The sequence below is a fragment of the Centroberyx affinis genome, unplaced genomic scaffold (genome assembly GCF_046629955.1).
Source record: "Centroberyx affinis isolate AG114_WGS23_722 - 3 ecotype Tasmania unplaced genomic scaffold, CSIRO-AGI_Caff_v1 ptg000715l_1, whole genome shotgun sequence".
NCBI classification, from domain to species: Eukaryota; Metazoa; Chordata; class Actinopteri; order Beryciformes; family Berycidae; genus Centroberyx; species Centroberyx affinis.
Window position 1 is genome coordinate 160174 of NW_027279332.1, and position 127327 is coordinate 287500.

The window sequence follows — 127327 nt, forward strand, 5'->3', positions numbered from 1 at the left end:
CGATCGGCTGTATACACCATTATCAGATATGACTCAGGAACCAAACATGTAGCCGTCTGAGAGTGTATTGCTATCACACCGTGTGCTGATATGGCTGTCAGCTATGCTACCACCTCCATATGCTGAGAGGGATGGGAGCGCTTGTTTTCCATTCCACTTTCAGCAGTTAAGCATTATCGCATTCCAACGTACAGCAGAGCTTTCAAAACGGTGATTTCATTAAGCCTTCAGCTGACATGAAACCAGCAGGTTTGAATGAAATGTATTTATTTTTAGATGTTAATGTGGTGTGTGTGTGGGGGGGCAGAGGGTGGGGGTGGGGGGGGGGGTTAGTCACAGACACATTTCAACTGACTGGGTCAATAAATGAAGAATGTCTGTAATGAAGGGGATTCATCTTTGGCCTGTTCTCTCTCTCAAAGTCTGTGTTGAAGATGTGAGGTGTGGTGGATCAGCTGAAGACAGGAAAGCCCCTCATCATTTACTGCTGCTAAGCTGTCCCGGGGGATGTCAGTAGAAAAGGCATGTATCCCCCACTCCACTCCAGAGTAACGTCCCATGTAGAGGCACTGCCCCCTTGTGTCTAAAAGAGCGTGCAATCTGCTTGTGAGGAGACGATGACAACCTGGATGGAACCTCATCAACATTGAAAAACTGCTGCAAACGTTGTCCGTTTAGTTTACGCTTTTATGTTTATTCACACAGTGATAAAACATAGAAGCAGTGTAATAAAAAAACAGTTATATGAGTGATAAATGATGAAAAACATAGAAAGAAAGAAGGGACACAATCAATAACCTGTGCATATGTGCCCTTTAAATGCAAACTTCAAACAAATTAATATTTTAATATCACAAAAAATTTACATTTGGGATTAGATTGTCAAAAGACATACATACAGACATTCCTTTCCATCCCTTTAATGGTGGGATTTCACATCAGATGATCCTCGACAGAGCAAGATCTTGTTTGAGATCCTCAGCTTATAGAAGATTCTGTATGAGGGAAATGCTGTTAACAGCCAAAGTTTCTGCCTTCATTACTGGGAACGCCTCACTGATCCCAGGCTCCAGCAGTGGTGAAAGAACTGAATTCAGTTGACACATGTTGTACTGTCAGGCGCTCCCAAACTACTTCTTATCAGGGACTCTCACATAGATATGCTTTAGACCACCGACCCCCATTTGATTCAAGATTTTGTCCCGTGAACATTTTTTTTGTCTGTCTGTACTGGGAAATAACATCAGACAGTGAAACTTATGACCATAATAGTTATACTGCAATTTAAATATGAAGCACATAAAAGTAAGCCGAGATTGAATTGAGTCCATCAGTTATTTATTCCCATAAACAAAGGACCTGCAGGGCAGATAATATCAGACATTCATCAGCAGAGGCTTGCCATTTTACAAATTAAAAAAAAATCACCCCACCTTCAAAGTCATAGGCAACTATTTCACAATATTTACATTGCTAAAAATTTCAGATCACACCCATACACAACATCTTTCTAATGCAGAAACCATCCCAACATGAAACACAGAGAGCAGTAGGTGCTCATGAAAGTGAAACACTAGCTAAACAAGGACATAAAACTACTAGACAGACCCCTCTCACATCTGCTCCTCATGGCCATATCTAATGGGATTACAGTTAACACACATGTAACATCTCAGCGATCTTTGAGTCCCATAAATGGTCCTTGCCGTTGGTTTTGGTGCTCAAGACACCTTTCACAAAACATTACTTTATTTCTCAAAGTTTTTTCCCCCCCCCGTTAAACATTTATCACATGTTCACTGTTCTTATCCTCGCTACACCAGGTCAACATTGCACAACCCTAACCAACACAGCTCCATAAACCATCTCACAAACCCCTTAATACACTGTAAAAGGCCATCTGAAGCAGACACAGATGACAAGAGAAAGCTCATCACATCTCAAAGGAACAATGCATTGGCTCTGAATGGGTGAACCAATGTATTTATATCCCAACCTGCAGCAACAAATCCAAACTGTTAACATCTTTGTGTCTCGTTCAAGAAGACCAGAATAAAGTCCCTAGGTTAAATCTCTTAGTGGCTGAGTCTGTGAGAAAAAAGGTGATATATGGAATTGCATTTATAATGCTCTGTGGGGACTGGAGATGAACATTAACAAATCTAATTATTATTGTGCAGAACCTTGCATAACAATGTTTCCGTTATACTGTGTTAAGGTGACTTTTCCTAAATGCTCTTTACACACTGACTGGCTGAACACGACAGTACACATGGCTAACCAATGAATATGTAAACTCTGGAACAGCAAAGGAACTGCTACATGATTATGAACAGAAAACCCCCCCAAAACAAACAGAAAAAACAAAAAAATTGTTGGCTCAGGATATCGACAACACTAAGAGATATGCTCATTAAAAATAAATATTTTTTTTTACAATAATACAATGAAAAACAAATATAGGAGATATTCTTCATTGACATCATGCTTTAGTATACTGAACCTTTTGAACATGTCTGACTATATGGCTAAGGTTGTACAGTCAGGGCAGGGAGGAGGCAGCTATGAACAAACTGTATATGTATGTGTTGGCATACACGTGCATAAACACACATATAAACCTGTGTTAGAGGATGCATAGGTGGCTGAGGAGAATCTGAGGTAAACCCATAAAAGGTTGTGAATGGAAACTAATAGTAAAAAGCACACAGCATATAGAACAAAGCTGCGTGCACTGGGCTGTCCCAGGCATCCACATCCAATTGATACTCACATCTCAACAGACACCTGCATGTACTAGTAGGAATAGAAATGTTATAATATCAGTTATTGGTTGACTACGTTTCTCTCAACTATGCACCTCTCTGGATACAATCAGAGGCAAAGGGCATGAATAAGGCAGGTTATAAAACATAACAAAAACACTTACTGCTCCAGACAATCAACAAATCTTCAACAGTATGGGTCAACACAAATTTCTTTCAGGACACAATAATTTAAAACACATATAAACAATAGGAATCACTTGGCTTCTTTTAAAACCCACCTGTCTCTCTGACAAAACAAAATGTTTATAGAAATTATAATATATAAACTCTCAACCCATCGGACGCGTAACAACAAAGAAATCAATATGAAGTCTCTTCTCTTTAAATGTCAAATCAAAAAAGGTAATGCTGAAAACCTATATATACACACAAGTATGTACAAGTATTGAAATAAAAGAGTGATATTATATATTTACATACACACATCAGTCCCTGATCGATTAAGGCCAAAGTGCTGTAGATGTGCAGCTCATCCACATCACATGTAGGCTGCTGTTGCATTTAAGTGTTCCTCAGCTTGCAAAATGCAAAACAAAAAAAAGCAATTATACAGTAATACTCAAGGCCCTTGCAGTAGCGCCATTTTGTCCCTCAAACGTATAAAACTAAGCAACTTCAGCATCAAGAAATAAAACTAGCCCAAACCTAGCCTTTTTCAGCGGTCCATGGTTTCCTTTTTACAAAAGCGAAATACTGTATATACATAGCACTCGAATTCATCTGAGCACGTCCCAATTCCAGCACAGCCTTCTGGGACTTCCTGTAACGCCCTCTCATCCTGAAAGAGAATCATGGTGATTCTCTGAGAGATGCCCACTGTTCGGTGCGGATGAAGGTGCCACAGGGGAACCGGGGCACTGGAGCGGGCAGTGCTGCTCTCCCCTTGTGTGAGTGGAACCACAGTGCCAGCGGTGGGAGTCTCAGAGCATGCCGAAGCCCTCACTGCCCTCACTGATGGCCAGCTTCAGCATCTTGTGCAGCTCCTCGTAGGAGTCGTAGGTAGGGAGGCACAGCTGGTTAAAACTAGAGAGATCAGAGACCACAGAGTCAGCCGATGCGGATCTAGATCTTGATAAAGCATTCCTATAAGAGGATCTATGCATAACGTTCAAACCACATATGTCTGTATGCGTTTCCGTACTCACCAGGTGTGTGCAGTGGGCAAGGTGCTGTGTGTGGGGGCAGCAATGATCTGGAAGGAGGGGCAGAGGGTGTTGAAGCCCCCAGGAGGGAGCTGGGAGGAGCCTGTGGTGAACTGCAACAGACGAGCCAACTCCTCCTGGGTGAAGCTGGACACCACCGCCCAGAACCACTTCATCACCTGCGACAACAGAAAAGCAACATGCGTTTCCATCAATGCCCCGTAGGTAGAAGAAAACTGAAAGAGGGATTTTCCATGATGATGTCTCTTACCTTCTCTCTGAAGTGCCACGATCCTCCGACAATCACGGCGTGGGCCTTGAAGTCCTGCACGTTGATATCCCCAGTGCCACACATCAACAGCTAGAGAGAGATTACACAATTAATAATATTACAATCATCCTGTAGGGTTTTGATCAATGTCAAAAGGATTATATTTTAAATGTCAGACATACCTCCAACTCATTCTCATCAAATATGGCTAGCAGGTTTTCTGGAACCAGTTCATTCAAACCTGCAATTGAGCAAGATGTTATTCTGGTTGTGTGCTCATTCCCACAGATCTCACTGGGTAAAATGTGACATTCCAGCTGTGGTACAGTTTCCTTACCTTTCAGGAAGTGTTCCACCTCATCTCTCACCTGGCTGGCCAGCCTGTACTGGGCCAGCAGGTTGAGATAATGCATCTTGTTTTCATTGGTGACAGCAATCTGGGCACCACCTGATATCAGCTCCACCACCTGGAAGAGAACGTGGCTCAGCATATGAATGACAAAAAGTAATAATGAAATAATCAACAAGTATTAAACATACATTAGTTGTATATAACTCAATAATATATATGTAATGGCTAATATCAGCAAGATGACAGAAGCATTTTCATTCTCTCTGAGAGGCTGCATACTGTATATTGTACTGTATATTTACATACAGTATATTCTTATAATAATAATAATACATTCTTGAAGAGTTTGACTTCTACATGGAAGATAATGTTTCTGAAACTTTTTTGACCCATTATAAATAAAACTACAGGTCAGTTTAACTCTAGTCTATACAAACATTATTAGTGTAAAACCATTTAGTCTCAAAATACATGTAAGACTTGCGTTTAACTGCCACACACTTCAGTCTTTGTATCAAAAACTCAGGCAATTAATGTAAAAGTGATAAAAATATCTTGAATGCATTTCTATGTATAAAGAGCTTATAGTGGGGCAACTGTGTTTCAACATGGGGCGCCATACTACAGTTGTGGTTGTGGATTTTAATAATTGAGCTAGAACGTTTGTATAGGACTGTGGCCTCCAAATTCTACCTTCATATAAACTCAACACTCCACCTCTCTAAGATTAATGAGTTGCTTGCCAAACAAGCAATATGGTTTCTTTGGTTTGGTTTGTTGCTCCATGTCCAGTGAAATTACATCGGAGATAAAAGGGGGAGGTCCTTTCCAAAGTGTTGCCTCACCTTCTCCAGCTGTCCCGACTTGCTGTACTTCTCCTCGGCAAACACCAGGTCCATTTCACTCACGTCATTGTTTAGGATGAAGCAGACCTTAGTTTTGTAGAACTCCTGGTCATCCGTCTCAAAGTACTGCCCGTGGAAAATGAAATGAAAACACAGGAAAATGACGTTTTTAAATAAACATGGCATTTCATCTTCTCAGCGGTAGGATAAAAAGATGATTGAGGCGGCTTTAGAGCTCAGCTTTGAAATTTTAGTAAGTTGGATAAACAGCAAAACACACTGGCAAGTTCTTCATGAAATAAATAATGCCAAGAAACAAATCAGGTTTCTTGGCATTGTGAGGAACGCTACAGTGATGATACAGACCAGCTGACACCAGAAGGTAAACAATGAAGGAGAGGCCTTCAATTCAACTTCCTAGGGGAAAGTCTTCTCCATGGGAATGTACTGTATTCCATACCTTGTAGTTCATCCTGAGGCCAATGATCTGGGCCAGGAAGGAACGTGTAAAGCGAGCCCGGACCAGCTGTTTGTAGGCTCCACCCAGAGCAGACTCATACAGGCACTTCCCTACGACACGGCCCGCAAACTCGTACATCTTCAGACGCAGGTGGGGTGGCCGGTCAGCATTTGGGTGCACCTGGAAAGTGGAGGTCAATTTTCATGTCTTTGTTAAACTATAAGAAAGGTGCTGCAGTGAAGTGGACACTTAGTATGCATTAACAAGTTGTTTTGATGCTGGTGGTGGTTAAGAGGACTAACTTACAAGGCCCTGGTTGTTGTCGCTGAAGCGTGTGAATAGCTGGTTGGAGGTGTCAAACAGGGTCTTACAAATCAGCTCAAACCACTCCCTGCGAGGCCCTCCCCAGTCCAGAGCTACGAAGTGATGACAGGTTTTAGCCGTTAACTTCAGTTCTTTAGTCATCATGAGCAATCAATACTAGAGAATGTCTGCAAGATTCATCAAGTTGCCAGTTAGCATGAATCGTAAGACTAATTTCGCAACTGCAATAAAAGTGAAAATGAAAACAACTATAGACCTATACAAATGCAGGCCGGCGTGACATAGCTGATTCCTCACCAGAAATTCAACACAACAGGAAATTGCAACATTTTTAAGATCCAGATCCTGCAGACACCCTGGTGCTAAGTCAGCACTACTGAGATGTTTACCAACCTTCCTCATCCTGAAACACCACCTCAAAGTTCTTACTCCAGTCTGACACTGAGAAGTTCCTTGTAGCCTTGAGGGACTGAGCAAGAACAAGAGGGAATGACAAAGAGAGAGAGAAGGGGGAAGCTGATCAGTGGGGCAAGATGATTACATGACCATTTCATAATGCACAGCAGGAACAGCTTCACTATAAGGAAGCAGCACTGTTGTGTTCAGAATGGAAAACACTCACTGAGTCTAGAATGGAGAGGCGTGTGATTTTTAGGCAGGTCTTGGTGCGAGGTCTCTTGGAGTGGATGTGCCTGAGTTCACGTTGGAAGAAGCTCACCTTGTCTTGGAACGTTTCAGAACCACCTATGGACAACACCACCAAATTACTGTTAGAATCTCCACTAAACTAAAGCAATGTTTACTAGGCACTGCTGAAGGCAATTATAATGACATTAGAATCAAACAAACCAATGTTCTTGTGCAGGAAGCGAATGAAGGTGGCAGCCATGATGTTCCTGTCTTTGCAGCTGAGCTCCACAGGAGGCTGTATCCCATCATCCACCACTAGGGTCAGGTACTTGTGAATGGGGTCAGGACCATGGTAGGTGAACTATCAGGAGAGCAGAAAAATTGAGGCCAGCCCCATCAAACCTAATGAACATTACAGCAGGCCCATTCCACATGGCTCTGCTTACCTTGGTCCCTGGACATACTCGAAAGGTGAAAAGGCGCCACGGAATAATTTTCAGGTAGAACTCCTTCACGGATAGTTGCTGTATGACAGAAAAGTACGAGTCAACATCACCTTAAATTAACCCATGTTGAGTGGTATTTTCTTTTTTCAAATACTGATCTCTGGTTGTCCTCAATACAGGGAAAAACATCATATCTTAATAATGAAACCCACCCATTATATGCTGTCCACCTACCTTTGGCGATATGTAACAGTAGACCTTTTTTGGTTTCTTGACCTTCTCAGGCTGTCCCTCCACGGGAGAGTCGTGCTCTTCCTCCTCGTCTCCCATGGAGGGCCTCCTCTGGGGTGCCAGCAGGGACGAGGCTGGCAGTTGCCAGGAGCTGCTGTAGTTCCCACTGCTGTAGAGGTAAGCCTCAAAGTAGATGCTGATGCCTGGAGTGGACACGTTCTTCTCCACACAGTTTTTCTCATTCTCTGCAAGCAAGGGTATACAAGTATTAGGTGGGATAAATGTAGCAGTAGGTTTGATGAAAGCACTTTAAAGGAAAATCCAAAAAAACAGCTATTGGTGATGTATACTTTGCATTCCGGGGACAATTTTACATGTTTGGTGATGTATTTTTCTTCCCATGGATATCTTGCCAAACATAGACAATGTGATGTCTCTTCGAGATATTTCCAGCACAGCTACAATGGAATTTAATAGCAGAAAAAATGTCAGCTATCTAAAACATCGACTGTAACGTCAGGTTTTGGTGTCAGCCCCTCAGAATCAAAGAGCATAGGCTTCTTTCTAGAGCCGCCATTTTGCACCGACATTCAGCAATCATACAGGGAGAAATCCATCATAATAGAGGAAGAGATACCAATTTCTCCATCAACAGTAGCCTTAATAGACTGTAATACAATGCAACCACAAGACATGTTGCGTTTTGAGTAAGGGGCAAGACTCGCTTTTTCTTGACTGGAAAAACTTGCTCCCTTACTGTTACTATGCTATCGCTATCACTACCGCTATTGCTTTCTCAACCTTACTGAACGCAAAACAAGTTCAGGCACATTCTGTGGGGGTTGTCATTCTGGGAAATATAGGAAATAACTAACTGAAGTAGAAGTAGATGAGGCAAGGTGTTACCTCACCTTGCCTCATCTACTTCTACTTCAGTTAGTGGGTATACAAAAAACAAAAAAACAAACAAAAAAGTAAGTTGGAACCCAACATCAACAAATAACTCAATGAACGGATCACAGATTTATGATATACTGTATAACAGTGTAAGAACATCTGAGGATGAAATTTTCCTTTAAGACCAAGGCTGCACTGACCAGAAAAATATGCATGTGCATTAAATGATGAACTTTTATATTAATCCAACTCCAAACTATTGGCCCCTATCTGAACTCCTGTATGTATAGGCTGCTCACCACTGAGAACGATAATGTCAAATTCCCCGTTGCTGAGCGGCTGGTCCTTGTAGGAGATGCGGGCCCTGAAACAGCCCTTCTTCCTCAGGGTCAGTCTCAGCAGAACCTGGCACTGCTGCTTGTTGGATGAAACTGACTTACTGTAGTACTCCTCCAGGCTGTCATCATCCACTGTGCCCAGCTGTAAAAACAGGAGAACACACAATGAATCCCAGCTTATAATTTGGAAACTGCTGCTGAGAAACTGTGCTGCTATAAAGGAAGTGATTGTGCAATTGGAAAGAGAAGGGTGAAAATGGATGCTGTCTTCCACTATTACAGTCAATCAGAAAACCAAAGTTCAAATCCAAGTATGATGGATAGAATAAGGTTTATTCCCTTACAGAATGTACGTGGACGCTGTAGTTGGCCTCGTCTATGAGAGAGGTGGAATTACTAGTGGGGTTTCCATACTCGTCCCTGGGCTCAATCTGCAGAGTGTGCTGCTGGCCATTGGTTAGGACCAAGGTAGAAAAGTGGTAGGCTATCTTGGTTTTGGATGGGACCACTGTACCTAAAATGAACAAAATAACAGAAAACATTTAGTCAACATTGGTAAGGAATAAGATCTTGTTTTGACAATGTAATTTGGCTGAAATTTTTTTGCAAATCAGATACAAATGAAGAGAAATCAGTAATAGAAAATTGCTTTATAGATCGCTTTGACACAAAGTGAGCATTTCAAAACACATGAAGTTCAACTAATCAAAACTGTGATAGAAATCATAAAAATACAACTGAATAACAATAAACACAGCCCAAGATTGGTAGTGTGTTGACTGACATTTTGTCAACAAATGACTAGTGTAATTCTATAAACATTCACAATCAGGATCTTTCCTCAAGCAATGGGCAAACACTGAAAATCACCATCAATCGAGAGCAAACTTCAACTATTATGGGTGGAAAAACAACAAGATAACAAACCTACAAATGTTAATGAAAATAACTGGCAAATCAGTCATTACACATTGCAAGACATGGCTTGGATCTAAAATGCATACAACAGTTAGTCATACCTGGCTGGAATATCTTGTAATAGGGGCTGTAGGCCACATTGAGGCCGCCCAGTTTGACGGCTACCTCATAGCGTCCGGCCTTGCGTACTGTGAAGGCCACTTTGACTACATTGGACTCCGGCTCTTGTAGGACCTCCTGTGTAACAGGGATGTCAAGTGCCAGCTCGATGTGGGTGATGTTGACCCTTAACCCCACAGGCCGATGAGCTGGGAAAGGTTGGCCATTCTTATAGAACAGCTGAGAAGACAGAGGTAAAACAGTTGGATGTAATACAGCATAATTTAACATTGAAGTCATGCACCAATCGATTTCCAATTTCTGAACATATTTTTGCCAACCAACTATCCTTGACACTGCCATACCAACTTTGTAGGTGGGGTTAATTAAACTAGAAACTAGAGGTACATATTTAGCTAGGACTTATTAGGAAAGATGATCACCTGTACTCTGAAGCTCATAGTCTGGCCCACTTCCTGTGGGTCCTTCCAATCCCACGACACCTTGCAGGAACGTGGGTCCAGGTAGTTGCCCCGGACATAGTCATAGATGCTGCGGTCACCGCGTCGCCCTGGGTCCTCATTCTGCAGGAAGCTGACCACTCTCGCTGCAAGCTCACAGAGGAACTTGATGGTAAAGACAAACGCTATGATGGAAACAGTAATTCCACCTGCGACAGGGAGGGAGAGACAGTGAGAGAGAGATGAAACTAGACAAGTGGATTCAGTGATTAGTTAAGAGAAAATGTTTAAACAGAGAAAAACAATGACCAAAGTCTTTGGGACAAATTTTGGGACAGATTCTTGTTGAACAAATACTCAATTTAAGCAAGTGGTTAATGTAGATACTTGCAGGAATGTAGATGCTTGCATTTGGAATTCCAGACCCAGCCCTAACTGCCCAACCCCAAATCCAAACAGATACCAGAAGACTCACCAATCACGTAAAACATGAGGTCCCTTATCAAGAAGCACAGCGCCACAGTACAGCCAAATATGAGCGCTCCCGCTGAAAGACAGTCGGACATCATACAAATGAATGATTTGAATAAAGACTATATACAGTTCCTGTTCTGAGCCTGCAGGTTAACCTTTGTCTGATGTATTTACTTTGGATTTCTAAATATTTAAAATATGATGACACACCCAAGCTGGACATTGTCACCAGGAAATTAACTTCCACTCTGTCATGCCAAATGGATCCATGACAAGACTGTTGGTATGAGCTCTATTACATCACCAACGATTCGTAAATATTGACGGGCCAATTTCAAAATTTGGCATGCAAGTTGCACATTAAAACAGATCTTGATCTTGTCCAACAGGAAATCGGAGACCACAAGAAATGGATACCTGCATAACTTTTCAGCTAAAAGTGTAAGGTGAGGAAAACCTGTGACTATTTAATGCGTGCTTCCTGCTTTGTGCAAGAATACCAGTGTAAAGAGTATACGGTTGTGCTCTACAGGAATGCTGTAATGCAACATCATACAGTGAATAGGCTGACTATATTTTGTATTTACCCTAAATGGAAGAGAATACTGTGTTTGTGTTACAGAAAAAGACAGACAAACACACAGAAGCTAGGTTATACAAGGAAATAAAGCAACACTTCTCCATTACAACACTGAGCTACTTCTTAACAACAATTGTGACAACACTGAGCAACATTTGTGATTGTGATCCAGCTTAGGTCTTACATCTTACAATAGATGCCCCTTGATTCTAAGCGGCCTTGTCAACTGACCCAATCTAAGACCAGATCTAAGATCAAAAGGACAGAAAATGCCACTCACCAACTGACCACTTCTCATTCAGACGCCTCTCAGCAAGGCTGTGGACCAGCCGGATCTCGTAGTCCTGGTCACGACTCCCCCTGGAGGTCTGGAGGACCTTGACACCAGTAGACAACTTTATGTAGTCTTCGTAGTAGTAGCCCCAGGCAGCCAGAGACAGCTGCAGTTGACTGTCAAACTGGGCTAGATCATCCAGATTCATACAACCCAAGGTCTTCAGTCTGCATTTGGATATTCAGTGGGAAAAAAAATTCAAGTATAGAGTTTACATAAATAGAGTAGCCTAAATAGTACAGTGTAACCACCATACAACCCTACCATGAGGCCTGTGAGATATTACTCCACACGACTACTGAGCAGGACTGCCTGCTTTAACTGCACGCAATGGACTGTCCCACACACAAAGCAAACAGTTTTCACCCAACTCTGCACGGCAGTAACCTCGATGTTATCAGCTTAACTCTGAAGTTATGTCAACAGTAAGGACAGTGAGATGGTGTGGCATGTTGCATTTGGCCCCATCAAACGACTAAGTCTGTGTTCCCCAGGACAGCTGTATTACATAGTTAGGTCTAGGTAATTTATTAGCAGAGGAAAATGCTGTGGGGGGTAAACAGTTGTAACCATTAAAAACCAAAACTTAACCTACCATTGTAACACTGCTCATGTTAACACTACCTCTCTGTACTACAGTCCAATATTAGTAAAGGATAAAACATAGCCAGAGGTTTTTACTATTCTGAGAAGTAATGAGAGGGTTATGTGAGCTTTTTCTGGCTAAAATATAGACTTGTTTCACCTCATCATTGTCAAACACTGGCAGCATAAATAAGCATTTTTTTTGTCATCAAAATACATGCAAAATTAATGTTGTCAGACAGTTAGCTGTTGTACTGAAAGCTCAGTAAATAATTTGTGAGTAAAAAGGGCTTACAGTCTAGTGAATCATGACAGAAACAACAGAAACACAGAAACACTCGTGACCTTTACATATGTGAGATTGTGTCCCTCTAGAGATCTTGGACAGTTTTCTTAAAAAAACATGACTCTTTTATTTGTTTGTTTGAGCAGCAGTTAGCTACACCACAGAAACAACTCTGACCTCTGAAAACATCACAATTGACTTTACTCAAACAGATAGAGAGTGAACAGGCATTTTGGCAAGAGGGATTACCATCATCATAGGCAACTCTGACTGCATCAACAGACAGCACCCCCCTCCTCCCACACACACACACACACACACACACACACACACACATATGCAGTATTGCAGGGTCTCACACTACCTTGCCTGTGTCAGTCTCTAAAGAATACTTAATACTGCAGTGACCCTCTGAAACACTGCAGCCTCCACATCTCAATGTCAGCAAGCTCAGCCAGCCATGAATAGAAAGGCCGCCCCCAAGTGGACAGAAGTAGAAAAGGTGTGTTTTTCCAACATAAGCCATGGCCATAACCAAAACAAGACAGCAACTAAATTCGGTCAAAAAAATATACATGTAGGCTTCCCACTCACACTGAGCTGGGGAAATGTAAGATATGCCAATATGTAATTGTTTATGAACAAGGAAAGCTGCACATGATTGTATGCTGGATTACTGTAAATGCTAAAGTTAAGACTGTTCATTGCTTACGTATGGTAGTAGTGCTCCAGGCTCTGGGAGCAAAGCCACTCCTGGAAGGCAAAGTCTCTGAGCAGCTGGATGTGGGCCTCTGCGATTTCCCTCCAGCGCTGCTGTTCCTTCACCACCTCTTCCAGACGACTGAGAACACTCAGACTCAGTTCCTCCAGTGTCTGCACATCTGGAGGAAACACATGAACAAGACATGCAGAATCCCACGCACACACACGCACCAACACATCAACATCAGTAATGCCACAATAACAGGCTTATATACTCATTATAATAGGCTGACTGCCCACGCACGCCACATACTTCTACTGTCTAAGGCTGAATGTTCAGGGCTTTAAATTCAATTCTGGGGAACATTCAATGCAAATGATATCAACAGCTTCAAGGGCCACAACAACAAAAAATACCTCTCTGATAAACAAAGCAAAAATCTATTTAATGATGACAAAGCTAGGCTTTCATCCCTCCATGTCTGATTGGTATTTTTGCAAAAACTCTGGGAGATGCTGGACAATTACAACAGATCCTAATGGTTAGAAAGAAGGATGGAAGGTGTCAGGTTCAATCCAAGCAATAGCCATGTTTCCATCCATGTGTCATATAGAAGTGTCCTTAAGGACTAAAATGTAATAGTCATGTAAATCTCAAATGAAGACAAATCTCACCCACTGACCTTCAAATAAGTGCCTGTATTCGGAGAGGCTATGTCCTTGGAGCCATTCCTCGATCTGACTTTCTTTGCCTTTCTTCCAGCGCACTTCCCAGAAGAAGATCCACGATACTGAGCAGAAGAGAAAGGTCAACAAGAAGCGGCGGTCCATCAGACCATCTTCAGCCTTCACTCAGACCCCTCCGTGCTCACAGGGAAACTCTGCCATTCACCAAGGGCTAGGCAAGTCTCCTAGAACCCCACAAGGGAAGACAAAACTGCCCGTGCTCTATAGAAGAAGAACAGCTAGACCAAAATACAGAAGACACAGATTAAGTTTTCTATAAATGGAATATAAATAATCAGTGAGGAAATTCAAAGATGTGACAAAGTAACTGGAATTAACACTGTTCTAGGAACAGCTCAAAATGTTAACTGCTATGCCAAGAAAGCATGAATATTTAAGTGTCACCTTGGAGAAGTGTTGGCTGATGGGAGCATAACATTACATGTTGTCCACAACACTAAAATATGCATGAACAACTTGGCTAAAGGGTCCTAAAAAGTCTCACCAGCCGCTGTTCACGAAAGGTGAACTATCAAAAGTCAGCGGTATCACACTACATTGCAGCCTACATTACACACTAAATGACAACAAAAAACAACGGTCCATATGATGGTGGTGGTACTGACAATGATGAACTGCCTATACTGGCTAGCTCAGCTAATAAACGTTTCCAAACATCATCTGCTGTCACACACATACACAACCAGATAACTAACATAACCCAACAGTCAGCTTTGGTAAAGTTCACTGGGTAGCTGCTAGTTGATTGACTTTTGAAAAGGCAGAGAACACTGAGAGCACAAGACAAACAAACTAGCTGTATTGCTATCTGTAGTGCTAGGTACAGCTGGAAGCTAATGGTAACATCATATCGGCAAAATGCTATAGTAGCCTTAGCGCTAGCATTATGCTAAAAGCTAACCAACTAACTGTTAGCTATCAATGTCAGCGTAATTTAAGAAAACTCGTGCACGAGACATAGCAGTTATTTAGAGGCAAATCACAAAACCTTCGTCAGATACAATTACTAATATCACAAATACATAGAACAACACCATATAAATATTAACTAAATACATTTTTTATCAATGCTATGAAAACACTGCATCTACCTTCGCCTGCTAGCCATTAGCGTAGCAACCGGAAAATACGCAGAAATGGTGTCGATTTTTGATGACATCACTAGTACTCGCACCGAGTTGCACGAGGGGCTGGGGCGAAAGGTACACTCAGCTGATGATATCTGTGGTTGTTGAAGTTTTAACATGGTAAGTAATTTCTAACTGTATAACATACATATTGCAGTTGTTGTGATATTTGATAACTTTGTTATTGTGTATATTACTAACGCGGAAGTGAAGGTTTTGCCCCGTTGCCAACCTAGCCCCGAGCTAACCCAACCTAGCTAACGTTGAGCTAGCTAGCTAACGTTAAGGGGACTTTTTAACATAACACACTTTAACATACTTTACTTTACTCCCATTACACCCCCCCTCCCTACACACACACACAAACTCTGCTGCTACAAAAATACACACATATATACTGTAGGTTATGACTTTAGCAGTGTAATAATGTAGTGTATTATTATTATTATTATTATTATTATTAATAACAACAATAATAATGTAATTATTCTTATTATTATTACATTATATGTAATTTATGTGTTATAGGGGAAGCAGAAGACAAAGAAGTTTGCTGCGATGAAGAGAATGATCAGTCTAAAAGATCAGAGATTGTGAGTTCCAGTTTTTTGTAATAATTGTTTTCTGTTTTTTTAACCAATTTTATCCCTTTAACCAGCTCATTCATTAGCTCTATTGAGCCTCAATTAGCCCAGTTAAATGGTACTGTGATATTAATGTAACAGAACAAAAAATATCCCCTTATACGGGGATCTTAAAGACAAGTGTGCAAGCATTTTGTTCCCAAAGCCCTATAAGCTTCTTGTTTGTTTTGTAGAAAAGAGAAAGACCGTGCTAAAGGAAAACAAAAAAAGAAGAAAGATCCCTCACAACTCAAGCAGACAGAAGTGTAAGTTGGCCAGAAAAGAGCTTGAATTGGGTCATGAATAGTGGCTGCTGGCTCGTTGACTGATGTTTTTTTGTTTTTTTAAATTCCTTGTGCAGGACAAAGCACCCTTCATGTCTGTTCTTCCAGTACAACACTCAGCTTGGCCCACCATACCACATTCTAGTTGATACCAATTTCATCAACTTTTCCATCAAGGCCAAACTGGACATTGTTCAGTCTATGATGGATTGCCTGTACGCCAAATGTGAGTACTTATAAATATTGCCCAGTGGTGAATAATATGAAGACTATAAACTTTTTGAAATTGTTTCACAATTTGTCTGCAATCTTTTCCCATCCAGGTATCCCATGTATCACAGACTGTGTTATGGCTGAGATTGAAAAACTTGGAATGAAGTACAGAGTTGCACTCAGGTAAAAGCTGCTGGAATTAACATTATTTGTGTCTTTTTTTTTTTTTTTTTTTTAGAATTGTTTAAGTTGATGGAATAACACAATTCATGTTTTTTTTGCAGGATAGCTAAGGATCCTCGGTTTGAGCGCCTGCCATGCACACACAAAGGAACATATGCTGATGACTGTTTAGTCCAGAGGGTAACACAGGTAATATACTTTAATGTATGGATGTAGATATGGAAGAAAAAAACAGTAAAACTTGACAGTGTACATGCAAATATAATGGAACTATTCAAACTAGGTTTAGAAAATTGGAATAATGAACAAAATCTCTTGCAAAATTCTATTCTTTCAAAGGAATTTTAAATGCAATTTCCTCTGCCCAGGGCATTCTGGGATGTGTGTGAATGCACCTTTCATGTTTTGAATCTCTTGTCTGCTATTTCAATATCATTAAATTTAGCAGTCATCCAAACTGCTGTTATTGCCAAAGCTCATTATTAGGACATGTTTACAGCTAGAGTAAGTCGGATGCATATAGAAATGTGTCCAGAAATATGCACAGACTCGTATAATATGCAGAGAATGTACTGAATGTCCAAGGTGATGTTTAGATTAGTGTGCAGGTGTAGGAATGTGAAACAGTAGTTGGGGATAGTTTGTATGGATGGTGCAGTGCAGGTGCTCTGCTTCAGATCCCTCCTAGTTGATCACTGTCACCTAAACTCGATAGTGGGAAAGTGTTTTGTCATAAGACATTGTGTAGTTTCTTGGCACTGAAGGGCAGATATGAATAACATATAAAAACAAATCTTGTACAGCACAAGTGTTATATCCTGGCCACTGTGGACAGAGACCTAAAGAGAAGGGTGAGGAAGATTCCAGGAGTGCCCATCATGTACATCTCCAACCACAGGTAAAGATGCACACTTCCAACATTTTCTGTACCAAAGTATTTGAAAAAACTTATGTGGGAAATTCTATTCTGTAGTCAGTACTCTGCTTATTAAAAATACAGTTATTGACATCTCTGTGTTTTTTTTTAATACAGGTACAATATTGAACGGATGCCTGATGACTATGGTGCTCCAAGATTCTAAAGTGTCTTCAACTGAACTGGACCTGTAAATAGACTTTGGCTTCCTGTCATTTTCCTTTATGTACATACACATTTTTGGAGGTTTTGAAGTTTTATTTGGAGAGGATTTTGGATGTAATTGAACTGCAAATTACTGCAGGTTTTGTTTTTCTAAATATAAAAAAAACCAAAAACTTTTCTTTTTGTATTTGCCAACGTGCTCCAGCTTTGAACTGAATAAATGAATTACTGCAGTGGAGTTGTCTTGACGTTTTTCCAACAGACATACACACCAAATGTGTGTATAGGCCTATGCTTATTTGCTGTGCATGCAAAGATGCAACACTATGCTGCAAAAATAATTTGACAATTGTGGGTTAATCCTTAAACAGCTGTCAAATAAGCTTCTAATTATCTCATGTTTATGTCATTGGTGTAATTGAGGTGGAGACGTAACATTTTGTGTGTTATTTAGCTTAGTACAACAATATAACATGCAACTCGCATAATAGGATGTTTTATATGTTATTTGTTAATTTAATCATGAAGTCAGATTGACCTTTACATGCAGAACAACTGAGAAATAGATTTGGTATGACTCCGGACTTTAATATGAAATTTACCCAAAAGACACAAATCCTTGACTGCTGAACAGAAACGGGACCATGTCTATTAATGTTCATCAACTTATAACTCATGAAAATGCGGAATTTTGTCTCCACCCCAAAAGCGGCTGTGTAAGACCTTGAGAAATACTGTAGAAGTGAAAAACATTCAGTTTCAACTGATAAGTCCCTATATATAGGAATGTGATACCATAGCAGATAAAATAGACTAAACTAAACTCACTATCGTGTACCACAGACGCACTATACATCACAATAGGCACATTTTCGATTAGCAAGACCACAAAAAGAACACTGGTTTGGATTTATGCTCAAAACTCAAAAAGCTTGTTAGAAGGATAATAACTACACAGTATTTCCATGTGAACTTCTTTTGCCTCACTAGGGACCAAAATGGGTTAGTCCAGATGTTTTCAAAAGCTGTCGTTGGAAAACACATTTTCCATAACAGAAGGTGGGAACTTTCTATGAGAATCTCAGTTTTATAATATTTTGGCCCGAGGAACCCCACCTGTCAAGATGTTCTGAGTTATTATTGCACAACTGCCTTTATTATACTAAAATCAGCCATTCTTAGACAGTCTCTCACTGTGATGATGATAATAATTAAATGAAACTATTCCTCATGTTGCTGGTGGACTCTCTCAAGGACCCCACTTTAATTGGGAGCCACGGGGTCTAGATTCCTGCCTTCAAGTGCTGTTGGAAATACTGTAATTACGAGTCGAGCTCACATGAACGAGACAATAAAAAATACCACTGGGGAAATCGGAATTTTCAATAAGACCCGAGTTGCCGAGATGTGACGTTTACGGTGGAGAGCATGTAAGAATGTAAATGACTGATAGAAACAAGGATGCAATTTAGTACTACTGTATGTTATTGTTTGGTATCCATGTAAATAGTGTTGGTGGATGTTTCTATTTTCACACTTTGTTTAACTTTTAGTTGTTATGCATGTTTGCTTCTTATAAAGGCATCTAATAAAGGCGTCTAAGGCATCAGTTACATGCCTGGCATGATTTTTCTCATTCTGCCATTTTAACACAATCAAGCTGTGTGCCGATTCCTAATTTAAACACTATCCACTAAAAAATACTTTTGCTATGGGGAGATTTTTTGTTATTTCCAATCAGAGGCACTCGAATGCATGACAAGTCTGTGTTGGAAAAAGGAGCTTTACGAGGAGAACTTGAAGGCAGCATTAGTCACGGCTGAGGTCATCCGCTAGCGAAGAGCATGCGCAGTAGGTGGAGGTCTGGGAGTGTCTGAGCGGCTCTTTAGACATGAATCCAACCCGCAGTCACTGAAGCCAAGAGCATCTGCATGAACAATGAACTGTCCGACTTGAAGAATATGATTCGGAGAAATGGAGCTGAACTGAGTGAGTTCACCGAATGAGGAGAGTCGGGGAAATGGGATTGTATCGCGACATCACTGATTTGCTGGATATCTACAGTGTGAATGACCTCTGGGATAACGGTACTGGGAATTAGTGATCTCTAATACTTTGTCATTTGCAGAGTCAATCCTCTTATAGAGTCAGATAGCCTAACGTTATATCCTAGGGGATAGTTGTGTTTAGATATTGCACTTACACATTCACAATATCTACATTAGAATAGGCTGCACATCTCAAGGCTTAGTTGAAATCACCTTATTGTCTTAGTTTATTTTTTACTTGAATAGCCTATTGCTATATAGCCTATAATACAGTTCACATTATAGTGTTCTTCCGAAGTGCCACACAAGATCTGCAAAATTACCTTACCTTCTTATTGCTATTTTTGTAGCTCAGACCAATTTACTGAAATCATTAGAGAGCATTTTCAGCTGAGATCCACTGTTGCTTCAACTACCAAAAGAGAAGTGGATTTTCATTACAGTGTCATCTTTTCCTTAAACACACCACTGCATTTGACTTTCAAGGCTTTGCAAAGCCACTGGCGGCATATGCTGTCGGATGTCATGAGCTGGTCATCTGCTGTGGGAGCCTTCTTAAACCCGCAAGCAGATTAGCAGTGAAAGGGCAAGGCGTCTGTCAGGACATTTCTGTGCCAGGACTCTGTTGGCTGCCTTGTGGAGGAGGGATGCTGAGGGCCACCGCCGGCTCAGTGGAGGAGAGGGACGAGGAGCAGGAAGATGAAGGCGAAGAAGAGCTGAGGGATGGAGGGGTGCCCTTCTTCGTGAACAGGGGAGGCCTGCCGGTGGATGAGGAGACTTGGGAGAGGATGTGGCGCCATGTGGCCCGAATTCACCCCAACGGTGAAGCTCTGGGGAAGGAGATCCGGGGTGCCACTGACCTGCCCAAGGTGAGGCGTTGTCCTTTCAATGCACCAAACACCATGTATCAGTATGCCATGTGTGCACAGTATCAGGCAACAGAACTCCAATAATCATGTTACATTTCTGCCTTTATATAAATTGTTACATAATTGATTGATTATCCGTGGCAAGAGTGGTTGGCTCAGTACCTTCACTTCGCACTATCCATGTGAAACTTACACATACTGGAGAAGCAATTCACACCCTTGTGTTATGGGTGAAAGTTGTTACACACAGTGCTATTGTGCGATCCCACATGATTGTCAGAAATACAGGAGGCCATGTGCGTCTCATGATATCTACCTAAATGCACTGTAAACTATTTTTCCAGTGACTTTGTCTATTCCGCTGACTGCATTAGTAGAACATGATGAATGGTCAGTCCTCAGCCTCCTCCTACTGCGATGAAGCGATATGAGCCAATCTGCAGCTTTGTCAAATCACACATTTGCATGCTGCAGGATCCTGTTGTGTTAGATGCAGGAGAAAACGGTGCTTATGTTCTCCTCACAAGGAACGGTATCATACGTTCAATTAATGCGATTCTCGTGAGACCGGCTGCAGAACAATTAAGATACTCTTGCCGTCAGTTGTACTGAATGGAGAGGAGCCTGGAGGTCGAACAAGGGGACATTCTCCAGCTGCAGTGAATATAGGGATTGTATGACGCTAATGCAGTTGTTTGTGTCCTCTGTCCCACAGATTCCAATACCGAGTGTGCCTACATACCAACCTACCACCGCTATCCCACAGCGCCTGGAAGCCATACAGAAATACATCAGGGATTTGCAGTATCCTTTGACTGACATGGTACAACCAGCTTGTTAGCGGGTGATGCCAATGACTAGCTGACCATTAAATGTACTTGAGGGAGTCTATTTAGACGTCTGGGAAGGTAAATCCTTGCTAATTGTTGGAAATACATTTTTTAAACGCTGTATGATTTGTTTGCCGTTCACTGTAACATGTGCTACTGCCTCAAGCACCATGGATAATTCATAACTGATCTCACACAAATTTGAAACACATAGCAGTGCAAGAGAAATAGCCAGTATAATACTTTCAGACTGCCTTTTACTCACCTGACCGAGGGTTTTGGCACAGATTGATAAATATGGGCCAAACATCAGAAAGTAGGCCAGTCTAGATGCTATATTCTATATAAAGCATAAACATTATTTCCAGTCAGGCCAGGAACTCATCCATAATTAACCAACAACCTATGAATATCACAAAGCACTCTAAGTAGTTGTCTCCTCTCCTCACTGCATGCAGCAGAGCATTCTGCAAAGCTCCAAAACAGTCTCACATTGCTCCACCTTCTCTGTATCATGTGATGAACTTAACAGCATCGTGCAGGTACAATCACACCGGAACACAGTTTTTTGAGATTAAGAAGAGCCGGCCTCTTACTGCGTAAGAAACCTTTCTTTTTGATCCCAGCCTGACTGTCAGCCTTTGTTCTTGGTTTGTTCTTTGATGTTTCTCGGTGGATGGTCTGTGTTTGAAACAGTAAAAGTCACGTAAATGTCACAGAATAAGATTGAGAGACTCAGAGGGCTGTGTGGCAGCAGACACAGGACATCAATAAGAGTGTTTGTTGATTTCCTCCGGTCCGGCCTGTGCTGCTGATGTCTGATGGGAACCGTATATGTAGATCAGTTATATTTCTGGTGCACACGAGGGCTTTGTGAGTAAGAACTAATGTCGAGGCTTAACAGGATCTGTCTTGCCAGCAGACGCCTGGAACGCACTTTTACTGACCTCACTTTATTAGATTTAGTAGCAGAGATTTTATTTCGATGGCTCATGGAAAATCTTCGTTTTGCTTGTCTGCATGAAATCAGTAACAGTGTGTTCGTGTCATTTCTGTTGCACTCTGTAATGTATTAATGTCTTCTAACAAAAATATTAAAAGTTGTACTCTCATTCAAATGTTCTGTGCAGGTTGATGGACATTGCTAAGGAGATGACACGGGAGGCTCTACCAATCAAATGTCTGGAGGCCGTGATCCTGGGGATGTATCTTTTTATTTACACGCTGTGATGATTTGAATTGGTAATGTGATGTGTTTTGCGTCATTATCACTCGTCATTTCATTGCAATGATTGTAAACACTCTGGCAGCTTTTTTACAATGCTTTACTTTCGAAGAGTTGTGTTTATCCCACAGAAGTGGTTGGCTAATGGGATGATAGTGTGCTTTTTGGCAGAGTTATTGGATACTGTCTTTCCAAATTTTTCTCAAGACATTGCCTAATCTAGCAGAACAAAATAGCCTAGGATGCTCCAAGTGGTGTGGCAACATTGGCATGACAGGGGCAGCCAAGCCTTCATTGATTAGATTGGACTTTCTTGCCAACAACACAGTCTTCCAAACATTGTCAGTTGTATCACTGTGGCATTAGAGTACATTGGTCTGTTGTTTGTTTTTGTTTTTGTTTATGTTATGACCTTCTGGGTATGTTGCATTTAGGATTATACGACCAGAGTAGAATGACATCAAGACTTAAGAGCGAGGGATCGTATGTCCGTTTCCTTGACCCAGCATGCGGCAGTTACCTCACCAACAACATGCCAGGTGTGGAGCGCTTCCCCCTCAGCTTTAAGACTCAGTTCTCAGGGAACCACTTCCACCACATCGTGCTGGGAGTTCACAGCGGGGGGCGCTTCGGCGCGCTGGGCATCAGCCGCAGGGAGGACCTCATGTTCAAGCCCCTGGAGTTCCGAACGCTGATGGACCTGGTGCAGGAATTTGACGGGGCGTACCGGGGCTACTGGCACACCCTGCGCAAGGTCAAGATCGGCCAGTATGTGTCCCACGACCCTCACAGCGTGGAGCAGATAGAATGGAAACACTCCATACTGGATGTAGATAAACTGTCCAAGGAGGAACTTCGGAGGGAGCTGGAAAGACACACTCGAGACATGAGGCTGAAGGTACAGTATGGCAGCTCGGACAAAGAGTGCAAGCAATCAGGAAGGATGCGCTGACAGGGAGTTTCATAACCACTCAGTATGGATACTCTCCAGTCACTGAAGTAGAATTCCTATCCTGGTATTTAAAGCTACAGTATGCGACTTTTCACCTTGAGGGTGGAAGTGTATTGTTAGTCCCACCCTCCTCACCCTCAGCTGTCTACCTTGAAATGGCATCTGGAAAACCACCACAGGCGTTAAAGAAGCAGACGGTGAATGCAGGCAATCTATAATAAAATGAATGCTAATGTTCACCATGTTTTTAAATGGGTTCTTGTTTGCTGCATGTTTAGCTTTACTGTTCTTTCCTTTCTACCATTGTTGTTGTTGCTATGACTTTCCTGTGCTGTAGCTGCTAGCCTCATCTTGATAGCCACAACCCAACTCACTGCTGGCCGTACCCATACGACACACCCAGAGCAAATGGTTTATGCCCCAAAACGTCCGAACATCATTGAAAAGCCAATCTCAGGCAAACGGGAAGATTTAGGCTTGTACATACCTGGTCACAGACACAGACTGATAATGTATAATATATCTAATTTATTTATTGTCATTTTAACGTGAAAACAGTTGCATATTGTAGCTTTAAGTTCCACACTATGCAGCCAACAACAGTAGGCTACACATTTCTGAAATCTTAGTGGTGTAAAATTAAATTGGGATGCATCTGATCTTTATTTTAGAAATAATGGGGAAAAAAATGTGATAACTATGATTGTCCTCAGCAGATGGAATGTCCTTCTTAATAACTTTAGATTTGTACTTTACTTCTACTGTTCCTTCATGCACGGTGACATGGAGTTGACCCGCTGTTTGAGGAGCTGTTGTTCTCAAATGATGATCTCTCATCACCTCTCATTCCTAACAGTAATGAAAGCAGCCTTGATGCTGCGCTCTGTGTATAATAAAACTAATGTGATGGCTTAGCTCTGCTCTGCTGTGCTTCATGCATGGCTGGCTCTCTCCATCAATGGCTGATCTTTTACACAGAGCGCTCTCCGCTGTTGGCCGGACACACAATCACATTAAAGACGTGGACAGATTCCACCATTAACACTCTGCCTCCTCCTGTACAGCGAGGCCGTGAGCAGTTAAACTCACCACTGTGATGCTTTTAAGTAATTGAAAATGGGATTACGTTTTTTGTGTGTTTATCCATCCCCGTCCTGACAAAATGCCCTTGGGTGTTCAGTTTGCCACAACTGTTTAGCCAAAGAGATTCCACTTAGAAGTAATGTGAACTGTTTTTCTTGCAGATTGGAAAGCCTGCACCTCCCTCTCCCACCAAAGACAGGAGAAACAGCATGGGTTCACCCCTCAGAGGCCCAGGCAGCCCCATACGCAGGATCAGCCGCATTGAGAGACGGTATGATTTATTATTTATTTATTCTCTGTGAAATCTTTGAGCTCATTGGAAAATCCCATGATGTGAGGCAAAGAGGAACTGGTTAAACTAGTCACAATTTCCTTCATGGGGGAGTTATTCTGTATGTCTCATATTTGTGTGTTTGTTTGTTACAGTCCCTCTGGAGAGAAGAAGGTTTTGGAACAGAAACCGTCCGGAGACCTGAACGGATATCAGATTCGAGTCTGAAGAGGTTTTTCAGTTTGCCTGTGAAGTTACGAGACTTGTTAACAAGGGTACCAGACACTTGTGTCGTGTGCCCATTGATTTATTGTATGTTTCAGGCCTAATCCATTGTACAGATTGACCTGTTCAGAGGCTCTGTTGTTGAATAGGTCACCAGCAACTTTTTCCACCCAAGACAAACGGATCATTCAGCTGCTCTGTTTCTATATTGTTACAAAGCTTTTCTGGAGCGGAGTGTGGAAAGTGATTGGTGCTCGCAATATTTCCAAATTCTGAAAGGGGTCAAAAACCTACTAATTTGTAAACATTTTTAAATAATAATGCAGAGTTTTGCTAACGATATACAATGTGAAATATGACTCTTCTCCAAAGCTGAGCAAGACAACCACTTAATGTAAATGTGCTACTGGACATATCATAGGTTTCCATGGTGTCATGATGTTCTCCAAAAGAACCGTGTTGAGGCTTGTGTGCAATTTGTATTGTCATGTTGTACTGTAAGTGCGAAAAATACATGTAATGTAATTTTAAACCTTAGGCTCTGCTGGGCAGCAACTGCTTATGTAGTGACTAGTTTGCAAACCACTACCCTTGTGCCTTGTATGAAGACTCAAAGAGAAGAAAAAAAAGACTAGCTGCAGAAATAGCTGGAGTTTTATTTCCAATTAATTATTCCCATTGCCTAACTAAACATACAGCAGTGCAATCTCTGCTCTCCCAAATAGCCATGAAATAAACAGTAGGCCTATGTATGACACATTTTTGTTATCTAATACACAGCGGTTAGCATGTTTAGCATGCTATTTACTGTATTTAGATGATGGTTGAATATGGGGTAATATACAATATACATAAGTATATTTTATGAGCATGAAAGTGTATCTGATGAGAGACTTTATGAGAAACAGGACACTGAGTTACTCCGGCTACTGAACAGGAAAACTTTCACTTTCAAAACTTTCAACTGAGACGGTTGTCAAGGTGATTAATGGCGATGCAGCTGTCTGACCTCTGCATTTTCTGTACAAGTCCCTCTGCCTTGTAGGGAGATACTGACAAGTCAGTTTTTATATATAACTGCTTTATATATGACATTGTTTCTTACTTTTATTTGTAGCAGTTATTCACTAGCCTTAAGTGGTATCCTAGCAACTGATTTCCATTTTAGCCAAGATGTCAAGAAATTTGTTTACAGCACTTTTGTATTTTTTAATTGGAGATTGTCATTTTATACCTCCAGTGTTGATGATCACCAGTAGACCACTTAATATTTACCATGCACTGTTCTCAATATGTTGCCACAGTCAACAGTTTTGCGTGTAGATGTTGTCCGTTTTCATTTCAGTGTTCTAAAACACAATTTTTTGTACCAAAAGATTGTTGATCTCCAGTATCACAATAAAGACTCACTATGGATGTGGCAATAAGATGTTCTTTTCTTCTCCTGCGATCAAATATCATGATGGTAAAGAGATGAGTTAATGAGTTCATGGTTATGGATTTGATTACCTTGAGCATATTTGAGTAGCCTACTTCCTCTTAAGAGATCCGTAAAACAAAATGGACACAATGGTAATGTGAGATCAATAGATACAGTGTAGTCAAATGATGCTGTGGGGTCAGCTGGGGCACAGGACCGGTCCTCCTGCCAACCAAGAACTCAAACTGAACCCAGGGTGCTGTCAGCTGAGGGGCCGCCTCTGGCACCGAGACAGACCACGAAGAGAGCGGACCAAGGAGATCTCCAAACACTATCCCTGCTAAGTGTACACAAAGAAAACTTGACGCCAGCAACACTATAAAAGGCATTAAGGCTCGGTGTGCTGCTGGGACTCGCAGTAAAACAGTGAACAAAAACATCTCGTCAAACCAAGTGGGACAGTTCCATCTAGTTTGGCATAAATCACACCGATTCCTCCTTTTCAGAACAATATGTAAGGGGGAAATGTAATGTAAAATACATGTAAAGCTTTATGACATTTGAAATCAATGTTGAAAATAAATGCCGCTGACAGTGTGTGCCTGTATTATTCCATTCATCATATATAATAGTTCTTTGGGGGTTTGCCAGGTTTTGCTGCAGTGTTATAGATCATACTAGTCAGTTGTGCTATGCTGGCTGTGTCTGTGCTGATGACCAGGGATCCTCTACACACAATTAAGTCCAGTGGATCCCTCACTGGATGGTATTTCACAGCACAGCAATCTGCTAATGAGGCTTCACTACCGATAAGTCTGCCAACATGACAGCCTTCATATTCTCAGTGAAGGCTGGGCTGCAGTGGCTGCTGCGTTCCCTGAAAACCAGTCAGCAATAAACATGGAGAAACATTAGGTTGATGATGCAGCTCTGGAACTGCTGCTTCATGAACATGAGTCTTGGTTAGTACTATAAAATAACCTTAGTATGTATTATTGTAAAGAAATGAGTTGAGAGTGGGGTGATTTAAGTGAAGGGTCTTAAAATGAGGGTTGGTCTGTATTGTCTGGGTAAGAGATGGGAGCTGGAAGAAGCCATGAGGAAGATAAACAATTCCTCATCTTCCACTCTGCTGGATTCCACATCAGAAACACACCTTCTTCTGCACAGTTTATATGATATAGAAACAGAAGGCATAGTGGCCTATTTCGAAAAAACCTACTGACCCATTTCCTTTGCCTGTGTGGGTTTGATGCCACGGGGGGAATACAGCTGCACACGACCCGATTCCTCCGTACATGAACTTTTACAACTCACTAGTAATGGGTAAATATGGCAAAATACTGGCATCGGTTTTGGAATGGGGAGGAAAACAGTTTTACACAGCATACTCAAGAGCCCATTGAAAAGAGTGAGAGTGAAATAAGGAGTCTTACTGATGACAAACGCCTCAGCTGACACTCCACTCTATAGTGTACACATACTCAAAGCCCCCCGACTGAGACCCATCATGCATGAACACTCTCCACTATCTAAATTAATTATTCATTCATGCATCACCCACTCACACGCATGCACAGACCCACACACACACAGACATCTTCTCCCTGACAAACTGAGTGCCACAGTGGAGTGGGATGGGACGAGTAGTGCCAACATTTAGGTCACAGTCTCCACACTGGGCCAAGCAGGATAAACAAAGAGCTAGACATGAACTGGAGGATTAAAAAGGTATTTGAGGCATATCACTTGCTAAATCAGAAATCCAGGAAATGACAACAAATGAGGTTGTCGTTTCAAACCTGAGGCATGCTTTTTTCCTCCATGCAGTATTGTGGAACAGTGGGAACAAAGGCATGAAGGAGTCACAAATTAAATCAAAATATTTACTCAATATTTCTACCATCTGAAAAAATAGAACTGACCCATAAACAGAGAACTCGTAATTCTCATGATCACAAAATTAAGTTTAAAATAAATTAAAATATGATACAGCAATCAGTTGTCAACGGCAAAGTAAACAGGTCAGTGCATTATCACATCAATAAAAAGTAAGCAATCGCTACATTCTTTTCTCGGTATGAACCATTACAGCACCAATCACAAAATTTTAAGTCCTATCGCAGCATTTATCTAATAAAAACCACTTGGAACAGGACTGAATATTGGCATGTTTTTTCTTTTTTTTGGCACTTTTGAACAAAAATATTAAGCTGACCTCCCATTCAGTTTGAAATTTGGGATGATCCGTTTCCAGGATGGAGCTCCAAGTAACGGTATCCATACTAACAAAAAAAACAACAAAAAACAAACAAATAACAACGAAAAAAGCATCATGCAACACTCAGGTCCAGCTGGAATTTAGCCAGAAGACTGAGATGGTCAGAGGGGAATATGTGATTGGGCAATCCGTTCATTGACCAAAGGTCCGCCTCTGATAGGAGGGAGAGACGACCAATCAGCTTCAGACCTCCACTCACCAGGTGGCCAGCTGAAAAAAACATAAAATAAAAAAAGTCATTATGACAGAAGCAAATTCATAGTTCTGTTCGATTCCTAGTGGGCAGTAACATCGGCCAACTTCATTACAAGTCCCCATACCTTTATGATCAGAGGTGGAGTCGTGTTTCGGGGAGTAGAAGATGTAGTCGACTGTAGCTCCCACTTCAGAGTGCAGGGTCGTGACCTCCGAGTGGCCAGAGCCTGGGAGAATGTGTGTGTAGGCCGACTGCAGGTCCAACCCATGACTGACGGTGTGTCTGAACCTGTAACACAAAATTAACTACTATCAGATTACCATTTCTATTTCCATTTCATTTACACTTTTTACTTTCCATTTCCATCTTATTTAAGCCATTATTCCACCTCACCGAGTGTGTTCTTTTTTTGTCCATGTTCATATGTGACATGAGACAAGGTCAGGTGAATGTACGGGGGGTCAATACTGCATTTATTCTTCTTTATTAAATCAGCTTTTAGTATAGCGTCATGTTCTTTATTATGTCTCAATTATGTTGCTGCTGTGACAACTGAATTTCCATCTGGATAAATAAAGTACCTATTTGCCTATCTATCTATCTATCCATCAATCTATCTATTTATGTATGTGGAGGCAATACAGTACATTATATCTAACAGTAAGAAGCAGTAAGAGTTGACAATATGCCTGTTTAACAGGAATATGGGACATAAAAAATTAGCTGAACTGACCTTTGAACCTTTGGCTGATTTTCCCTGGAAGCCTCTGTAGAAAGAAAAAACAGAGATTTCTGAACCATCGTGACAAGTTGGGTTTTTGTAAGTGGCAGAGCAACTCAATCTAAGTTACACTGTGGTTTCTGCAGTATGTTCCAGTTGAGTGACCTCACCTGGTGTGATGTCAGTGACGCCCGGGATCAGCTCCATGTCCAGGGGACGGACGCATGCGGCCGGACAGAAGCGCAGCCGCCGCAGGAAGTCATGGTTGTACTGACGCTTCCCTACGCAGGAAGGACAGATATAAGACGGGAAGTGGAGTGTTAAATCATCACACTACAGCGGGAAACGGTGTGAGGAGGAAACGTTATTTCCCAAAGAGAAGAGACGAAACACAATAGACTGAATTTCAGTAAATGAACCTAAAATGAACTTTACAAAAATAAATACTGGTACATACCCAACACTGGGAACAAAACACAGTGACACTTCAATCGCTGACCTGATTGCTGCCTCTGGCTCTCAAACGTCTCCTTGCCAGCGGTGTACTGGCAGTTGTCTGTGATTCCCAGAGAGCTGGGCCACAGGGGGGCAAACAGTCTGTGATAGGCTTTGTGTGACAGATCCTCTTGACCTGATATCTGACGCACATAGAGAACACACACACGGTTACAGGCGTAACTACTGCAAACATCACGGCATAACAACTAGATAGTTTCCGGTCAGTATGCCAAGCATTGATTGTGGACAGTGAAGTGTTGGACTTCTCACCATCCAGGCTCCTAGACCGCGGTAGACCAACTGGCCGGTGGTGATCAGCTGGTACAGAGGCATGTTCGGGACGGAGTTGAAGTCCCCACACAAGACGACGTTGCAGCGTTCCCCTCTGGCCTCGCAGGACTTCATCACGCTGTCGATCTCAGCTAGCACTATGGCTAACTGAGCCAGCTTCACATCGCCCCTCCTGGGGTTGAAGAGCAGGTGGGTGTTGGCCACACAGAGGGGCGGGCCCTTCGCCTTGACCTCTGACCCCTGGGTGACGACCGGCTGAAGCAGCAGGACGACGCCCACGTTGTCCCGGTCCAGCAGCTCCGTCTCGGGCCTGAAGAACTCCAGCAGGCTGACCGACCGCTCGGAGAAGCGGTCGCCGCGGTAACAGGTCACGCAGCCGTCTGTCTTGGTCCCTGTTCGCCGTTTGTACACACAGGTGTAGCCTGGCGTCAAGGCGCAAGAGTGAAACGTCAATATACAGAATGTTTTTGTCATATTGTCCCCCCCAAGTGATACCAACATTTTACATGCCTGTTCCACTATATTTTCATATGCCCTCCTCCCCCTGTTTTGAACTCTTCTTTTCTTGTGTAACCTTGTTTATGTGTCTTTATCTTGATTTTAGAAAAGTGCTACACAAATTATGTTACCAATATTATTATTATTATTATTATTATTATTATTACAACATTAAACACTGCCAAGATATCAGCAGTGACAGTACAGACTTTGGCCTACCCATCTCAAGCAGGACTGGATGCAGGTGTTCATTGTAGTGGTTCTCCTGGACTTCCTGAAGACACAGAATCTACACATGGGATACAAACACAACTCTTTACTTTCTTTACTGGACACCTAAAGATGAGCATGAAAACAACTGTACTTGCAATAGCTAGTTTAAATGTCTGAAAAAGATGAATGTATACTCCATTTGAAAACAATTGGCTTTTGGCTCACATCTGGTGCCCATTTCAGGATTTCCTCCAAGATGAGGGGGCAGCGGTAGCTCCACTCCAACACTTCCTGGGAGCAGTGTGTGTAAAGCCCCTGGTTGGCCTCCAGGAGGTCCTGGGCTAGGATGTTGTAGGACATGACGGTAAAGTCGAAAAAGGCCGTTTTGTCCGGGCAGAAGCTCTGGAAAGGCTCCGCTGCAGTGGAGCTCTCACCCCCCTCCTCCCACACTCTCCACATCACTGGGAGGAAGACAAGCACAAGTCTGAGCAAATGAAGTGCTGGGAAAAGTGTAAACAAACATACAATCTCACTAGAGAGGAAACGCTGTAGTACAAAATAACTGACTGAGCGGATATATGAAAATGAATTGGGAATCAAATCGAAACACTGATGGTGATTACATATTTCCATGGCAGTTAATGCATTACATACAGGGTTCCCACACCTTTTCACTGATGAAATTCCAAAACTTTTCCATGACTTCTCCATGACCCCTTTTCAGTTTTCCATGACCAAATTTTACTGAGACTGGAATAAAAAAGTAACCAACAACTACACTAACTTTGAGAATTAGTTTGTTTTTCACTTTAAAATCAAGGATTATAATAATAGTTTAACAAATCAACAAAGCACACAGCAACCAACAATAAAATACAATTTCATGACTTTTCCAAAGCTTTTCTCCAGTCCACATTTTTCACAACTTCTCCACGACTGGAAAATACAATTTTAAATTTTCAAGAGTTTTCCATGTTTTCCAGGAGTGTGGAAATCCTGCCTGTACATATTAAAAAATCTCAAATATCCCACTAAAGTGATTCTCACCTTCGAAGGCCAGTGTTGGCTGTAATGGGTTGTAGTAGCTGACGGGAGGGAACTGCCACAGTGGGCACTGCACTACGTCCGCCAGGCCGGGGCCTGCAGGGAAGTGCCAGCCAGCTTGTGAAGACTGTACCAGGCTGTCTTCAGAATGAGGGTCCGACAGAAGGGAGACCAGATCCAGCTTAGGGCCGCTTGCCCCAGCAAGCATTTCATCAGTATCAGCAATTATGTATTCATCCCAGCTCTCAGTTGCTGAAGCTGCTGCTTGATCTGGAGTTACTGACTCTTCCATGCTGGGTATGTATCTTTCTCCCTCCATTGGACAGGTGGTTTCTGCTATGCCGTCTTCAACTGACAGACACTGTAGTTGTTTACATAGATCTTGTGCTGGACTGATCTTCTCAGTAGGTGCAATAGTTCCATCCTCCATGTTTTGCTTCATATGCAACTCCTCTAGTTGGATAGTTATTTCCTGGTCTTCTTCCTTAGGAGCTTCCACTTTGTCTTTTTGCTTTCCATCACTCATCTCTGCTTCTTTCTCCTCCACTGCACCCTGCACCTCACTCTTCTTTAATATTGGCTCGTTCTTAGTTTCCTCATGCGGGAGGACGGCCTTCAGCTGTTGTTTATCCATGTCAGGCCTTGTATCGGCTTCCTTTCCTGGGCCAGCTTGCTCCTTCATCCCTTCTCCGGTTTGTCCTCTCGGCCCGCTGCTTGAGCTGAGCCGGTGGTCCAGCAGGGTTGTCTGAGACTGGGTGAACCTCCTGGCTGGGACACCACCACCATCCCACACTGCCTTGCCATTAACCACTGCAGAAGGGAGACCCTTCTTTGAGGCCTCTGCGTGAGAGAAGACAGTTGTGCATTAATTCATTCGTCAAGTTAAAACACTACTTCCTTTCGTCTCTGAGATACTGAGACATTTTACCTACATTATGATAACCACTGTAAAGTGCCACATGTTTATCAGTCCGACTAACCAAAAACTACACAACAAAACATTCACACGTGGTGACGTTCTGACGTCATGAGGAGCGTCTAAACTTGATAGCTGAGGAGTTGACCACATGTCATGTGCAAGCTAAATACAATATTGTCAATGCGTTACCACAGAAATATTAGCTCATATTGTGCAACCAGAAGCAATATCTTACATTGGGCATAAAGACAAGCTGAAATCACCCACCAAACACTCGCTCTACAAATGCCAAGCCAATCTGAACTGCTCGGTCAGCAGCTAATATTAGCTAGCGTTAGCTACTGACTTCTGGACAGCTGTTCAGAGGAATTGCGCACATAGAAATAAGTTAACCGAACGTTTCTCAACCGACTCTGACACCTTGCGACTCTGTCACGTTTGCAATGGGGAAGTGAAATTTACCTGAAGATCGATTTGTGAAGTACCGAGATAATGGGTAAAGCCCATAAAAGAGCAGGCTGCCAATCATGTTTCTTCTGCTGGACTTTGCGCATGCGCGTTTTGGGGGGAAATTGGTGGGGTGGGGGTTATAAGGGTCCCTCTCCTTATTTTAGGATTTGTTTTCTATTTTCTTTTATCTGAGATGAAACTATGAAAACAGAAGTGGACTATATCATATGTTAACATATCCTATATTATAGTTCTAACCCTAACTCTGTCCCATACTGTACAATACTGTACTCCAAACCCTACCATATAACATACTGTAACATGCTATACTTTGCTTGGGATGCTAAACACACAGTTTTAACCATAGTGATGTATAAATTATTCATGTCACTACTACCTCAAGGGTAGAATTACCTGCTGGACAGCACAGGCCTATTTGATTTCACTGCACAGGCTCTTACAGACCACAGGTTGGATGGAGAGAATAAAGAATTAAACTATCCTATCTAGGAAGTGTCTTCAAACAGGACATAGGCCCTCCTCTGAAGTCAATCTTGTGAGTGCAGACAGAGAGCGATGTCGACACTGTCTCTTGAGTCCCTCAACTTAAAAGAGGATGATTGCCCATCCCCTACACAAAACCCAGGCTTGGAGGATGAGTTCGACACAGACTTGGAGGCTGATGGTATGTATATTCAATTTCACCCAAGAATCTTTAGATACTAAGCACGTTATTCTGCTCTCAGTCACTATAAAGGTAACTTCCGTTTGGCCATGTTATAATGAGTTAAACACACTTAATGTACAAAAACATACCAATTGTATGAAGTATTTTTGCAAAGTGTTGCTTTGAATTTCTGTTCATTATATATGCAGTACTGGTCTTGATAGAGTCTCTCTTGCTCATTGCCAGAAAGCGAGGAGAGCGACAAGGACCCATCTACTGCTGAAGTGTACCTGCAGGCCTGCAGGATGGTGGGAGTGGTGCCGGTCTCTTACTTCATACGGAACCTAGGCACTCCCACCATGAGCCTCAACCATCATGGACTAGGACCTTTGGGGGGCAAGGCACTCGCTATTGCTTTGGTGGTAAGTTTGAAATGAATGGCTGGTTATTGATTCTGTTTTTTTTTGTAATATATAAAAAACACTGATAAGCTCTTTGTATTTAGACTGACATGCACATCAACACTCTGGAACTAGCAGACAATTACCTCCAAGCTGATGGAGCCAAATACCTTGTGGAGATGCTGAAGGCTAATTTCACCATTCAGCACCTGGTGTGTAATAACCTTCCACTAGAGGGCAGAAGTGCTTTGCAGGTCATAGCTTTACTGTGACTGTTGCAGTAGTGTCTGCTGCATAACAGCAACTATTTTTTCTTCTAGGATTTGTCCAACAACCATTTGCAGTCTGCGGGGGCTGAATATATTGCTAAAATGTTGCTGGACAACATTTCAATAAAGTCTATGAAACTTTCAGGTAATTTGCACCGAAGAACCGGGGTTCAAGCCCCCTTGTTGGCAAGCATCCACCCTGCTGAAGTGTCCTTGAGCAACACCCAACTATCTCCATGGGTGCTTTTCTGTAGCTGACCTTGGGATCTGGGAAGGGGGGGGGGGAGATGAAAAGTGATAATGATTCCCTGTGGGGATCAATAAACTATCACATCATTATTATTATTATTATTATTATTATTATTATTATTATTATTATTATTATTACTAGTAGTAGTAGTAGTATAGTTCTTGTGCATATTTTGTACATTAAAACAGATTATACAATATTTTTTTTGTCAATAGGAAATAGATTTACTGAGGACGATGCTAAATTCTTTGCAGATGCCTTGGCGGTAAGCGGTTAATGATTATCCTAATCATTGCTCTTTACATTTTCCATTGTGACTGTCAGGTTATTTTGCTAATTGTTATTTTGCTAATATTTTCTCCCTTAGACAAATTACAGAATAAAGGAGCTGGACTTGAGCCATAATGAGTTCTGTGGAAGAGGAGGGGATCATCTGGGACAGATGTTGGGTAAACTTCACTGATCCTAATGTCTTTCCTAGCACTGTTTTCCTTCAGCAGTGTAATGATATACCAAGCATCAGTAGTCACAGTAATGGACAGAAGGTATTTATATCTCTCAATTCTACAGCAAACAATGAAGGCCTGGAGGTGCTGGACTTAAGTTGGAATCATCTTAGAATGAAAGGGGCTGTGGCTTTTTGTGCTGGGCTCAAGGTATGGATATATAAACAATTCTTCTGATCTTTGATTTGAAACACAGCATAGTCATTTGATCACATTTGCATATATTCTTCATGTTTAGGTGAATATGACGTTGAAACACCTGGACTTGTCATGGAATGGTTTTGGGAACGAGGGAGCCCTGGCCCTTGGAGAGGCCCTGAAATTTAACAACACTCTAGTGCACCTCGACCTCAACAACAACCGCATCACCAATGAGGGTGTGGGCATGATGTGCAGGGGCTTAGAGGCCAACGACACGCTCCGAGTCCTGCTGGTGGGTGGAGGAGGTGGTATTCAGCCAATAAGGTGGCATTCAGTACAGCAGCAATATGACTGACTGCAGCTAGTCATATTGTGAGGTGTAAAACTACCATGTTTTGTCCTATACTCCTTCAGCTGGCATACAACTCTTTAACAGTAGAGGGAGCACTGGCCCTGGTTAATGTGGTGAGGAACGCACCTAAAACTGCCTTGGAGGAGATCAACATATGTGTGAGTGACTGGTGTGGCTTTCTCCCATCCTGATCTGATCATGCTGTAACATCTAGTCTAGTCTAGTTTATTTATACAGCCCATTTTCACAGTCTCAAAGGGATTTACATACCATCATATACAGTACATGTCATATACCATACTACATCATACATAGGCTATACATACTACATTATATACATGCTTCATATAAAGATCAACAACATCAATGCTCAAGTAAACTGATAATCATAACTCTTAACAGCTGTTTCAGTGCAATTTTGTGTGCCTGTAATCAAGAAAAGATAGTAGCACTTCATATTCTTCATATCTCAAAAATGACATGAAACACAATGAGTAGAGCCCTGTATATCCTGTATACTATCTTGTCTATGCCATTAAGATTACTATACTTTGGTCACTGCAGGATATACCTTCACTGTGATGTTTATGTATTTTTTTTATGTTTGTCCGAGCAGAACGTGCTGGTGAATGAGAACTTTGTGCAGCTGTTGGAGCTGACATGTCAGGAGCATCCCAGTCTGGATGTTCAGTACGGAGGGGTAGGAGGCTTCATCGCTAAGAAACCGCCAAAACGCCTCGATCCAATGAAAGTCATCCAGGTCTGTTTGGTCAGCTATAATGAAGACGCACAAGCCTTACAATTTGAAATGAAGGGTTGCACTTATACTTGCATTATGAAAAAACATTTTAATCTCATATTCATGTCATATTTCAAAGATACATGTTTTCCCTTTGTCAAAAATGTTTCACAGGCAAAGTCTTCAAATATCTAATTACTTAAATCTATTATTCCATAAAGCATTTTACTTGCAAATCATTTAATAAGACTAGGGGAACTGAAACATCTAATCATTGCCTTTGTTTGTTGTATATTTTGTATGGAAGGAAAATATTACACAGTGGTCAAAAAGCCCTCTCACAATCTTTTTGAAGGATTATCTGGATGAACGCAAGCTGCGCCTGTGGGATTTCTTTCGGAACATTGATAAAGACGGCACCATGCGAGTCCCCGTCGCTGACTTCAGGAAGGCGGTGCAGGTTTCCAACTCAATGTTGATTTATCGACCTGCCCAGAGCCCGTGGCATTTGCAGGGACTGCTGGACTGATGAATTTCCAATGGCACAGAATAATATGAAATTGCCCTCTGAAGTCACTGATGATGGGCTTTCTTCTAGTCACAATCACAAATGTTTCCTGATCCTGATGATAGGCTGAAATATAGAAAATGGTTTAAAACATACTGCAAGGGAGAGTAGCGAATCACTAAAGCATTGCATGTGTAACTGTGTAGCTTCTTGATTCTATGTTTTATCAGGTAAAACTCACTGCCCCCCCGTCTCCCCTTTTGTTTTGGGAAACCATGATAGCAATCCAGCATTCCCTTGGATCGATACCAGATTGAGGAGCTGATTCAGAGACTTGATCGTGACAGGACAGGAATGGTAGACTACAGGTGAGCAGGTCCCATTCTGTTTGATTATAGTCACACGTCAGCCCATCTAATTGCTGCACAAAGTAAGCCTATTATGTGTTGAGGTTTATACGGCCCTACAAAGCTAAAGGGCAGTAACTGCGTAAGACCAACACTGAGAAAAACAACTTCATTATCTTCATTTTTATAATCCTCCATCCTGACAAAAGTATTCTTGGTACAGAAGTGGATAAAATACAGTATATTGTTTAGGATCACTTATGGGTCTAATTTTTGTCAAAATGAAATACAAACTTGAGTCATGGCATTTGACGTTTGAAAAACACACAAACACAGTTAATACTGTTTACTTTTGTAGGGCAGTATTCATAGTATTCTGTTACATCACTACACGGCCATCTTGGTAGGAAAATAACAGAGAATGTAATAAATGAACAGGTGATTACAATCAAATGACATACACAGCCAATGAGCTGTGTGTATTGTAAAGCGCCATATTGATAGGAAATGCATGTGACATCATGGGAATACTTTGAATAGGTGGAATACTGAATGATGATGAGGATGTGCATGCCTGTACACAATCACTATCTCTGTCTTATCTCTGTTTGACTGATGGTGTAGTTAGGCCAAAGTTGTTTCAATTATGAGCTGAGAATTTGTCCAGATCCTTGCCTTGACTGATATGTTCAAAAATAACAGTGTTGTTAATGTGTGATTCTGACAGATGGTACAGAGAGGGGCAGTTAGTGATCTGTTTGCTATCGCCAGGCCTGGCTCCACCAAGCAGTCTGAGATGCTGATAGTGAGTTGTCTGATGTTTCCGTGCAGGGGACTGGCGGACACAAGGAAACAGATGATGAGGGATCACCGCCGCCAGCTGCGGAAGGTCGAGTCACGCCAGAAGAAGGAGAAGCAGAAGAGCGAGCGCATCCTCAAGACCTTCCAGAGCGCCGTGGAGGCGGTTACACCGCGCAGCTCCATGGTCATTTCCCCAGGAGGTGCCAAAGACGACTCCAGTGGCCCACAGCACTTCTCTGCCACTCCTCTCAGCTCCTGGCACCACATTGTCATGTCCAACAGCAGCCGCTACTCCGTCACCAACCTGAGCACTGAACATGTCCACCTGCCCATGCTGGGAGGCGCCTCCCATCGCCGCCCCAGTTCCAGTCCCAGTTCCCCAGCTATGCGCTCCTACTCCCAGCCCAACCTGCTGGATGACTCCCCCCGCAGTGCTGCAGGCAAGCCCATCTCTGCCCAGGGTGTACACTCTGATCTACACTCTGATCCAGAGGTGGACCACAGCAATCTAAGCCCTACTGCTAACCACCTGACCAGGTCCAGGCCTGCTCTTAACGCCAAGCAACCAGCGCCTAAAGCAAAAACCAATAAAACCAAGAAAAAGAAAAGTAAGAAACGCGTTGACAAAAACTCACAGAAGCCTACACAAACCCACAAGTGACTGAGCTTGAACTAACAACATACTTGCATTATTATAATTCTTTTTGACGGAGATCACTGGCTACTTTGTTACGCACAATTACTTAATAAAGATGACTTGATAAAGAGAGAAGACAATTTTCAATATGACTTGTTTGTTTCCAGCCCAAAAGATGACCTATCTGCACAGTGTATTTAGCATTATTCATTCAGTTAGTAAAAAATTGTCTCTCAGTCTATGATTTCACTAAGTTTACTACTGAGTACACATCCAATGGAAACAAAACATTTCATAACACCTGGGAACTTTTTCAGGTACAGATCCACCCATCAGTAGTTCTTCAAACTCTGATACACACTCAAACATTATTGCATCCTGTCAAACAAACATCCCAGCAGTTAATATCTGTTTGGGCTGTCATGGCATTTGCCTTTGCTGACGATGCTGTGAATGGGGACAGGTGCTGCGTCCTTCAGGATGTTTAAACAGCCTATATAAGCCATGAAGATCCAGCCATCTCAATCATAACCACTCTGACTGCACCAGAATGATCGGCACTCTGTATTTCTTGGCTCTACTGAGCTCCACGATGGCCTGGGGGGTATGTATGACACCACTCACATCCACTGATTCATCTTATTCTTTGAACCTCTGCCTACATTGGAGGTATAAGCTGACCCCTCTGTTCACGTGACCCTCTCAGCGTGTAGGCCTGTGGGGTGGTGGGAGTGAGAGGAATGGGACAGAAGGTGTAGGTGGGAGCCAGTGTACCTGTGATGCCTTCCTGCCTAGTTCCACCTTCCCTGTGAAAGACCTGGTAGTGATGGAGCAGGCCGCTGTGGAGATCTCCCACAAACTGGAGCTGGAGATGGGCAAGGTACTCAGGTGTATTGACAGCATCTGCAATAGTTGATACACAGTGTAAGTAATGAGTTTTGTTATTCATGAGTTTTATGTTTAATCGATTTCAGCTGGAGACCTATGAGACCAAGCTGACGGCATATGCGGAGAAGATTATAACCCTGACAGCGGAAATTGAGAAGATGGAGAAGAACCCTGACTCGTACACCGAGGCCCACTTGGAGGAAGTGAAGGTGGAGATTAAACAAGTGGAGGCTCTGATTGTGGAGCTCCAGGCCTCCATTCAAGGCTCCACCACTGTCTTCGCGTCTCTGCGTGTACAGGTAAGTCTCAAAACTGCTCTGATATCACTTTTTAAAGATTTATTTTAGGCATTTTATGCTTTATTGACAGAGATAGTGTGAGAGAGAGACAGGAAGGTATGGGAGAGAGAGAGAGCGGAGGACATGCAGCAAATGACCGCGGGCTGGATTCGAACCCGGGTCGCTGTGGGAAGGACTGAGCCTTAAATGGTACACGCTCAGTGAGCCACCGGGGCGCCCCTGATATCACTTTTTAAGAGCAGATATGATGCCAGTCTTTAACAGCTGATACAAAAATGATTTATATCAACAGAGGTGATGCATCATAAATGCTTTATGATGGTGGTGCATTGGATGCGAATTGTTAGGGCCAACTGTGTGTTCACTTTCAGATCACAATAATGGTGGAGACCCTGACCAAGCTGGAGAAGACCTATGACAAGAACCTGGTTCTGGTGACACGCCGTGAGTACATCAAGATCCAGCTGCAGCTGGAGGAGTGCGAGAGACGCCACCAGGAGCTCTTCAACCCCAACATCGGTGAGAACATTCACACTGTAATACACATCCAAGTGCCGACCTGTCTGCAGACTCTACTAACTCTATACTCACTCTTCCTCTTTCCCCAGGCTCCTGTGCACACACAGGTATAATCAAGATCAGCAAGCCCATTGTCAGCCAGCTCAACGCCCATCTAAACGCTGGCTACAAATTTGGAGGCTGGGGGAAAGATTCAAAGCCTGTTCCTGACAGAGAGTCTATGTACTGGTACTCTGGGTATACTAGTGGCTCCATTGTTGACATTAGATTCTACACTAACTACAAGAATCTTATTTTGAGAAACCACTACCAGCATCACAATTTACACAGCAGCTGGTATGGTACAGGGAACAATTTCCTTATTCGTGACAATAGTCTGTATTATCAGTTCAACAACCCATTTAGCATGGCCAAACTGAATTTCACCACACTGAAATATGAGTACAGGGTGGTTGCCAAGGCTAGCACCAGCTTCTCCTACGCTCACTCACCCAATCAGAACTTTGACTTTGCTGCTGACGAGACCGGGCTGTGGGTGACCTACGCTACGGAGGAGTCCAGTGGCCGGCTGGTCATTGCTAAAATCAATGAGCCTTCTTTTGGGATAGAGGAGGAGTGGCAGACTAGTGTATACAAACCAGGAGTGAGCAATGCCTTCATGGTGTGTGGGGTTCTCTATGCAGTTAGAACTGTTGATATCCAAACTGAGGAAATATTTTACAAGTTTGACACCAAAACCAAACAAGAGAGCTACATCAGTGTTCTCTTTGAGAGGTTCCAGGAGTCCTACACCAACCTGGACTACAATCCCACTGACCAGAAGCTCTACATGTACAATGATGGCTACTACGTTAACTACCATCTGTGGTTTAACCACACAGCAAAAGCCATTGAGGAATCACCATCCCTCTTGATCTGATTATTATCTGTGGTTTACTGAAGTATCACATCTTTCACTGAAACAACAATCATTGTATCTCTCACTTTAGTGCCTCATCTATCTCTCTTGTACTCCATTCTCAATAAATTTTCTCTTGAGCATTAGAATTGTGTCAAGTGTTTCCTTGTGCAAATCCTCATGAAACTGAGTGCATTATTTTCTAATGAACAAAAATGAGAGCATTGCTATTATTTATTGATACTTAGATGCACTTCACTCTCTCACTTCACTGACTTCACTCACTCATTCTACTGCCTTATCTACATTCAAAGTACAGTAGCACTTGGTGCCAAGATTGTCCCACTACTGGCTATGTTTATTTGAGGACTTTTTTCTCTCACATTGATTGACTTATGATACTAAAACTGACAGTATGTGAAAGTCTTGAGTTTTGAATGTACATTAAGGTCAAAAATGTTTTCAATCTATAATAGTTGCATTCAAAGTAAATAGACCTAAAGATGAAAAGGCTTATTTTTCATTTAGTAGTCCAAATTCTAAAGAATCTGTGTTTAAATGTCCATACTCAATTTATCTCAAATACTGGATTCGGGCTTCAGAATCAGAACTAACAGTGACTGTTCACATAAACACTAGGTTCATTGCTGTCACATGTTTTCACCCCTGTTGGTTAGTTTGTCCTTCTGTCTGTCTGTCTGTCTGTCTGTCTGTCTGTCAGCAGGATATCTCAAACAGATTTTCATGTAATTTGGTGGACAGATAGGCTTTGGGCCAAGGAGCAATTGATTTGATTTTGGTGGTGATCCGGATCTGGGATTTCCGCCATTAGATGTTTATTATTTTTTAGTTAATGCTTATTAAGTATTAACTAATCCTTAATTAATGTACCCTTATTGTAAAGTGTTACCTACTTTTTTTTCCTTTTTCTCATCAAATTAGTAAAGCATGTCTGTTGTTGCACCATGACAGAACACTGCTGAAGGCTCTGTATTGTAAATGCTCAAAGACACTATAGTGATTCAATGTCAAATATAAAACATATACTGCAATAACATTAATGTCTATAAAAATGTCAATTGTGTAAATTGTGTGGGAAATGAAGCAGATTGCTGTTAAAGTGTACCCAGAATATAACACAATGGCACAATGCAGAATATTTCACACATATTACACACAGTACATCTTATTGCTGAATGTTCTGTAGGTCTATTCCTTCTTTAACAAATGACTGGTATAAAGGAAATTCATAAAACATGAAAAAACATACAGTACAGAATATAGTTTTACACATAATGCACAATAGATTGCAATAATATTAGTCTGTTTCCATTTATTTTTTCTGTTACATTTTGCAAATCAGCCACAACTACAACCACTGCTACTAGTGCTACAATTAATACTAATAGCTGATGTATCTAATCCTATAACTACAACTACTACTTCAACTACAACCTTAATTACAAACAACTGTGTTTTTATGTATTTGTGTGAAATTCAAACTGTAAGGGAACAGCAGACCAAGGATGTTTCCTCTTGATCTCCCGCTCTTAGGGAGGGAGGGATGGGAGACGCTGAGGGCAAGGGCGTAATTTCTGGGCGGTCGGGGCCCCTCCAATATCACAAACAGGCCAATAAGACCCCCCCCCCCCCCCCCCCCCCCAATAATATAGCATAATGAGTATAAATTAACTCCACATAATAAAATCTGTTTTTTCCCGCATTTGTTAGGCGTGAGCAGGCGCCTTAACTTTTTGACACCGCGATGTGGAGTTTCACCACCCAATTAATTACAGTGGACACCATGTCATCTGACTAGTGAAATGAGAGTTTGTTCTGTTGTCACTGAGTTTGAAAAATGGAGGAAAAGTTGATTCTTGAGGTCTGTGATTTCCCAAAACTTAATGACTGCTTTCTAAGCAGCTACTGGGACATTGAAGTGTGGTGCAAGAGTGGATGTATGAGGTAGGCTATGTACAATCTGATCATTTTTTTTTTAAAAACATGTTGTTCTCCATTGCATAGTTGCTTGCTTCTGTACTGATAAGGCTTCTCATGGAAAACACACTAGCTTCAGCTGTTTATTACACCATGTCATGAAATATACAGTATATAACCTTTGAACTGCTTTCTGCTGATCTTTAGATAGAAAGTGGTCTAAAAGCATTTAGTTCTTAATTTTCTTGGGCCTATGTCCCAGTTGACTTGTTTACCCAAAGTGACTAGAATGACCTTGCAACAGAATACACAGATATATATATAATGTAGTGTTCTATTGACTCATTCTTGTTATAGCTGTACAATTTTGACAAATGAAAGACAAATGACACATCATCATGGACAAATACAACTAAAGAAAAATAGAATAAAACTTCTTCTTCTTCTTTTAATAGCTATATTTACATAGTTATAAAGCACTAGGTCCAATGACAATCTAAGACAGAGGGAGCATCTTTATTCTGTTGCTTGTGTTGCTTCTGTTGATTGTGGTAGTTGTTGTGTTGCATGGTGCATTCTTTTGCTGAATTTCTTCACACGTCTGCAACTCTAGAGGGATCAAACTTCCATTACTGACGATGGGCCTCAACAGGAAGGGTGATCCCCCCATGGCAGACAGTGTTTATTCCTTGCAAGGTGTCCTTAAATAAAGTTATGAAGAGCTAAAAACACTGCACCAGCTGCCACTCACACACAAAAGCTCATGGAATTAATGTAATGTGTCAGCAACACATGGAAAGCAGTAATTATTGAGTGAAATACCATGACGTCTAACTTCTGAGATAATGATACAGAAAATGTCATCATCAAACTTTGTGAGCAAACCAGGCATGATCTGCCAAATTTAAATTCCAAGTAGAATAACCTGGATATTTTTCTGGATAGCTTGAAAACACAATGTCAGATCCTGTATTGGTGTCAATAAAGCAGCTAATGATTTTTTCTGCAGTATGTTATCTGGCCACATAGCACCAGCTAAACCCAGCTAGAAGCCCATAAATGTCACAAGGTGTGGCCAGAAACGACAACATATGACACTTTTCTCATCCACACACTATGCTCGCATCATAAACACAACGGGAGGATTCCTTGGATGTTTACACAAGCAGACGGGAATAATGCTTAACATACGTGTCACAGGACATCTGTACCTCTCTTAAAGTTTCAGGTAGCTAAAGTAATAAATATGAGCAGAGGGAAGGTGTCTGTAATGATCTGATAAGAGTCGTCTTTAAAAACCCTCTGAGCGGGCCACCGAGGAGACACAGTTTGAGAGCTAAACTGAGACATGACGCTTCCAACTCTACTGCTGCTCCTACCAGTCCTCAGTCCTGCTGTGGCTTGGATAGTAAGTGACTCTTATTTTCTATGATTAAAACATGCAGATGGATTACAGTGGTTCTCATTCAGTACACTCATTTACAATAGTGGTAAATGCTGTTGAAATCTTTATTTGGCCAGCCGCTGGAGGAGTGGGGGTCTGGTAATGTGACTGCGTCGTTGGGTGAGTCTGGTCAGTGTGTTTGTCATGTGGACCTGCCTGACACCACCTTCCCCGCTGACCGGGTTCAGCACATGCAACAAGTCACAAAGGATCTGATCCTGGAAGTGGAAATCCAAATCAACAAGGTACTGTAGGACGAAAAGAATCATGAACAACATTACACCTAACATTACACTTTATTTCATTGTCTGATGAAAGAACGGTTTTATAGCATTCAAACATTACAGCCCAATACAGTGTACCATCCAAAATGTAAAAGAAACGTTATTTCTGTTTCACCATGATAACTAAATGTGTGTCTCCTTCAGATGGTGAGCTACAAGGGCAAGTTGGAGATCTTTTTGGGAGAACTGAAGGAGCTGACAGTTAGAGTGGCGATGCTGGAGAGTGATCCTGACAAGTACATCAAACTGGACTTTGAGCTCCTCAGGATTGAGCTGAGAGAGTTTGAGTTTCTGGTGTCCCAGCTGAAAGAGTCCCTTAACTCCTCCTCACCCATGTTTGACAGTCTGCACACTGAGGTAAAAGAGCAATTTTGAACCCACAAACAACATAGAGGCTTGTGCCATTGCTGAAACAGTGGGTTTCCATTCAATTTGCTATCTGTTTTTTTCTTAGATTCACAACATGAGCCTCATTGTGGACCAACTGGAGACTTATGACAAGAGCAACCTGGAGGTGATCCGCATTGAGTTTGCTAAACTGCAGAGGAAACTGGAGGAGTGCCAGAAGGAGCAAGAGGACTTCCACAAGCCAGATATCGGTAAGCCAGTCAGCAGATAGTGCTGGACAAACGTTTACAGATTAGAGATGGACGGTCAGTGTCAACATTTGTCTTCTTTTTCCCAGGCAACTGCAATCACACAGGCATCACCGGTCTCAGCAAGCCCACGGTCGTCCAACTGAACGCTCACTTGAATGCAGGTTACAGATTTGGGGGCTGGGGAAAAGACTCCAAACCTGTTCGAGGCCAACAATCAATGTATTGGTACGGTGCATACAGCACTCCCACCGTGCATAACTTCTATTTTTACTCTAACTATGATAAACTGATTCTGAGGTCCGCGTTCAAAAACCATGACATACCAAGTGGGTGGGAAGGTACCGGGAACAATTACATTGTTCATGGTAACACCGTGTATTACCAGCACAACACACCGTTCAGTATGTCCAAATTGAATCTGACCAGTTCCAAATACGATTACAGAGTGATCCCAGAAGCCAGTCAAAGGTTCACATACAGTTATTCAGAGAATCAGAACATGGACTTTGCAGCTGATGAGAAAGGATTGTGGGTAATGTTTGCCACAGAGCAGGCCAAGGGTAAAATAGTCATCGCTAAGATAGACGAGCCGTCCTTTGGCATTGAGGATGAATGGAACACCGGTGTGTACAAGCAGCTGGCAGGCAATGCTTTCATGGTGTGTGGAGTCATGTATGCCACTAGATCACTGGATCTGAACACAGAGGAAATCTTCTACTCGTACGACACCAAGACTGGGGAGGAGAAACACCTCAGCATTCACTTTGAGAAGTTCCAGGAGAACTACTTCAACCTGGACTACAATCCCACTGATCAGAAGCTCTACATGTACAACAACGGCTACTACGTTTCCTACAATGTGAAGTTTAACAAAGATTAGGTGTCTCCCCTTTGTGATCTGTTGTATAGTGATTGATACGATTCATCTGTATTTACTGTCTTTGTCACTGGCACTCTAAGAAGCTATGTAATCCATAGACCTTCTGCTCTCTTTTCCTAAATAAAATCAAACTGAAGCATTCAAATGAATCGAATGGCCTTGATTTATTTTATCTATAAATTGACTATATTTACAATATGATACAACTGATGTACAACAATGGAAAAGTGTATAATATACCAAGCAAAGCACTTCCAGATCCGGCTAATGTTACCAAAAAAAATACATGAATACAATTATTTGTGTAAAATCCAATATGGCATCACTGAAGTTGCCACCACACACAATAATAATTGAATATTGAAATATAGAATTCAGCACTGACTAGACTTGGTTTCAAATTACTCTGAGGCAGTATAGCTGTAGGAGAGAGTAAATACTACAAGTAAACAAGAGCCTGAGTTATCAATGTAGCTTTGAATCATCACACTACTGCTGCAGAGCTTCAAGATGGACATGAACAAAATTCTTAGTTTTGCTCCCTGCTGATTGTACTGCAGAGTTCCACAGGAAACTTAGAAGAAAGAGAGAAAACGTGTGACTGTTAACTCTTTCCTGCCAATCTTGAGGCTTGGTCACAGGACATGATGATTCAAACATAGATTGCTTACTTAGACCTCTTGTTAATCTTTCACTTTATCCAAAAGCATGTACTATTTTGTCTCAGATTAATTTTGAGCCAAGCATCGCCCCAGCTGAATCCTCATAGAGATACATCAGACTGAAAACTAGCTGGAAAGAGAAATTGAAAATAAGATATCAGAGTCTAGAGATGAAAAATTACTACTTTATTCAACATCATTTAAAACTGTTAAAAAAAACTGTGAATTAACAACTAATACTTCCTGCTACTTCTGTCTTTTGCTCCTGCGTTGACTGTTGTTAACTAATAATCATAATGCCAAAAATCCAGACAACTTAGTAGTGCTGGAAGTATCTGTCCTGAGTTTGTGAGCCTGATGCCTTCTCGAGACATATAGTTTGGCATTCAACATCATAAAAGTGAACAGGACCCTCCAACCAACTGGTATCCTGTCTGGGTCATGTTCACATCCAGTAACAACAGATAAAGTAACATTGTACAATATGAACAAACTTCAGGAGGAAAAGCATCTCTACTTTTACACATAACCACTCTGTTACATGTGTCAAAGCAATAGACTTGTCTTTCAAATTTACTCTGTATTCAGAAACACTGCACCACTCACCAGCAACGTGGCTATAATCTCTGCTCTCAAAACAAACTCAAATAAAACAAATATTAACCTGAATTATTTTAATTTTTAATGTTTTGACAATTGCCATACTGCAAAATAGAAAGAGAATCCTCCAGTAATGAATGTACCCAGATCAACTATCAGTACATTGATGCATACTACGCTCATCCAAATGCAATTTACTGTCAGCATGTAGGCTGCACAAGACAGTTACAACACACACACATCCATACAGGCATGACTGTTGAAATGCTTACACCTGGAAATCATAAAAACTGTAAAACCCTGATGCAGTGTGTACAGTGTGCACATCTGCACTTATCTCAAGGATGGGAGCCTACTCAAACCGTAATAACTACACAATGAAGTCATATACTTGTGATAAGCTGATAAGAGGTGCAAAACCCACAGACCAGACTAACAATCAGACAAACTGCTGGCAGAGACATGAAGCCTCCAACTCTACTGCTTCTCCTCCCACTGCTGAGCCCTGCGCTGGCTTGGCTCGTAAGTGGCTCTTGATTGAAGACGGAAATTTCTCCTTATTGAGTGACTTTGTCTTTCACAGTATCTAATTAAAACCACTGTATTTGCTTGCAGCCGATGGAGGACTGGGAGTCTGGCAACGTGACCGCATCTGGTGGGGAATCGGAGTGTGTTTGCAGCGTGTTCCTGCCTGACAACGTCTTCCCTGCTGACCGAGTGCAACACATGCAGCAAGTCACCAAAGACCTGATGCTGGAGGTGGAGATTCACATGAATAAGGTAGGAGCAGAACAGAACATCCTCTAATTCTTGTTATTTCATTTTTATTTATCTTTTTAATTTTGAAATAAATGGTGTCTCCAATTGAAAAGCCATGTCTTTCTACTTTTGATTGTCAATACAAAATTTCACCTTCAATGAAGATATCAACATTTTTAGCATGACAATAAGCGTGAAGAGTCCAAACACTGGATCATTGGAACATAGATATGAATGTATTGAATGTCGAATATGATTACTGCTACATTGTAATGATGACACAATAAAGTATAAAATATATAAAGTATTTTGTTCTGTGATTGATTGTTGATTAGTTAGATCTAGCTAGGCACATTCTCTGTAAAAACCTTTGAGACATGTTTGTGATGAAGTTATAAATAAATGAACTTATTGGACTTGACTTTTATACACTCTATGATGTGTCGCTGCTATCAATAACAATTTATGTTCAAAGGGTTCTGTAAATAGTGACTAGAAGAACCATTATAATCATTTAGGGAAAAACATTTTATATATCATTTACATCAATCTAGTGTTATGCTTATGCTGCAATTACAAATTAGAAATTGTTGTGTTAAAGTGCAATTGCAGTTGCAATTGGTTTGCAAAATAGTTCATGGGAGTGTGTCTTTCAGCTTGTCCATTACAAGGGCAAACTGGAGATTTTCCTGGGAGAACTGAAGGAGCTGAGTGTCAGAGTGGCGATGCTGGAGAGTGATCCTGACAAGTACATCAAACTGGACTTTGAGCTCCTCAGGATTGAGCTGAGAGAGTTTGAGGCTCTGGTGTCCCAGCTGAAAGAATCGCTGAACTCCTCCTCACCTGTGTTTGACAGTCTGTACACTGAGGTAAAAGAGCAAGTTGTTTAGAGTCAGACTGACAAACTGACAGTTAGCTGATTGTGTGGTAACTTGGGATCTGTTTGTGCCAGATTCACAACATGAGCCTCATTGTGGACCAACTGGAGACTTATGACAAGAGCAACCTGGAAGTGATCCGCATTGAGTTTGCTAAACTGCAGAGGAAACTGGAGGAGTGCCTGAGGGAAGAGGACATCATCAAGCCAGATATTGGTAAAACCCCTTGTCAGTTGTCAGTGGCTTCTCAGTAGTGTTTGTGTGTGAGTGGAACAGTCAACGCCACTTTTTTACTTTTTTCCCCAGGCAACTGCAATCACACAGGCATCATGAGTGTCAGCAGACCTATGCTTGTCCAACTGAATGCTCACTTGAATGCAGGTTACAAATTTGGGGGTTGGGGAAAAGACTCCAAACCTGTTCGAGGCCATGAATCAATGTATTGGTACGGTGCATACAGCACTCCCTCAGTGTATGAATTTTATCTGTACCCCAACTATAACAAACTCATTCTGAGGTCCTCATTCACACACCATGGTCTTCCACAAGGATACGAAGGCACCGGTAACAATTACATTATTCACGGTAACACCGTGTATTACCAGGCTGCCAAACCATTCAGGATGTCCAAATTAAATTTGACCAGTTCTGTGTATAGTCACAGAGAAATCACAAAGGCTAGTGAAAGATTCACATACACTTATTCCCCCAATCAATACCTGGACTTTTCAGCTGATGAGAAAGGATTGTGGGTAATGTATGCCACAGAGCAGGCCAAGGGTAAAATGATCATTGCTAAGATAGATGAGAAATCATTTGGTATTGAGGATGAATGGACCACCAGTGCCTTCAAGCCACTAGTAGGCAATGCGTTCATGGTGTGTGGAGTCATGTATGCCACTAGGCCAGGAGATCTCAGAACAGAGGAGATCTTCTACTCGTACGACACCAAGACCGGGGAGGAGAGGCACATGAGTATTCCCCTGCAGAAGTTCCAGGAGAGCTTTGTCAACCTGCACTACAATCCCACTGATCAGAAGCTCTACATGTACAATGATGGCTACTATGTGTCCTACAATGTGAGGTTTAACAAAGAATGATGCCCCCCCTTCTTGATCTGCTGTATAGTGATTGATACAAATGATATTTTTACTTTCTTCACTCTGAACATGCAATACATAGACTAACTATGTTGTCATGGTGTATCTCTTGTTTCTGAAAAAATAAAATCAAACTTGAGCATTCAAACAAATGTGCTGTTTTGATTCATTTTGAATAGATCTATACAAAATATAATATGACACACTCACTGAGGAATATTTGCGAATAGACGCACAATACTCTTCTCTGACTCATGCGTCTGTTCGGTCCATCAGACCCCTCCCATCCTGTTCTTTGGGTAAGGTTGCAGCATCCGATACATCTCAGCCTGCCTCCCTCCTCCCTCCCCCTCACCCCCTCCTCTCCCCGGACCATGCTGGGACTACTACCCCCCCGCCCCCTTCTGTAAGCCGGCCCTCCCTTGGGGGGAGACTGTCCTTTGTGCTCTGGTAGGAGCCTGGTTCCATCTGGTACTGAGGACCAATGCAAGTCCCAGCAGATTATGGATTCCAGGCAGGGTGATCCCTCCATTCACAGTGGAAGTAGGCATCAAAGAAATACAGTAATACAGTATTCTTGTAGGAACTGAACACATTCTCCCATGGGTTTTGCAGTAATTATTCTAAATCCATTGTGCCACTCAGTCTGAAAGCTGAACACAATCCATTTTGCAAAAGAAACTTCATCTGTGGTGGAAATAGCCTGCGGTCACAGGACAAAAACAGCGCTGTCTCTTTAAATCGGCCAGCATCTGTCAGGATGAGAGGGGGGAAGTGAGCGCCTTGTGTGAAATGGTACCCTTAGTGACATCATGCTCAACCAATAGGAAGCCTCCCCTGAGCTTTCTCCTCCTCCTCCTGTTCCTGGGATGATGTGTGTGTGTTGGTGTGCGGGCTGCTGCTGAAGACACGGCTGCTGCTGCTGCTGCTGATGCTGCTGGGGCGGAGGGTCCAGGGCATGCTCGGCTCACATCAGGTAGTGTGTGTGTGTATCTGTGTGTGTGTTCTTCTGTTTTCTGTGCTATTTGGTTATTTTTGTTGTTATAGTGGCTGTGGAGGTGCATATTGAGGAGATGATGGGTGATGATGGAGGAGAGGGAGTGAAGATGGCTGTGTGTGTTTCATAACACTCCTTAGATGATGTCGCCTCCATGACTGTAACCAGGATGGTGTGTGTGTGTGTTAGTGTGTGTGTGTGTGTGTGTGCGTGTGTGATGTTTGTGTTTCAGTCTTTAATTGAATTGAGGGATTAGGAACAGTATATTTTATATCAGTGAGATGCTTTAAAATCAGCATTAGCCTACACTGCTTTGCTAATTGCTAATAACCTTTCATAATGTACCAAAGAATTAGAGCACAATGCTACTGATTGTAAGGATTCTTGTCAGCAGAGAATTTCTTTGCCTCTTGGAATAAATACATTTCATGTGATTCCTGTATGTGTGTGAGTGAGTGTTTGAGAGCATGTGCAAGTGTGTTTGTGTGGAGTAGATTATTATACTATATTGAGATTGCGGTCTCAGCACCTTCTCCAGTACAGCCTTTATATTTTCATCCTACTGTGTGGATGTGAAACAAGATTCTAACATTCTTTTTAACCTGAGAAAAAAGACGCTGTGTCTCAGTGCTCTGACTCATCTCTCTGTCATCATATACGTTTGCAGCTCTGTTCCCTTCCATTCATCAGTAATAGTAGCCACAAGCTTGTACTCACTTCCTGTGCCAGTCTGACGGTTAACTCTTTGTTTACGCCGGCTCAGATCATCATGCTCTGCAACAAAGACTTCAGCCTTGGAGTCACTGGGGGCAGGCACACACTGAGCCCAGTGGCAACACACAGAGATGAATCCCACTGTTGATAAGACCAGGGAGCAAAGGTGAGTCCCAACCTAAACAGCAACACTGACATTTATGGTCTTAGAATAACATTGTGCCAAGGAGAGGAGCCAAACATGAGCAGCGGTTTAACTTGGAACAGCTGTAGATTCAGTTTCTGTTTCTAATTTTAATGAGGGTTTGTGTCATATGACTGTTCAGCCCCAGAGTATCTGCAACATCTGAATCTGTGTTAGTTAGATCGACAGTGGCTGCTATAATCTGGCTTTTTAATTCTGTGCTCAGGCCCATCTGGACCTTGACGGGTCCGAACCAGGGCAGCAATGGCAAAGAGAGACTACCTGGTGGAGGCAGCCAAGCAGATCCGCATGGCACTGGACAGAGAAGTCAATGAGGACTATGAGGCAGCTTTCAGTTACTACAAGAACGGGGTGGATCTACTGCTGAATGGGGTTCAATGTAAGTGGGCAGCATCTGTTTTTTTCCACATCATTATGCATAACCGAGGCTATGTGTAATACTGAATATAGGGCATTTGAAGAGGCATGCTTGCAACACACTCATCAGACATGTGATAGGAACATGTGAACTCTACTCTTGAGAGCAGAATGAAAGAAGGAAGTCACACGCCAAAGGTTACAGATTTCCTTGTTGGCCAAAGTTATCCTTTTTTTGTGTATGTCAATAGTCAGCTGTGTGTTACCAATCCTTATCCTAGATCAAAGGCCAAGTAGTGAGCAGTTGTCTAGTCTAGTAGTTGTCTGGTGTCTAATAGAGCTTAATTGTCTTACAGTGGACCCAAACAAGGATCGTCGGGAGGCTGTGAAAAGGAAGACAACCCAGTATCTGAAGAGAGCTGAAGAAATCTTTATTTCACATCTGCAGGACAACCTAGGGAAGGGAAGCTCTCATTTAGGGGTAATGCAATTATTCTTTACTAACATTTGCAAAAGTAGGTTTGTGGTCTAAGGGTATGGTGAGAATAATTTATGTCTGTGGGTGAGGTGTTTTTAGTGTTTTCTGCTCTCTGCTTAACAAATGTCCTTCTGATATTGGATGAGTCACTTCAAAATGTCAGCATTCATATCTTGTACTCCTGAGAGTTGAGGAACACAAAGGAGCACCTCCCATCCTGCTTCTTACATTAGTAAATGTGTCACTTTGTGCCAGTCTCTGGTGGCTCTTTTACATACAGTAAAATCCTACTAGAGAGACAGACAGACAGAGGGATTTAACTAGTGCCACAGACTAAGCCGTTTCATATCTAATATTGAAAAAAAAACAACAAACATAAATACAACTGTAATCTGCACTCTGCTTGGCTGTAGTTAATATCCACCATGGCTTTTATCACCAGGGTTACAGCAGCCTAAGATTCCGTCCAATCAGACACCTGAGTTCGCCTGTGGAGGATCTGGAGATGTGTAAAGTTGTGGGGGTGATTGATAAGGTAAGACACCTATGTTGTTTTCATCGTCTTCTTTCATTTTTCAAGTTTTAACATCAGTAATGACATTGTGCTTTGACACTCCTGGCTGTACATGATGAATATGTAAATGATCAACTACACTCCGTAATCATTTATCCACTTTCCTATGGTGGCCTGAAAATGTTATTTTTCATTCCAAAGGTCCTGACTGTCCAAAGTATGGTCAATAAGGAGACATTTGTTGTAAAGGTGAGTACTCAATTGTCCTCCAGAAGTACAGTACTACACAGGGGAAAATCGTGCTCCAACAACAGGAGCAGAGGTGCAACCACAAAAATAGTCCAGTAGTAGAAAATGGATGGGCGTCACACTCTCATGCCCATCCATTTTGTTCTGATACTGTATAGTAGTGCAGCACAAGTCTATAGGAAAACATCTATCTACTGATATGGGAGATGTTTTGGGGTCTGTAGTCTGGCAGTGAGCCAACCCCCGTATTCTATGGCAGGCCAGTCGATGGGAGCACGCTCCATCCTGTCTCCCTGAGTATCCTTCTCCATTGATCTGCCTAAAAGCTCTCACCCTCTTAGCTAAAGCAATTGCACCTCCAATTTCAGTAACCAGAGAGACATGGTAACAAAGAGGAAATTCCCTGAAAAGGGGAAAACAAGCAGTGGTTTATGATTTTTTGTTTTACCATGTCATTGTTAAAACATTGTTAACATTTTTTTTCCTTTCTACAATAAGATCAATGTTGTTTAAATCAAGATGACTCAATCCAGCAAAAATACTACAACCTAATAAACATGTTGACATGGGTTGACAAGAAGTCATGAATTTTTGATGGAAATGTCTGTAGACAGACTATTAGTCACAGCTGTGCAATAGTCCTACTGCTTTGCATGTGCGTCTTTCCAGAGCCTGGCGAAGTCGAGCTGGGAGAGCAGAGACCAGCCAACCATCATTCCTCAGGGGGTGCCATACATGGTGAAGCTGCTGAGGTACTATGTGAGCGAGGACGCTGTGTACCTGCATCTGGAACATGTTCAAGGTGAGCTCCTATCAACTGCTCTGCTGCCTGTACTGCAGGGATAATGTTGTTTCATCTGGCCATTGTAGTTCTGTGGTACATTTTGCTAACATTGGTCTCCCATAGTGTTGTGGTGGATTTTGAAGCTTGTATGAGATACACCTTGAAGTCTTTTTTTTGTTATAATAAGCATTGTAACAAGGTGTACTGCCACATGGTAACAGAGCTTAAGAAAATAATTATTGTTCATATTGATTATTGATCAAGTGATTCGTCTTCTATCCTCAGGTGGGAGGCTCTTCTCCAAGCTGCACAAGGTGAGGAGCGACAAGGCCAAGGAACACCCAGAATGCTTCAGCACCGGCCAGCACAGGATCAAGCTGAAGACCAGCTACACCTCTCCCACCATCAGCACAGACTACCAGCACAATGACAGAGAGGGCACAGGCATGACCCCCGTCCCAGAGAGAGTAAGCGATGAGAGCCCGGATATAGACTCCCCAACCTCATGGGATGAGACTCAGCAGCGGCTGGAGAGCTGTGGGACCCACTCCTACATCGAGGAGACCGGTTGTCTGCAGAACACGCGCTCTGCAGCATCATTTTATACTCGGCTAGAGCGGCCAGCTCTGCTTTCTGGTCCGCCGAGGACACACATCAGCACCCACATCCATCCACCAGCCCCTAGTTTGTGTTTGCACTCCACTGAAACTCAGGAAAAGCCTGCTCTTCCTCTTGCTTGTGCTCGTATCAGTCACGCTCTTGATGTCATGTCAGACCTTCATAAAAAGACAGCTGGAATGGGACTGTTAGAGTGTAGCTCTGACTTTGAAGTTGCTTGGAAAGCTGCAGATCCAGCACACAGCTGTGAGAGTATAAACCCCTATGCAGTGACTGACACTGATTTACATAGCACTATAGGACAAACTGTACCTCATACAAATCAGACCTCGTTTGGAACAGCAGGTTCAGCAAACAGTGAAAATAATGGTATGAGTCCTCGTTCCTCTCCTGCCATTTTGCATCTTCCTCTCCATTGCCAAACCCAGATCCGTGGCAGGGCCCCTTGGACTACCAATGGCTCTCACCAAGGATCTGTTTTAAGTGGGAACCTTGGGAACACCACAGACTCACTCAAGCAGAGCAGAGATGAGGAGCAGGACAGCAGCAGCCCCACCACAGAGGAAAGAAAGGCGATGGTAGTCATCAGGAGCACAGACAGAGCTGTGTTTTCTGACCACACAGACAAAATGACCAGCTTACAAAGTTCCCAGCCTCCCGCTGCTTCTCTGTGCCACAGTGCTGTAGGAAAACACGGGACACGTCCAGGGGTCTCCCTGGCCTTTTCAGGAGTGAAATACCAAGGGGAATCCTTTTCCAGAGAGCCCAGAGAGGGGGTGGAGGAGGCCTGGGAGCTGCTGAGTCCTGGAGAGAAGGAGGCACCTCCAAGGGAAGGATCACTGTGTGACCCGTACCCCTCTGGTCCTCCTGGGGCCCCATCCCAGAACAGGAGAGGAGATATGGATGCTTTCCTGAAATCAGAGGGATCAGATGGACAGGGGGAAGACCAGATCATTGAGGTGGATGGTTGGTGCCACCTGCCTCGGTTCCCCGTCAAGTCTTCGATGACCAAAGACAAGGCCGTGCAGGCCTGCTGGGGGCTGCCAGAGGCAGAGGTGCGCGTTTGGGGGGCACAGATCCTGCTGGCCCTCGAGAGCCTGCATCAGCAAGGCATCCTGTGTCGGGATCTCAACCCTAGAAATGTACTGCTCTCCAGCAATGGTGAGTTCATCAAATACCTAAAGATTGTAAGAGGAAAACATAATTCTTATGATTTTGATGTAACATAATGTCTTCACAGGAAAGGTGTGTTTGACATTTTTTGGCCAGTGGAGTGAGGTTCAGTCAGACATCGGCTCCAAAGCAATGGAACAGATGTACTGCGCTCCAGGTAAACTACTAAACTGAGCCCAGTGGTTGGGTTCTTTGGTATAACCTGCCACCTAGTGGTGAGAGACAATCTGAGCACCTTATTTTATATGATAGGTATAGATACTGTATGTATTATATGGCATAGGGATATGAAGGAATTTACATAATGACAATTAAATGCATTTTCAACAAATGCTGTCTGTGAATAAAGCTAAACCCAGCTCATTGTTTGTCTGCAGAAATTGGAGGGGTGTCCAAGATCACAGAAGCTTGTGATTGGTGGAGTCTAGGGGCTTTGCTGTTTGAACTTCTGACGGGAATGGTAAGCAAAGTCTGCAAAACATGTTCAGCCCCATAGATTAAAGTCCTTTTACATTTATTCCTGCATACTCTGATGTTGGGCTATGGCTACTCATACACACTGTTCACTGTGCCTCCAGCCCCTGTGGCAGCTCCATCCAGCAGGAATCCACTCTCACACCCAGCTGCTCATCCCCGACCACCTGAGCACTGCAGCTGCATCCCTGCTCACTGAGGTAAGGCTTAAGATTTGGAACACCCACCCACCCACCCACACACCCATACAGGGCCTGTTCCATGTTGGCCTATAGTTGCAACTCTGTCCATTGTATGCTCCTCTACAGTTGCTTCAGTTTGACGCTGGCTATCGCTTGGGTTCTGGAGGAGGAGGTGTGAGTGACATTAAGTGTCATCCCTTCTTCATCGGTGTCTCCTGGAAAGCTCTGAGCTGCTAGCGGGCCAACCGGCAGCACCTCTTATCCCTCTGCGCTGGAAGATAAGATGAGCATCCTCCAGTGCCCCAGCGGCATCATGTGGCCAAAAAGGATGCAGGTCCAGATCCCTGCTTCCTGTGCATTGTGTGCTTCCCAAAGATGAATGACACAGTAAACCAGAATACCAGTGAACCATGTTGCTTCAGAAATGTGTAATGAATGGATTTGTTACTTCTACTTATGAAAGAGACTCTAGACTCTTGATATAGGAACTGAAGGTAACTTTGATGCAATTTTGACATTATTGTTATATTGTACATTACTGTATATCCATGCATATCAACATCATTATCACCATGCATGAAAACTGATGCCTCTCCTTCTTAAATACTGACCATTATGACTTTTTGGACTATCTGCCATTGAAAATATTGTCATCAAACAAGGGCATTGGGCAATAAAAAATACCTCTTTACTGTGTTTCCCTGATATTTTGCTTTGGGTATGTCTTAAGTATGTGATGATTAGTATTTTTTATAGGCTACGGTTCCACGGAAGACCTGAGACTGTAGACCATTCTAATTTTATCAGTGAAGATTAAAATAATTTTAATGCATGTTAAATTAAAAAAGTATAGATTTGTAAATTTCTTCAAAAGCTAATCCCAGGACCATTTAGAGACAATAATTTTGTGGGGATATGAACACATTTTTCCAGTTGCTGGCACTACAACAAATATTCAGTGAATCCACTGAGTCAGTGTCCTGTTCATTGTGACAAGGTTTTATCTCTTCATAACAATCACTATTAGTCTTTGCTCTTTGGTGTCTAGCTTTTGTAGAGGTTTGTGTTCACAAATACTGAATTGTCTCAGATCATCAGAATAACATGGAATTTTGCTTTAGGATGGTGTTTTCATTTGAGCTACCATAGTAAGTCTGCTCAAGTATGGTAGAATAATTTTCATTTTTTTTTAGATATCAAACAACAGTCCAACAACCTAATAAATATATTTAATATGTCACAAGTGAACCAACTTTCAGAGAATTTATTTTGGACATATTCTTAAAATTTTAGGTAGCCAGACTGTGCGAGCTGGCTGGCACAAACAACACTGAAGTTGAGTAATGCAGCTCAGGTTTTATTGTTTAAAACGTTCTTTTTCTTAAATAGTCACTTTCTTACATAGCATAAACAGAATTTTTCTCATTTTTTGGAGAACCAGATGACAAAGCTGCTCAGAGGAATTCTTTACTTTGGACATCTTAGGACATAGTGTTTCTTGGTTTGTAGCCCAACTTGTTCTTCTCTCACCAAAAATAATGAAATGATAATATGCAGTTCGGCTAAGTTTGCCATTCATCTCACAATAAGTTGAAAATTACTCAGTTGTATGTAGAAAATGGCATATGGTGCACAAGTTATACAATATCCTTTTTGATCTAGAGACCAGTACCACTGAAACCCCAAACCCAGACATTCTCCACAATAGCACCAAGCCGTTTATCATTTCCAGCCATGCAAAAGTCCAGTGTACACCCCACTTTCTCTCCAAAAATCCCTTTTTTCTAGTTAACCAATACAATGATATATCAACTGCAATTACAGTAATGTTCGTCAGGAGCGTACAGCCACTGTTTGTGAGGGGCGGTTTGTTTGTTGGGGCCTGGAGGTCCAAAGGGTTCACATGTCCAAGAGCAGCACCCTGGGGTCCTCCACTACTGACTTGATCTTGCGCAAGAAAGTGACGGCCTCTCTCCCGTCAATCAGACGATGATCATACGTCAGGGCAACGTACATCATGGGACGGATCTCCACCTGGAGGACAGGAGGCAGTTGAGTCAAGTCTCCCAGTTTCCATACATAAGCACTCTGTTGCTAAATGGGTTGTCCTATTTTTGTACATCATTATGTCTTGGCACATTTACCATGATATAACCGTGCGCTAGTTCAAACTGAAACACAAACCTTGCCCCCGACAGCAACAGGCCTGTCAAAAATGCCATGCATGCCCAGAATAGCAGACTGGGGGGGGTTGATTATAGGCGTGCCGAACATGGACCCAAACACTCCACCGTTGCTGATGGTGAAGGTTCCTCCATCCATGTCCTCAACAGCCAGCTCGTTCTTACGGGCCTACAAACAATCATCCACAATTAATATCAAGACATCAACATAACAACATATTTGACTTCAACATACAGTTTAAAACAACCTAAAATGTCACCTTTTCTCCCAGCATATTGATGGTCTTCTCAATGTCAGCAAAGTTCATTCCCTCTACTCCTCGGATTACAGGAACCACCAGACCCTGAGAGAGGAAAGTTATGTGACTGGACTTGCTAGCCTTTACATTAGAGAAAAGTGGCCTATTAAGTACTGACACACATTACCGTTTATGTACAATCTGCTTGTCTTACCTTCGGCGTGGCCACAGCCACACTGATGTCAACGTAGTCCCTGTACACAATCTCTTTGGTTGTGTCATCAATTACTAGAATCAGAAAGAGCAAACAGAAAGCAAAAATTTTGCATGGAAGAAAGGTTTTTACACAGTATTAAAATTTTAAAACCATCATTAGTTTAGCCACAAAGACCGATTTTCTTGAAGCACATACCATTTTCCGGCTAATGCAAGAACAAAACTAGGAAGTAAAACCCACAGACTTTTTTTAGGTCTTTAAAACCCTAGCAATAAAGATCAACCTGCTTCACTGTGGTAAGTAAAATAGGTCAGGGTGGTATCGGGGAGTAAATAAGTTAGTCTGAGGTTTTGAGGCAATGGAAGATGGCAGATACTGAAACATAAATCTTGTTCTTCACCAGATGCACCTCCAGTGACTGGATACCAAACGTGTACAGTCATATTCAAACTGACATAAACTTCTAAGTCTTTTAAGGTGAAATCTTTACCAGCGTTGACAGCGGGCTGGTCAGACAGTGCGTAGGCTGCAGCCTTCACAAATGCAGACATGAAGCCCAACTTAATGTTATGCTTTTTCAGGAAGGCGTCTTTGTAAGTCTTCCTCATGTCTGTGATGTTGCTGTGGAGAGATTGCAACAAAATTAAAACATGGGCCAATTAGTAACAGTTCACTGTGAGTAATGATGCACAAGCAGGGCCAAAGCCCACAGGATTACTTTAGTGTGAGGCGCTGCTTTCTGTGAATTTTGTAAGACTCAGGTTAATATAGTTACATTTTGAGTTGAATGTGACAACGATTCTGACAAAAAGGCAGCCAGTTATGAAAAATCAATCAATCAACGTAAAACACTTGCAATATTGGGGTCAGACAGGTTTTAAAACACATTTACACAAACATGGAAAGTAAATGGTTCTTATTAGAGAGAGGGGCATGTATTTGAGAATGCAGCTGACTGACTCTTGCTCAATCAAACACATTTTATGTTCAAGCTGTCTGTCATACATGAGTGCCTGAATCACTGAAATTTCATGGGTCAATTACATGCGTTACACGCAACCAATAGACTGACTACAGCTACAGAAAGACGAGTTATATTCTCATTAGTTTGCAAAATGCGATGTACTTTCAAAATGGTTACGGATTTGTTGCTAGGTGTGCAACAAACAGATCGACAATTTATAAATTATGTTTATTGAAAACTGGCATTTATTTACTAAAACACGACAATCCATGACTAGCAACAGGTTGACAGTTTATTAAAAGTTTTAAGTTATACTAAACCTATTCGAAACTACAATTTTCAAATATTGTAATAATTTTCTGAAAGATACAAGTCCCAAATTTGACATAATTTACAAGAAAAAATATATGCCTTTTAATGGCTATAAAATAAAGCTGTTACAGGTCATGGTGAATTAATGCTATTGACATTGGCCTGCTAATCGTTTCACCATTGCTCATTTTTCTCTTGTATCTCTCTTTTTAATTGTTTGTTTTCCTGTCTCTAACCCTGTTGAAGCTCTAGGGTTTCTCCGCTAACGTAATTAGCCCCTCCCAAGACACGCACTCTCCGAGAAAGGAGAGAAGAAGCGATAAAAATCTTCACTTTCTAGAGCCTGTAAATCTTATTGGGCTGTCATAAAAGCCCATATCGGTTGAGGCAGCTCTTCCACTCAGAGCGCAGGTCTCTGTGGGCCCCTGCAGATGCTCCAGCCTCCTGCTCTGACTAGCTCCTTCGGCTCCAGATGAGCCCTGGCCTGGGAAGTCTTCCTCCAGACCGTCAATGTCAATCTAATTAGGATACATAGAAAACCCTGAATAGCCGAAAGCTGACACCACACATTTGCGGGGGAAAAGAAATCCTCAAAGTGTCCTCTTCAGCACAGGGGGCAAGTGCAGACAACAACATTTCCTTGTAAATTAATAAAACCTGTTTTAACAATTCTTATCTTCGTTTTAGATGGCATTACGACCAAATATTTACATTCCAGTGTTTAAGAGGCTATCAGGTTTCAAAAAGCTTTTCCTATTGGGCAGATTCCAATCTATAACCATTTGTGCAAGTGTTGTCTCAACTCTCTGAACACTCTGAAAAACACTATATACACAATAGTTTAACATTTCCACGTAACCTATATTCATTTACATTTGTCAGATACTTTTTTTTATACAAGTTAGGAAGGATTCAGATTTACAAACTCTGTAAGTGTAAATGTACACATTTTCTTAATGGGTTTTACCTTCATGTGGTTTAATGCAGCAATAGTGTTGAGGGCTTGATAATGTAGGTCAACTAATTCTGAATTTCCTACCTCATGTCGACCTCATTAAATGTAGTCAACATTGCGCAGGTGTTCTGGGCTTCCTTCAGTCTCTGGGCGATTCTCAGTCTCATGCGGTTCATCTTAACCTGATAAAGAAAACACACCTCAGTACGATAAATTGTCGTCAACTCATGAACTTCTGTTATAATAATAATTTTATCTGTATAGCACTTTTTAAAACACAGTTACAAATTGCTTCACATATAAAATACACACATACAAATGCAAGTATACAAACATACCTACATACATACATACACACAAACAAACACATGTATACATGCATATGACAGGTTAGCAAAAGTTAAAGCACACGACCAAAATAAACAAAACTGAAGAAAAATAGAGAGAGATTTCTTATAAAAAGGCTAACCTATAGAAATGAGTTTTCAGAAGCCGCTTAAAACAATCCACAGATTCAGCAGATCTGATGGGATGGGGAAGGCTGTTCCAAAGTTTGGGAGCTACAACCGCAAAAGCACGATCACCTCTGGATTTAAAATAGGAACGGGGAACAAATAAAAGGCCTTGATCAGATGATCAGATGAGTGGCTGACCGCTAGAATAGGGGCTCAACAAGTCTGCTATATATTCAGGGGCTAGGCCATGCAAGCCTTGTACGTAATTAGTAAAATTTTAAAATCAATTCTGTGTTTTACTGGAAGCCAATGAAGGGAGGCAAGAATTGGAGTGATGTGGGACCGACGACTAGTTTTTGTTAACAGCCTAGCCGCTGCATTTTGCACCAACTGAAGACGAGCTAGAGAGGACTGAGTAATGCAAGTAAAGAGGGAGTTACAGTAGTCTAAGCGAGAAAAGATTAAGGTATACACTAGAAGTTCCATATTTTTGGCTGATAGTATGGGTTTGATATTTGCAGTATTTCTCAACTGAAAGAAACAAGACCGAATAAGCTAGTAATATGAGGTTCAAAGTTCAAATGTTGGTCAAAAAGAATACCAAGATTCTTAGAGGTGGTCTTGATGTTGCTAGCGAGTGGGCCAATAGAGTGACTGACCTTCTTAGTAAAACAATCGGGGCCGATCACAAGGACCTCAGCTTTGTCAGAATTGAGATGAAGGACATTTTGAGACATCCAATTTGTAACAGAAGCTAGGCAGTCATGAAGGGTGGTAAGGTTATTGAGGTTATTGAGGTTATTAGGTTTAATTGAAAAGTAAATCTATGTGTCATCGGCATAGCAATGGTAAGAGATATCACTGGAGGGGTTTAGCAGATGGCCCAGAGGTAGCATATATAATGAAAACAAAATAGGTCCAAGGATCGACCCTTGTGGGACCCCACATAAGAGGGGAGCGGAGGAAGATACATAATTGTTAATGTGAACACTGAAGTGTCTGTCAGACAGGTATGAGGAAAACCATTTCAGTGCAGTACCAGAGATACCAACCCAGTTCAGTAGTCTATCCATTAAAATGGCATGATTAATGGTGTCAAAGGCCGCAGATAAGTCAAGTAAAACTAAAATGGAAAATTCACCTTTGTCTGCATGCATAAGAATGTCATTGGTTACTTTAAGCAGTGCAGTTTCAGTACTATGTTTTTGACGGAAGCCAGATTGAAATTTATGAAAGATGTTGTGTGCCTCAACCAGTTGGAGAAGCTGGTGAGCGACAACTTTTTAGAGAATTTTGGAAATGAAGGGAAGTTTGGAAATGGGCCTGTAGTTAACTAAATCTGTGGTATCTAGGGAGGGTTTTTTGAGGAGAGGGAAGACACTAGCTGTCTTGAAGTAGTCAGGTATGCAGCCAGAGGAGAGAGATTGATTGACAGACAGAGACCATTGATCTTGTCAATAAAGAAATTTAGAAACCTATCACAGTCATCAGAGGAGGTGGCTGGAAATCCAGAATGAGCAGGATTCAGAAATTGGTTAATAGTATTAAACAGAAACCTAGGGTTATGCTGTTATTGTTGATCAGGCCAGAGAAATATGCCGCTGTTAACCATGTTACAAATCCTAGCCATGATCACATCTACCTTAACATAATTTAGATATTCAGGTGATTTTTGCATCTTACCCTGCTCTCTGTCCTGCTTGCTTTAGCCCCTCCCTCTGCCTGGGCCACTGGGGCAGCTGGAGCGGCTGTGGGCTTGATGGCTGAAACTGTGACAGAGATGAGACAAGAGGTGAAGAAGCCGTTAGTATCTCTTAACATCGGGTAAGTGGCATTACTGAAAGCCACTGTCTACAGAAAGACGGAAAAATGATTTATCATGTTCCCTAGATGAAGAGAGCACACGGGTCAAGCTAAACACTTCTCACATGACACAGACCGTCTGTCTGATGATGACTAACCTGGTTTGGTGTCCATAGCATGTGCTGGCACAGGTGGCACAGGGGGCATAGTGGTGGGAATGGGGCCCACAGCCGAGGGAGGGGGAGGGGGAGGAAGGGGAGGTGGGGCAGCAGAAGGTGGTGGAGGGGCCGCAGCGGCAGGGGCCTCGGCTTTTGGAGCCTCTGCAGCTTTGGGAGCACCGGCTAAGCGCACAGAAGTGAACAGATAAGGAAATGCTAACCAAAAATTAATTATGCTTATTTTTTTTAGGACAAATCCAGTAAGTACTACAGACCTCCTTTCCGAAGCTTGAAGAGAGGTGTTCCTCCTTCTACTTTCCCTCCATCAGGGACCAAAAGCTCCTCAATCACCCCCGCAGCGGGAGAGGGAACCTGCACTGATGTCTAATGACCCCGGAAAGGAATAAAAAGAGAAAAGGCAATTGCATCACTTGCATCATTGTGAATGCCAATGCAAAAAAGTGCGAGGATATTTCTTAACTCGACAAAGAATTCCAATGTGTGCATGCACATATTTAAGCGTAGACTTATGTAACATTTTGAATTAATGTTTATGTTAGGGTTTTATAGCAGACTATCAAAAATGATTTAAAAACCTTTCACTACAGGCTGAAGTAGGATAAAAATAAATATATAAACAGACAGACAGAAAAAGAAAGGATATACTTTAGTTATGCCTTTCCCTTTCTCACCTCTCCCCTTAAACCCAACTCACAGCCAATCAGAGCAAACAAAGTTGAACATTTGGAAAAGTGTAATACTGATTAGGGGAAAAGAGGGAGGCTTTCACTTTTCCAGGCAAAACCTGGCAATTACAAGCCATCACAAACACAGTGAGCGTGTATGACATTAAATTAGTTATACCTTATCAGTCTCAATTTCGCACACCACCTCATCCTCGGTGACAGTGTCTCCGACAGCTGCAAGAAGTGAACACCGTTTCAGCATGGGGGGGGAAATGACAAAACTTTGACCTCTTGCTGCAAGGCATTCTGTGATTTGGCCAATGTCTGTATATTAGGCAGCTAAAATCTGTATGAAAACAAAAGAAAGGAAGTTACCTTTCTCCCACCTCACGTCCCCCTCTGTGACAGATTCTGCAAATGCAGGCGTCTTGACTGTGACAACTTCATTCCCTAGAGGACAAAGACAAGACAAAGCAAATGGGTTGTTCACTCTGCACATCAGCATTGATGCTGCAAACTAAGACTATTAATTCAGACACAAGGGCAAAATGAAAGGCACGCAGGCCGATACATACTGTAGGCTACAGATGTCCTAAAGTACTGGATTTGGAAGACGCTGGACCGGGGATCACACTTGCTGAAGATAAAAACACAGACACAATTGAACTCTGAAATATGGCTAGCCTAAATGAATCATCCAAATACACTGACAAAGAGTAAAACATAATGAATACGTTGATTCTGACTCTTTGGCTTGCATGTGGCATGGTATTGTCAGCCTAAAATCCCAAGGTTAGTGTATAAGAAACCCGACATGCCCCATGTAATAAATCATTAAAGTTACAGACAGAGACGCTGATAATCAGAAGACAGGTATGTGACAGCGTAAATCTGGCAGGAAAATGAAAATTTGTGAGGCAGTTGTGACTGGATGAAGATTTTCAATGTCAACAAACAACTTATCCATCAGAGCTGTGGTGTTAAAGGCTGTCAAATTGAATACTCTCAATCTGAAACTAACTTATGTCTATCAATAGTATGGCATTTGTTTGATGTGTGTAGTACTTACACATTGCTGTTCAAAGTGATAGCATGGCTAGCTGATAGAGCTGAAGGAAACAAGACAAGGGAAGCATGTGAGTAACATCTTGGAGCAGGATTATTCAGAAGCAAAGGTTCAAGAAATGTTTGCGATGTAAGACTCCATCCCTGACCAGCAAGCACACATACCTGCCGTGGCCCGACGAGCTAACACATTATTCCCCTGTCAAAAGAAACAGTCAAGCATTGCAAGATATTTGTGATTGTCACTCTAGATATGACATTCTTGTGCAGACAAACCTAATCTGGTATTTACAATGACAAAATCTCTGGCAACAGTTGTCAACAGAATTTGTAATAAAAACAAAATAAGTGCATGATGATGATGATAATGCAAATGGCAATGTTATTAACGACACAAAATGTCTGAGAGAATTCAATGCTCAGAGTCAAAGGTCACTACTATGCTTTGGACCATGACCTTTGCCATAATAATATAGTTTGTCAAACGGGTAGCTTGTGTACGTTAGTTTTGCATGAGAACCTACACAGCAAAAACATTAAGAACTTATTTTTATTTGTGCGGCTTATCTATATTGAAGTTCACTGATACGCTTATGTTTGCCATGCAATTTTGAGAAACTATTATCAATGGGGCTTTGCTGACAGTTGACTTTGAACCTTCTCGCTGTCTTGCTAATATAAAGAGATACACTGCGTTACAATCCATATGAAAAAACATTTGCTACCGCCAGTTTAGCTAAATTGTGTGAATTTGTCCTCTCATAAACCACAAAATGACCTCAGCAAGTCAGCTAACTAGCACCCACCTAAGCAGCTAGCTAACCTAAGCTACTCATACATTTAGCTTAGTGTAGCTTGCTCTAGCTAGCTAACGTTAAATATCGTTAAACAAGTTTGTGTTAACGTTACATCAACATGGCCCGGTACCTTCTACTAAGCAAACACCTTTGATAATTATCAAACACGTGACCAAAGTGCACAGAGGACACTGCTTTCAACTTTAATACAGACTGCACCAAAGATTTGGTAAGAAAAGTGTCATACTGTCCTTGGCTTACAATGTTACGGCCTATCCGTGGCCTACAGAAGCTAGCTAGCTACCGCTAGCTCTTACAGCTGCAGAGGCTGTGCCTTCAGACACTGGCAGCAACGGCGAGGTGCCCTTTCACGAGTGGCAATGAGAAATTACGTTTCCTATGTGCTTGTTGCCTACCTGGCGGATGGCAGAGAGGGAACGACCAAAATTCCTGGTGAGACACCGGGAATGGGATAACATGGTGGCTGTGTGACAGCGACCTGTCAGCGGGAGAAGAGCTCCGGTCACACCGAGAGGCTAATCACGCGCAAGAACCGAGGAAGTTGAGTGGGATAAACCAAGTGCTCCAGCTGGAGGGGGGGTCGCTGTCACTGACTGACAGGTGGCATCATATAAAAACTTCCATGGCTGAACCACAGCCGAGGCACCTGCCTGTCGCCGCACTCTGGACTCTCAAGGTCTCTTATTATGCCTGATTAAAATAGGCTGTAGAGACATACAACTTTAAATACAACTCCAACCAGTCTTACAGAGGGTCTACTGCTAACATCAGTAAAACGTTCTTTGGTGGAATAGAACAGAATAGAATAGAATAGAACAGAATAGAATAGAATAGCATTACAACTTTCAATGATTATCATGATAGGCTTAGTCTTGGCTACACTTACACGGCAATTCAAATATAAGATAACATAAGATAAGATTCTTACTTCTCCCAATCCACGATTGTGTATTGGGCCATAGCAATAGAATAAATAGAAAATACTGATAATTAAAGATACAGAGTGCTCTAATATGGAGTTCCTATTGGCCAAAAACAATTCCCACGATGTTGACCATTGACAGAATTATCCAAATTTCCAAATTTCCCTCAAGCAGATTTCTTTTTTTGTGGCATTACTTCATAACCTTTCATCAACTTTGAAGGCCACCGGTTACTAATTATTACGAATACTACTAGCCTGTAAAGTACTTGCCTCTCTTTGACATTACATGGGTGTGTTATAAAGCCAGACTTACCCATGGCCACCTATAAGAGCTTTTAGATGGCCACGCCCCAGCTCCGTTTGATGCATCGACTCCCCTGCACTCATCAGTCCAACTCACTGTGTGCAGGCCGTCAGCTCGGCAGCTCCCGGCGCAACAGGTAAGACCTCAGCAGCTGTCTAGTCCTTTCAGACATACAGAGTGTCACAGTGCATGCTGCAGCTCAGCTCAAAACTGCTCAGTTTCCTGATATTTCATAAGTGACAGACTTCATACGTGAGTGTGGTTCATGCTGTCCGGATGCTTTTTGTATGATTGACAAAACAATAACATCACATCATTTTTTATTTTATTTTTTTTGCATAGGCCTTGCTGCTTATTGAATTCATCCGCTTTCAAGTGTTTCAAAATTGTTTCATTAATGTTAATGTTTTTGTTTTTTAACAATCAAAAACAGCAATTGTTTTTCTTATGTGGATTATCTCTGACTTGAGTTCATTTTCGTGATAAAAGTATCAAATCACAGTTAAAACAGAATAGGCTGCTCATTCACTTGACATATCCTAGATCAAGTGAATAGTTAGTGATATAGTTATATAAATTAGGGCTTAATTTTTAAAAATAGTATAAATAGCCTACTGTCCAGGCCTATTTTACGTTTCCGACTTCGGGGAGTGTAGACATCAACTAATTCACCATTTTGCCATAGCCTACAATAAGCTTTAGGCCTATTGGTTGTTGTCTCGCAGGACATTTTTAAAACTCACTAAAGTAATAGAATACATAGACTCAAACTATATAATCCTCCTGTACGCAAACACATCATAGGGGATTTGACTTAATGCCTAAAATTCGCTTTGTGGAAGAAATGAGCCAACCTATATTTACATATGCTCCTAAAGCAATTAATTTAGTATTGCTCTTACTAATTGTATGTTTTCCATCTTTCAAAAAGGAAAAAACAAAACAAAAAACAAAGCAAAAACAGAAGTATAGCTTTTTTTAAATGGTGTGAACTACTGAAATAAAACCCACTGCTAACTGAGAAAAATAAAGTTGCCTGTTGTAAAGTACAAAAAGAATATTTAAAAATCTGTGTTTTCACAATGCAAGTTCAGCCATTATAATTGTTGGCTAATAGTACAGATGGATCTAGCAGAAGCTCCATATTTTAAATTGATGTCAGTAATACTACTACTTGCAGCCCATTGTGTCACTTCAGTCTTATAGAATAACAAAATACTTTTACACTCTTAAGGGGAATACAGCCAATGAACATGTATATTACAGTACTGTCAGGCAATTGAATCATGGGTCTATTTTTCTTTTTACTTTATTTCTTTTTTTATTTTTTTTATTTGGTTTAGCCAAATTAGGATTTTATCAGTTTTAAATCTGAACATTGATCATGATGATCATTGATTAAGGTGAAAACCATAAAAAGATGAAGAGGTTTTCATGATATTTTCACTTTGTTAATAATGTATACACAGTGCCGTTTCTTGTGCATGGTCTCTTTCACAGGCTGAAATCTACCTTTCATGGGTATGCCACAATTGTTCTTTTTATCCTTCGTGTTAACTATCATTACAAACCCCAAGATGAAAGGATACATAAGAATGCATTCCCACGTTCCTCAAGATCATGGAAATTTCTTTTACGAATCTGAGGATCTTGGAAATAATGGGGAGTCCTTTGATTTCCCATACTATGAATATGTAATAGTAATTTTATTTGGTAAAGTAATCATTTTAAAACCATGAAAGTAATTTCAGGTTTTAGATGAAATAACAGCATTACCTGTGAGGGTTATATCCACAAGGTTTTTTAATCATTTTACAATTTAATGTACTTTCTCCACATTACTACCCAAGGCATAAAGAGACACTACACATTGCTTTTAAAATGGAATTAATCATAAATGTAGACAGCTAATGATGAACCAGTTATTCAGGAATAGATGAAGGAGGAAGAGGGCTGCACATTTTTTTTTACATTAGTTTCAATATTTTTTTTACCTTACTTTGGATTCATGTTTTTTTACATTATGAATGAAATTAATGATGTGCTGATTTTTCTATTTTTTCAGATCCTTACATTTTGCATACTCTGTGATTCTGCAGCGTGTCCAACTAAAGAACCTAAACAGTGTTCTCTTTGAGCATGAACCTCAGTCTCCCAGACCAGAACATGCACAACCCCAGCGAGGGCTGCCTGGAGGATGACAAACCTGACCTCATGATCCCTTGCTTCCGCCGAAACATGTACGACGAGTCTCTGGCCTCGTACTCCAACGGATCCATCATCTCCCAGCTGCTCCGCAAGACCATCCACAACAAGAGGGCTCTAGATGAAAACCATTTCTACCTGTCAAGCTCCGCCATCGCTGACTCCGGCCAGGAGGACCAGAGCAGCGTCTCCTCAAAGGACAGTGCGGCCGAAGCTGCCTCCCCCAGCTGCCACCTCTCGACGGGAGCCAGCCCGGAGGGGGAGCGTCCCCTGAGTGATCACCTGCAGGCCAAGAGGGCCCGAGTGGAGAACATCATCAGGGTCATGGCAGGCTCGCCCAACAGCAGGCCGCATGGAGACAATGAGAGGTCCGAGGCAGAAGCCAGAGAGACCAGGGAGACCAGGGAGACCAGGGAGGCAAGAGAAGCGTACAGGGAGAACAAACGCAAACAGAGGCTGCCGCAGCATCAGGAGCACAGCGTCGGAGGCCCGGCAAACAAAAGAGCCGGATGCAGTAGCAATGGTGACAACTGCAACACCAAGGATGAGGAGTGTCACAAGCTGAAAGAGCAGCTCCACAGCATGCAAAGGCTCCTGCGTCAGCTCCAGGAAAAGTTCCTTCAAGTTTACAACCAGGAAGATCCAGAACACGAAGACAGCGACGAGACAGCCGATGCCGTTGAGCACGACAACTTGCCGCAAAGTACAGAGTCACGCTACGCGAGCAATGAAGAGGATTTTGAGAGGAAGCGCGACAGGGCGACTGCAGACTGTAAGGGCAGAATGAAAGTAGAGGGTTATCTGGTCCACCAAAGAGAAAGTCAGAACCTGCAGGACGCCCTGAAGCAGGAGCTGTCCCGGGCTGTGAATGAATGCGTGGACAAGGTGTTCAAGAAGGTCTCGTCCACGGGGCTGGATCTGTCCCCTCAGCAGCGCATGTGCCCATCCCCAGAGATGCAGATCAGTGTGGGTCCAGACAGGAAGAGCCAGCAGGCAGGCTGCGCCCAGGAGCAGCCCCACTCCGAAGAGACCGCGGTCAAACCCCGGTCTCTGGAGTACTATGAAAGCACCGAGGCCCAAAGTCCACAGGACCAGACGGAGGCCCTGTCGCTGGTGGTCCGCAAGCCGGCAATGACCCCTCTGAGCTCAGTCGCCCCGACAGTGAAGAGGCCCTACCCCTTACACCAGCCGCCCTTTCAGTTCAACTACAGCACCCCTCTGCATGACAGCCAGATCCTGGAGCACCTTCTCAAGTACGGGCCCCACACCAACTTCGGGGGTCTCCCTTGCATGCCCCCGTCAATGGACAGGACATCCCCGGACTCGGTGGACCTGCCCTGGGACACCATGGCCATGAGGTCCAAGGTGACGTCCAGCCACCTGGGCCACCACCCTCGTCCCACCGCCCTGGGCCCGGTGACGGTGGACAACCTGTGTCTCCCTCATGTCAAGATGGAGTGTGGTGAACTGCAGAGCATGGCTGAACGAAACCCCTACATGTCTCTCAACATATCCTTTCACTTAAAGAAATAGTTAAGCTAAATTTGTTGTGCATTTTCAGATAATAGCTTCTTGATGCAGGTTTTGACCACACATAGCTCTTGCTATGTTGAAATTAATAACAATTTTGTTAAGTAATGATGTTAAAAATACAGGGTTGTAAAATTCTGCAATTTGTTTGACAGATGTAGGTTGAAATGGGAGTGGTGTAAAAATGGTGTAGCTTTATTACTATGTAAATACAAACCAATTATTAACAAATGACTACAATCATCCAGTTTTTTTATGAAATTATTTACCTTAACAATGAAAAATCAATTCACATAAAGCGACAAAATTAGGAGTAAAAAACATGGTATTTAATAACTTTATATTTTGATATAAAATGTTTTTATGTACTATTCTTATTGCAGGACATATTTTATGTTTACCTTGGCATTTTATACAAACTCCCTATATTTCAGCCCTTCCATTTGAACAATGACTGGTGGAGGTTCATTGCAGCATGAGCAGTTCCTGTAACAAACTTCAAGGAGAATTTTTTCTTTGATCTTGCTAACCCCACAGAAAATTATAGCATCTTCTTTAATCTGAGCAGAGTAATGACTTTAAGTCTAGAAAAAGACAAATAAAAAGGAATACAAGGCTTTGATAAGAATTGCCAGGAACAAAAGCCAATTTTTCAAAGGCAGAGAAAGCATCGGTTTCTGTTTCAGGAAGCGCCGTTTTTTCAGACTTGAAAAGGTGCAGGATCTATTTCTCCATCATCAGAGTGATAGGGGTGCATCTAAAAGGTCACATCTGAGTGCCGGTGGAAACCACAAGTGCCTTCCAACCATAACACTTGAGCTCTTGTCTTGAGCATTTGTTGTTGGATACGTCTGTCAAAATGTACACTATAGAAATAGACTACAATCAAAAAGAATTTCAGCATATAGGAACTAAAAGAAAATCACTCCAGGACAAGGAGTGTTATCCAGGATTTTTTTTTTTTGACCGCAGCTTGGAAGTTAAATCATATTTGCGAATTCTGTGGTTTCTCATGTCCACAATCAATATGATAATAGAATAATATCTACGTTTTCATCATCCTCTGTTGACCTTAATTAGGAACAGTGATTTCTTTGCTGCTAATCTCATCACAGAGAAAATGATCCTAAAATAGTCACAGAAGTGGTCAGTGTTGTTGATTCTTTGTCGCGAGGCTTTAGAGAGGAATATTATCTGCTGCCTCTCAGGATCCGCTTTATCTTTACAGTGCAAAGAGCTCTGCTTCTCTTTGAACAATACCACATAAATCTTTCATCCCAACTTCCTTATTTCAAAGGTAGGGTTCCCTAATAAATATATGGTGTGGTGTGACCTGATAAGGAAATATCATGACCTAAGGCGTGGTTGTGGACTACAGAGGAAATACTCCTGTGCATCTTCACTGCCATAGGGGAAAAACTTGAGAAGGAATTGAATATATTAATATTTGCAATAAAGAAAAGTCATTGAAATATACATTTGACTAGGATATCAATACATGGTTGCCCTAAACCATCTAAATTATTTTTAATTACAGCAAATAAACAGAATATTTAAAATGCATTGTATCATCAATAACATAATTATATACTATATAATTTCCCCACTTTGTCTGAGGAAAAATATATTGCACCATATGTTGTCTTGAAATCAACTTAATTATATCTGAAAATCAACTCCTTTCTTTCAAAACATTTCAAAACAAGCCGCCTTAACTGCCAGGCATGAAGTGCTTCACCCTCTAATTAAAAATCCCTAATCTAATTCGTAATGCTGTTTTGCCAATAAGCACATGTTAGGGTCATTATTGACTCCCCGGTTAATGCCGAGCTGTTCTTTAGTGAAATTCAATTTAGCTGAAGATTGAGGCAACACAATACTCTGCTCTACTATCACTTTGCACAGCACTGTATGCTGTGAATTATATTTAATTGTCCGCTTTTTCTGCCTTAACGTATATGTGCACATTCAAGAGGGTCTCACCCCCAATCATCTGAAGAAGGCAAAGCTCATGTTCTTCTATACCCGCTACCCCAGCTCCAACGTGCTGAAAACCTTCTTCCCTGATGTCAAGGTAAGTTTTATATTGCTCAGTTTATTTAAAAAAAAAAAAAAAAAAAACCTGCAAAATTGTTTGTTCTGTGTTTATCTCCCCAATATCTACTTGTTGATGTATGGTTGGGACAGAATCAGCAGTGTGTCGGAGGAGAGAAACAAAGGAGCAGAGGGTTTACAATAACAAAGCCACTAAGCTGCTAGTATGTCCTGGGGGCAGAGGGAGATACAGGGGCATTCTCTCTTTAAAAAAAGCCACTCCAGTCAGCAAATGGAGTGACAAAGGACTCTGTAGGCAAGGCATTGCTATTGAGTGTCAACATAGAGTTGGTATTAGACTTGTGCTGCAGCAACCAGGCTGTGAGCTGTGAGCGCTGGCCCTAACCACAACATCCTGTGTATTTTGGCCCTGGTCTCCTGCCCTGCCTCCTCTTCGCCTCCTCTCCTGTCTCCTTATCTGCGTCCTTTTATGTTACCCCTCCTGATTCTTCCTATTTATCGCTGCTTCCTCTCTTAACCTTTCCTATATCCTTACTGCTTGTATCACACATCACTAGGCTCATTTTTATAACTCCCCTCCTGCCTCCTTTCCAAAATCCTTTCATTTATTTTCTCCAACCGCCTCTCCTTGCCTACTCCCTCTCCCGTCTCCTCTCCTATCTCTTCTCCTTCCACTGTGGCCCCGGATCACCGGGCCAATGTGGGCCCCAGCCCCTCAATCTGGTCTGACCCCCGGGGTCAGGGGGGAGGATGCGGTTGCCGCAGCCTGCGAACGTCTCCTCCTTGCCTACAGTCCTGTGGTGGGAAGTGGCACTGAACAAAAGAGGGCCTAATCCTGGTGTCTGATTCCATCCTATCAGCCCGAGTCAGTGAGAGGGAAGCTTCCTTCTGTCCTTACGCTGCCGCTTTCTCACCCACAACACCAGAGAGAAGAAACGTCTTTGATGCCTGCCCAGCCCTTAGGCATTTTTTTCTGTCTTTCTGGATGAAGAGACAGAATAACAAGACTAATGTCAAGACTGAGTTTAGAAATACAGAGCTCTGACAGATGTTTTTTCACCCTGAACATTGGTGGGAAAAGATCAGAGCAATTAATGTCGAGAAGAGTGACAGACCATTAGGTGGCATTTTGCCCTACAGGTACTGAATGCAGGTTTTGAGCCACTTCTCAAACTCATACTAAAACATTGGAAGCCCATTGGGTTTTTGCAGACTGCAAAGCATAGAGATGAATATTTTCAAATGTCAATATGTTCTCACTGAACTTATAAACAGTATAAAGCCACATACTTTGTTTCTCTCCACCTCCAGTTCAATCGCTGCATCACCTCTCAGCTGATCAAGTGGTTCAGCAACTTCAGGGAGTTCTACTACATCCAGATGGAGAAGTTTGCCCGCCAGGCCATCGTTGACGGCATCAGTGATGTCAAGGAGATTTCTGTCAGCAGGGACTCCGAGCTGTTCCGGGCGCTGAACATGCACTACAATAAAGCCAACGACTTCCAGGTAAATCCCCCTCGCTAATCACCACGCATTGAGGCTGCAATTTTCTCTAATCTGTATCGTTCGCATTATTTATGTTGCAGTGAAATTATTTCTATTTTTGTAACCGTCTAATCTAGAAACGCTGCTATCTGATTCTGTGCTTATTGATTTTTGTCAAAAGAATCACTGCACACGTACAATGTGTGACCAACACAGAGAGTTTCATTGCTATTCTTCATCATTGCTCCCCTTGTGAAAATATATTTTTTTCTGCATATAATTAGAGGAACAACAGCATTCAGACTCCATGGATGCACTTTAGTGAATCTTGCAGTAGTTTATCAGGAGGCCTGGGAGCTGACTCGTTCATCACAGTAGCCGCAGCAGTGCCCAACCTGCTGAAGTATGTCAGACCTCCAGCATGTCACACATGTCCTTGTCCTGACCTATGTGTCACGCTGCACCTGTGGCTGGCCAGCCTTTACAGCCATTATCTAAACTCCAGAGTGATGCTTTATCAAACTGTGGGAAGAGGAAGCCGCAGAATCCCACTAAAACAACTCGGGATTAGAGGACCAGTACGCCTGAGCGAGACTCAGATTGCTACTGATGCGGAATGCTGAGAAAGACGCTGTGAATTCCGAGGGAGAAGGCCGTTTGGTGGGAAAGAGACGAGACCGTTTTCTTTACCTTGGGACCAAGACATTCCTTTCCCAGGGATGCTTTGTGTCGGGAGATGAGGGGAAAGAAAAATAACTTATGCCAACAACTGTTGTGTTAACCGGCCAATGGATGGGAAACAAGGGCAGCGGCTCAGGCCTTCTCCCAGCATCCTTTGCATCTAGACTGCGTCTGTTGATTGGCGCTGAGAGGACAGGCTAGAATTCCTGGGAAGTTAGGGCGCTCTCTCTTTCCCAACAGTTAGTGTAGGTCCAAGAAAACAAGGCTGGCTAATCAAAGAGCCCCCTCATTGAAAGTTAATGATTGTAGCGTTGCATTTATTGTATGTGTGCAGAGAACAAAGAAATGAGCTCCCTTTTATCAGGTTGAGTGTTTAATGAATTGCGCTTCATCATGCATTTTTGACGCAGAGTAAACTGACTAGAGAACACGTCAGTATGGTTTGTGCCAAAGCATTAAATATACTGCTGTTTCACTAGTAGAATAAGGTTCTTATCAGAGTGACTTTACCTATAAGTCTCCACGTTTTCCCTCTTTTACAGGTTCCAGACAGATTCCTGGAGGTTGCTGAAATTACCTTACATGAATTTTACAACGCCATTTCCACAGCCAAAGATTCAGACCCCTCTTGGAAAAAGGCCATATACAAGGTGATCTGTAAACTGGACAGCGACGTCCCAGAGGAGTTCAAGACGTCTTCCTGTTTATAGGCTGAAGGAGAGAAAGAACAAGGTGAAGAAAGGTGATTTTTTGGAGTTAGTCACTTGACAGTATTATTTCATCATTTCTTGTAGTGCATTTTAGTGAGATGAAATTTAGATGTTGGATGAATAAATCATTTTGTAAATCTGTAAAAACACACACACCATTTTGACAGTTAAGAAAACTATCTATAGTCTGAAATAATGTATGTTCTGCTTTTACGAAGAAGCAACTATTGTTCAATTTTAATGCTCTCGTGGTTTATTATAATGTTTAGTGTCTACTTACATAATCTGCCTCAGCACATTTAGAGAATGATTGAGTTCATAGGTGTGCCAACATGTTTACAAAGGTGTAATCATTCTTTTCATATTAGGATTAGTTTTAATCCGTAGAGGAGCTAGTTTTAGATTGTTCAAATGGAAGAGGATTGTGGCAACTATTGTCAGTATTAGTTTGCTATGCTTTTATTTCCATTTCATTTCATAGCTGTGTGTGTTGTGTAAATGTACATGCGCTGCTAATTATTGTTGTATATTGCATAATGTTTTATAATTATGTTGTAACTATTAGCTTGACATAATCTTCATGTGAAAATAATGCAAGTGACTATCATGGGTTTTATCATCCTGCATAAAAGCCTTCTGTCATGTAAAGTACAATCATTTTCAGATATTTCAGATATGCCATAGACACTGTATTGGAGTGATTGACAAAATTAAAGATGCACTAAATTATCTTATGAAACGAGTGTCTTTTGGTCTTCTTAATCACAACATTAACAAGGACATGCATGTGAAAATGAATCTGCATCTTTTCAATTCATACAAGCACCAATATACAGGAGGTAAATGTTTTATTTTAAATTGAAAATGAATGCAACTCTTCACTGAAAATATTCTGGCCCGTTTCAGAGCCCCTAAGGTGCCTCTAATCCATGTCCAGCAGCCAGCTGTTAAATGTCCCACAAACTATGCTGCTCACATTGTTAACTGAAGCCAATTCAAGTCAACTTTCTAAGGCCTGCATTCATTGTGTGGCCGGTGCGGATGCGAACAACTGCCATGTCTTAAAAACAGCCACAATGCATTCCCTCCTAATGACTAATGCCCGATGTGACCTCATATCGGAGTTGTGCCACCAAAGCAAAATTCCACAAACCCGTTGACTCTTTCTTCCAGGCACCCACTCGAAGCGTGCTGATCACAAACACACACACATGCACACACGCAAACACACACACACACATACACACACACACACACATGTGCAGTGACATTACAAAAATCACACAGATGGGCTACCTTTGATGCCTTTGGCTTAATACAGACCAGACGACTGCTGGAGCTAATTAATTCTGATAAATTAATTTCACTGTGGATTGTATATTTCATGGTAAATTATATGAATCAATATATGAATCATACAAGTTTTGAAGCCATCCATCCTCACCATCACTATTGTTATTTATATTTTGAGGAGAGGTATTATTATGATGGCAACTTTTACAAACAAAGATACATGATGCCTTTAAAATAAAGAATATAGACCGGAATGCATAGCCCACAGTAGCTGGACCACTTTTATCAAAGTACAATGTTTCTTGTTAATATGTTAGATTACATTGCCAATGTCCAAAACCAAACATTTAATTGGAAAACCTGTTAGGCACCTAAGCACCAATTACATCAGAAATGATAACATTAAGGAAATTAAAACATTAGTTGGATTGGTTCATGAGGAAGACTGGAGAAAATAAACCTCACTAATCTTTTAATAGACATTTCTTTTCAATTAGATCAGTCTTCTTCAGTAAATTGATTTACATTCTCAACTCAATTAAAATGCCTCTGGTTGAACCAAAGTGCTTTGCTCAAATTAATTTGTTGTGTGACATTTTCAGAACAAGACTTGGTAACCTCTGATATAATGAAAGAAAACAAAGAAAATACCCTCAACTGTTTAACTGCCTCAGGCTGACACAGCTTCAACTTATACAGTACAACATAAAATTATTCTCTCTGAAAGCACCTCATGTAAGACAAAACGTGTTTTGTAAAGAAGATGAAATGAAAAATGAAAAGCAACATGATTATAAGCAAAAATAAAACATAAGTGGTATATAGACCTTGTTGTAAAGACTATTTTTCAGTGGATATTCTATGTTATCTGTTTTACCCTTGGTAATGTATATCCATAAATCATGGCTTCTTGAAAACACTCCTGTACATATTTTTGAAATCAGTTGAAGCTGTGATTTTCCCAATGTCTCACACTAAGAGACACAAATTAAAGAAAACTGGCAAACATGTATCACAGCCATTGGCCTTCTCACTATAGATAGGGAGCAGTTCTCAGAGATGGAAGAACTTGATCATGGAAAAGAGAAACAGTGTCATCTAGTGAATATCTGCTGTAATACACAGAGCTCAGCTTGCCTCTAGTCAGATGATCCATCTCTGACATTGGACTATGTTGCCCTTTGGTATATATACACTATATTTAATTTACAATTTTCCCCCAAGCTGTACAACAGACTTTGAGTCCACACAATTGTGTTTTAGATCAATGTTTTTTATCCATCAAATATGCTGTCATATTCTGTTTTATACAAAAACCTCCACACAGGGGTGCACTTGTCCCTGTTTACATACTGAACAGCAGTGAGGGAATCCAGATTTCTTGAAAACTGCTTGATTTTTCTTCACAGCAAAGACCCCAGGGAAATGGACAATCACAACTGTCTCATCAACATAATGCCACACGCCACATTTCAACACACGCGTGAGTTAGAAACGCACGCTTATTGGTGCACAGTCAGTGTGTGTGGTGTAACGTTAATGAAAAACTAAGCCAGTCTTGCCCCAGCAGGGTCGTGGGGAGACAAAGGCAGGATCAAACAGCCCGGAGCGGGAGACAAAAGGAGCGGAGCGGGGGCACTGGGACGGTCCCCCTGGTTAATCTTCTGTCTCCTGCTCATAGATACGGGCTCTTTGGCAGGCTCACGCTGGGAGGGCGCAGGGAGCAAAGGGACTGGAACTTGAGCATGGAGGAGACTGACTTTAGGCTGCCCTTCAGACAACCACTCCTTGGTGTAGTTTGGTGTGATCACCAGTAAATCTTTATTAATTTTAATTGGAGCCCCCATTTAAAAGAGCAATTAAAGCGGATTAATCGAGCCCATCCCGTATAATGTCTTCTGTTAATTAGTTTGTCAGCACTGTTTTAATATCGCTTAATGACTTCATATTTCAGGGATGACATTAAAGGGATGCTGAAGGAAAAGAAATGGCCTTATCACAATGCGCTGCTTTAATGGGAGATGTCCCCAGCCAGCGGGCAAGGTCAGGCCCGGGGCCGCTGGGGAGGAAGAGGCTTCAGGGTGGCACCAGGCAGCAACCTCCAGGGATACGCTCCCTCACACACACTGCCACGTTCACTTACTCTTGCACACACTGTCGTATACACACACACACACACACACACACACACACACACACGCTGTCTCTCATTCGCTCAGACAAGAGTCACTCTGAAAAAGGAATAAATCCTGTGCTGTAGATACTTGTCGGAGTCAGATGTTGTAGTTGAAAAGACAAATCTACCAATATGATAACACTGGATGAGTGAAGTTGGAAGTTGTGCCGACATTTACTGTGAAAACTGCATTTTGTTCACGATGTCTTTCAAAAATATAAGATCTCCTTCATCTCCACCACAACTCTGTCTGACTTCTAGAGTTAACAAAGCAAAGCTAAACGTCCAGAGACACCAATGACATTCACTGTCTCTTCTGTTTAGGGCCTTGGTCATTCTACTGCACTGCTGTCAGTGGTATTATGCGTACTCCTTTGTTTGTTAAGTAAATGGTCCACAGAGGCACTGAGGAGCTGAAGAATGCGCTGATGGTGGATGTTTAAACACCGACACAAACAGTCCAAAGTTCTACTACTTTTTTCCTCAGAAATGTGATGCTGGAGTGGCTGTCATAATCCCTTTACACCAGTCTGTGATGCTCCCTTTACAGTGATACTGAGGCAAAGATGGCCAGGCAGAGAGAAGTTGATAAAAACCAACAGCACATCCTCCTTATTGCAGCCCTGGCTGGCGTGCATCCCTGCTAATTTGAGTGTGCCCTCGCACCTCCACTCTCCTCAGCAGATTCATAAATCTCATTCCCATTATCCCGCTAATTAGCCGGGATTACAGGAGCATGTAATGCCCCCGCTTCCCAATAGATTGATTGGAGGACGGTCTCTTTGTTTTGAAATCACTTCCTGATTGATGTACAGAGCCCTAGTTTGCAATTGTAATGGCCCAGATGTTAACAATCAAATGCGTTTCCGCTCCAGGAAGTAACAGTCTGTCATGGAAGAGGAGCCAGCCGAGCGTGTAACGACACATCACAGGAGTGTGGGGAAGGAGGGACCAGGGAGGAGGGGATGGAGGGGTGGAGGGAGAGATGGAGGGATGGATGGAGAGATGGAGGGGGGGTTAGGTACTGGAGCCCTGGCTTGTGTTGCTGGTGAGAGAGGGCAAAATGTCCATGCCCATGCCTCAACCTGAACTGAACCCCTTGCTGTACCACTTTGACCTCCGTGTTTGTCTTTGCTCTCACAATAGAGAGGATTAGTTACATTAGCCTGTCTGGTGATACAATCTGGATCAAGATTTTTTTTCCTCAATTTGGCCCTAGTTCTATCAAATATGCTCATGGATTATTAATCTATTTGATGTCTGAAATGTCTCTGCTTTTGGCTCAGTTATTTTGATTAAAGATGCACATATTTAAATGTTCAGATAAACTAATTTTGGTTTAGAAAAGATACAGAAACGTTTTAAAGAACTTTATCTGCAAGTCACCATTGAACATGCTATCACCAGCCGCTACTGGCTCCTGTCTGGAAGAGATCTGTTTTGCGAACAGTAGAGGGCACTATTGTCTAACCGAACTGACTCCCCTGCTTCCCTCTCCATTTCTTTTTTCTTACCCTTCACCAATAAATCACTTTCCAGGATAGTTAATGGATATAGAAGCAGATCATGAGTGAGCTATCTGTGGGGCGATAATTTAAGTGAAGATCCCCACACTGATTGCAGTGAAAGGTTATTTATTTCAACAATAATGCAGGACACAAAGGGGGAATCTGGGCAAGATTACTGGCTAGGGTACGCTAGAGTGCTCATCTCCAATGGAGCAGCGTGTAAATTGGGTTCACTTTCCCCAATGAAAATATAGACTGCAGTTTATTTCAACTTTATGCACATGGAAGGCTGTGCTTCCCTCTCAAGGGTGGCTGGGGACTAAGAGATGGCTGTGCATATGCGGGGAGGGTGGGTTTAGACCTTGAAAAATGCCCCTTTTGTCCCTGAGTCTCTGGAAGGCTGAACTATTGAGGTATAGCCCCCCATCCACCGGTGCCCACTCTCCTCTAATTAAAAGGCATGATGACAATAAGGAAAGGGTTTAAAGCCATGTTGGCTTGAATAATGGACAGAATAAGCAGCGGCTCCTAAATGGGACTGAGGTGAGGTGAACTGTGTGTCTGTGTCTATCTGTCTGCGTGTGTGTGCATTGCGTGTATGTTTGCGCGTATGTGTGTGTTGTATACACAGTGGTGCTGGGCGCTATTGATTGAGTGTGTTGGGAGAGAACCCCAGGGCACAGATACTCTAGTTCTCCCCTCATGCAGAAAAATGCATGATTAGGGCTCAACTGACATGCCTGAAAAGTATTGGAGAGAGAAGAGGAAATAGCTCCATATGCTGCCCCATGTGGTCACCGCACCCCCAAAGTATGGCACCACTGACTGACTGGCTCTGCATCACTTACAATAGCCCTTAATCACAAGGGTCTACAAACAAGGCTGTCGGTAAAGAAACACATGTCAAAGCAGAGTATAGGAACTTAAAAGCATAGCCAACATTGCTCAATGCACATGGGTATACAATGTATACTTTTACATGTCTGTCATGCTCCAGGCATTCAACTATGTTGTCAGCCAAGATATGCATCAGACATGGATCCAATGCTGTGTGAGATATAACCATTGGGTAAGGGATGGGAGCCCTTGAGCTGCATGATAAGCACTGTCACAGACATAACATATGTATCTATGCTATGCTTTGCTAAGCGCTCCAGCAGGCTTTGGTTGACTTTACCTGGGGTGGCAGGTGAATTCCCCTGTTCACTACCAATGAGGATCAAAGCTGCTGTGTCTGTGTGCTGAAGTAGTGCAGAGGGACGCACTTGGGTGGGGGGTTTGGGGGTGACGACGGGGGGTGCTGGGTTGGTTTGGGACTCCTAGGTTTGGACTCTCCAGGGGGGAACTTCTATCCCCAGATGGGCCTACTGATCACCAGACTCCTTCCTCGGGGTGAGGGAAGCTGAACAGCCCTCTCAATGCAGCCTTCCATCCAGATGGATGGATCACAGGTCACATCGTCCCAGACAACTGGCTGGGGACTTTTGGGTGGCTGGTCCCATGGGGGGACAACGAGGGACAAGAGGGGACCTGCCTGAGACTGGCAGCTGCAGCAGCCCCTCCTGGCCTAACACACCCGAGGGTGTACCTGCTGCTCAGCTTGTGCCCCAGTGGCATGTGACAAATGGTGACATGCTTCTGCTCCCTTGCTTTGTTAGATCGGTGGCCCTGATTGAAACCGAAGCAGCAGGCACCTCTCAGATCCATATGTCTGCAGACAGATAGAGAGGAAGGAAGCAGCGAGGGAGCAGACTCATCTTCAGCTTTAGTGAACGCTCAGACAAATGAAAATAAAGTGATATCATTCAAACACATAAACGTATGCAATTTTCTGCAATAATGGGGATGGTGGAGATGAGCATATGCGCTGCCATCATTTTATTTACATATGGATGAGTCCGTTTTTGTTTTTATGCACACCACTCTCTTCATTAAAATGTGCAGCTCAAGTCATTCAAAGGAGGATCATATTTCATGGAGGAATAAGGAGAGTTCCAAAGGATTTTGAAGAAATAAAACAAGAAAGGAGACAACTGAGCCAGGCCTTCCTTTGAAGTTCCAGCAGCCTTTATTAAAAGTGTGACATGATTGATAACCTGTCAGTCATCGGAATAATCACGACCAATCCCGTCGCTCGCAGCCAGCTCTGCTTCCCGCCCTCATCCTTTATACCCCTATCACCCCCAACACATCCACTTGCCATTGAAAACCTGTAATTGAATGAGTTTTTGTCATTATTTTGATTAATCATATTAATTTGTACTAATTAAGAGATGGTTTGAAGTGATGACAATTAGATTAATGAAATTAGTTTTAACTTTTTTCACCCACCCTTATATAAAAAAAAAGAAAATCAGACCAGGACTGTTATGAAACAGTTGGCAATCTGGATTTTAGGACTAATTGAATGTCTGATTTTATTAATGATGAAATTTATAAAAGTCCTTGAGGGGGAAATTAACGCAGATTCAGCTGCTAAGAGTGGAAAATTAATTAAAATTCCCGGAGATATTCCTGTCATTAAAGGCACAGGCCCCCGTTAACCCTGGTCCTACTGTGAATGGCTGGTATGTACACAGGGGCTCCACAGTGGCTGGAGGGAGATATATGGGGTTTTAAGTGGTGACAAATAAGCTTTGAGGATCCCTCGATTAATGGTACCATCTTAAATGGGGGTCATCTCAAGTTGTGATTGGCTGGTTACTACACCAATTAGCCATGGGAAATTACACCAAACCTCTAAAACTCAAAATTCCCTAGTGTTGCTTATAGAAACGCTGGACATTGTCCAGGAATATGATGTTTCCCATTCTGACTTGCACCAAATCTACTGTATATTCTTGGGCCTGTACTTTCCACATACTAATATTAGTCGGGAAGATTTGACATGTACTTTCCCACATCACCATCAAATAAAAAATGTTAATTTCTATGTGAGTCAAACTGCACTTTTTGGGCCCATTCCAAGCGATCCCTGTCCTGGTGCTCGGCCGGCGCTAGTGATTGACACCCAGGTCAACCCCTGCCACTCCGGGTGCAGTGGGGGTCTGACACTTGTGTTGCATGGGCTCCACGCGCTCCTTCAGCTCTGCATATTCACCAGCCTGTCTCCCTCTCTGCAGGCCAATTCATAATTAACAGCTGTTGGCTTGTCAAGAGTGGCCCTGGCCGTGGCACACACACATACATTTATATTCACTGAGAAGACCCCCTTGCCATGGATGGATTTCAGGGGCCATGAACCCATCCTCTTTCCCTGAATGATGGACACTCACCTGAAAGCTCAAACACATACTCAGTCAACCTGCTCTCGCCATCCCACCACCTTCCCTCCCTCTCCGTCTCTCCCTTTCTCCCTCCCTCCCTCTCTCTCTCGCTTGCTTTCTCTCTCATTCGCTTTCTCTCCCTCTCTCGCTCTCTCTCCCTCCTGCTCAGCACCTTCTGCCACCATGTCAGGAACTTTTGCATAAAGTCCGGTCCGTCTGGCCTGCGAGGAGGCAGTATGAAAATGAAGTGTGGCCGCGGCTGGCCCTCTGCTATGTGTGTTTGTCATGCCTGTTTAGCTGAAGTTGAAATGTAAATATAGACCACGGGAGATCTCGGTTGCGATAGGCTGCTTGAAATTCTAATAAACAAGTAGCTGTCCACCTGTAATAAATGATACCCATAAAAAGGGGTGATTCCTTGAGCAGATAAAGATGAAAAGTAATTGTTTGTGCTCACACAAAATTAATCAGATCAAAACAGGGGCAATCATTTTAAAGAGACACCAGACCCATAAAAAAGGCAAAGCTGTGATAAAGTATTGGCTATCAGGCATGCAGTCTGGAGGTTAGCATTACAATAATATGGAGGGCCAGTATTCATGTGGCTGGAGATAGGATTATTGCATATATTCAAAGAGGGGGAAATGTTTATGGTACATATACAAGCAGAGGCTCACAAAGACATCCCAGGCACAAGGTCATAAGCAATGGAGAGTTGGTCTATTTCACCACAGGCTGAATATCATAATCTCATTCTCCCTTTCAGACTGACGCCACAAAAAAGATAAATTATTACAAATTATTGGACACTACAACAATATTATATTAATCTCTTTAAAGAGTAATTATAAATGACCATCAAATAGTTACTGACTGAAGACATTACAGATGAAAAATGATCTATGTATTACAAAAAGGTTTTTAATAATTCATATCAACATTAATTCATCCAGTGAATTACTGTAAGTATTAATAATGTATAAATGAATAATCACAAGGACATCTTTACTCAGGACCTGATGGCATTTGTCTATCACCATTTGCCCAAGGTTTTCAAGTTTGTGTAAAAAGAAACAGAATTTGAATGAGGTTTGTGTCTTGTTTGCTTTGCCATGGCTGTCATCACTTGTGTTGAAACTAACACACTTGTGGTGCCAGCCAGGGGTGTTCCCCTTACTCAGATGCCATAGTGATCAACACACAGTGTATGCCATCCGGTCTGAGGGTCCAGATATGATAGACCACCTGGACAGAGGAGAGGCACAGTAAACAGGGTTATTTTCACAGCTTTGATATGCTAAACACACAAAACCCACTCCAGCAAAAGGGCCAATTTCCACTGCTGGGTGTCCAGCCATACACATGGTGAGGACATAGAGAGGCTCTGTTCAGCTCTTATGCACTGGCTATGGTCCTATGCAATGTGTTTACCAGAGCAGTGGAGAGAGACCCTGACGCACACAAACAACACTGGAGCTCAGTGCCCACTGGCCACCTTGGAGACCATCCATGGACTATTTCTAGCATGAGGACTACTGATTGTTCATTTTGCACAATAACATCTCTGTTTACATACTTTTGCAAATCTTTTTCTGCAAATCTTCATCATGCCTTTTCCAAGGCTGACGTGACAACTAAATCCCCACTCATTTGGAACGCTCTCCTCCGGTGGCACTTGATATGGTGAAAGATTAGTGTTGCAGCTTGACATTTTCAGAGCAGCTTTTGGGCTCGGAGGCAGATGAGGCTCAAAATGTATCACAACTCACAAGAACATTCAGTCCTATCAATTAAAAGTGACCCGTTTTTCTAACATTGTGTTTGAGTGCAAAGCTGCCAAACTAAAGTACAATGAACTCTGAGAGTGTCAAGAAGAGATCAACAAGTCTTCCATTTAGCAGCTGTCCTAATTGAGTGGATGATGAGGCTAGGACTTCTCTGGAGGGTATTGTGTGCTTTGGCAAGTGTCTCATCTAGTTACAGGCAAAAGATTGCATTTGAAAGAGCGGGAGAGCCAGCAGCCAAAGGCAGCACTTGTGCGAAACTCTTAACGCCGACCAAATTCCCTGCTCTCTTTATTCTTGTCTGGCAGGTTGTAATGGAGTTAATTGTACAATAAAAGCTATTCTCTAAATCATTTCCTCTCTGTCCATACAAGATTGATCACGGAACCAATCCTTTCTACTGCTGTAATTTTCATATTTAATGAGCGTGACTCCAAAACTATTACACTAATTAGTCAAATCTCACATATCGCTAATGATGCTCGCAGTAATTAATATTGTATTTAATTAAAAAATGACCCATTTCAATGGCTTGCATGCAGGCGTTGCTGGTTGGTTTGCCTGCGGGTAGGAGGGGATGTTGGAGAGGGGGTGTATGTGGGGGGAGGATGGGGGTTGGGCTGTCGGACAGCGCGGTGGAGATGGATAGAGAGCTAGAAGAGATGGGGAGAGGTGGGGTGGAGAGGGGTGGGGTGGGGTGGGGGCGGGAGACAGGTGTAGGTGCTGTGAGTGGCTCTCTCTCTCGCTGTGCCACTGCAGATTTCCAGTTTCCTGCAGCATATGTCTGTGTGGTTAGCATGTGCTCAGAACCCCCTCTTTCTTTCACTGGAGGCAGCCAGCCTGTGTGATTTATGTGGGGCCCCTGTTCCACTGTGCATACACTGGAAAATCTCCAGTTTACACAAGAATTGCCTGAAAAATGAGATCTGTGACTACATTCTTTTCATTAGCGGCTTATGCTAGCGTGGAGCCTGGGAGCCTCTGAGCTCCTAATGATGCGCGCGCAGGCCCATAGCCTCCCAGCTGCTCTCAGCCGCTCATTACCAACAACATTCATGTCACAAACACTCTTATTTAATTTCCACAACAATTAAAAAGGAAAACAGTTGCTAAACTTGTGCTGCTTGAGGCAGCTGAGTGCTGTGTGTTCAATGGCTCAAACAAAATGTTTGTGTAACAAGCACACACACACCAAGTTCAATGCACGCACCCGCACACACACACACACACACACACACACACACACACACACATACACACATACAAAGACATGTTTTGATGTTCAGCTGTGTTACATGCTGGATTAAAGAGGAGCTATAAACAACAGCCCTATTTTGATATTGTGTTCCTCGCAATATGCAGCCAAAGAGCTCCCAGATAGGAAAAGACATTGGCATGGATATGCTGCAATGAAATTTTATTACCAAGTGACTCAGTTCACAAATGCACACTTAGAAAGCAAAAACCTATACTTGTCTATGTATCCAGTGACAGATATTCCTTGCTTGTGGTCTGTGTGCCCCCGCTCCTACAAACACACAAACAATATTCAATCTCTCTTATAGCATAAGAACATGCAAAGAGCAGCCACTTTCCCCTCGCCCCCCCTCCTCCTCCTCCTCTCCACCTCTCCACCTCTCCAGCCATCAGTAACAAACAATGATGCTCTCGTCCCGGGCAGCAGTTCAGTTCTCTTATCTAAATAAGATTTAGCCTTCATTTAAACTGGGCCTCCATCAGTTTGGAGAGATGGCAGAGGAATAGTCGGCGGGATAGAAGACCTAGGGCACCTCATTTTATCTTTATTTATGTCTCTCTGCCTCGCTCTCTTCCCAGCAGCAGGACTGGGTGTGCACGTGCCACTGCCGAGACGCACTCAACAATGTAATTGGGGTGATGAAAAATTATCGTGATTGGGGGCATTGCTTCTCTCTCCCTCACCCCCCCTCTCCGCCCTGTGCTCCCCAGCCCGCGCCCGCTCCTCCCAACCCCCCCAACCAGTAATAACATCTCCGGGCCCATCTGTCACCATCTAATGTGACAAAGTTTTTATCGCATGTATTAAGGCGGCCAGATTAAAAAGTAAATACGGCAATCTCACCAGGCCCCCGCGCTGGCAGGTTATGGCGCATTTCACGGTGGCCTGAGCACCTCATCAGTGTTCCGCCGCCTGTGCCCCTGGCAGGGAAACAAACAGGCCCCCAGGGAGCAGAGCCTAGGGGGGGGCGGAGGTAGAGGGGACCGGGGCGGGGCGGGGCGGGGTGGGGTTGTGAGGGGGGTTTGCGGTTGGCTGCAGGGGATCGGGGTGAAGAGGAGGGGATTGGAGGTGCTCGGCAGGCTGGGGGGATTGGGGTTAAGGAGATGTTAACGGATACCATTAATGTTATATGTCTTCTTCCCCAAGAGGTGCGACGGCAGCCTATATTGCCCCCTTTGTTCCCTCCGCTTTCTCTCCTCTTCCTCTCCACGGGTTGAGGGTGTGGAAAGGCGCCTGAAAATTGCAGGGAATGAGGAGAGGCAGAAGGTCTACAACTGTACCGCAGCTTTACAGCAAGCACAGGGATTTCACACATCCTGGGTGCTAAAGTCTTGGATTGGATGTTGATTTCCTCAAACTTCTCCCTGTACCTGCTCTCAGCGGGTGACTCATCCGTGGCCCGACCATCTCCCGTGCTCTCAGTCGTCCCCTGCCTCCCTGGATGTCACCGTATCCATGGTCAGTGGTTCAGTGCTAACGTAGTGCGTTTTCCATCTGGCCCATCCGTCCCAGCTCTGCACTCAGGAGGAACACACTGTGGCTCTCAGCACCGCGGCTGGCAGATGGGGAGCTGAATGCAGTGTGCCTCTCAGATTAGCTCCTGTAATGGCTCATTTGGGCTCCTATGAGGAGATATTAGCACATGTGTTCCATACGTCTGTGCTGAGCTCCATTACACCACCAGGAGAATCCTTCATAAACACAAAACGCACACCTCAGGAGTCTTCTTAACAAGGGAGAGCAAGTGGAACGGGGGGGAGGGGGAATTTTCCGGAAATTTAACAGCAGAGGGAACAAGATGACTGGATGCAATCGACTCCGGGAGCCACTGTGTTGTTTCAGCCCACTAATACTTTATAACTTCATCACAGCAATTCAAAACATGAATTGCTGTTCGCTCGTGTCCCGCGCCTCTTACAGTAGGTGTGTTAATGATGAAGTGGCAGAGGGCCGCTTAGAATAAAGCCTTAATGAATCTTAGAGGCAGCAGGCTTGGCAGAGCAGCCGACAGGACGGGGTGGGGAGACTGTCAGCGGAGCACCTGGGATAGCTGGGCGGCGTGCTGGGCTGCATGGCTGACAGGCTGGCTGCTGACAGCTTTGTGACAGGTCAGTGTCTGCGGCGGAGCGCTATCTGTAGCCTCCTCCAGAGGGAGAGCCAGCGAACATGTGTAGCTGTCTCTCTGCCTGTCATTAGGGGCTGCTTAGCGAGAGGGCCCCGACGCGCCACTCCAGTTCACAATTAACTTTGCAGGGCGCCGGGTGTGACAGACAGCGGATAGTTGCGGGATGGTGTCGGGCCAACAGCGAGGACAGGGCGGCCGCTGTGCCGCTCCCGTCTGCAGCAGATGCCAGTTCAGATGCCCGGGACCCCGGTGTCACTGACCAGTCTCATCGCCACCACACTCCACAGACCTGAGATGGCACTTGGACAAAGACCAGGAAATTCAGCGGCAGCAAATACTCTATGCACATGTCTCACTCTGCATAATCTTTTCTCATACTGGAGTAGATCACTGACAGGCCAGAACGCTGTTTAGAACTATACTTACAGTATAATACACACATAATACACACATGCTGTTATAACAAAATAAAATGTGGAGAATGCAGTATTCTTATGCAACATCTTGTTTTCCATCTGCCTACACTGCAAGGCCTTTTCTGAACAAAATGCATCTAATGTTATGGCCCTAGATGGACAGCAGTGTTTGTGCGGTTCTGCACTGCGGCCCTCTTCATCCAGTCTCAGCAGTACAGTATGTGTGTGTGTGTGCGTGTTTGTATGGGCGAGTGTGATGTGCTGACAGGCTGCTGATGTCTGCCAGCCGGGCCACACTGCAGATGGAGGACACCCATGGTGCTGAAAAGGCCAGGGCCAAACACTTAGGAGTCAATTCACCAGAAAGGAGCCCGCCAAGAAAGGTCAAGTGGACACATTACTGCATTCAGGGAGGAAGACATGGGCTTTATAGGGCGGAAGAAATCAATTCATAAACTCCTAACTGAAGGTTTTTCTGTGTGCGTGTGTGCGTGTGTGTGTGTAGTGAATACCCGCTATGTCCCTCTCTTTCTAGATGTGGTTATGATGATGTTGTATTATTGAATGACCTATTGTGTATCTATAGTCTTTACACACACAAACACACCGTTTCAGTCACAACCCTCACCTTATCCAACTCCTCAGCGCTGCAGTGAGAATCCAAATGGCACAGTTGACTTACTTGACTTACAGGCATTGAATATAATACTGTAGAAATGAAAAGAAACAATCTCACTGCCTTTTAAAGGTTGGACAGAGATATTTTATACACAGTACAACACAGCCAGGTACACAGTGCAGAGGGGAAATATCCAATAAAGTCTTAACAGATTCACTTCTTTTTTTTTTCAGCACCTTAGTATTTCTGCCAAGTGGCCATCTATCATTGATTCCTGTAGCCATTGTGATCAGATATGTGAATGACCTCTCATTAAGTCAAATGCAGCAGATTAATCAGGGCCAATGGGTCCACTTCAGGAGCAGGATGGGAGAGAGGGGGAGACATAATGACTGGGGTATGAAATGAGATTGAGAGGAGGAGGAAAGGAATGTAAAGACAGAGGAGAGAAATGGATCATCCTTCTGAGGCAGTGAAAAGGCGAGCGCACCACTGTGGATGAGAATGCAAACTGGGCGACATTTCAAGGATGTGGCTCCACCAGTTACTGTATTACCATATGTTTCTCTATCCACTGAATTTTAACATCTTCTGGACCTACAGTGTATTGTAGGGAACATATATTACCTCTCACTTCAGTCTTTATTCATTTCCCAGAGGGGTAATTTGTACATAAAATAAGAGCCCATAGTAAAAAAGAAAGTGCAATTTTCTAAAGTAGCAAAGTGCCTGTATTAAAATAAATAAAAGTAAAAATGATATTGACAGACTGTTCAGTAGCCGAGGGAATAAATGAGTGTTTCTATCTATTTGCCTCTGAAGCAGAATTTGAATGAAATGTTGATGCACTGAAATATGAGGCAAGAGCTTATTTAAATATGAAGCGTGCATGAAAGCACATCCTTAAAGTCATTCATTCATTCATTCTTTCTTAATACCAGCATGGGATTAGCAGACACCCTGGACAGGTTGCCGGTCAATGTAAAAGGCCTTAATTTTCAATATACTGTAGGTTCAATGGGAGAGATTTGTTTTGAATTTCCACAAATTCTGTTAATCTTCCATTCAGATCACAAGTCAGTTCACTTTCAGTCAGGAACACTCAACAATTTATTGCACAAATGGTTATAAAATTGCACATGTACCTGTATTTGGTGATACAGGTTCTGCTCTCTACAGTGTTCCTGACATGAATCTAAGCAGTATTCTAAAGATGGGAGCGCAATCAAACCCCCCATCTGTATACAGAACAGAACCCAGCAGACACATATCACTGAGATATGGAATATAATTTAGAGAGGCAAGCCTACAGAAACATACCATCACAATTATATTGATTATTAAGGAACCAGAACAGGAGGAGGTAGAGGGAGTCACAGCAGTCAGGAACTGCAAGGAGCTGGCGGCTTAAATGGACCGACTGATGTGTTGTATGTGATTGGAGTTTGTTTGGATCAGCTGACAATCAGCTGACGTGGCAAGCATGTGTTCTGCCTATGTGTTCTGCCTGAACTAAGGCAAAGCTTCATATAAACAGCCTGGGATGGCTACTTTCAAAATGCAATTGTTTATAAATAATTACCTGCTTAAAACTGTAATCAGGTATTGGAACACTGAAAGACTCAGCTTCAGTGACTACATCTGATGACTTTCAGTCCCTTTTTAGACCCCCAAAAATGTACACCTAAAATAGTTTATACTTTGATTCCAAAACGAAAATATAATATAGAAAATAAAATCAAAGTGCACTATCAGTCCAAAATTCCTATGTTTACCTCATTATCTCCTATATTTTCCTCACTGACAGTGCTCTGATCCCATGCACCCTACAGCACTGAGGCAGAAGACTTGCTAACATTGACTGTTGGTGCAATCTTGAACTTGTCAATAAGGAAAATATAGCAGATACATTGGAGTTTTGAACCCACTGTGCAATTGTATGGCTACAAAACACTTTTTTTTTGACATTCTATTTATGCTTTTATTTTGGAGCTGAAAAAAAAGGCCCCATTAACGTCAATAATTTGGGAGAAGGCGGAAGATAGATCTACAGTGCGAACTCACTGTGTGTTTAGTGCTCCTATACACTTCATTAGAATTTCGACTGACATGGAGGTAATGCATTTTCATTTTGGGGTGAATATTACAAATATCTTCCAATTTACAGACTGTAATTGAAGTAATAAAAACCGTTATCATCATCTTCAGCCAGTATAAGCCATTATTTCAACAGATGTAAAACTGATTTAAATGAAAAACATTTGAGTCTGCAATCTTTTGCCCTTCAAACATGCTTCTGACTAATAGAACAAGTACTAATCACATATTTCATAATGTCTGTAATGTCTGTGTTGACATTACATGTCATGTGATTTTTGTAATTACTGCAGTCTCCTTACATATATTCTATGTCTCCCCAAACCCATAAATAAATGAATGCTTCATTTCTGGAAAAAATGTACAACCTGAAATTCATCGGTCAGTATTTCAAAAACATACAGAATTTCATTCGCAGCAGCTATTTTGTAAGAAAATGTCTTAAAATTACTCATGGTTTTTAACCATAATCCATAAATTGTTTTACTATCATGCCAGCAGTCATTTTGTAAAAGTAGGCATCATTTTCCTTTCTTTTTTCAAATGGTGGAAATCTCACATTGGAATGAAAGTTGGAATCAAGTTCTTTAATCCAAATAAAAAAAATTGTCCTTGTAATTTTTGCCATTGGCTACTTTAAAGGCAAAGAACAATGAACCAAAATATCTATTATGTCATGAGGATCCAAGAGAAAATCCAAACCACTTGAATTTTACTCCCTATTACTATGTATAATCATTTATGTGGTCTATCTGCTGACTACTGATATCTCTTTTGTCCTGGCTGTGTATCTGGTCACCTGAGATCCCCCTCATCCAGAGTTGCGTGAATATTGACGGGTAAGACAAGGTCAAGAGCCAGCGGCCCTCCCACCTTCTTCTGCATGGCAATTAACGCTGAAGCAGTGGGAGGGAGCGGCCTGATTTGACTAGCCAGTCAAAGTGCCAATCAACTCTGATTGGTTCTACTTCCCCTGGTGTGGATGCTGGGGAACGGGGGGTGGAGGGGTGGACAGGTGGGGGGGTTTGGGGTTTGAAGGGTATCTATAGTGATGGTTGGTGGGGAAGGGGGTGTTATGGCTGCTAAGCACAACTCCCACTACTTGCGTTGTTAGCATCTTTGTTTAGCAAAACGGTATTCCTGATTTAATTAACACTTCAATTAGATGTGATTGCATAAACACTCTGCTAATAACAGCAGAAACCCGGTTGTAAGCGGTGCAACATTTGAAGGAGTTTTTCTCATTATGGCAATGAGAGCAATCTTGTTACACAAATGATAATTAGGTGTCATTAGCACATACAAACTGGGTTAATTAGGGAGCAGGAACACAAACACTTTAGATGGACTGATCAAAGTTCCGGTCTGACATCATTAAGAGCAATCCCAGCTAAAGCCCTCGCTTCACCATTATCACTCATATCAGCTACTGAGCTAGACCAAAAACAAAATATGAATACACAGAGAACCATCCATTATGGAATGTATTTTATCATACTCCCAGGCTTCCCCTTATCGTCCCAAGTTTTTTCTCTTTATTCATGGAATATTCCTGTGGTAATCTGTAGCTGCTCAGAGCATCCCCCCACCGCTACAGCAAGACGCTAGACTCACACCTGAACTTTGATACTCTTTAGAATAATTGCATATCAGCATACAGCATCACCGTGGTGCACACCAAACAAGCTCTTATGCATGGCAAAATCCCCACTGTTTGCATAAGCCCATTTATTATGAGTGATAGCGCTGCCTTCACTGACATTTCGTAAACTGGAAGCGCCTAATCTTGTTTGGGCTTGATACTTATTAAAATACCAGAATAGTCAGGCAGCCGATGTCCAAAGCAGCGCTGGCCATGTCCTGATAGGCGTCGTGTTTTTGGTTACAAATATAAATACATTTGTCTTGTGGCGGGCTGGCTGGCTGGGTGCGTCTGTGTCCGACGCGCTGTCCGAGGTGAGAGGAGCCCCGTGGCTGCCTGCCTCAGTCACATGATTTATGATCTAAAACCAGCGAGCACGAAGACATGGCTGAATATGAAAAAGTTAACAATGGCTGGCCAGAGAGCAGGCCGTCCCCCAGCCCCACACCCCTCCACAGCAGGCTCGAACAGCGGGCCAGAGTAAACGCTGTCAATATCACATGAAGATGATCACATGTGGAATAAAGGCAGGTGGAGGGGGCCGGCGATGGTGGCGGTGGGAGGTTAGCAGCTGAAGACAGGTGGGGGTAGTGTTGCCGAAATAATTGAATTCTACAATGGCTGGCAGATATCTGAATGTGACTTTGTGCAGCTCCAATCCTTTATCCCTTCCCAGTCCGAGTATTGACAGCTAAAAACAACAGCCATTATCTGTTAATTACATTAACATTTTATCAGCGGCGGGTTGCTGGGGTGCATGTCCCGCAGCTGGAAGATAGCTGTCAGTCAGCCGCACAAGCATGGAGGGGCGCGGAGAGGGGGCTGGAGGAGCGGGCCCTGGAGACGCAGCCCTGCAGGAGCAAGGGCCCTCTCTCCGCTGCCCTGCTGCCCCCGTGCCCCTGCCCCCTCCAGGCCTAACAGGGAGGGGGCTGACAGGGGCCCTGCTCCACCACCTCACTTGTCCTGTCCACAGAAGATAGGCTGAGATAACCGCTGACACCTGCCAAGCCATCCAACCCCGGGGCCAGAGACGCACGGACTCAAACAACCTACTCAGGACAATGGACTTAAGACACATGCAGACACGTGTGATCCGTGTCACAGTGCAGCTCTCAGTGAGAACTAAAGGTGGAGCCATTGGCTGTACAGCTCTCTGTTACAGCTGTAGCTGTGTTGGGACAGTGGACTACTTTGGGGCTGCCTGTCTAACTGTGTATATCAATGGACGCCGCTCTCCGGATCTCTTGGCCCCACGGCTCTTTTCTCATTACAGCTCTCATATGTTTTATTTATGCTGTCTGTAGAGTGTCCAGCTCTGCCTGGGCACTGGCATGGGTGGCAGTGCCAAACAGAGGACAATAGGAGCAGGTGCCAGCCAGCGCTGCAGGACTTGGCAGCACACACCGTGTGATGGCCTCAGTCAGGGAGCGGAGAGGTGGTTCGGCTCTGCCTGCGGGTCTTTGGGGTGATCCACAGTCCTCAATCGCATTACCCCCCGGCTAGTGGAGCTCCTGCCGTGGGGACTTGGCCCTGCCCCTCCCCGCTCCCAGCTCTGTTTATTGATTGGAAGCTGCCTTATAACTTAATATTTCACCTGCTTATTTCCCCCACCGAGGCTGCTTCCTGTCAGAGGGGCGAAGGGGGGATCAATGGGAACCTTGTCTGAGCAGGGGAAGGTCCTGGCAGGGGTCGGCCGCTGATTGACAGGAGCCCTGCATCCAGCTGGCAGCAGGACGGCCCACGGTCAATGAGAGAAGCCGTGTTACTCTGGCTGTGTTGGGTCTCTTCACAATTAACAACATTACTGTGTTTTATACACTGACAAGCGGACGGGAGGGCGCTGGAGCGTCCAGTCACTGAGGGGTTAAAGACCAGCGCCTGGGCTGAAGGCTGGAGTGTTGCTGAAACACACTGCCTCCATACACAAAAAATGCTAAGAACCACTGCTGACAAAGAGAGAGTAAGAAAGAAAGAGATATCAAGTGTAGTAATCAAAATGAAAAATGGGTCTCCGGCTACTTTAAACAAGAGCTAATTTATCACCAGAAAGTACGGATAAGTAGCCGAGTTGTTGCCGTTCAGTAAGTACCCGTTCTGCACCAAATTATTCCACCCCTGCCTGCGTGCAACCATAAATCATACACTTCCACACATCTTTTCCTATTAGCGGCCGTGCTAGGCATGGGCGCGTGCTCAGCTACCAAACACAGACTAATAGGCTACAACTTTTAATTTTGAGAATGCAACTCCCCCTTCAACGCTCCCCTCCCCCAATCCCTCATTTTCTGCCCACCCCCGGCCCCCCCCGCCCCTCTTCACAGCACAATATTCACATTATCGCATACAGGAGCGTTACACAATCATGTTTATCACCCAGCGCCAGCCATTCAGGCCCTGATTGTAAACGCCGTCCTCCCCCTGGTCCTGGTTTTTCTGTAGTGTGACTGGGGGGCTTCACGTTACAGACGGGAGCACAGCCCACCACTATAGATAGAGCTGATCTTTAAGCTCTGGACACAGGGGAAACACCTGCTAACACTGCACTCCCTAGATGTAGACTGGACACTAGAGAGGACTGATAGAGGGGGTACAAATAAACTAAGCTTTATCACTAAAGAAAAAAAAATAACACATTCATGAATTTGAAAGGAGTGGTCACATTTGAAAATCACTGTGTAAAGAAAAAAATATTCCCCATTCCAGATCTGTTTCACTCAAGCAATGAAATCAGTTATTCTTTTCATTTTTAAGTTCAACTTTAATTTAATGTGTGCACATTATCAGGGAAGGATACTAAGGGCCATGAAACTGTTTACAAAAGACACTATTTAGGCTGTTCAGATTAATTAGATGGGCTCTTCCTGACTCTTAAGAAATCTCCATCTTAATAAGCGCCTTAAAGCAATAACCAAATGTGTTTTCCATCTGAATACATATATTACATCGAGTCCTCTACACCTCCACTCTCAACCCCCTCCTCAATGGAATAACAACAACAGCAAAACAATGGCCAGTGCAATAAATTCATCACGCAGACTCATGAGTGAGACTGGGAAGTCCCAGGGAAGACAGCAGCGCCAGCCCCAGTCAAATGCTAAGGGGACGTTCGACGTGATGGATGGAGTCTTTGACTTCCAGTAGAAGTGGCATGATGGCCTGGCATCTCTCTGAAGTGCTCCGCTCGCATTGTGACCAAATCCTGTTATGTCCCTGTTTCATTGTGGTGACAGCATGAGGAATGCTTGGTTTTGTTCTCCCCACTGTTGCTATCCATCATCTGTGGAGAAAGAGAGAGAGAGAGCACAGTGGCACTTTGCTTTCCACCTCCTCCCCCTTCCCTACCCGCTCCTCTCTCTCTCTCTCTCTCTCTCTCTCTCTCTCTCTCTCTCTCTCTCTCTCTCTCTCTCTCCCTCTCTCTCTCTCTGCACCCCCCTCTGTTGAGACATCTTGTCTTTGCCACAGTGCACCCGGCCCTCTCGTCTACACGTGTGTTGTTAAATTATCCCTCCTGTTTTTCACATACTCTACACTCCATTCCAGGGGATCTCTCTTTATGGGCCATGTGAAAGGACAGAAGAGGAGCGGCACGCTGCAGCTCTATTCAGAAACACTTAGCTCGTAAAGACGGGCTTCCCTTCCCCGATCAATCTGCTACTTAAAGGCGGATGTAATTTGAGCTCAGTCAATGTGCTTGGTGTTGAAAGCATCCTGCCTGGTTTTCCTAACCTGGGAAAAAAAAAGCTAATGTCCAAGCATCTAATTAAGGCTGGAGTCTCACTTGATCACATTCTGGAGCGGTCAATGGGTGGGGGGTGTAATAGTTTAATTATCGCCCCAAAGTGGTTAAAGCTAATATTTAATTAGAAAATAAACAGAAAACGGAGGCCTCGGTATCCAATCATGATCAATGAAGCAGAGCGAGGACCTATAGCGTAATAAGGGGGGAAACTCCCAGCATATATTGCCACATAAAAGAATCATAATTAGTCAAACGTAATTAGCAGAACATTACAGAATGACTAGGCTGCACAGCGATGCCTTTCATGCTCCTGTGAGGAGAAAGCAAGGAGACGACTAATCAATGAGCCTATCATTCCACACTGTTATGGATAGTGTTTATATGGCAAACCTTCGAGTGCTTTTACTGTAATACAATCATACAGTGTTTAAACTGAGTAAACATTCACAATAGCATTGTTGTGTTTCATTCATTTATATTTACTGCACAATCAGATTTAAAGGCTGAGTGTATTTGGTAATGACCCATATTGGTATTGTTATCACTATCAATAAGGATGAAGAAAATAATACGTGGATATTTATTAAAGAAAATAGACTTGCGGTTATTCTAATGCCTAATAAGCATCCCCAAGCCCAGGAGCTGGCGCTGCATGTGAGGGAGAGTGTGTCAGTGTGTATGACGCGAGCTCAAGTGTTGAGATCTTATCTCATAAAGAGGCTTATAAATGTACAACTATCTCATGTCACATAAAGGAGCCCACTGATTTATTCCTATTGATCAACTGCCGGGGGCCGTGACAGCCTTGTAACGGAAATCAACACCCGCTCACAGCCGAGGCGCCCCGGCTGCTCGGCTGCACCGAGACACATGCACAGAAGTCGTCTGCCGGACTATACAGATTAAAATGGAAATTATGCATGATTTATCATGCTTCACTTGAAAGTAACTGTATGAGAAGAAACACAAGGTGCGCCGTAGAGAGACTGGCGGACAGGACAGGTGGACATACAGAAACACATGAATATTGCAGTAGGAAACTCTGTCTGCACAAGCCCTCCATCCCCAACTTTGGCGAGCCTTTAAAAAACAAGTGGAGTAAACTGACACCCAAGTTTACTAAATGTTTATGTGACATCACAGCTGACCAGTGCTAGACAATGACCCTCAACCTGTCTCAGTATGGTGCCCCAGAGGTGTCATAAAACCTGGGCAGGGAGCTTTGCTTGGGATGACAGAGTGCCAGGCGCTCTCCCACCAGGACCTAATTTCCCCCTGTGAAAATGGATAGCACGTCCATAGCGTAGCTTAGTTTAAAATGCAAAATGTGGACATTATCTGGCATGGAGATTCAGCGGCATCCATCACACTATGCTAATGCAGCCCAGTGGTTAAGATATTCTAATGTAAGCCACCCTGGAGATGTAGAGGAATTAACACAAACAGAGCAGGGCGGCGGGAACACAGAGGGGTCAGGAGATAGGAGGGGACAGGGGAGCTACTCCTGAGACAGGCGCTGCCACACACACACACACACACACACACACACAGGCTCAAATAAAATCAAACACACACACACACACACACACACACACACACACACACACAACAATGTCTCTGAGCGTGTGCACATGCAGACAAACTCATACACAGGCACTTACACTTCTAAGCATGCACACACACACACATAGTATACACACATGCACCTGCAGGCACACGCACTAAGATACACCCACATGCACTAAATTAAGTCTACCTACATATCAAAACATGCAGAGTGCATTCACTAAAAGATGACATCATCTGTACTAGATATAAAACTGTAAATTTGAGAGTGTGAATATTCACATCAACTATCAAACTCAGCACACATTCTCAAATTTCAGATGTACAAGCATTAATTGTCTGGATTTTCTGAATCCTATACTCCTATGCTCATCTCTATATCCCATTCAATCTCCATTTAAACACTTTCTCCCAGGCTGAAGCGATGTTGCCATTTGTATTTCAGCTGGAGGAGCAGTGAGCTTGTTTTCCCCGTCCTGCAGGCAGTTTGAGCCTGTGATCCCAGCAGGGCCAACAGGGTGGGATGGGTCCCTCTCCTCAGCTTAGCAGCAGTGCTCATGACGGCCCTGTCCCAGTCCCCTGCTCTGCCCGCCAGAGCTGCAAGGGAAGGCATTATTATCATTATATTAATGTGACATTAATTGCTTTTACTTTTTCACTCCATTAAGTGTGCTCTATCTCTTTGGGAGCCTGGCCAGATGGTTTATCACTTCCCATGCTGTTGGTAGCGCCATTAATGGGCTAAGACACTGGGCTATAAAATAATTGCGCCGCAGTGTTGGAAATGTTCATCGCGCTAATTGAAAAGTAATTGCGGAGGTATAGTGCAACTGTCACGCCATAAAAGGCCTGTCATAGGAGAGGAGGGGGGCTTTCTAGTAAAAGGCTATTGTTTGCAGTCGTACGGTACAGGGAAATGGTCAAAGCAATGGAGGAACGGCCTTTATGCTAAATGTTAACAGGGGCAATGATCCATCGAAAACATGACTCTTTTATTCTCCATCTCAGATTTTAATGTAATAAATGTATCATCGCAATTCTCTCTTATACTGTAGTGATTTACTGTGCATTATCTCAATGTTTTGTTGTGTCTGTGAAGCATGTCTACATATTGTAAAGTACTGCTGTTAACATGAGCCAATTAAATAAATAAAATGACAATGCGGGTTCTATCATTTGACATTGAAGAAGCATGTGCCAGCGATGCCTTTACATGACCGGTCTGCAAAAACCATTCTACAGTGAATGAAGGATTTTTGTGAAATTGGGAAGCAGCATAATGTCAAACACATCAGTTAGGATTCATCAGCACAGTAGTTCTAATTCTTACACAGTGATTTAAACTGTAAACTTTCAACTCTGTTGGATGAAAGCAAGGCAGTGTAGCAGTGAGAGGAGGAACAGAAATGTGGGCTGTCTCAGTTGTGTTTCTGCTGACCGTACTAAGAGGCGTACAGCAGCCTGCCTGCAGCGAGGGGGATAAGGGACCAGGCAGGCAGGGCAGACAGAAAACAAGCAGGAGACTGAATCGATGACTTTGGAGACCAAAACATATATTCTGACTTTTGTTTGCCCTGTGCTTTCTCAAGTGTGATCTAGCATTTCTGTTTGTGCGTGTGTGTGTGTGTGTGTGTGTGTGCGTGTGTGCGTGTGTGTGTCTATGTGCGTGTGTGTGTGTGCATGCTCAAATAAACCATTTGGTGCATCCCTGATTTTCCTCTATACTACATATCTTACTGAGAAATAAATATGAATTACAACAATTTTAATAACCGCAGCACCATCAGTAATGAGATATAATTCACATCTAATGAACTTTGGATATTACAGTGCAGAACCAAGAGTATTAAATCGTTAAATGTGTTAATGTAACATTATAAAATATCATTAAGCTGGCAATTAATCAGCTTGAAATAAAAGGAAGGGTTTTACCGCCCCGAAACCTATAGATTTCCAGCCTCTTCATCCTAGTGAGTGTTGAGAGATAAATCCCTGTAGATTCTGCTACAAGCCTCCTTTCTTTACCACAAGGCATTTCAGCTCAACACCATTGTGTGAGGATCCTGTGAATTTGCTGCTGACAACGCAGCACATATTCACATTGCTTCAAACGGATGTCTGAGTTGAATCGCGCGACTTATCCCGCGCAACAGAGTAGCAAAGTTCAAAACCATTCGTCATGCACATGCAGCCTTTTCCAGAAGCTGTGTTTCTGAAATGCGGCGCTGTGGACTCGGATGCTGCTGACCAGAGTTTCTATCCCTTTTATTGATGAATTCTTGTTGTTTGAGGTGTTGCCGCGGGTTAACGGAAGGGCAGGGGCGTTCGTTTAAGCCGTCATTACTAAAACAAAGCAGCCTCTCACTGCTTATCAGCCCCTCATCGACTCCCCTTCCAGCCCCTGTCGCCTGGTCAATCCAGCGTATTGACACCCATTGACTGGGACTTGAGGAAGAACAGGATGGTGAACTTGTCTAACACGGATCAGGGTCAGGGCAAGGGACAGGGGATGGGCGGATAGAGGGTGGCTGTGTTTGTGTGTGTGTGTGTGTGTGTGTGTGTGTGTGTGTATGATACCCCCACATTCTATCCAATAGTGCTGTGTGTGCTCCAAATCAATGGCATAGGGTGAGAATGAGGCCTGAAATTGGAGTGATTGATTCCAGCAGTTATGATGCCATGTTCATTGATGCCATTTGATTTGCGCGACTCTCCTTTCGATCCCCCGACTTCCTCCCCTGTTAAACCAACATGGCGGACGGCAGACGCGCCGCGAAACCGCCTGCGCGCGGCCCGGGCAGGAGCAACATCTCTCTCTCTCTAGAGGTCAAGTCACCGGCGTGAACTGAGGAGCCACCTCAACCCTTCACCCAACCCCCTTCCTCCCCCCACTTGTTCTCTCCTCCATCCAAGGTCAATATCCTCAACAATTAGTCCGAGGGGGAGGAGGAGAACTTGAAGCATGGTCGCACCCTCCTCAAATGCCCCCTCAAGGGCTTCGGGGGGCAGCAACGGTATGTCAGACTAAAGTGAAAAGTGTACCCATTCCCTCTTTATGTCTCCATTTGCCACCCTCATTAGGGCCATTCATGAGCACTTAGAGGCCCCCTGCACATCCCACACATCACCCTGGCCAGGTCTGCCCTCTCCTCGAAGCACCTTTCCCCAATCAAATAACTATCATTAAAAACCCCTGTGTGCACGGGAGTGTATGTGTGTGTGAGAGAGAGAGAGAGAGAGAGAGAGAGAGAGTCAAAGACAGACAGAGAGACAGGAAAGACAGGAGAGGCAGACACAAGACAGTTGTATCCATATAGCATGATCATACTAATGTAATATTGATTGGTCCCAGTCACCATGGCACCAGGACAATAGTCCAGTCCTCCTGGCCTCTGGTCAGTCCCCCAGCAGCTCCCTCCGTCTCCGCTCCGCTCCCCCCTCCCCCCACCTGGCTGGCTGGCTGGCTGGACGATCCACGCTGCAGCAGATTAAAACGCACGGCTCCCTGCATCATTGCATACAGCACACCCCTATAGCTCCCGTAACCTATAACACATAGGACAGCAGCGCCAGCCAAAGTCAGAGGACAAAATCTAAATGTATTCATAAACTTCAGCTCAAAGTGGCAGATCCATAGTCGTAAATCTCTGGCTCATCCTCTCTCTCCGTCTCGCTCTCTATCTTTCTCTCTCTTTCTTTCTCTCTCTCCCCCCCCTCTCCCTCTCTCTCTCTCGCCTGACGCTGCTGGCCTGTCAAGCCTCAGAGGAAGGGAAAACAAGAATGGGGCGGTCGTGAGGGAGGAAGAAGAGTGTGAAAATACAAGGAGGTGAAGCAAGTACAAATGTTGAGCTCAGAGAAAACCGGTCCCCTGTGAGTCCTGGTGCAGAGCTACGGAGCCACGAGGAAAAACTCACGCTCACACTTAGTCCCCTGTGCTGAACTTTCTGAATCTGCTACAATGCAAATGCGGCGGATGGGTTGACGTCATCTTGAATTCCAAATGTCTGAGACCGTTTTTTTCAGTCGTTTTTTGTCCGGACAGCTGTCCCTTCCGTCCGCTGCGGACCACACACACTCTGACGCAGGGGATCGAGCACAACGGCGGAAAAAGCTTTACAACAGGAAAAATGTATAGCAGAGGAGAAATGTGTGCCCGCTATTTTCCTGATGTCTCAGCTACCTGAAAACAAAGGAAGATTCAAACCACAACCACTTTTGAAGAGAAGCGAGTGATTTGCATAGAAAAGTTCATAAGCACGGGACATAAGGATATGGTCATAAAAGAGGGCAATAAAAATTTTAACTATGACAGAATATTAAAAGTGGCTGTAAATTTGAAGGCAGGCTACAGAATGACCCTTGCGGAGGGCGGCTCCTCGGTTGGGACCGCTAATCTCGGCGTGTGAGAGGGGCGCTCACTGTACACAGAGAATAAAGCATCTCCCGCCGACCCCTGACAGATATGGTTGTCTCTCACACTTCCATCCTGCTGGATAGTTAAGATTTAAGATAATGACACAACGACTTTCACGTTGATGCGTTTCCCCGCCGACATTGAATCTTTTTAAGAGGCCTCCTCCCGCCGCGCAGGGCCGGCCTGTCAGCCACTGGCAGTGAAAGAGTTGAATGTCTTGCGCATACTCGTTTCCCGATGTCAGGAAGAAATTGTTCGTAACATCGGCCCCTCACACTTGTCTCAACTCATTTATTTCAGCCAAGGTCTACGGATATAAATAAAAGGAAATGTTACTGGAGCATTTAAACTCGGCGCCAGCCTTGAGACCCGTAATGTAACCACATATCATCAAAAAGTGCTGAATCTCCCTTTGTCACCACACATGACATGCAATTCCTCCAAACATATTCACGTTTGTTGCCATTCATACAAATAAATAATCACACCAAGCCAGGACAGCCCTTTAAAGTTGACCTCTGCTATTGACTGTCCATCAGATTTATCCTCCAGCTGCTAAAAATAGATCTGTGAAATTATTTACCACCAACAATACAAGCATTTTCTTTTTAATATTGTTGCGCACCCCACCTTTAAGCACTCCCTATGTAATAAGTTACTCCAGCCGTATTCATGGGTTTTTATCATGAATGCAGTTCAACAGGTGGTCCATAGATGGAGCTCTTCTCATTAGAATATACATTACATTACATTATGAGGCTGTCCTCGGGTAACTGTGTGCTGTCCTTTCATTTCTTCAACAGCATTGCTGAGCAGGGAGCCGGGCTCTTCCTTTGCCTTTATGTAAGCAGGAGGGAAGTTTATGAAAAAAAAATTAAGAAGGAGAACAAATGTATGCTGCCTCTGAGTGGGAGAAGTGTTTGGATATATATTGATATGTGTCTTTAATGGATCTAGTGACCATTTTAATAGTTGTGTTCCTCTGCCTTACTTAACAGACTGGACCCCTTGTGAGTGAGTGTCAAACCACAAACCACTGGGTCCCCGGAGCAGTATGACTTAATTGAGCTATCCTGGGAAATCTAATTACAATAATGCACAGAGGATTGTGTAATATTCCCTCTGCTTCTGCCCCGACACCTATCACTCCATACACTCACACACACACACACACACACACATGCACGCTCAGGCACGTGCACACACACGCACGCACACACACAGAACAAGAGAGAGAGGATGACAGAGAGGCACACAGACACAGATGTGTTGAAAGGTTGTGGATAGGCACAAACAGCAACAACCGTAAAGCGTTTCATGGGAGATGTTTTAATCACGATTCATGGGCCAGTAAACCTTTAAACAGCAGTCAGTCAGCCTCACTGGCTGTGCAGAAGGGCCCAGTGAGGACAAAACAATGACAGTGTTATATACAATCAAAGAGTGAGGCGAGGGGACAAAAATGAAGTTCTTCAAAATATTCAAAATATTTTACAGTTCTTCAAAAATTTGCAAGGACGTTATAGCGCAAGAGCACGATATTTCCATCCACGTCCCGCAGTTAGAGGTGAAGGAGGAGGATAATAATAATAAAAAAAACCCCACTTAATTTTCCCGCTTGATATTGCACTGTACAGCTGTGCAATGATCATCGCCATATCACTGTAGAGTAGTTATTGAGCAAATCGCAGCCATTCAAACACTGCTGCTGGGGCCAAGAGACAAGCTCCATACATACACACCCATGGCGCTTATTGGGATTTCTAGAATAATCTATCCTCTGACCGTTCTCATTAGCTGAGCAGTGACAGCGTTAATTCCACTGAAAAGTGTCCGAAAATGCCTGCCGATATGTGAGCTTTAACTACACAAAGACAATAGCAACAGTCCCGCAGCTTTACATTGGAGGTATTGATGCTTGTCAGGCATTGACAGAGGCAGCCTTTTGTCTGGCATTGAGTAGGACCAGACTGACAATGTAGGAGGCAGGACTGACCCTTCTAAAGGAAATGACCTAACACTGTATGCTGAAATGAATGAGCAAATAAGTGAATAAATATTTTAGATTATGCACATTTTTTTTGACTGAGGTTTCTTGCTGTAGGGTGTTGCAGGGTGTGTATGGTGTGAAAAATGGACAGCATCTAAATGGGGAAAAAAGCAAGCTGGGAAACAAAGCAGACTCGTCTAAATTGTATTATGTGTATGGTTTCTTATAAAGTCAATGTGTGTGTGTGTGTGTGTGTGTGTGTGTGTGTGTGTGTGTGTGTTAGGTCTGTTTGTGATTGAGAGCAAGGTCAAAGGGACATAGGGGAGATGGGGTGGGGGGGTGGGGGGGAGGACTAAGAGGGGGAGTTTGCTGCTGTGCCCAAGGCCATACCCACACAGACGGACACCATATTGAAATTAGCAAATGGACTGCATAGTGTCGCTTGCTGCCCCATTTGCGGTTCCTCTCTTCTCCGGGTGATATACAGATGCACCCAGCGAGGGAACATCACTGTTTCAAGGGACACTGGAGGGGGGGGGGGGGGGGGGTGCAGGGGGAGTGGAGGGATGGGAGATGGGGGATTGGGGGGGGTACGGCTAACCTCTCCCTGTCCTAAAATGAAATGGATCGACTCTTATTTATTTACTGCATGTTTTGCACTCATCCCATAACACTGTAAATTACCTGCATGGTCAAGGCTCCTCTCTCAGGCAAGGAAAGAGGGGAGAAAAGGACATAAAACATGTGATCTATACGATATTTAATTCAGGAATCACATATGATCTGTCAATTTCCATATATCATGCTTTATGAGTCATATTTTAAATACAAAATCACGTTTATGAATATAAATGTGTGAATTACGAGCGGTCATATGTGTTATATGATGTACAATATGTCTATAGGCTCCAGACAGACAGAGTGTCTTGCCAATATTTATGAGATTTCTATATCTCCTAAGAGGATAAGGGACGGGTGATTTCCTCTCTGGGGTCTTAGGTGGTTGATCACGTATCTATTTCCCAGATCGCATGCAGTCTCATCACGCTGCCATGTTTGACTCCCTCTTACCTTCTAAAATGCAAATGACATGAAAATGGCAAAGATAGACATCAGGCAATACATTTTCATTTTACATTTGTTTTGAATAAAGCGTCAATCTAACATAATTGCATCGTACGTTTATTTTTGTTTGATATAAGACAGTCTGACACTTAGTTGAACTTATATATGGCAAGAGAAGCAGGCAGCAGTGGAGACAGTAGGCTGTGTGTGTGTGTGTGTGTGTGTGTGTGTGTGTGTAGGTGTGTGTGTGTGTGTGTGGGTGTGTGTGTGTGTGTGTGTGTGTGTGTACAGAGAGAATTCCATCGGAGGGAATTCTCTCGGGACCGGACCTGGTCTCTCCCTGCTAGCTGAAATAGGCAGGGGCCTCCTCCATTATGGCAAACAAGTGCATTTGCTTTAAGGCCAGTGGAGATTTCTAACCTTTGCTTGACATGCCGAAAAGGTCAGGTCCATCCGCGGCTTCCCTCCAGAGTCCGGCCTGACCATTTCCTCCCTGGCCGGGGCTCCGAGGGAGGCTGAACTCTGCTCCTCCAGTCCCCGGGAAGCCCCTGGGCCCCTGGTCCCAACAAGCATGCATTCATATTGCAAATGATAAATGACAAAATTAGTCTTCTTACTTAAATTGCACAATCACTGCTCACTTATTTTGAATGGCTCAATGTAAAGAAAATGTATAAATGCATAATACCAAAATACTACCTATGCATTTTTGTGTTTTTGAATTGATAGGTGTAGGCTAGATATACTGTATATGGATATGTACAATAGAGCAGATATTTTTGCTAGATTTGGAAGAAAAAAAAACTTCTTACATCTGATTATCATCTAACAATATGCTCAGAAAAATAATTAAGATATTAGAACAACCACACTCGCACACTCTGATCAAACAAACGTCTTAATATAATTCAATACATAGGCCTGATCCACAGTAATATCACGGTAATTGTGTTAAACGCCTGTGAAGTGAGCACACACAGCACTCTGTGTGAGTTTTTCTCCATTTGATGGACGTATCCATGCTTATCAGTGCTCCTTATCTCCCTTCATTATTTCCAAACCAGTGGTTAAATTGGAAAAGCCCATAAGAACGTGTGAATACATGGCAGAGGCAATAAAACAGTGGGAGAAGAGCTCCCACATCCCACAACAGTGTTTTCCTTGGGTGGAGGGAGATACATTCACCAGATAGTTGGAAATATTTCTGCTCCCCCACAGCTTCATATCAGTGAGCAGCACAGATAAAGATACAGCTGGGCAAATAAATCTCAAATGAAGGAACAAAACCCTTCACATGCAGTTATCTTGTGTGTGTGAGTGTGTATGTGTGTGTGTGTGTGCATACACTCATCCGTATATATGTATACATATATAAGGATTATTACCTACTCTATACTACACAGTGCTTGTGTCCCTGCAATATTCAAGAAGTAGGAAATAAAAGTGTACTATTTCCAGGTGGAAGCAGTGTGTTTTCCCTGCAGTGCTGGAGAGCCGGTGTGGTCCCGTCCTAACATCCTGTGTGGCGGCGGCCCGCTGGTGCGCTTCCCTCTGAATCCTTTGGGACGGCTTCTCTGGGGGGTTTTGTGGATCACTTAATTTCTATAGTGCTGATCAGCTGAAACAGTGGGGCCCGTTCAGGCAACATCCTCCCTCTGGTGAGAAGGACCCAGAAACCATATCAGCACACACCACACCGTCAGCTGATGTCACTTATGAAATACAGGACCTGATATGAGCGTTCCTCCGCTCCATTTCCTTTTTTTTTTGCAACCATCTGTTATTATTTCATTCAAACCATCCATCTTTGTCCCTGGATTTTCTTCAGATACCAAGACTGTCTTCAGATTGATATGGATCTTTAAACTGTACTTGCCTGATTGCATGATGGTGTGATGAAAAATGTAACCAGAGTAATTTGGCAAACTAGGACAAAGGTCCGCTGATGGCCATTAAGGTTTTTTTAGGACAGCGGCTCAGCCATGCATTAAGTGGCGAGGAGAGTAGGCGTGTAACCTGATAAATGCACTTAAAACAGTAAAGATGGACATAGAGAGGGCGAAGTCTCAGATGGCCTGGCCCGGGTGCCTGCTAGGCACTTTGACAGCCTATTGATCAGCCAAACACAGTCTTGGGCAGGGTCAGAGGTGCGGGCTTCATGGCTCATCTCCTGCTGGGGGGGGCAGGTACAGGACAGAACCAGGATCTATTCATAAATACATAACAAGGAGAGAGGAGCCACCATTGAGCCAATTCAAATATAGCTTCAAATGATGTGTTCTTGACTGCTGGCACTTACGATTCCCTCTTTGGCTGCAGCTCCTGTTGGACACCATAGAAAACAAGACTCTGTCTGGATAAAGTTTAATGGCTGAATTTTCCTCTCCAATATAATACACAACAAGAGCATTGCAATCTTTCTGTTGTTTGAAATTGATGTGACGTAACATTTCTGTCTGGGACATTGATAGCCCTAGGTTGTGAAAATGCCCAGCTCCTGTTATTGAATAGTAATAGGCTTGTCGGCCGGTGCCTCCAATTTCACAAATGGAGCAATAAATACACATAACAGAATCAGTGGAACAATAAGAATCCCCATAAAGAACGGTTGTGTCTCAAAAACAAGGAGGAGAGTGAGGGGAGAGGCAGGGAGAGGAGGCTAGGGAAAAAAAATGACAAAGGGAAGAGATGAAAAGTGTGTGAGAGAGAGAGAGAGAGAGAGAGAGAGAGAGAGAGAGAGAGAGAGAGAGAGAGAGAGAGAGGGAGATGGTGGCCCACTCTTCATTTCTGTGCCACAAGCTCTCCTGGGCATTTGCGTGCTCCGTTTTCAACCTAAGTGTAATTTGAGCCCTGGGTTGATACAAAGTGTATGCAGCAGCTCTGTTCAAACCCAATCACTCACCCTGACGTGTAATCCTTTCCCTCACCATCATCAACGTTGCTTTGAGAATAATGAAACACACTTAAGCAGTACACAGCAGTCATGCAGCTGGGAGCGGGGCCGCATCTTGATGAGATGCGTCGTAACTCTAATGAAAGGTGTTTTGACCTGTCAATGGAGGTAAATGATTGCCTAGCTACTGTATCAGTGAGAAACGTATTGATGGGAATATCTGGTCCTGCCGGATGATTTGCATGAGGAATGAGTGGCCCATTGCCTTTAAATATACAGTGCTTGGCAAGCCCGCTTTACCTTTTATTTGTGTACAGTTGTGTAGCCGACATGTAAGGCCTCCAGACCTCGCAGTGACTATCCATCTCCTCTTCCTTTCCTTTTCCTCCTCAAGTCATCTTGTCTCATGCCTTGTGATGCCATTGTTTCCACGTAGAGGATTATTACAATTAATTGGCTAGCAAGACATTATTTCAAAAAGGGAAATTGGCTCTTATAATTATATAGAGAAGGGAATACTTTAACTCCCTGGAATATCAGCTTCCTGAAATAATGGAGCTACAGCCCCTTGCTTCCCCCCCCACCCTCCATCAGCGTTAGCGTGTCTGTCTGCCTGTTTCCTGTGACGGATCCATTTTCAACAGCTCCCGGCCCTGCAGCGGCTGCGGCTGGTGGCTGGGCGGCTGGGTGGCCCGGGTGAATCTGACTGGCTGCCTTCTCTTCCTTCTCTGTGACCCGTCTCTGGTCTGCTGGGAGCGCCGGTCTGCTCTTTGTTCTGTCCCACTGCTGAACTCCCAGTCAGTCGTCAACAATCGTGTGTGTGTGTGTGTGTGTGTGTGTGTGTCTGTGTGTGAGTGTGTGCGTGACTGGTCATTGCAGAATGGGTAAATACACTGAGGAGAGGACGGGTTTAGGGTAAGGGTTGCTATTTCTTGTGAAACTATTAAGTTACTAGAATATAGATATTTTTTTAATTCCATGTTATAATAAACATTGTTGGCTTGTAATTATTAGATATGATGTATAAAACAATTATCAAACCAGTCATGTAGAATTCTTAATGTTGGAAGTTTAGTTGGAAAACGAATGAATCACAGAGTTCAGGGAGTATTTAATTCATTGTTCCTTTACCTTTTTGAAAATCAAAACATAAAAGTTACACAGATATTGGTGATTCAACGATCAGATATCAATGTACACCATTGCCAAATGATATAATTCACACCATAAATACTCATATCACAGGCGCAGGAAATCAATTACCTGCCCCTGTCTGCAATTTATCATCAAGGGACCAATTCTGACACACTGATGTTCATAAAAACACATACCCGCTTAGCAACCAGAATGAGGGTCACGCCCACTAATGGCCACGTCATGAGGTCAACTTGAAGCATGCTTTACCTTTACAAACAGATCTATGAAGGATGGATGGAAGAGAAGACTGGTAACTACAATTACAAATATCTTGGCAGGAGCACTGAGGGAGAGAGACAGTAGTTCTTTGATAAAAACGTGGATGGCTCAGGTATGTTACAGTCATGGTGAAGATGACAAAGAGGAGAACGTGTTGAATTGCAGAAATATTGACAATATGATAATGAGGTAGTAGTCAGCAGGGCGCTGCATACTTTATTTTCAATGGTATTTCGGCAACCCACTGTGTTGACGCTGATATATTTACACATTTAGACACAGCTTGTAATGTAAGACATGTTCTTTTTTACTCTACACAGTGCCATATTGCAAAGTAAAAACCTTAAAGGGAGATGAGTGGATGCCCATCATTATGAATCCTTATGGCTGGTCATCTTGGGCCACTACAAAATACTAGTTGTAAAGATTTTCTGCAAAAGTTTTCATTTATACTGCACTTTTATTGAAACAAACAAAAAAAGTCTTATTGACAATTGAGCAAAACAAATATAGTTCTTCTGATATACAGGATACATATGTTTTTGATTAGAGGGATTTAGAATATGTTACTAAATGGCGTACAAATTCTCCCAAATCTAAGTAAAAGCATGCTCTTAGCATGGTTTCAGTCAGAATTGGTCCCTGTTGTATTGCACAACAGTAAAATAACTCAAGTTACATCGTCACCCTCTACAGTGGAGCTTGTTAACTGGACAGCGGCTAGATCAAGTTGGGATGATTAGGTGCTGGGGTGTGTAGTCATCCTCCATCATGTGGCCGATTGGGCCACTGTAAAAAAGGGTTCCAGCCGTTGGATTAGTGCTGGCCAATGATATCGCTAGCATGGCGGCAACTCTACCCTTTTGCAATGTCAGGGATTCCTTTGATCACAGTATCATATTGTTGTGACAGCGCCACAATTTATCACATCACATAAATTCCTTCAGTAGTATAAGCATTCGCCTCCAACACATTCTCTCTCACATGGAGGAGAGCGGCATGGCTCTGCTGAACCGCACTATAGCACTAATCCTATCCAGCATTATGGACGTGGAGCTAAACACAGGGAGAAGGGAGCATGAGATCTCATTCTCCCACCAGAGATCACACCTTGTACTGACACACTGCTGGGCCGCTGTTACCCTTTGGAGCACGCCGACACTTTGTTGCTTGCATAGCTATTCACATGGTGCACGCTTGGGGGTCCTTAGCTGTCCTTACAGATGCCTGCCTGCTTCCTGGCCAGTGGGAAGAGTGTTACTGTGCACTGGCCACTGTGTCAACATGAGGTCAAGAAGTGTTCCACGTGTCTACTGTACTCCTGGAGGGAGGCCGCGCAGACAACAACCTCCTGCTGGGTTAAAAATAAACCCAGTGTGAAGTGCCACCACTTCAGCCCTGCACCTGCCATTTACCTCCGTTTGGTTGAAGCTCTATAAATGCAGGCATGGCTATTAAAAGACGGGAGGCGTCTAAAATGGTGAGAGCAGATGCTGGGCACCTTGCTCCCTGTGTGTGGGATGACTCCGCCACAGGCTTAAAGGGGCAAAAATAGAGTGGTTGACATATGGGCCTCTGATTGTTTGAACATGGAATCTCCTGGACTTCTGCCACTGGGCATAAATCCTTTGATACTGCCGCCCCAAACCCACTGATCATCTTTCACCTAGCCCAAATCAGGTCATCTATTTGCATGCCAAGGGGCAATTTCCATGGGCTTAAACAATGACCAAATTTGGGGTTCAAGGAGTTACAGGAACAGAACCGACACACACAACTACAAGAGAGGAGACGTACGACTGTGCAACAGTGGCGCAGTGGTGTGTCCCGCTGGTGGGACTGAGATACACACGCATGGGAAGGCATGGTCTTCTAGCAACAGCAGCATTGAAAAGCACATGAAGGATAGGAGGTTAAGCATGGCTTTCCCACAGCTCCTTTTATTGCTGAGTTACTACAGAATAAGACGACTGACTATTGTACCTGCCTATGCTAGTTTGGTTAAACATGGGACCAGTAAGTCTTCCTGTCTGAGACAGATCCACACAGATCACACGGCTCACTGCTCTGGAGAGGTATATTCAAGGACATTTAAATCGATAGAGTTCACATTTAGGTAACAGTTTTAGTTCTTTTTTTCCAAGAGAACAAGAGAAAATGGCCACCGAGTTCACCAGACTTTGAACTGTACACTCAGTCTTCCAATAATAAATATATACATGTCCTGGTCAAGTCCAGGCAAAAACACAACTGTGAGACAAGTGAGTCTGTTTATGGTTGTTGACACTTCTGTTGTCTTCAGAACAAATATAAGGAAGTTTTAGTTTTCTGAGAAAAAGAAACCCCGTTATCTTGTTAATCAAGAACTGGCAACTACTTATTCTGAAGATACGGAGGGGCAGAAGGGTCCTTCTTCATATACAGCATGACCACAGACCATAAACAAAAAAAACAAAAAATTATTACTGTACATAGTATTTCTTATATATTTTAAATTAATCTGCATCATTTTTATATTTATACTAATAACCAAGTATTGCATTTGTTCTTTTTTAGATAGTGTTCCAGGGTTCCAAGAGGAGGAGTGGGAGAGGTCGGTCCTGTCCTGCCTAGCACAGTCAGTGGGGGTCTCCCTCTCCTGAGTACCCTCAGCCTTGGTTCAAGTCACTCTCTGTGTCGCCAGCGCGACCCTCCGTTGCCGTGGCCGACGCCGGGGCAACCCGCCACCCTCCGATCAGACCTTGGCCTCCAGCATCTCCAGGAAGAGTTTGTGCATGGGCACCTTGCCCTGCACCTTGATGCTGTAAAAGTGCTGCACGGCCTTGGTGGCTGTCTGCCGCAGCAGGGGCAGCGTCATGAGCAGCTTGCCCGCCCGCCGTGGGTCCTCCTGGTGCTGGCTGCTCTCGTAGTCCTGCAGGGCCTCGTGGAGAGCGTCCTGCAGCTTCTGGACCGCCTCCATATCCTCTATGTGCATGGAGTCTGACGGGAGGGAGAGCACAGGACACACACACATGAACATTGTGCCCCGGGATACTCAGGATGACAGCATGATAGCAGAATATGTCTCAAACATGATTTTCAAATTTGAAAAACCTGTAACTTGGAAGAAATGTAGTTGAACTTTGAGACACCAGTAATATAACAGGAGTGATGGGAAATGGATTTTTCTAAAACAAAATTAAATCTCATGATTGATCTTTACTGGCCTGTCAGTGCAGTCAGGTAGGGGACACATTATCAGTATAACTCACACCCTGACAAGATAAAGAATAGATCATAAAGAAAGAAAAAACAAGATCTAATATCTTTTTTTCCTTGTCTGGTGGACTGGGCGGGATATTCATATGGCCTTTGACCAATGAGACTGAAAATCAATGTTATCCTCCAGCAACAATGGAATGAATAGCAGCCAATCTCTGCTGAATGAGTACACATTAAACACCTCACTGTTCCAGAGGACAGATTGTTTTCTTTAAAAAAAAACAAAAAAAACAAACTCCATTAGAGAATTGGACGGCGTAAACAAGCCCCAGTTAAACACAATGCTTCCTTCCTATTAATTTCCCTCCTATTTCCTCAAGAGTTTCTGAACATCGCAGTGGAGAGAAAACAAATACTATCGGGCTTATTTCACTACTAGATACAACAACAAATGTGGGCTTTCTACATTGGTGTTCATCATCTTTCAATTTGGAAACCATTTAAGCAAATATAAGCATTCAAAACTGGCAAAATTAAATTTGCCTGTTCAGTTTTGCATTACTTGTCTATAATTTTTTCTTTTTTCATTGAGATATAACACAAAATACCGACCATACCTCACAGATTTCTTACCAAAAACACAATATCTTATTATTTTGGAATGATTGTGCATTACAATGTAAAGTTGTGTTTGTTATATTGCAACAACAACAACAACAACAACTGTGACTCTCAGCCTCATTCTCTCTCACCTCCTGTGTTCAGTTTCAGTTTCTAAGGTTTTTTGGCCTATAACGTTTCTCTCTGCTCCTACTGTACACCATGCCACAGCACTCTCTTCTTATTCTCTCTATTTTCTGTCTCTCCCTCTGTCTCTATCTCCCTTCCTCTCTCTGGGATAGTCTGGGGTCGCGGTTCTCTCACTGGTTAACCGGTGTCTGGCACTCCGGAGGCGGCATGTCATTGGCTGCCTGACTCGTCTCACCTTGGCGGTGCATATTTTACCACACGGGACAATAAAAGGCAAAACAGATTTCAGACTTCGCCCCAAATTCATTGACTGGAACAACTGTATTCCCAAGACCTTGAGACATTTCTCACCCTGACGGTTTTCAAATCCACAGCGGTAAAATGAAGTAGGTCGTTTTGGAAAGTGAATGGTGAAGGGAGGGAGGGAGGGAGGGAGGGGGGGAAGAGGATGGAACAAGAGAGAAGAACAAAAGGCAAAAAAAAAGAAAAAAATCTCTGATGAGGATGTGATGTGACATAATTATCTCCTGTTCGTTTCACAGAGAATTGGCCAGTAAAGTGACTCCTTGGGATCATAAAAGTTACATTTTAACAAATCAAAGCAATGTGTGGAAAAAAAAAATGTAAATGTAAAGTCAAATATTTTGTTCTCTTTGGTTTCTTCTTCTGCTGAATATATTTTCTGATGCATATAGGAGAGTTTCAACAATGTCTCTCACACACGCACACACATTGTAGCGATAAACCTGATTTGAACCGAACTATAGTGGAATGTTTTGTGGCGAGTGAAAGGAAAAAAAAGAGGGAAAATAAAAAGAGAGATAGAGACATCTCACAAGATGGGAAGGAAAAGGCGAGCGAGACGCGGGGAGCACGCAGCCTGTAGCCCTTGGAGGAGGGGTGGGCTTAAAAAAACAACTTTGAAGAAACAATTTCCTTGCAATCCATCAGAGAGCCCACGTCGATCCGATTGATAAACTGCTAATTACAAAATCAATCGCTATGAATTTTCACAGCTGTCAGACAGAGGGGCTCCCGGGAGAGTGATCTCCCAGAGACCTTGTTCTAACGTTCCGGACACCCTCCTCCCCCTCCCCCCTCCCCCTCCTCCTCCTCTTCTCCCCCTCGACCCCCATCTCTCCTCTCGCCTCCCTCCCACACCCCACCTCCCTACCAAAAGCTCTGAAAGCAAAGCCCCACCATCAGCATTTTCATTTTTCAGCCCCGGACAAAACAAGGGAAAGCGGCCCGGTGACCCAGGCGCGCATTGATCAGAGCGGGACAGGTCCTGCCTTCTCAAAAGCAGCCTGTCGATAGCAGCGTGCCGTCTTCGCATTGGAACAAACGAGGCCTATCACTCCCTGATACTCATTCCATTCGACTTAACACATTTTATTGACAGCCCCTGTGCTCCTAATGAAATGCTAAATTTATCTCCCGTGGCTGCTGTGCCCCGCAGCTACTGTTATGGAGATAGAGAAAGAGAGGGAGAGGGAGCGGTGGAGAAATACCACAACATGGAAGGCGTTCAATTAAAAAAGCTCCCTCCTCCCTCCCTTCCTCCTTCCCATACACTGGCCTTATCTTCTCTCCATCTCTCCGTCTCACGCTCCAAACTAAAGGTTACACTCAAAAACTCCTGAGAAACTAAGAAATGTTATTTCAGAAACTGTGTTAGACTTCACTTTACAGTCTCTGGATATCGTACTGTACTGTGCAAGGAGTACACAAACTGAAACAACAGTACAACTGGGTAAAAGTAAAAATCCTCTCACAGTTTGTAACATTTCCATGTAATTACAAGTATTTAAGTCTCCTAAATAAAGGTACATCTTCAATGTACGTTTCATATACCATGCACATGTTCATTTATTTCAGTATATGAAAATGCTAAAGGGTTTGGTGATTCACTTGTCACTGTTCTTAAAAATATCTTTCTTCAAAACAGTTGGCTGCACTTCTTAGATAAAGGGAAACAATAATTTTTGCATAAAACAAAAATGGAATTAAATCATGAAATGAAATCATATTAACACAAGTGTAATATGCACTGTAGCACAGAACATGTTAAAAAATAAAATTTGATTTAAAGTGTAAATGTTGTCCAAAAAATGTTCTTTTGGAAAAGGTTTATGCCTCTGAAAGTGTCCTCTTAAATTTAGAGTGAAATATTGTTTAAAATGAATTTATTTATATATTGGATTAATCAGAAATCAGAAACCAATCATGGTATACATACTTACAGTTTAATTCTAATTCTGTATATAGTATTTCCGATGCTTTGATATTATTAACACAATTTTTTTATATGTTATTTTCATATGTTATTATTATAAACCCAAATGTTATTATAAACCCAAATACTCACCCTGAAAATTTATAAATAAATGTTTTCACAATGAAAGTGTTTTCCACATCAATACTTGCATATAATTTCACTTTGGTGTTTGTAAGTTACAACGTACTTCCTTCTAATTTTGTAATGCTTAATTTAAACAGTGTAGATGAATTTTGACACTTGACAGTCATTGGTGATAAGTTAGCATGCTGCAGCTGCCCTACCTGAGTTGGCGAGAGCGATGGCCTTGAGGGTGACGAACTCCTCCTTCTCCACCTTGAGCTTCTTGTATTTGCGGACCAGCTGCAGGATGGAGACGTAGAGGTCGAGCAGGCCCGTCAGCCGCGAGTGCTCCTCGTCCATGATGTAGTCCTCGGCGTACACCAGCTCGTCTTCGTACGGCAGCGAGCGGAACACAATGCTGAGGATGAGGATCTCCATCCAGGCGCTCTGCAGTAGACTCATCTGGTCTCCCAGAGACAGAGTGGAGAAGCCTGGGGAGACGGGGCATAGGGGGAGATGCCATGAGGATCGGAAGACCTCCAAGGAAAAATGGAGGGACGTCTGTTTGTGTGTGTGTGTGTTTGTGTGTGTGGATTTGTGCGTTTCCGTTCACACCTAAATAACATTTTGAAATATGCTCATATGTGTGCCTGTTCCATGTTTTCACAGAACTCTTGAAACACTTGAAACACAAACAAAATGTATTTTTGTTTTAACAAAGAAATATTAAAAATGAAAAGAAAAAAAGCATATGTTCATTCACACAAAACCATAGTCATCTCTCTCTGTGACTTCAGATCTCTGGGTTGATTAGCAAACCAAACATGAGTTGTTGAGGCTCGCCCCGGCAGCCTGCGGGACATGTAAGCAAGAGGTGTTTAATTTTAAATGCGCTGTGGAAGGTCCTCTTTGAGGCTGGTGTCACAGCACTTGAGTGGGCTTTACTGTAAGTGAGGACAGTAAATCGGTGCAAAGGTCCGGGAGACACAAAGCCGTGTGGTTACCCCTTGTATCCTGTCACACTGCTATTGGTGTGAGGGGGATTAGCACCGAGACACATCCTCATTGGAGGGGTTGAGGACATGACATGTACTCAGTGCTGCACCGTGTAGCGCGGGGAGGTGATGAGGGAACACACACACACACACACACACACACACACACACACACACACACACACACAGACGTGCATGGATACACAAACATGTGTGCGCATGTACGGACATATGCAACCACGAAAACAAACACGCAAAGCGCATGTGTGCACATGCATGCCGCATGTTCACACATATACGCACATAAATCCATACACACGCACGTAAACAGAAATACGCACAAACACACACACACACACACACACACACACACACACACACACACACACACAAACACACAGCAAGGGGTCACATGGTTCAACCCCAGCCTGAAGACCTGATTAAACTCTGTCCCCCCCATTCTAGAACAGCAGCTGGATGAGCTGAAATTGGCTCAGTGGCATCAAACCGCTGTCATTTCCCCCTCAGACACCTCTACATATGCTTAGAATAGAACATTAAATAAAACAAACTGCGAGATCCCCCAAAGATGAGCTGCGAGAAATTCAAACAAATTAAAAGGGTAAAGGCGAAAGAGAAGAGGAGAGAGAGGAGCAGATACCCAGATAGCCATCTCATCCCTTTTTCCCCTCGTACTACCCTTCAGCTGTCAATAAACTGCGTGAAGCCCCCACCCCCCACCCCCCACCCCTCCATCTCCAGATCCCCTCCCCCTGCACAGCCTGCCTGCGGGCGGCCCATTCTGACAGCATATTAGGCCCTTCAACTCAGCCCCTGATTAAAATGATTGCTTTTACAAGTTTGCTGTTGCCATGCTATCTGCCATGGCGTGATTAAGAGGCGATAGATTACAGTATTGACCAGGGCGCTCACCACACCTCCGCCCCATGTTTTCTCTTAAATATAAATGATCTCATTGGGGCGCAGTCACCAGCCTGATGTTTATCTCCTCCAGCCAGGACACCATGAACGCACGCACACACACACACAGGTCCGTGTGCACACATAGACTCTCTCTCTCACACACACACACACACACAGGTTGAGAAGAACGAGAGACACGATGAGGAAGAGTGAGAGAAAGTGGAAAAGAAGCAGGACAGGGAGCGAGTGTGAGAGAGAGACAGGCAGAGAGAAAAGAAGAGCGAGGGAGAGGAGTACCTGAGTGTTCAATTTCCCTTATCGTGGTGATGACCACAGGAGGGGAAGAGCTGGAGGATACATTAATTAACAGATTGTGATCAGAATGTGAGGGCCTTCACATTGTGAAGGGGAATCAATAGTCAGTAGAATGGAGTGCTGTGATCAAACACAGAAAGGTGCTGGCGCCCGGCTGGACCGGTCAGGGGGTCTGAGGAAGTATTCAGCCCAAATTAGACCCAACAAAGCAAACTGCCGAAAGCACTCAAAACAGTTGACTATTATCAGTGGAGGCAATAAGCCATATTTTGTAAAAGTCTGTGCCATTACACATATCCAGAATGCATCTTAAAATCTTTTGTTGTGTAATTTCCTTGTCTGCATACATGGCCATTAAATCGGACAGAATGTGGACTGGCCGGAGGGAAATTGTCATGCAAGCATGGACGCGGTCTTGATTGCCGCATCAGGTTGGCATCACAATCACAGGCGAGGCTTTGTCTAGCCTTTTAATGCCAAGGAGGACTGAAGCGGAACTAAAGCGCTGCTCCCAATGTGACAGCCCATATGAAGGCCTTGTTCAGGGCTTGTTGGAGAGGCTTTAGAGTTGCTCTGATACAGCAGACACCTCTCAGCCATATGCACACACACAGCCCAGCAGCCTACAATTACCTTTGACGCTAAAAGTCCTTGAATTTAATCCAGTGTTGTGAGATGGAGAGGTGGTGTTTTTCCCCTGCTCCATCCCCTCTCTTCAGGGCCTAAATTATCGCTCCAAATGGGATCTCGTGTCGTTGCCTCGCCTTTTTCCACTCAATTTAATCGAGTAATGAAGTGACTTCCCGACTCCGCGGGTCACACGGCGCTCCGGCCGCCGCACTCTGAAGGCGGCCCGGTTAAGTGCCGTCGGAGTGGGTGATTTCCTCTAATGAAATATCAATATTTACATCTTCATTTCCAGCCCACTGCCTTGGTGGGGTTTGACCAAACATGACACAATATTGACCAAATCAGAAAGGCCTGTCTGCGCGCTTGAAGGGCCTTTTCCACTCCACTGCTGAGTGCACCGGCGGATCTCAGTCTGAAAGGCTTCTAGGCTAGAATAGGGAGATAATAACAATGCAGAGGTTTTCTTTGTTCACTTTGAGTTAAGCACCCTGCTCATGGGGAAATCATACGTCTCAAAGGCATTTTGATTTTCGACATTACAAGATGTCAAGATGAGTAAGTTAATCCTATATGTGCATCACTGAAATGCGGTCCAATCTAGACAAAGGAACAACAATAAATATAGGTGACAAAAACAACACTACAACTGACCACTGTGTAGCAACATCAGTACACCATCATTCACGGCTTGCAAGTGAAAACAAGACCACTAAAGACCAACAAGGGAGCCAAAACCCACATCCTCTCTCCCTTTATCTCACCCAAAAGCCCTTGGCTGTGGGCAGGAGGGGGCAGCCCACACCCACAGACGGCTGGTTCAAACCCCTCGCACAGATTAATCAGAGCGCCGTTTCATCTGCCAGAGCACAGGACGGTCCAAAATGAAATGCTGGAGATTTCTGTTGAGCTGGAGTTCATATTCTATTAATTTATTATTGTTTCCCTCTCCCCGAGGGCCATTAGCGCGGGTAATAAAAAGAGATGTAATTACGAGGCACGGTGGCCCCCTCCAGCTGCAGCCCCCTCGTAACTCACCCTCAATCAGACGACAGAGCAGACAGAGGGAGGGAAAGAAAAAAAATGGCGAGAGAGAGAGAGAAAGAGAGAGAGAGAGAGAGAGAGAGAGAGAGAGAGAGAGAGAGAGAGAGATGGAGGAGAAAAGAGAGGAGAAGATATGGGCCAGAGAGTAGGGAGATAAGGGAGAGAGAAAGAGAAAGAGAGCAGCAGGGAGCGAAAAAGGGGAAGACAGCATGAGGGGGGAAGGAAGAGGGAGATAGAGAGAGGAAAGAGAGTAATTCTGGCTGGACAGCGGCTGATCTATCATGGCCAGCTATCAGAAGGACAAGCAGGCCCTGAAGACTTCTGCCCAGCGGCAATCTCACCTCAGCCAAGTCAAGTGCTCTCCAGGCTCCAGTTGGAGTAAAACTGCCCCTAACAGGACCCCAGAGGTTCAGCTCATCTTTTTCTTTTTTTTTTTTTTACTATCAAACTGATCTGAATGATCATGCTGCCATAAGCTTATTCTATATCAAAGCTTTCTATTTTAGATGATACCCTTAAAAAAAAAAGAGGACAGGGGGAAAAAAGATGTATGCACCTCTGATTTGTATAGCCTCCTGTGATCATACTATAGTGTAAGATGTATAACCAATACAGAAATGAAGGACAATTTTGAGCAGATTCATAATGGTGTGCGTGTGTGTGTGTCTGCATGCGGGCATGTTTGTGAGGAGCTGTGTGTGTGTGTGTGTGTGTGTGTGTGTGTGTGTAACTTGCAGCTGCCGACCATGATTCTTCCTGAATTTACATGACAGCGTCAGGAGGACCCAATCAATAGCAGCTTGGTAATAAATTGCTGTGCTTGACATAAATAATTTGACCTGAAGTCCAGCCACATGTACAACAGAAACAGCTCAGTTTGCCGTGAGCCTTCCCTTGATACTGATTTGATGACACAAAGGCTGTTTTATATTGGACAAAAATTATGTCAACACAAAATATATTTTAGTCAATAAAAAAAAGAGGCTGGTGATTGAAAATTAATCTTGTTTTTTTCAGCTTCAGTGCTCCACTTTCAGGAGAGCTGGCTATCTGCTTCTTTTCAACGCGATAACCAGCCCATTATCCCATTGTAAGTAGCTGGGGAATGGGTGATTTGACCAGCAGCCTGTGAACGGTTATGAGGTTGAATAACGTTAAATTCAGTAATCCCCTTGTCTTAATCTGCACCCTCTGACCTCCTGACCCTGGCACGGGAGTCTTTAGCCCTCCCCAGGGTCCCACTGCCCGCCACTGATGTTATATATCTCTGTTTAGCCCCAAAGACCAGGACGAATCAGGCTTTAATCATTGCCATAATTACACATAATTTATCTCCGCTGCCATCCAGCAACACTGCTTAATGAGGGACGGCGCTCTGCTGACGATGACTTAAAGGCTCATCGGCATACAAGATTTCCTACAGGAGGATTTTATGCAAAATACGAATACGAAAAATGCTACACAGATGCTGCAGTTTCAGACCCGGGCGCCGATACGGATTCAACTTACTTACAGTATGAGCAGCGCACGCACGTGACGCACGTAATCGTGATGCTGCATGTACCTGTTCATGTATCACAGTAACTAAACAAAGCCTTCCCCCACCCTGCCTGGCAGATGTCCCTTTCCTGGCCCTGCACACCCCCGGCTGCCTGTCTGCCTCCGATACGCCCCCATCTCAATCTCCCCGCAGCTTTTCCGCCTTCCTCCCGCTCTCCTGCCCGGGTTCAGGCCTCAGCATCCACCTGATTGCTCAATCTATCTTTATCTCCTGTGTTGAAGCCTACGTCAGAGGGTAAATTGAATATACTAAGAGCTGTCTGTTGGTGTCTATATTTAATAAAGTGCACTGATGAGGTGCTGATTTATTGCCCGGCAGTATTCACACTCTATTACAAGGAGATTACGCAGCTTGAGTAGGATCAGGCTGGCAACACAGTAAGTAGATTTCACAATTTAATGGCAAAGAGAAAACAGGAGCCCGGAGGGGGCTGGAGGAGGGTGGGCTGATGGGTGGGTGGGTGGTTATGGTGGTGGGTTGAGCTGACACAAACACGACAACATACAAGAGGCGTGATCTCTCATCGCTGCCTCCCTGCTAACAACTAACACGCCAGCCGCGCGGTTGTCTGTCAAATGCTGAGCTGATGAACTGAAATCCAATAAAGCAGAGATGATGAATATTCCCAAAACACCAGTAATGAATAGAACAATGCAAACAAGGATATTTCATTAGATTCATCTGGTCTAAATCTAATACAAAAAAACGCAGAAACACACAAGGAGGACGTGAGAGTAAAAACATGGTGGGAACGAATTCCTTTATTACTATTTTAAAGTAATACGAAAAAAAATATAAAAAATGAACAGCATGAATCACAACGCTATTTAAATATTTTACATTCTAAGGGTGATATACCAGAGAAGAAGAAATAGGTCTGACTGCATAGGAGGCAAGCAGTGTCCGCTCATCCCTTTAGCTTTGAGAGAATTCCCAGCTGAAAACACTGCTGGCCAGGGAAGCTGGGATGGGAACTGTGGCAAACATCTAACAACGAGCATCTCTTGCATAAGTGACATGAAGTTTTGCATGGCAGTTTTTACATATGGCTGCATGACATTCCCACTGCGGCTGGGAAGTGACAGGGGGGTGTCATGGGGGTAAAGGGGTCACATTGGTACCCCCCCCCTCACTCCTGTCAAGGAGGTAAACAGGTTCCAGTGTTTTGAAGCCGCAGTATACTTAGTTCCTCCCTAAACCTCTTGGACTGAGTGAAATGCAGCTTTAGGGGATGGAAGGGGGCCAGAGGGGTGGACAGTGGACTGCTATGTGTGTCAAAGGTTGTTAGCACCTTAGGAACAACAAGCCATCTGTCAGCATCCCCCTAACACTGCTCCTAATGACCCTGCCCCCCTCAGGCAACAGCCGTGTTAGACTCTGCTTCATGGTGCTATTTGGAGCAGTGACACTCGTGTCCAAAAGCTCCACAGTGATTATCAATTAATCAAAGGCAGATTCAGAATGAGGGCAAGGCCGGGGCCTGGCAGTGGCAAACCTGTGAACAGGCTCTTGCTTGTTCACACCAGCCTCCGACATCTACTTCATTATACTAAGGTAAAACAGCGGTAGCGCAACTATCGCCTGATCTTATTGAATAATTCTTATTTCTGTGTTCATTTTGTTCAATTTGTGTTACTGTGATTATAAAAGTGATTGTAAAAATACTTCATGTATGTAAATTAACAGACATTCCCTTTCACTGTATGTAAAATAGAGGAGAAACGACAAAGTTGACATTGGACCCTGTAAGACAAAGATACCATCAAGCTAATGATACAGCTTTGCTATCCTCCAATCGCCCTCCAATTAGAACTCAATAAGGCCACTTTATTGCAAATTACGCCACTTTTAAAACACTTTTTCAAATGTTAGCTGAGAAAAGGGGAAATTAAAAATCAATTGGGAGAAGGTAAGTGCCAATTTTCCTGACGTCTAAATTGTTAAATTTGGACTTTGGTCATTGGCCCATCTGTCAATGGCCTAATCAATGTGGTCTACTTCATAATGAACTGTTAATCTTTTTAATTCCATTGCCAAAGGCCGCAAAAATCTATCAGAATGCAATCAGCAGTTTTTCCCTCTTCCCTTCTTCTCCCTGAGCGGATGGAGGGAGAAATATGGTAGGAGCGGAGCATGGTGCTGCCCTGGGGTACCGTTGGTGCATGGAGTGTTAGTGCATGGAGTCTCGCTCAACCAGTGAACCGTCTCTGATCAGGTTCAGCCATGTACAACTCAATTATGCAGCCATTTCATGGCCAGAGGAGACCCACTGTCCTAATACAGAAGCCACCAAAGGGACAGACACAGACCGAGCTCCCAGCTGAACTGCAAGTCTCTATTTAGAGTCAAATTTAAGGAAAAAGAATCAGTGAGTGATTTGATTTTAAGATAAAGTCACAGGTAAAAACTTAACTAATGGAAAACAAAGGTGTGCACACAGGTGTGCGTGTGAGTTAATGTATACCAACACAGATCAGAATAATCCACTTAAGGTCCATCATCTCCCAGGTAGCTTGTTTGGCAGAACTGTCTATTCAATACCGAGTGTTCACTCAATTGGAACAGTCTGACACGCAAGCTTACTGCCTCAGGTTTTGGGTTAAATGATCATTATCGACGCGTTCAGAATGACGAGCCCTCTGCCACAATCTGTACGGCAAATCCCATTAACATTATGAGTCTATCCACTGCACAGTAGGTGTTAGTATAATCTGATTAACACAGCGCTTAAAAGCTATGACACTCACAAAAACCTAGTTAGAGTGTACAGCTACTAAATTGATGACGCACTTCAGGAATGCAAGTTAAACTTTTTAACACCAACTATATGTTAAAACATGACTATGCATTTTTTCCTATAGACTATAAAATAGAATTTACATGTAAAAACACTAATCCCAGTCATAAGCAGTATACAGCACGAGTATGGCTGCTGTAATAACTAAA

General features: G+C 43.1%; 12 protein-coding genes across 26 annotated transcripts in view; 8 read left to right on the forward strand and 4 right to left on the reverse strand.

Annotated features, from left to right (window-relative positions):
* Positions 1-1034: 1034 nt before the first annotated feature.
* Positions 1035-15046, reverse strand: arel1 (apoptosis resistant E3 ubiquitin protein ligase 1). Of its 2 annotated transcripts, XM_071519586.1 has the most exons (22): positions 15042-15046; positions 13887-13994; positions 13214-13382; positions 11577-11797; positions 10718-10789; positions 10225-10451; positions 9784-10021; positions 9109-9278; positions 8726-8906; positions 7533-7774; positions 7299-7376; positions 7072-7213; positions 6845-6966; positions 6616-6691; positions 6205-6314; positions 5899-6078; positions 5439-5564; positions 4579-4708; positions 4424-4482; positions 4242-4331; positions 3974-4149; positions 1035-3851 (listed from the first exon to the last, which is right to left on the reverse strand). In XM_071519586.1, the coding sequence occupies exons 4-22, from the start codon at positions 11776-11778 to the stop codon at positions 3749-3751; spliced, it is 2724 nt and encodes a 907-aa protein (XP_071375687.1). In that variant the 5' UTR covers positions 11779-11797; positions 13214-13382; positions 13887-13994; positions 15042-15046; the 3' UTR covers positions 1035-3748. The 2 variants fall into 2 exon arrangements, with proteins under 2 accessions (XP_071375687.1, XP_071375685.1); XM_071519584.1 differs by lacking the exon at positions 15042-15046 and having other exon boundaries at positions 13887-14157.
* Positions 15047-15093: 47 nt separating this feature from the next.
* On the forward strand, positions 15094-17687 carry fcf1 (FCF1 rRNA-processing protein). Its single transcript, XM_071519583.1, has 8 exons — positions 15094-15197; positions 15606-15670; positions 15895-15966; positions 16062-16210; positions 16308-16380; positions 16482-16569; positions 17184-17278; positions 17414-17687. The coding sequence occupies exons 1-8, from the start codon at positions 15195-15197 to the stop codon at positions 17460-17462; spliced, it is 594 nt and encodes a 197-aa protein (XP_071375684.1). The 5' UTR covers positions 15094-15194; the 3' UTR covers positions 17463-17687.
* A 2469-nt stretch (positions 17688-20156) lies between these two features.
* On the forward strand, positions 20157-24967 carry vash1 (vasohibin 1). Its single transcript, XM_071519595.1, has 7 exons — positions 20157-20378; positions 21094-21182; positions 21751-21807; positions 22339-22413; positions 22950-23331; positions 24630-24739; positions 24895-24967. The coding sequence occupies exons 1-7, from the start codon at positions 20157-20159 to the stop codon at positions 24965-24967; spliced, it is 1008 nt and encodes a 335-aa protein (XP_071375696.1).
* A 3414-nt stretch (positions 24968-28381) lies between these two features.
* On the reverse strand, positions 28382-33576 carry angel1 (angel homolog 1 (Drosophila)). Its single transcript, XM_071519569.1, has 10 exons — positions 33508-33576; positions 32130-32966; positions 31308-31543; positions 31089-31158; positions 30351-30793; positions 30031-30220; positions 29753-29884; positions 29595-29628; positions 28986-29149; positions 28382-28875 (listed from the first exon to the last, which is right to left on the reverse strand). Exons 1-10 carry the CDS (start codon positions 33572-33574, stop codon positions 28718-28720), a joined length of 2331 nt encoding a protein of 776 aa, XP_071375670.1. The 5' UTR covers positions 33575-33576; the 3' UTR covers positions 28382-28717.
* Positions 33577-34071: 495 nt separating this feature from the next.
* On the forward strand, positions 34072-39137 carry LOC139644195 (leucine-rich repeat-containing protein 74A). Its single transcript, XM_071519600.1, has 13 exons — positions 34072-34184; positions 34413-34584; positions 34668-34775; positions 34884-34977; positions 35298-35347; positions 35450-35531; positions 35653-35738; positions 35827-36021; positions 36144-36239; positions 36698-36841; positions 37176-37280; positions 37611-37696; positions 38507-39137. Exons 1-13 carry the CDS (start codon positions 34072-34074, stop codon positions 39135-39137), a joined length of 1962 nt encoding a protein of 653 aa, XP_071375701.1.
* Positions 39138-39663: 526 nt separating this feature from the next.
* Positions 39664-41738, forward strand: olfm4.1 (olfactomedin 4, tandem duplicate 1). The gene is made up of 5 exons (XM_071519591.1): positions 39664-39717; positions 39820-39993; positions 40088-40300; positions 40672-40819; positions 40909-41738. Exons 1-5 carry the CDS (start codon positions 39664-39666, stop codon positions 41736-41738), a joined length of 1419 nt encoding a protein of 472 aa, XP_071375692.1.
* A 3265-nt stretch (positions 41739-45003) lies between these two features.
* olfm4.2 (olfactomedin 4, tandem duplicate 2) lies at positions 45004-46862 on the forward strand. The gene is made up of 5 exons (XM_071519603.1): positions 45004-45063; positions 45177-45344; positions 45528-45740; positions 45838-45982; positions 46069-46862. The coding sequence occupies exons 1-5, from the start codon at positions 45004-45006 to the stop codon at positions 46860-46862; spliced, it is 1380 nt and encodes a 459-aa protein (XP_071375704.1).
* A 1724-nt stretch (positions 46863-48586) lies between these two features.
* On the forward strand, positions 48587-50861 carry LOC139644188 (olfactomedin-4-like). Its single transcript, XM_071519592.1, has 5 exons — positions 48587-48646; positions 48740-48904; positions 49540-49752; positions 49836-49977; positions 50068-50861. Exons 1-5 carry the CDS (start codon positions 48587-48589, stop codon positions 50859-50861), a joined length of 1374 nt encoding a protein of 457 aa, XP_071375693.1.
* Positions 50862-53020: 2159 nt separating this feature from the next.
* rps6kl1 (ribosomal protein S6 kinase-like 1) lies at positions 53021-57843 on the forward strand. The gene is given in 11 exon segments (XM_071519602.1): positions 53021-53156; positions 53491-53615; positions 54055-54147; positions 54328-54375; positions 55045-55225; positions 55424-56479; positions 56540-56938; positions 57018-57107; positions 57328-57410; positions 57529-57624; positions 57733-57843. Coding segments are annotated over 11 exon segments (2418 nt in total).
* Positions 57844-58880: 1037 nt separating this feature from the next.
* dlst (dihydrolipoamide S-succinyltransferase) lies at positions 58881-67975 on the reverse strand. 3 transcript variants are annotated; one of them, XM_071519570.1, is made up of 15 exons: positions 67857-67975; positions 66809-66842; positions 66648-66687; positions 66154-66215; positions 65954-66028; positions 65757-65812; positions 65168-65276; positions 64893-65075; positions 64615-64700; positions 62561-62658; positions 60736-60866; positions 60243-60316; positions 60050-60133; positions 59791-59958; positions 58881-59640 (listed from the first exon to the last, which is right to left on the reverse strand). In XM_071519570.1, the coding sequence occupies exons 1-15, from the start codon at positions 67917-67919 to the stop codon at positions 59506-59508; spliced, it is 1398 nt and encodes a 465-aa protein (XP_071375671.1). In that variant the 5' UTR covers positions 67920-67975; the 3' UTR covers positions 58881-59505. The 3 variants fall into 3 exon arrangements, with proteins under 3 accessions (XP_071375671.1, XP_071375673.1, XP_071375672.1); XM_071519572.1 differs by lacking the exon at positions 66648-66687 and having other exon boundaries at positions 66154-66262; positions 66813-66842; XM_071519571.1 differs by lacking the exon at positions 66648-66687 and having other exon boundaries at positions 66154-66257; positions 66805-66842.
* Positions 67976-70829: 2854 nt separating this feature from the next.
* On the forward strand, positions 70830-77356 carry prox2 (prospero homeobox 2). The gene is made up of 4 exons (XM_071519599.1): positions 70830-72404; positions 74392-74499; positions 75792-75986; positions 77189-77356. The coding sequence occupies exons 1-4, from the start codon at positions 70830-70832 to the stop codon at positions 77354-77356; spliced, it is 2046 nt and encodes a 681-aa protein (XP_071375700.1).
* A 38001-nt stretch (positions 77357-115357) lies between these two features.
* The window catches only part of esrrb (estrogen-related receptor beta), a 41850-nt gene continuing 29880 nt past the window's right edge, over positions 115358-127327 (reverse strand). For all 12 annotated transcript variants that reach the window (XM_071519555.1, XM_071519554.1, XM_071519559.1 and 9 more), the window contains 2 exons: positions 119137-119406; positions 115358-115602 (listed from right to left, as the gene is read on the reverse strand). In XM_071519555.1, the coding sequence (XP_071375656.1) occupies positions 115358-115602; positions 119137-119406 (515 nt within the window). The remainder of the gene's footprint in view (positions 115603-119136; positions 119407-127327) is intronic.

Coding starts and splice junctions, on each gene's coding strand:
- LOC139644188 (XM_071519592.1), top strand. CDS start 48,587: ATGAAGCCTCCAACTCTACTGCTTCTCCTCCCACTGCTGAGCCCTGCG. Junction 48,647..48,739: donor GCCCTGCGCTGGCTTGGCTC/GTAAGTGGCTCT, acceptor ATTTGCTTGCAG/CCGATGGAGGACTGGGAGTC. Junction 49,753..49,835: donor TTGACAGTCTGTACACTGAG/GTAAAAGAGCAA, acceptor TGTTTGTGCCAG/ATTCACAACATGAGCCTCAT.
- arel1 (XM_071519584.1), bottom strand. CDS start 14,034: ATGGACCGCCGCTTCTTGTTGACCTTTCTCTTCTGCTCAGTATCGTGG. Junction 5,565..5,898: donor GCCTCAGGATGAACTACAAG/GTATGGAATACA, acceptor TTCCACGGGCAG/TACTTTGAGACGGATGACCA. Junction 4,150..4,241: donor CGTGGCACTTCAGAGAGAAG/GTAAGAGACATC, acceptor CTGTTGTCGCAG/GTGATGAAGTGGTTCTGGGC.
- vash1 (XM_071519595.1), top strand. CDS start 20,157: ATGCTGAGGGCCACCGCCGGCTCAGTGGAGGAGAGGGACGAGGAGCAG. Junction 23,332..24,629: donor CTCGAGACATGAGGCTGAAG/GTACAGTATGGC, acceptor TTTTTCTTGCAG/ATTGGAAAGCCTGCACCTCC. Junction 24,740..24,894: donor ATCAGCCGCATTGAGAGACG/GTATGATTTATT, acceptor TGTTTGTTACAG/TCCCTCTGGAGAGAAGAAGG.
- olfm4.2 (XM_071519603.1), top strand. CDS start 45,004: ATGACGCTTCCAACTCTACTGCTGCTCCTACCAGTCCTCAGTCCTGCT. Junction 45,064..45,176: donor GTCCTGCTGTGGCTTGGATA/GTAAGTGACTCT, acceptor TTATTTGGCCAG/CCGCTGGAGGAGTGGGGGTC. Junction 45,983..46,068: donor CTTCCACAAGCCAGATATCG/GTAAGCCAGTCA, acceptor TCTTTTTCCCAG/GCAACTGCAATCACACAGGC.
- LOC139644195 (XM_071519600.1), top strand. CDS start 34,072: ATGTCGACACTGTCTCTTGAGTCCCTCAACTTAAAAGAGGATGATTGC. Junction 34,776..34,883: donor ATTTCACCATTCAGCACCTG/GTGTGTAATAAC, acceptor TTTTTCTTCTAG/GATTTGTCCAACAACCATTT. Junction 36,240..36,697: donor TGGAGGAGATCAACATATGT/GTGAGTGACTGG, acceptor TTGTCCGAGCAG/AACGTGCTGGTGAATGAGAA.
- fcf1 (XM_071519583.1), top strand. Junction 15,671..15,894: donor AGTCTAAAAGATCAGAGATT/GTGAGTTCCAGT, acceptor TTTGTTTTGTAG/AAAAGAGAAAGACCGTGCTA. Junction 17,279..17,413: donor ATGTACATCTCCAACCACAG/GTAAAGATGCAC, acceptor TTTTTAATACAG/GTACAATATTGAACGGATGC.
- angel1 (XM_071519569.1), bottom strand. CDS start 33,574: ATGATTGGCAGCCTGCTCTTTTATGGGCTTTACCCATTATCTCGGTAC. Junction 32,967..33,507: donor CTTCACAAATCGATCTTCAG/GTAAATTTCACT, acceptor TCTCTCACGCAG/AGGCCTCAAAGAAGGGTCTC. Junction 30,221..30,350: donor GCGGTCTAGGAGCCTGGATG/GTGAGAAGTCCA, acceptor TATGTGCGTCAG/ATATCAGGTCAAGAGGATCT.
- prox2 (XM_071519599.1), top strand. CDS start 70,830: ATGAACCTCAGTCTCCCAGACCAGAACATGCACAACCCCAGCGAGGGC. Junction 74,500..75,791: donor CCTTCTTCCCTGATGTCAAG/GTAAGTTTTATA, acceptor CTCCACCTCCAG/TTCAATCGCTGCATCACCTC. Junction 75,987..77,188: donor ATAAAGCCAACGACTTCCAG/GTAAATCCCCCT, acceptor CCTCTTTTACAG/GTTCCAGACAGATTCCTGGA.
- dlst (XM_071519571.1), bottom strand. CDS start 67,919: ATGTTATCCCATTCCCGGTGTCTCACCAGGAATTTTGGTCGTTCCCTC. Junction 66,258..66,804: donor CGTCGGGCCACGGCAGGTAT/GTGTGCTTGCTG, acceptor CATTTAGGCTAG/CCATATTTCAGAGTTCAATT. Junction 66,029..66,153: donor TAGGACATCTGTAGCCTACA/GTATGTATCGGC, acceptor TTTGTCCTCTAG/GGAATGAAGTTGTCACAGTC.
- olfm4.1 (XM_071519591.1), top strand. CDS start 39,664: ATGATCGGCACTCTGTATTTCTTGGCTCTACTGAGCTCCACGATGGCC. Junction 39,718..39,819: donor GCTCCACGATGGCCTGGGGG/GTATGTATGACA, acceptor TGACCCTCTCAG/CGTGTAGGCCTGTGGGGTGG. Junction 40,301..40,671: donor TCGCGTCTCTGCGTGTACAG/GTAAGTCTCAAA, acceptor GTTCACTTTCAG/ATCACAATAATGGTGGAGAC.